Consider the following 143,154-nt stretch of genomic DNA (forward strand, 5'->3'; position numbering starts at 1 on the left):
GAAAGACTCCCTAGGCCTCCATACGTAATAACGTCGGAGTCGGAAAAGAACAAGAGTTGACCAAGGGAGGTCGGGTAGAATGGATGAAAGTGAAGAGCCTGACATAAGCAAGTGGAAGCAATGCCAGGAATCAGCTAAGGGCCTCGTGTTCGCCAACCCATGCTCCCAAGTCAAGAGCCCCTGGGGCACCTTTTAGTTACCTCTTACGACAGGAAGGTGATATCTATGGCAGATGCAGAATACTGATTTCCTTACATAAATATCGGATCTTACGGAAGGTTAAATGACTCAAATGTGTTGAAATCCACAACTTTCGGGCAACAATTGTACTTGGGTAATTATAGTGTACCTATGCCAAGATCACCATCAAGAAATTCAGTATTCCCTTGCGCTTTTGTTTTTGTGGCTGACGAAGCTTTTGCGCTAAGCACAAACATATTGAGACCCTTTCCTAAAAGATCACTTATTGCGGAAAAATTACAGATTCTCTAGAGCCCGACATTATGTGGAGTATGCACTTGGGATCATGTCTAATAATTGAATTTGCTTATCCTGTTGTAAAAGCGTGCTGTATTCTGCATAACATTCTTAGACGAAGAGATGGATACAGTTTTGAAGAAATTTTGACGTGTGAAATTGAAAGTATACCCGCATTAGTTCTGAGAGCTGCAACACATGGTATTAAAATAAGGGACACGTTTATGAATTACTTTTGTTCTGATGAGGGATCAGTTCGTTGGCAAAACAAGTATGCCTAAGTTAAAGATTGTAGAAACATAAACATTGTCTTCATTTATGTTAGTTTAGGACTATATATTAAAATTGTGGTGTTATGTTTGAAATAAAGAAAAGCAAAGCACTATAGTATAATTTGTAGATCAAACGATCACATTTTAATGCAAAGTAAAGAGTAATGTTAAAGAATTTAGCGGATGTAATTTATTAATCAATTCTTAAGAACAGTATGTAATGTTCTCTTATTTACTTGCCTATGTCATTTTGTTGCTTGTCATCCAATGTCTGGCACAATTCACCGGCGGTGCCCTGAGTGACTTTCTTCCAGGCTTCAATTTTTGCACTCCTGTTCTTATAATTATCATTCGCAGGGTTATAGAGAACAGGATATTCTTCAACTTCCATTGTTATTAATTCACCACCAACCTTCATTGCAACAACACAACACAACACAACACAACACAACACAACACAACACAACACAACACAACACAACACAACACAACACAACACAACACAACACAACACAACACAACACAACACAACACAACACAACACAACACAACACAACACAACACAACACAACACAACACAACACAACACAACACAACACAACACAACACAACACAACACAACACAACACAACACAACACAACACAACACAATTGAAGAGGAGCGCAGTGTCCAACAGCGAGTTTCGCAGTAAAATACTGCCAGTGGAGCCCTGGCCTTAGGGGTGGGGGCGAGAGGGCAGAGTGATGTATAAAAATAATCAAAAATAGTGTCCAATCCATACTGAGATGAATAGTGACACCCCGGATTTTTTAAAGCGTAAGTTCTGCCTCCTTGTGCATAGCGATGAGAAAAAGGGAACAACGGAATTTTCAAAAACCGAGATAATGGGCGTGTACCTCTCAACCAAAATTGGACTTACTACCTGCAAAAGTACCTTAGGGGTAAGAGACCCCTAGCCCCTAAAGTAAGGGTGAAATGTAAAAATTAACCAAAAACAACCGATGTTTGTGTCTAATCCATAGTTTTCGGGGTCGCTCAGATGAACTGTGACAGTCTGGGTGTCGTATAAGATAAAGTCCCAATCAGCAGGGGGCTGAGACGGGTGAAGAGAAGAAAGTGTTCCAAATGGACAGAGTTTAAGAACGTTTGTGTATATGTTCTGGCAAATATCTGAATCTGGTACACACATGACTTACTATATAGAAAACACTGCTATGCGGGTAAGATACCCCTAGCATCCCTAGGGTTGCGGTGAATTATGATTAGAAAACACAGAAAGACGGGTGAAATATAAAAAATAATAGACAGCGACAAATATTTATGTACAGTCCATAGTTTTAGAGGTCGCTGAAGTGAATAATGACACTCCGGATGTAATATATAAGTAATGGGTCGAAACTAGTACCGTGTAATTTATAATTTTGTGAATATATTTTAGTATTGAAAAGGTGGAAACGTTTACGTTGTTATTATTATTATTATTACTTATATATTATTCTCAGTTCAATACGGACCAGAAACATGAAATTCATAACCATTAACTCCGGATGTAGTTGTTCAGCCTCCATCGGCATGGTTATGAGAAGGGGTGGAAAAGACAATGTTCAAAGTGACCTAAGTTATGGGCGTATATGTGTTTCTTCCAGAATAGCCCTCATACAAAATTGGTAAACGTGTGTCTTACTTTCTGAAAGAAAAAAAAATACTGTTGGGGTAAAACACCCGTAGCACTCCAAGGGGATATGGTGAAGTACATTAAAAAAAGGCGAAAATGACTAATATTAATGTCAAGTACATTGTTTAAGAGGTCACTGAGTTGAACTGTGACACTCTGGTTGGTTCATCCGCAATCAATATGGGGATTGAGAAGGGGTGAATATGAATGTAAATATAACGGACATTATGGATGTATGTGTGTTTGTTCCAGAATAGCTCTCAACGAAACTTGGTACATCTACGACTTAAAATCCGAAAAAAAATACTATGGAGATGAAAAATCACAGCGGGGAATGGGAGGGGTTGGCGTGCAAAAATAATGGAAAATAAGCTATATTAATTCTGAAATCCATTGTTTATGTGTCGCTGATACGAATTGTCACGCTCTGGATACCGTTTAAGTCCACGTTCAGTCTCCATTGAGACGGGAGGCTGAGGGGGTTTTACAAGTTAATAGTCTAAAATGACCAAGATTAGTGTTGAATCCTCTGCTTTCTGGGTCGCAAGGCTGACTGGTGACAGTCTCAATGACAGTGTACGTCATATCTATAGTTATCACTTATTATCTTTTTGACAGGATCAAATACTTCCCAGGCAATTCAAGCTTCCACAAGTACACAGTTATCATAACATATCAATCAAAATGTCAAAAAGAAATGCTATTAAAATTCACTTCACACATAACTAACTGGTAATACAAGATGTTAAAGGTAAACATTAAAAAAATTTCCGACCAACGCCGGGTATTACAGCTAGTATATAAATAAACTACAGGTAGGCTTTTCGTGGATGATGCTATACTGTACGGAGAAATAAGTTACAAGGTTACTGTGTGAGCGACTGCAAGAAGACCTAGAGAAAGATGTCTGATGGACAGCAGGCAATGATATGATAGTATACGGGGTGAAAAGTCAGGTTGTGAGTTTCACCAAAGGAGAAATTTTAATTACCGTGTTGACGAGATGACAGAATCCCACGGGGATCACTCTAAGGGCGGATTGCAGAAACGGCGTTTAGACGATGTCTACGGTTAAACCATGCCTAAGTATGGCTGCCACATTGCGGAGACGTTATTTATCACTTAGACACCGTCTAAAAACCGATGTTCAACCGACCATTTTTAAACACTGCCGAGAACATTTTTTAACCTCAAATGAGAGGAGTGAATAATAATCATAGGTTATGTACCATGAAACATGTTATTTGTTTTATCATGTTGAGACGATTTTGGGAAGTAGGGTTAGTCCGACGGCCTCTCTGCGGGCCGATTGCAGAAACGATGACTGGTTTTAAGCTTTAGACAGCGTCTACCTAAACAACGTCGCCCGCTGCGAAATCGCAGTAATTCATTTGAAATGTACGGAGAGGTAGAGCTTAAAATAAGATTTCGAGACTTGTTTCTTGAGACTGACAAAGGGACAATCCGCTGTCAACTTGAATACAATTCTTGGCAACCGATATATTGTATTATACAACCTGTCATAATAAAGTTCGGTGAATAGTCCTGTGCTATCAACATAGATGAACAATGCACGACAGTGACCTTACTGTCTCCTCCCATAACTATGCGCTGCTGAGATGGGCGATACAGGTCCTGGAAACTTTGCAAAAAGGCTTGCTTTGGGATGGTGTTCAAAAGCCTCGTCACGTTTCGTTGGATGTCAAGAATATCGTCAAATCTCTTTCCTTTCACAGCGAGTTTGATGCTCTGACCTTTTTCCCACGAGAGGATCCCGGAGAACGCCATTCCATGCTTTGTTGCCGTTTCGTTTCAGGGTCGTACCTGAGACACCAAGTTTCATCCTCAGTGACAACATAGTTCAAGAAATTTGGTGTCACATCCGCCGTTTCGACAAAATCCTGTGAAGCCTCTAAACGTGCCTGCTTCTGATCGCCAGCCAAGTGATGTGGCACAAGACGAGAACACGTTTTCCTCTTCTCTAACTTCTGGGTAACGATTTGTGGCACGGATTCACTGTTAATCTGCAGTTCATCCGCTATCATGCGCACAGTTAAACGCCGATCGTTCGTGATTAATGTCCTCACCTTCTCAATGTTTTCGTCACCGACGGCGGTCGCCGGCCTTCCGCTACGGGGGTTGTCAGAAACACTTTGCCGGCCTCCTCGAAAACGGGCGAACCACTTGTACAAAGTACACACACTTCAAGGACAGTGCTTGATCTTCATAAACACGTACCAGCATCGCATGCGTTTCTTTCGGTGTCTTGCCAAGCTTAAAACAAAATTCTACATTGATTTTTGGTCGTTCATATTCCTGTTCGCAGTTCGGAACCAACGCACTAAACACGCACTGTGTCAAACAGGTCTTACACGGCACGCACACGATGCTCAACTGAACAGCGTTGGGAGCAGGTGGTCAAAACCTGCTGCTACGCAGGTGCAGCGTTGTGTGTCGCCAGTGTCGCCGGATCGACCGTTCTGACTTCATTCACCGAACTTTATTGTCACATGTTGTACGTGGGATAATTTCCATGAAATTATAGTTCACTTAGACTACATACATGTCAGAATTACTTGTCCAAATCATCAGAGAGCTGTCACATTCATCAACCGGGAGGGATTCACTTATATTTACTGCCAAGTAAGCACACATAATAGTGAAAACTAAAAAGTAGGTTGTAGGTGGTTATTATATATAAATAATCATCGCGCTAATTGAGATAAATTTTCAACAACTATGAGATAGGAAAGGCAAGTGGTGGTGATTATTGTTTAAAGAAGAGGACTGGAGAAGAAGTGCCGTGGCCATAATAACAGCCCTAGTATTTGCCTGGTGTAAAAAAGGGAAACTACGGGAAACAATCTTCAGGGCTACCAATAATGCATTGAGAACCCACGTTCTCCAGAATGCAAGCTACATCTACATGGCCCGTACAACATATTTGGTTACACATTACTATTGTTTCATCTTCTCTTCGTCGAAACTATTTACGAGGAGATTACACTCACCGTAACAAGGCTAACAACAACTACACTTCCTCGTACAGTGGCGTATCGCTTTAGTGTCGATAATATCATGAGATTTCATTTCCACCGAAAGCGATATTCTTATCTCTGAGCAAGTCATGCTCATTCACAGTCATATTTGAGTAATGTGTAGGAGGACAAACAGCTGACTGGCATTCGGCATGCGCACCGACGAATTTCATTGGTTGCGACAAGCAAAGAGTTCTATCTACTTCTATCTCCATTTTCAAACCAATATTGAAACTTTAAACGCTGTCTAGTTAAACATCGGATGAACATTGTTTATGTATTGGAAGATCGCGCTCGATTTAGACGTTGTTTAGGTAGACATTGTCTAAGGCTTAAAACTAGTCATCGTTTCTGCAATCGGCCTTAAGTATTTAGGTGTTGATGTAAGGAACGATCTTCTATGGGGTAATCACATAAACGGGATTATAAATAATGGTTACAGATCTCTTCATATATGGGTGTAGTAAGGATGTAAAGACACTGGTAAGACCCCAATTAGAGTATGGTTCTAATGTATGGAAACCTCACCAGGACTACCTGATACGAGAACTGGAAAAGCTCCGAAGTAAAGCAGCACGATTTACAGTGGTGTTGCAAATATATTGCAAACTTTGAGCTGGGAAGACTTGTAAGTAAGGAGACGAGCTGCTCGACTAAGTGGAATGTTTCGAGTTGTCAGTAGAGAGCTGGCTTGAATAACAATAGTAAATGATTAAGCTTCAGTGGAGTTTTTAAAAGTAGGAAAGATCATAATATGAAGATAAAGTTAGAATTCAAGAGGACAAATTAGGGCAAATATTTTGTTTATAGGAAAAGGAATTAGGAATTGGAATATTCCATCAAGGAGGTTACATATCCAACTTCTTTGTAATCACTTAAGAGCAGCCTAGGTAAAGAAGTGATAGCGAATCTGCTACCTGAGCGACAATCCTAAATGCAGGTGAATCGTGGTTAATTGGATTTTTCAGATCCTTTTGCCTTGTCCATATATGAGTTCTAAAAGTGTGGTGTTCCAGGGTTAGCAGCACCTTGACATGAATTGTGGAGTGTGATTCCCCGCTCTTGAGTTCATTGCCAGATGCTATCACTTCCGGCTCGTGTCAGTATGACACACTCACGTAATGTTACACAACATGCACAGGATGTGAACAACGAGCTCGTACGTGTAAATAAATACCGGCCCATCTGGTCCTGGTTTGCCTGACTGCTGAGTTTACTCATCTTCAGGACCAAGTTCGTGGTTTGAACGATCATAATAATCTTCCTTTATTCGTGTCAGAAGTACCAACTTTATATACAGATATTTAAAAACATGATTGGAGCCTACGTGGCTCAGGCGGCAGCGCGCCGGCCTTTCACAGCTGGGTTCCGTGGTTCAAATCCCGGTCACTCCATGTGAGATTTGTGCTGGACAAAGCGAAGGCGGGACAGGTTTTTCTCCGGGTTTCCCCTGTCATCTTTCATTCCAGCAACACTCGCCACTAACATTTCGTATTATCTGTCAGTCATTAATCATTGCCCCAGAGGAGTGCGACTGGCTTCGGCAGCCGGCACAGTTCCCATCCTCGCCGCTAGATGGCTGCTTCATTCATTCCAATCCTGACATGGTTGCATGACTGGAAAAAGGTTGTGGATTATCATTAAAAACATGGTATCTACATTCCTACTATACAAATATACAGGTCTATTATACAAATAATCACAGATAAAGCAACAATTGGAGAAATGGATAATTCTTGCTCAGTATTGGGCGACGTCAATAGCGTTGGGGGAGGCTGCAATCACAGTGCACATTGAAGAACATAAAATACTCTGACATTGATGTTGGATCCTCTGCTGCTCTCCGCAATCGCAAAGTGATGAATCGGTTGAGAAACCCCACTTCCGCAAATTTACTTTTGTTCTGCGACTTCTGAACGGAGTCTGTTAAGGGCTTTCCACACTGTCCACTTCTCCTGGTGACCACATGGAAGACTTTCCTTCGGCTCTATCCAGTTCGAAGGTCGTTGATTCTTTCTTTCCACATTTTGACCCTTGCATTCTCTGCTTTCCCCTCAAGGTTAACTGATGTGCGGAGAAAACTTTTTCTAGATTTTATCCTCTGTGTGGCTGGGTGGTATCCATAGAGAGGATGTGCTTTTGAAGAAGATGATTGGAGCCTTTCTTTGTTAGCTGCTACCTCCCTAGAAATCTCACCGGAAGCAATACCAGCTAAAAGTTGGATGTTCTCAATGGGTGTAGGTTTCAAACATCTACTAATGATTCTGCAAGTTTCATTTAGAGCTATGTCGACCGGCTTCGTATGAGCTGAACTGTACCAAACCGGGGAGGCATATCCTCCTGATTAAGTGAAATAATAATAATAATAATAATAATAATAATAATAATAATAATAATAATAATAATAATAATAATAATAATAATAATAATAATAAAATATTTCATTTGACGTTAGACTGGTGATGGATTTCAGATATCCGAAAACGAAGTAATGAACGAATGTACCTCATTGGGATGATCACTACCATTACTTAAGTGTTAATTTCAGGTAAGTTCTTCATTAGGGTAATCACATAATAAACAGGATTGTAAAGAATGTGAAGGAGAGGATGCCTCTGGTTAAGATCACCATTGAAGGCCCCCTCGCAATAAGAAAGGAACCAACAAATCAGCAATTTTTCAGGAGAAAGACAAATTATTTTGCGGGATGATATACACTACTTGAACCACTGCGTATGCAAGTGTGTTCATCTATTAAAAACAATATTTTATTGTTATACCTGAAGGTGAACCTGTTTTCCAGGCAGTGACCGGGTCAGGGATGGAATTAATGAAGTCCCTCATCGTGCGGCGAGGATAGCAATTGTGCCGGCTGCCGACGAGGCCTGTCGCACTCCTCTGGGGCAATGATTAATGATTGACAGATGAAGTGAAATGATATTGGAGAGGGTTGCTGGAATGAAAGATGAGAGGGAAAACCGGAGTACCCGGAGAGAAACCCGTCCCGCCTCCGCTTTGTCCAGCACACATCTCAGATGGAGAGACCGGGATTTCAACCGCGGAACCCAGCGGTGAGAGGCCGACGCGCTGCCGCCTGAGCCAAGGAGGCTGTATTGTTATACCTTAAGGTATTAACAATAACGTGTGCATTGGAAGTAATACAAGGTAAATAATGTCTTACATTTGTGTATAACATAAGATAAATCCTGTAAATGCACTTGGAACACAAAAGAGAGCAAATAATATTACCGTGACAATAAAAATGTTAAAATATTTAAAAATACATATGTGATTTTGTCTATGTCTTTATTTATATGATATATTACACCTGATGAGAAACCAGCACAAACACTGACTGATGTTCCATCCTCACACCACGGAGGACAAAGTTCTGCTGGTTGTAAACCAGCTTGAAGTTCGAATGTAAGACATAAAATAACTCCTTAGAGGCGTGATGATACACCCCATTTCCACTGAAATCTTCCGTCTCAAAAATTTGTAGGTTACGTACTCATTACAGGGATATCTTCAACTAGAGTATGATTCCACTGTATGAGACCCACACCAGGATTACTTGCTTCGAGAACTGGAAAGAATCAAAAGAAAATCAGCACTATTTGATCTGGGCGATTCTGTTAACCCTTTAATGCACGACTTTTTTATTTTCATGTTTAAAAGTAAGTTTTGGACTTTCCATAAGGTTTATAGAACGTGAAAAATATTGAAAAAAATATCAATCACTAAGTTTCCAAATAATGCTACATCATGAGTAAACATTCTCTTTGAGACGGTTGCCATTCAACTAGTTACTACATAAAATATATACAAATGGGTAACTAAGGTCAAAGGTATTCTATAAACATCTTGGAACACATGCGGAACATGCATTGGTTCATGAAGTGCCCGCCAGAGGCGTGCAAATCAATTTGTTATTCTATGTTGCATATTATATGCGATGGTTGGGTTGGGAAGACTTAGGAGTAAGGAGACGAGCTGCTCGACTAAGTGGTATGTTCCGAGTTGTCAGTGTAGAGATTGCGTGGAATGAAGTTAGTAGACGAATAAGGTCCAGTGGTATTTTCAAAAGTAAGAAGAAATAGTTGAAATTCAAGAGGGCCTGGCCGAGAATCGAGCCTGGGACTTCCATGTGAGAGGCGGGCGAGCTACCATACACCTAGGGGCCAATTTCGTATCTAGGATGTATTATTCATGTTTCTTCCCAGTCGACATAACTTTAGTCCACGCCGTGCTAATCTCATTCTTGTTGCTTACGAGTATGTTACTGTAACTTTAATTTACGTGAAATCCCCTGGTTGGTTCGACCAAGGGACACTCATCAGGAAATATCGAATGACGTGTTTCAGTGGGCAGTAAAAGCCTCTTCCATGGTCTGTTGGCTCAACTGACCGGATATACGACAAGGACGGTGTGCAATATAGAAATATAATATACTGTAGCACGCTGTTTCTTGTCAGAACAGCGCAGACACGATGAAGATTCTACTGCTGTGCGTCATCTTTTTCATCCTCGCTGCCACCATATCTTCAGAGAAGGTGCGTTGTTTTCCTTATTTATCAGAGACCTGGGATACCAGCACAGGTTGCTCAGGGGAATGTTTTTTTAAATATGTACTGGAGTGAAATGTGCACAAAGATCCTTTATTCTAAGAGACAACAGGTGGACATTGGGCCATGACTCAACCAGGACGATAGAGCAATCATCAGTGAGCCCATTATTCTCCTAGGTAACCAATACTCCTCCATTCGCCTCACATAACCCACCACCGAACCCGTTTTCTCGGTACAGCTTCATCCATCGAGTTCATTCCTGACTTATCCTTTATCTCGTCACTCCGTGTACCCTCCTGCCATTGTTTTTGTACCAGCAAACATTCTACCTACTTTCATGTCTGTTACTTCTTGCTTATGAATAAGATATCCTGAGTCCACCGAGTTCTCTCCCCCGAAAAGTAAAGTTGGTCTGAAAACAGACTGATGTAAAGACACTTTCGTCCCGGAGCTAACTTCCTTCTTACAGAATCCTGATGATCGCAACTGCGAGCTCACTTTATTAGCTTTGCTGCAATCTCACTTACTATAGTACGGTCCTGGGGGAACACACATCCTAAATATTTGAAATTATCTACCTGTTCCAGCTTTGTATCCCCAATCTGACATTCAATTCTCTTGGATTTCTTAGCTGCTGACATCAATTTAGTCTTAGAAAGGCTAATTTTCATACCAAATTCATAACCCCTATTTTCAAGATCCAAGATATTAGAATACAGGCTTTCGGCACAATCTGCCATTAAGACAAAGTCGTCGGTGAAAGCCAAACTGCTCACTACATTTGCATCTAACTGAATCCCTCCCTGCCACTTTATACCATTCCGCAGATGATGCACGTAAACTATGAAAAATAAAGGTAAAAAATTGCAGCCGAGCCTGTAAGTACCTTGAACCAAGAACTCGTTCTACCATCAATTCTTACTGCAGAATTTTCAACATACATGCCTCGACTGATTTCAATAATCTACTCTTAATCCCATAGTTCCCCATCTTTCTCCTCTGTACTCTCTCATATACTTTCTGTGGATCTAGATCTAGATTATTATTAGAGAAAATCGAACATCAGATATTGAGTAAAATATTCGGGATGAAGATTCAAGATGTTATCTGGAAGCGCAAACGCTCTGAAGAACTTGAATCACTGAACACACTATTCCCTTGAGTCGTACGAAAAAGACGTCAGTTATGACATAGAGCACGAGTGACCAGGATTATGTTCCTTATCGTCAATGGAACCCGACAAACCAAAGTACGCTGGCCAGAAGACACCCAAGACGATCTCACGGAAGTCAATATTGACCCAGTGACAACTGCACAGAAAATCAACTCACACAAGTTCACAGTCGAGGAACCGAAGCCGCAAGAAATTTGAAGAAGTTTGGGAAGATAAGAAGAACAACAAGAACACTAATGCTGACTAACGGGTCTACGTGCTCTTTAGAGTGCCAAACGCAAATTAATAATAATAATAATAATAATAATAATAATAATAATAATAATAATAATAATAATAATAATAATAATAATAATAATAATAATAATAATAATAATAATAATAATAATAATAATAATAATAAGGAAAATACTCGGTCCGCTAAGAACTACAGAGCTCTGGAAATCAAAAAGTAATGATAAAATATGTCGGAACATAGAAAACATAACAAACAATGCGAAAGTGGCGATTGATATTTATTGGACATTTATACAGAATGGATGGCAACAGGTTAACCAAATAGATCTTCAAACATCTTTGGAACAAGAAGTCAACAACAACATGGATTCATGAAGTCGAAGAAAGATTTGGAAAGAAACAATATAGGAGAAAAATGAACAACAGAGAGAGAGAGATTTTTAGAAAGAAAGTGTTAAAAATGGAAGAATTGCAAGGTCGGAAGGGAAAGGAAACAGGCTCAAAATGGAGGAGAGGAAAAGGAGAAGAAGAAGACGAAGTAGAAGTGGAAGAAGAAATATTGAAATTGTCACGTGGTTGCTAGAAAATCCTAACGTAGAAAATAATAATAATATTAGTAATAATAATAATAATAATAATAATAATAATAATAATAATAATAATAATAATAATAATAATAATAATAATAATAATAAGTCGTATTACTCATTACTGAATGTCGTGACCCCACTGTTTTGTCTCTAGAGAGTTATATACTTCACGAAGTGTCGCCATACAACTCGATCTTCAGCTTAGGACGTTCTGAAGAGGAAGGCCAGTTATCTTCCTACCCTGAACTAGCCACCTGCTTGCTGTCCATCCATGTGGTCTTCTGCCTTCTATTTTGCTTTCTGTGATAGACTTCTCCAGGTTGTCTCCATCCCTCCTTAAGGTATGTCTAAGGCACTGAAGTGTTCTTTCACTGAGACGTATAGAGAGACGTTTCTCTATCTTCAGCTCATTAATTATGGACTCATTTGCTCTCTTTCTGGTCCAAGTTACACGTAGCATTCTACGCCAACACCACACCTCAAAAGCATCGATGTGGTCCTTTTCCTCAACCTTGACGGTCCATGTCCCACTACCGCAAAAGAACACGGAAAATACTAGTGCTTCAACCAATCGAATCTTCGTGATTTTGGATATTGCCCTTTTCTGCCAGATCTTAGTTTAATCATCGCTGCACGTCCCAGGACAATACGCCTCCTTATCTCCTCGCAATTTCCTCTGTCACTTATACATGACCCAAGGTATACAAGGTCATTAACCAACTCTAGGCCCTTTAATCGACCTGTGAGGTGCACTTGATTTCCGTAATCAATGATCATGTGTTTGGTATTCTTCAAATTGATTTCTAATCCGTACATGAGACTTGCATTATTTACTCTTGCAAGTAAATATTTAAGCTCATCTTCACTCCTGGCAAGGAGTGTGGTGTCGTGACCAAAACGCAAGTTGTTGATTTTTCGTCCAGCAATTGAGATACCACCAGACCAGCCATCAAACGCTCTCCTCATGATGTGCTCGGAGACAATACACAGCCTTGTCTTATGCCTTTGGTTACACTGAAAAAAGTCTGAGGTATCAAGATCCACACTTACGGTCGCCAAGTTACTGTCATAAAGGCCTTTCAGCAGCGATATGAGATGTGCCGGAACACCGAATTCATCTAAACTTTTGCATAGTTTGTCCCACTCAACAAATTCCAAGCCATTTTGCATCTACAAAGCAGATAAAGACAGGAACACAAAACTCACGACGTTTTTCAATTATTTGCCCCATATTCAGAATTTTCTCTCGTGTACTTTTACCTTCCACAAAACCTGCTTTTCCCAGGGATATCTGAGGTTGTAAGAAAGGCTTCTAGCTTTGATTCAGTGTGTGTAGTAGAACTATGCTTGCATGGGATACAAGTGCTACGGTTCGGTAGTTAGAGCAATCCCTAATGGACACTTTCTTATGCACGGCAATTAAGATAGAACTTGTCCAGTCTTTTGGCCACTTCCCTGTTCTCCAAACCTTCCTGCTTAATCAGTGCAATACGCGGTACCTTCCTTTTCCATCTCTTTAAGCATTTCTCCTGAAACACCATCGATACCTGGGGATTTGTTATTCTTCAAATGTTTAATTGCATTCTCTATTTCACTGACAAAATATCAGGTTCCAATTGAGGTTGTTTCATTATTTCCTGATTTAATATGTTATTTTCTTTAGAATGTAATTTTTTGCAGTATTGTTTCGACCTTTCTACAGCTTCTTTTTTTTAATCCCCGATGAGGTTGCCATTTTCATCGTTTATTACTCATGTGCATGGTTTAAACTCTCGGGTAATGCTGTGCAGTTTTTTGTAGAGGTCATATACCTGCTTCTGGTTTTGATGTCGTTATACTTTCTCGCATACACTGTTGAGAAAGTGTGTCCTGTCAGATCTGCAATTACGCTGTATTTCACTCCAAAGTGTCTTCTTATTATCGTTGTCCTCCTTGGTATGTATACCACATTTCTTGAAATTACTTCTCTCTTCAATTAGCAATAAGGTGGTGTGTTAAATCCAGGGGTGTTTCGCACTTAAAGGTATAGTGTCTGGTTGAGGAATAGATGAGGAAATAATCTCTTTGATTTTATCCCATGTTTGAGAGACTGATTCATTCCCATTTTTACTAAATTCATGTAGCTTTGGTCTTATGTTTTCTCCAAATCCTTGGAGGGTTTTCTGATCAGCAGTACGAACCCTTCCAACTGATAACTTCTTCGTCAGTTTGAATTTGATTCTCATTTTCATAGCGAACATAATATGACGACTGCCACAGTCTGCTCCATGCAAGGTCTTACAGTCTAGAATGGAAGTCCGCCAACGTTGTCGCACCAAGATGAAATCAATCTGATTTCTGGTCCTATCGCCTAGAGAAACCCATGTATACCTACGTCCTGGATGATGCTGGAAGAATGTATTACAAATAACAAAATAATTGTTGACACAGAATTCCAATAAGCTCTCACCTCGTTTATTTCTCTCACAGAGGGCGTAGTGTCACGTGGCTCTCTTTGTCAGTGTCACCTACCTTAGCATTGAAATCACCTTTGATTATTAACATTTTCTTGTTTGGTATTTTCTTGGTGACATGGTCTAGTAGCTCATAAAATTCGTTAATCTCGTCCTCAGATGCTGCTGAGCATGAACCTGAACCAAATTGATTTTACAAGGGGAAGCGTTAAACGTAATGAAGAGGATCCTATGAGAAGTGGGTTCATATCCCAAGACAGTACCGCATAGTCTCTTTGAAAGGAATACAGCGACACCACTCCGGCTTTCATTCTCACACCCTGAAAAGTACACTGCATTCTCTCCGTTGGTAATGAAATGACTACATCCTTTCCAATGTGTCTGAGTCCTAGTATGCCCAAATCATGTAAGTGCATTTCTCTTTCAATAATTGCAAGCTTTCCTGCCTGTAACAGGCCACGAACATTCCATGCTGCAACCGTGCGCAAGGACAATTTGCATTGAAGATCTCTTTGTGAGGCTTCTCTGAATCCTGTTCCTCTCACAGATACGAATGGATAACTTACTCCGGAAGCTAATTTATGATTAAGCAAAGCCATGGTGATGCCATGGATAAATTACAGTGGTGGTTTCCCGATGCCTTCCACTGGCCTCAAACAGCTGTCTGCTCACCGACACAGTTACCCAACCATCCACTGACTTTCTCGGCTTAACCGGGGGCACCACGTGTAGGTAGGAAGTTGGAGAATTGAGGTGACAGAGGCTGAGGGAACTCTCTTGTTGAGTTCTTATAATCGCATATCAACCCTTCTCACCCTAATTTTTTGCCAGAGTCTCAAGGTATTCGCGCGTCTCCCCAGGTTATCATCTGGGACCAATAATAATAATAATAATAATAATAATAATAATAATAATAATAATAATAATAATAATAATAATAATAAGAATAAGAATAATATACTGGAAAGAAAAATAAATAAACAAGACCCCAGTTGGAGTATCGTTCCAGTGTATGGGATCCACACCAAAATTACTTGATACGTGAACTGGAAAAATCCAAAGGGGAGGAGGAAGTGGAATTATTATTATTATTCTTATTATTATTATTATTATTACGGCTTCAGCTAGCGTGTGCAATCATTTTAATTTGACTCCATGTAAGGCTGTTTACGTATCAGTTTCAACGTTCCCTTTTATTTATTTATTTATTTATTTATTTATTTATTTATTAATGCCTTTTTTCAGTGGCGAAGTTAGGGCTCGAGGCCCTCTCTTCCACTTAACCACATACTAATCAAAACCATACATAAAGTTATGAGATATTTAAAATAGTTAAAACCAAACAAAAAATTAATAGAATTGAGAGCAATTTTAAATACATTACTAAGTTAATAATAAAACTAATTAAAAGTAAGAACTCTTAATAATGACATCCTCAGGCGCGCACACATTCATACTTCAACCATTCAGTTAGCTGTCCTCAGCAGGTAGTCTCGGCAGGTGACCTTAAACCTTTGTAAAGAGCTAGTTTCTCTGACCTGAGCTGCAGGGAATTCCATAATCTGGCGCCGGTCACTACAAACGATCTATTAATTTTATTTGTGCGGTGCACTGGAATAGAAAGAGTGGATCTGGAACGTGTATTTAAGTTGTGAAATGATGATAGAAAGGTGAATTTAGAAGAAATATACAGTGGCTGACTTTCCGCTAGTACTCTAAATACCATCGTTAAAATGTGTAGCTGCCGACGTTTATCAGGCTTCAGCCATGAGAGAGCCTTATAGTATGGAGTAATGTGAACATCGTACCCAATATTGTAAATAAATCGCAGGCAGGAATTCAGTGCTCGTTGAAGTTTAAGTGTTTCTTCTCTTGTCATATCAACTAGAACAACGTCACAATAATCAAGAATAGGGAGAACCAGTGTCTGTATTAGTTTGGCCTTAAGCTCAAATGGAAATACATCCCTTTGCCGTTTAAGAGGGTGTAGCGCTCCAAAAATCTTTTTACAGATGATTTTCGTGTGATCAGACCAATCAAGTGTTTCATTCATAATTACGCCGAGATTTTTAACTGTTTTATTGTAGGGAATAATGTTACCATTCAGTAGGATAGGCGGGATTGCAATATTGTTTGAGCTGTTCAGTAATTTTCGTGTTCCTATTATGATTGCCTGAGATTTTGTGGAGTTTAGTATAAGAGAATTTCGTTGTGCATATATACTGAGTCGTCGGAGGTCATTGTTAATATCTTGTATTGTTTCATCTAAGTCTGAAGTCTTGCAGTGTCGATAAATCTGAAGATCGTCAGCATAGAGGTGGTGTGTGTTATTTCCTGTCACCGATGATATGTCATTGATATAAATACAGAAAAGTAAGGGCCCTAGAATACTGCCCTGTGGGGCACCACTAAGTTTCATTTTCCATTTAGAGACCTTTTCGTTTACTGTTACACGCTGCTGACGGTTACTCAAATAAGAACTAAAAAACTTAAGCGCAGCCAGATCAAAATTTAGTAGTTCCATTTTCTTTATCATAGTCTGAATGTCTATAGTGTCAAAGGCGCTACTGAAGTCAAGAAGGATAAGTATAGTGTGCCCTACTGGACTCTGAGGTTCCGGCCAGGCGAAAGCCGGTCTCGAACCCAAGGTACAGTAGTGAAAGAACTCTCACAAACGTGAGCTGGTGCACATAGTCTTACCTGAATACACGTCCATACTCAGCCGGATACAAGCGCTCTTCTCAGGGATAACATGGGTATCAAGGGGCAACAAAAAGATAACACTAGGATATGTGACTAATCAGGTAAGAATCGGCTAAATTAAAATAAAATAAAAATCTAACAGAAAACATCGCTGCATTCAAAGTTTAACAAACAGGGATTTATTACATAAAATGTAAATTATTTACAAAAGAAAGAGCTTTCAAAATGCTTGGGTCAAGATAATGTTGAGCCGATGACAACCAGTTCACTGCCTTCACGAAAACAGCTGTGCTGTAACAAGCATGTTACACTTGTGTAAGTAACGAATTCTTGAAAAACGAATATCTGCTGAAATACACATCAAACAGTAATTCCCATAAAATTTACTATGCCTCGTACCATCGAACCCCGGTGCAAACAAATATCACCACATAATGTACAGTGTCCTGACTCGGTCACGAACCCTAGTCCCATGAAGAGTAATGCGTATAATATTCATAAGCAAACAATATAAAAAAGAACACAACCAACATATCCAAGGGTGTCAATATCAAACGGGCCAGTATAAAATGAATGTAGAGCAAATAGAACATTAAAAATCTCTCCCGGCTTTCAAAACATCAAGGTCGTCTCTTCCCCTTACACACTCGACAAGCTGCAGACGGCAATATCACCAAGTTTCAAGACTGTGACGTCAGGCACCACACCCTCACCCTCCGACCATTTCACCAGCGACAGTCCACATAATTTACGAGCTCAGCTGGGCTGCAGGCTAAGAAATCTCGCCTCTCAATAACACCGTACGTAATCTGACTGCTAAAGCACTCTTTTAAATACACCTGGGCTATCCGCCCTTATCTCAATATCACCAGCACTATAATATATCTTACTTCCGCCTCCCATGGGCTCAACCTTGATAATACAAAAGCACAAATCACGAAATGATAGTCACATAGCCATACTAAGGCATCTCCAATACATCAAATACACTCTCTAACTGTGCTGGGCTTTCTCATATCAATACATACAGTCAGCTGTCTGCATAATGCTCATATCTCTCAAATATTCGGACTCGCTCGCCCTGTCAGTGAAGCTAGGTGGATTACGGGTTATATCCTGGTCACAACTATACAGTCTACGTCTGCAGAAACAAATGCCTAAATGCGATACAATAAAAAGAATGCCTGCCTGTCAGACTAACCTACTATGACCAAGGGAGTTCGACCTGACCCATAAAGATAACACGTACGCTAAAATAATACAATCAAAGGAAATATAAACACACCCACAACGAATCTACAAACAATCATCTACCCTAATGTACGGGGTTCGAGCTTGAGGCCTAGCTCTTCATTACAAATAATTTTCCCTACCATAACTAATCTGTTGACTGACGGCCCCCCTATTCCTATCTAAATTTAAATGACATGCTTGAAACAGAATTGGAAAGCTCTGACCTTATGTTATTGATGACATGACGGAGCGGCCCTCCCTGTGGACCACTGAATTTACCACATCATGGCAGACTGCGACGCTTGCAGCAGATACTGTTGACCACTTGGAGACATTCTTTCTTGCGTGACTCCTTCGTACAGCTCCCTAGTTGGTTAGAAGATGTCCCCTTCGACGTCGCGCTGATCAGGTGCTCCCAACGTTCCTGGATCGATGCCCGTTGTCGTGTTGGCTTCAGCTCCGGTTGTGGCTTCCTCGCAATGATGATGTCAAAACTCGTTCTGATTTGATGCTGGGTTTATTCCTCGCAGATACCGTAGTACCAGTTGTATGTGCAGCTCGAAGACAAAGCGTTGTTCTCAGTACCAACACGCAGAATGACGACTCGTTCAAGCAGCCTTCCGGTCAAAGAATGAGCCTGATATGCCAGGCGGCCTCACTTTTATAATCAGTTAGCGTAACCACGCCACTTGATCGCGTGCAGGATCCGCGCGCCCGCGACTCGCCGTTCTCCCGCGCAACTCCCGCCAGGTACTCTCTTTAATGAATGCATTTATGATTGCAGCCCTAATGCATATCAAAATTAAGCAGAAATTATGCAGGTTGCATTTCTTGTCTCAAATCCAATGCAACTCTTCCGTAACCAAAGATATTAATTTAATTCTTTCTTCCCTCCTAATATAAGTTTTGCCGGGATCCGGGAAGCGTCCCCAATCTTCATTAAGAGGCTTGGCTTGGGACACAACTCCCTTTAATGAGGTTCTGGAGATTTCTCATAATGACGCTCCAGCTCTCTTCACACAAGAACGCGTCTTCTGGACTCTTTTATGAAATATACTATAAGACAATGACTTCGTGGGTGGTCTCATGTAATCCCAATATCCAATACTAAAATCTATGCTATTGGCTCATGAACAGTATGGTTCATAGCCCCCCGTGAACGACAAAATAAAATTTTGTCAAGAATTTTATTTTCCTAAATGTCGAGATCATCTTCTCATTGCAATCATTTATGCTGTCAATTTTCAGAACTTTCATGGCACGGGACTATCTTCGGCTACAGACATAATAGCCTCCCTATCCTTCCTAACTTGGTAATAGGCATCTAGAAGGGCTAGAAATCTCCGGTGGTTGCTCTCGCAGTCTTGACATTCCGTTTCTTCTCGCTGCTCTGATAGCTGTTTATGGCGGGTTCCTGAAGAAATCATATTTTCTTCTTCTTCTTCTTCTTAACCACTGGGTACCTCGGGTTGTTCTTCTCCGTCGTCATGTTCATCTTCTTCCGGAATGACAACCTCCTCTCCTGCAATATCTTCGGTGTCTTTCTCCCCAAGTTCTTCTTCCTCTTCTTCGTCTCCTTCTTCTTCTTCTTCTTCTTCTTCTTCCTGATTGTTCAATTGGTATTGGCCTGGTCTGAAAAAGGGCTTAAGATTTGCCGAGTTAAAGACCTTTGTCACCGTAGCGTCCAAGCTTTGTACCTTGTATGAGTTATTTTCATAACTATGAATTATTCTATACGGTCCAGTATATAGCTCAGCAAACTTGTGGTAGTATCTCTCTGTAGGGTTGGAGACAGTGGGTGTCTTAACTAAAACCAACTCGCCCACTTGTGGGGGTCTATGAAACCTCTTGTTCCTTGTTCTTCGCAGCCGTTTTTCAGCCTGTGCTTTCAAGTGATCCGCAACGTTACTAATACATATCTCTCGAGCTAGTTGAGGATCCCTAGGGCAAGGAATTACATTTTCCCAAGGACGTTTGGGCAGCTCATTGTTGTGAAGCCATGCCGGGATCATACCGGTGTATTCGTGTCTGGTTGTGTTAATACACTCAGTAATAATGGGCACTACAGTGTTCCACTTATAATGTTCTTTCGGGCAGTATATCCTACAATACTTGGATATTTCCCTCATGACACGTTCACTCGGGTTAGCTTGCGGATGTCTGATACTGGATAAGACATGCTTAATTCCCAGTCGTTCTAATTCACGCTTAAATCCTGCAGCAGTGAATTGGCTCCCATGATCACTTAAAATACTCTCTGGCTTACCCATAGTGGGTATTATCTTCTTGATCTGCGATAGTGCCGAGCGAGTATTCGCCTTCTGAATAGGGCATAATGTAACAAATTTACTGAACACATCCATACAGACAAGGATGTACTTTAAGGCCCTAGTAGCAGAGGGCAAGGGACCGAAAAAGTCTATTGCATATAATTTACGTGGTCCTGTGGGTATCAGTGGTCGGGGCGGTTGCTTCAGAAGGTACGTATTTGGTTTCACCCTCTGACAGATGTCACAGGTACGCAGGATTTTCTGTACCATCGTCCTCATTTTAGGCCACACGAAAGTCTCCTGCAGTATTGCTACCACTTTATCAATTCCTGAATGTCGTGTAGAGTGATGAGTTATCCACACCAAGTCAATCTGTAATCGAGGAGGTACAACAATTCTAAATTTCGTGTGATTCTCATCCACAAATTTATGTAAAATATTATTAAAGAAATGATAATTTGCCGCTTTGTGCTCCGCTTCAGCGTACTGTGGAGTCCCGGGTTGGAGTTCTTTCCGAAAGTACTGGATCAGCCGTACTGTCTCTGGGTAATTTGCCTGTTCCTCATGAATATTTCGAAGTCTCTCCAGAATATTCTGATCCTCTTGGTCTAACATAGTTAAGTGTATAGTGAGCTCCTCCGGATTTGGATTTCTGCTTAACGCGTCAGCCAGTACGTTCAATTTCCCTGGGCAATGTTCTACCGTGAGGTCGAACTGCTGGACGTAAAGTGCCCATCTACTGACCCGTGCATTAGCCATGTCCGTCTTGAGAATAAATGTAAGTGCCTTGTGATCTGTTCTAATCACTACTGGGAACCCGTACACATACTTCCTCCAGTGTGCCAAGGCAGTAACTATGGCTAACATCTCCAATTCAGTGGTAGTGTATTTCAACTCGTGTCCTCGTAATTTTCTACTCATGAAAGCCAAATACGATATTTTATGCTCCCTCTCGGGTGTTTCCTGGTAAAGCACTGCTCCGACTCCTACTGCAGAAGCGTCCGTCTGTATTATGAACTTTCTATCGAAGCTAGGGTACCCCAATTTTACAGAATTCTCTAAAAGTACTTTGGTGTTTATGAAAGCTTTTTCTTGCTCTTCTCCCCATTTCCATCTCTTATTAGTCTTTAACATGTCTTGAAGTGGTACCACGGTTTCCGTGTAACCGGGACAATGATTGGAGAAAAAGTTCGTTAGGCCCAAGAACTGCCTAACGTGTTTAATCTTTATTGGCCTAGGAAAATTCTGTATTGCTGCAATTTTAGCTGGGTTAGGCCGAATGCCCTGACCGTCGACAACATGTCCCAGGAACAGTACCCTGCGCTGACAGAAGTGCGATTTCTCAAAATTAACCTTGAAATTGCATCGCTCGAGGTCCTGAAAGAGTAAATTCAATTTTTCCAGGTGTTCTTCTAGGGTTTTGGTGCAAATTAATATATCGTCGATGTACCTTATCGTAAACTCTTTTACCTCGGGACTGAGGTTCGATTCCAGTGCCCGTATCAAAGCGGCACAACTTGAGGCCAGGCCAAATGGAAGACGTAGGAAAATATACGTCTGATTATCAAATAAGAATCCGGTAAGCATATTAGTACTTGGATCCAAGACGATATGGTGAAAGCTTGAGGTCATGTCTACCGTGCTGAAGAATTCCATACCTCCGAACTTCTTAAGAATATCTTTAAAGTTTGGAGGCCTCTCATACTCGGGGACTAGGCGCTGGTTCAAAGATCGTGCGTCTAGGCACACGCGCACAGTTCCATTTGCTTTGGGCACTGCACACAATGGGTTTAAAAACGGACTCGGGGACTTGGCGATTATCCCGTTCCTCTCCATGTCTTCGATCACCTCCCGGACCTGGGGTAGCATTTTCTCTGGAATCGGATAAGGTCTCTGTTTGAAAGGCTCCCAGTTATTTACACATAATTTGTACTGGTAATTAGGGATCTTTCCAGGCCTTGAACCAAAGACCGTCTCATGCCTCTTCAATAACTCCTGCAGCCGTCCCTTGTTCTCCGGACTAATCTTCGCTTCTTCGATTTTACTCGGCAACAGATCTAAAAAATTTTCTCTCTCTCGTTGTTCTTCCAATTCGGATAGCATGATCTCAAACTCCGGAATTATTTCTTCATGACCCTGTAGCCATCCTTCTGAATCAAGTTCTTCCGTCTGCATGTCCATTGTCCAAATACGTTCACGGGGTTGGTAATCCTGGTTCTTGTTTAACTCTATTCGTTCCTGGTTACCATTTAAATTTAACAGGATCGAGTTTGTACCCATGTCAATAACAGCTTCGTATTCTCTTAAGAAATCAGCTCCTAATATCAGATTGTATTCCATTTTGGGAAGCACAATACATGGATGGGACACCATTAAGTCTCCAATTTGGATGTCCAGTAATACCTGTTCCTTACAGGACGTTACTTTGTCTGGTATAATACCCTTAATTTTGACTTTCGAAATTGGTATGGACGGGATACGAACTCGGCTTTGAATTTCGGATACTAAGGCTTGTGATACCACACTGACCGTGGCTCCTGTATCAGCCAGAGAGCATACACTCAAACCGTGAATTCTAGTATAAATTACTGGTAATTCTTTAGGTCGGGGCAAGTTACTTTTAATAGGATCCTCTAGTAGATCATCTGGAGTGATAACCCAATTATGAATAGCTACAGTCACCCAACCGGCATCCTCGCGAAATATTCTATCTCCTTGCACTAAATTTCTCGTTTTTTTATCCTCCCTCTCGATCTCAGCAAAACTGGGTGCATTTGGGTTTAGACTCTTCTGCCTGGCTCAGTTGTGGAATTCTTGGTAAGCCAAGCTCGCAGCTCCCGGAGAGTTGGCAGCACTGTGGGTTCGTATTGCTTCCTGCCATGTGTCTTGTGGTGATACATTCCCCGATCCTCTTACTCTTGAGTGGAAGGCGCCCTCTTGTCTGTCACCATCTCTCGGGCGCAGTGAACTCTCCCTAGGTCTGTTATACCTCGCTCGGTTTCCATTCCACCGCTGGTTGTTATTTCTGGTATTGTAACGATCTCCGTCTCGTCTCCAGTACGGCCGGTCATTCCTTCGCTGTTCAAATGAATTCCTTCGACGTTCTTGTCCTCTCCATCGGTCCGGTTCATCCTGCCATGTGCTCCGCCTTCGAGGTCGCCAGTTCGTGTCTCCTCTGGGTTTAGGGTTTTCTTCCTCTCGTTTCCTCAGGGTTGGCGTTTGAGTGCCGGAATTTTGACACTCCTTGTGGCTTCTTTCTCCAATCTGCTCTTCCGCCTGGAAGTTCACATTATGGACAGTCTCTATGGCCCGTATACGTGGCTGATGCAGTGCAGACGTCTGGTCCCAGAGTCTAAGCATTTCTTCCGCGGCCACCGCCGTCGTAACATTTGCAGCGATTAGAGCTCTTTGCACCTCTACAGGCAACTGCCTAATAATGTTCGTGACGATTTCCATTTCTTCGGGCTGATGATCTAGCTCTTGCAAACGTAAGTATTGGGATATAAAGAACTCGCTTAGTCTTGTGGGAGTACTATTGGCATATCGACGAGCGTAGAGCTCCATTCTAAGCGCCAGCTGATGCCCCTGATTCCAGAATTTATTCAGGAATGCGCGTTTAAACTCCTCATAATTTTTAAATGCTTGCCCGAATGCCTTGAACCAGGTTCCAGCAATCCCTCCAAGATACTTTTCTGCTGTGCGTAGCCTGCACTCTGGTGGTATCTGGCATTCGTCCATGTATGTCTCTAACTCTTTAAGGAATGAACGGGGCGTGACTTCCCCATTTCCCTCGAATTTCTTCGGTTTCTCCTCGGGTGCCCTAATCCAATGATAACCCGGGAGAACACTGTCCTGACTGAATAGGGTAGAGTTTCCTATTCTTGGCTTAGCCCTAAATGATTCTCCTAGCAGTTCGTGTCCCTCATCCTGACTTTCATTCAGGCTGTCACTTCCATACTGGCGTTCTATCGGGCTGTGAGTCCTACTCAGCTTCCGCTTCTTTACTTCGTTTTCCTCCTCGATTTTCAATTGGTCCAACTTGTCACGCATATTCTCCATTTCATGCTCTAACCCCTGTATTCGCTTCTCTGTTGTCCGTTGTTCCTGCTCTCGGCACTTCTTCAAACCCTGGACCTCAGCGCTGACTTCCTTCCTAGTCTGTTGTAAACCCAGTTCTAGTCCAGCAATCTTAGCCTTATTCTTTTCGGTCGCCTTCTCATATTTGTCAACTACTTCTTGAGTCCTAGCCTCTAGTTTTTCTTCGATTCTTACTAGTTCTTCTTGGGTATGGTCCATACGGACTACTACCGCTACCAGGTTTTCTCTAAATGTTCCTGGTTCAGACTGAGTCTCCTTGTCTTTTTCTTCCATACGCTGTTCTATTCCTTCGATACTGTCCTTTACCTCACGAATTTGTTTCTCTACCGTTCTGTGCGACTCTTCAACCTGTTGACTCAACTTTTCGGTCGTGGTGACACAGCACAGACGTACGTTCTCTATTTTCGTATCTAATTCTGCTATGGTTTCCCTAGTCGCTTCATTTTCAGAGGCCAATTGCTCCAAACGAATGCTAGTGTGCTCCTTTAGCTCAGTTATTTGGTTCGCTACCCGTGTCTCTGTGAGTACTAATTGTTCGGTCATTGTTTGTGTAACCTTTTCTTCGCACTCCGCGAATTTTTCTGTGAGTTGCTCGGTCATCGTTTGTGTAACCTTTTCTTCGGACTCCGCGAATTTTTCCGTGAGTTGCTCGGTCATTGTTTGTGTAACCTTTTCTTCGGACTCCGCGAATTTTTCCGTGAGTTGCTCGGTCGTTGTTTGTGTAACCTTTTCTTCGGACTCCGCGAATTTTTCCGTGAGTTGCTCGGTTAAGTGTTCTTTCAGTTCCTTTATCTGATCGCTCAGGTACCTCAGCACCTCCCCCATGTCTACCGACATTCCGCACACACTCGTTATAATGTCCGGCGGAAGAACCGCTCCGTATGTCACCGATTAAATTTCAAGTACAATCAATTTCCCTCAATTCTAATTTATCAAAAATGTTCCTAACTGCTAAACTCTCGAACTTTCAAAGCCTAAGTAGGCTACCTCAATATAACATCATGTCATTAAAACATAGGGTAACCGTCAGTACAACACTATGATACAAAATATATACAACACAAACACAAAATTCTCCAACAAATGTCATAAAAACAGCAAAACCTTCAACATGCAAAAATCAAAGCTATATTATCATAAACACAACACCCTACCGGTCAAATTCCACACGAATATCATCCAACACTCCACGGTAACCACAAAATCAGCACATCCTCGCTAATCAACCTCCACTGCAATATCCCTATACTAATGGCAAGGCCAAGGGACATCAAAATCACGAAATACCTCTCTGAACTGGCAGTCATACAACATCACAAGTCTCAACAAAATACTCCTAATACATCACAAAGCTAACAGTACAGATCACAGACCAAACTTGGTATACCTGCACTATACATAATTGAATGCAGCTGCCATAACATATGCCTGAGATCAAGCCTTGCACGACCTTTATTTACCGAAATATCAGATCCTGCTTTTATAGCCACAAGTTATGACCTATAGCCCTATTTACGGAGAATATCAGCAAAATACAACTTGGCTGTGTGAGCTCGTTTACACAAATATCAAGCATCACCTGACGGCATCATAAAACAAACTGTATGACCCCCATTAATGAAATATCGGGTCCTCAGTTAGCCACACCAAGTTCACAATGTTTACAATGGCGCTATGGTCCCTTTTACTGAAATATCGGGCCCATACATTGCACGGCGTAAATACTATGACGCTATGGTTAGCCCTCATTTACGGAAATGTCGAGCCCCACAGTTGCTTGGCGTATAAATACTATGGCGCTATGTTACCCCTTTACGGAATTTCGGCCAACACGTTGCTCGGCGCCATAAATACTATGTGCCCTACTGGACTCTGAGGTTCCGGCCAGGCGAAAGCCGGTCTCGAATCCAAGGTACAGTAGTGAAAGAACTCTCACAAACGTGAGCTGGTGCACATAGTCTTACCTGAACACACGTCCATACTCAGCCGGATACAAGCGCTCTTCTCAGGGATAACATGGGGATCAAGGGGCAACAAAAATATAACACTAGGACATGTGACTAATCAGGTAAGAATCGGCTAAATTAAAATAAAATAAAAATCTAACAGAAAACATCGCTGCATTCAAAGTTTAACAAAAAGGGATTTATTACATAAAATTTAAATTATTTACAAAAGAAAGAGCTTTCAAAATGCTTGGGTCAAGATAATGTTGAGCCGATGACAACCAGTTCACTGCCTTCACGAAAACAGCTGTGCTGTAACAAGCATGTTACAATTGTGTAAGTAACGAATTCTAGAAAAACGAATATCTGCTGAAATACACATCAAACAGTAATTCCCATAAAATTTACTATGCCTCGTACCATCGAACCCCGGTGCAAACAAATATCACCACATAATGTACAGTGTCCTGACTCGGTCACGAACCCTAGTCCCATGAAGAGTAATGCGTATAATATTCATAAGCAAACAATATAAAAAGAACACAACCAACATATCCAAGGGTGTCAATATCAAACGGGCCAGTGTAAAATGAATGTAGAGCAAATAGAACATTAAAAATCTCTCCCGGCTTTCAAAACATCAAGGTCGTCTCTTCCCCTTACACACTCGACAAGCTGCAGACGGCAATATCACCAAGTTTCAAGACTGTGACGTCAGGCACCACACCCTCACCCTCCGACCATTTCACCAGCGACAGTCCACATAATTTACGAGCTCAGCTGGGCTGCAGGCTAAGAAATCTCGCCTCTCAATAACATCGTACGTAATCTGACTGCTAAAGCACTCTTTTAAATACACCTGGGCTATCCGCCCTTATCTCAATATCACCAGCACTATAATATATCTTACTTCCGCCTCCCATGGGCTCAACCTTGATAATACAAAAGCACAAATCACGAAATGATAGTCACATAGCCATACTAAGGCATCTCCAATACATCAAATACACTCTCTAACTGTGCTGGGCTTTCTCATATCAATACATACAGTCAGCTGTCTGCATAATGCTCATATCTCTCAAATATTCGGACTCGCTCGCCCTGTCAGTGAAGCTAGGTGGATTACGGGTTATATCCTGGTCACAACTATACAGTCTACGTCTGCAGAAACAAATGCCTAAATGCGATACAATAAAAAGAATGCCTGCCTGTCAGACTAACCTACTATGACCAAGGGAGTTCGACCTGACCCATAAAGATAACACGTACGCTAAAATAATACAATCAAAGGAAATATAAACACACCCACAACGAATCTACAAACAATCATCTACCCTAATGTACGGGGTTCGAGCTTGAGGCCTAGCTCTTCATTACAAATAATTTTCCCTACCATAACTAATCTGTTGACTGACGGCCCCCTTATTCCTATCTAAATTTAAATGACATGCTTGAAACAGAATTGGAAAGCTCTGACCTTATGTTATTGATGACATGACGGAGCGGCCCTCCCTGTGGACCACTGAATTTACCACATCATGGCAGACTGCGACGCTTGCAGCAGATACTGTTGACCACTTGGAGACATTCTTTCTTGCGTGACTCCTTCGTACAGCTCCCTAGTTGGTTAGAAGATGTCCCCTTCGACGTCGCGCTGATCAGGTGCTCCCAACGTTCCTGGATCGATGCCCGTTGTCGTGTTGGCTTCAGCTCCGGTTGTGGCTTCCTCGCAATGATGATGTCAAAACTCGTTCTGATTTGATGCTGGGTTTATTCCTCGCAGATACCGTAGTACCAGTTGTATGTGCAGCTCGAAGACAAAGCGTTGTTCTCAGTACCAACACGCAGAATGACGACTCGTTCAAGCAGCCTTCCGGTCAAAGAATGAGCCTGATATGCCAGGCGGCCTCACTTTTATAATCAGTTAGCGTAACCACGCCACTTGATCGCGTGCAGGATCCGCGCGCCCGCGACTCGCCGTTCTCCCGCGCAACTCCCGCCAGGTACTCTCTTTAATGAATGCATTTATGATTGCAGCCCTAATGCATATCAAAATTAAGCAGAAATTATGCAGGTTGCATTTCTTGTCTCAAATCCAATGCAACTCTTCCGTAACCAAAGATATTAATTTAATTCTTTCTTCCCTCCTAATATAAGTTTTGCCGGGATCCGGGAAGCGTCCCCAATCTTCATTAAGTGGCTTGGCTTGGGACATAACTCCCTTTAATAAGGTTCTGGAGATTTCTCATAATGACGCTCCAGCTCTCTTCACACAAGAACGCGTCTTCTGGACTCTTTTATGAAATATACTATAAGACAATGACTTCGTGGGTGGTCTCATGTAATCCCAATATCCAATACTAAAATCTATGCTATTGGCTCATGAACAGTATGGTTCAATAGTAAGCAGTCGTTTGTCCATAGCATTTCTAATGTCTTCAGTAACCTTCAAAAGTCCTGTCGCGGTACTGTGCCCCTTCTTAAATCCAGACTGCAAAGGGTCCAAAAGAGCATTTTTATTTAGGTACTCCAGAACCTGCTCGTACACTAAACGTTCGAAGGCTTTAGAAAGCGCAGGGAGTATGGACACCGGACGATAGTCAGAGGGTGATTGTGGGTCTAAACTCTTAGGTACCGGTATAATATTGGCTGTTTTCCAGACAGTTGGGAAAGTTCCGTTTAGTAAACAAACGTTCAGTATGTGCGTCAGTATAGGCAGGACAGCACCCATAATGTTATGTATAAAAGCAATAGGAATATCGTCTATACCTGTGGCCTTTGATTTAATCGAGTACAAAGCCTTTTTAACCTGATTTTCTGTGACACTGTGAAATGTGAATGGTGGATTGGCTGGAGGGGAGGGCGGTGAGACGGTACAGTTAATTGGGGTAGGTTGAATATTTATTCTACTAAAGTAATCGTTCAGTTCGTCAAGTGGAATGTCAGGAGTTGTCTGTCTCTGTTGATGTTTTCCTATTCCCAGAGCTCTAAGTTGGTCCCAAGCACGATTAGAATTTATGTTGTTAGCTAAATTCCGGAAATATGCACATTTTTAATTTCTGATTAATTGCTTTGTGCGATTTCTTAAGATCCGGTAAGATTCAAAGTCTGCGTCATCTAGGGTATGCTTATAATGTCGAAATAAAGAGTCACGGTGGGCCATCATTCTCTTGGTTTCATCATCTAGCCATGGACAAGAAGGGCGAGAAACCTTTATTCGACGTTTGGGGGCATGTCTGTCATATAAGTTCTTTACCATCGTATTAAACAAGTTAACTTTAGCGTCAGTATCATTTAGACTCCGTATATCGTCCCACGGTAGTTGATAAGCGTCATCTTTCAAGTAATCCAAGTTTAAGTCGTTCGTATTTCTGACAGTAATGTACTTGGGTTTCTATTTAGGCACTTTGAGGGAATAGGATAAATATATAAGGTCGTGGGTCAAAATGGATGGTACAGGGATTTGTCCATGGGTTATTACTTTACCTGGGTTGTTCGTTATAATGAGATCTATGAGTGTGTGTGATAAACGGTTTGTTGCATACACGTGGTTCGTGGGTTGTAGTGGGAGAATGGTCATGTTACAAGTACTAAACAAATCTACTAATCGTTTACTGTCATGAGTCGTATTAAGTAGGTTACAGTTAAAGTCACCCATAATGATTATGTGTTCATAAATAGCCTGGAAGTCTAGTAAAGACGTTTCGAATTCGGTCATATCAGTTATACCAGGCGGTTTGTATATGACAGAAAAAATCACTTTTTGTCTGTTGATATTTACTTCAACGAACATGAATTCCGGCCGTGTTCGTACACCCTGGGAAGAAGTACATATCACTCGGCTCTGTAGATCGTTTCTACAGTAAATCGCTGTCCCGCCACCACGCCTTCCCTCCGACCGATCGAAGCGTATTAGATCATATCGATCGATATCAACCATGGAGGAAGGGATGCTAGGAGACAGCCAGGTTTCAGAGATGCAAAGTATATGTAAATTATTTTCCGTTAGTATTGCTTGAATTTCGTCGTAGTGCGCCGGAAGAGAAAGAGCATTTACATGGCAACACTGTAGACTGTAAGAAGAGGACGACAATGCTTGTTTCAACAGAGTACCGGTACTTGCTGAGAAGGGAGAGACCGACAGTGGGGGATTATTGATACTGGCACTGCCAAGGTCAGGTCCAGGTGCACAATAACTGTCTAGCTGAATACTAAGAATTCGAACAAGTAGAGTATAAGATAACAATACATGCTATTTAGAAGAAGGAAACTCACCTCGACTTCCTGGAGAATGAGACAGCTAACAATCACTTGCCGGCATTTACACACACATTCACACGTTCTTAAAAACACTATAATAATAACAACAACAATAATAATTACAAGAAACGTAGTTGTTAACGTTTATCCCACTAAAACTTTAAAAATTTCAAATCCCCATTCGTGGTAATAATCTTCTTAGTGCCGTCTGGAAGCAGAACTACAATACGACCATCTAGTGTCCACACATTTCTCATGCCGAATCTGTCCCGAGCAGAATTTAAAATTGCCTTACGTGTTCTTGTCAGCGATTCAGTGATCAGCATTTTCGTGCCTTTTAGCTTGCGCTTAGCACCCCACACGTGTTCACGTTCCCAGTAGCGAGTGAACTTGACGATAATCGGCCGCTTACCCGCTGTTAGTACCTCTGCTGCTGTCCTCTGAGGTTTTCCAATTCGGTGGATTCTATCGATCCCTTCCATGGGCACTTCCAACTCTAGATGTTTGGAGAATACGTCCTTCACTTTTCTGTAAATGTCTTCATTTGGTTCCTCGGCGATACCATGTATGAGCAAGCAGTTTCTTCTACTGTACTGCTCTGCCTCATCCAGTAGCTCGTCATGTTCCTCCAGTTTATGTTGAAGATCATTTAGTTCATCTCTAAGCGACTTGAGTTCACTGGTTATCGCTGACCTAAATTCCATGAATTCCTGCCTCAAGGAAGCTAGGGAATTACCAGCAGGGTTGGTTGTGCTGGAGCCTTGGGAGCCATCAACAAGTTCTAGGCGTGCCTCGAACCTATTCATAGCTGCTTCAAATTTATCCAGTCTTTCGTGTGCACCTTTGACTGAAGGCATCTTCCAACGTACACTAGTTACTAGTTACAACTTAACACCACTTTTCACACAACTTACGGATTATATATGCTGTTTTAAATGCAGTTAGCGCGGGATAAACACGGAGCACACTCACAGCGTCACCTCAAAGTCCGCCATTATTGACTATTACTCTGTCAGATGGGGAGAATAAACTCGATCGCTGTTGTGCGAACTATGACTGATCGTTAAACATCAAGTAGGTCACCGTATTTTTAACGGGTATATCAGCTAGTTTGTTATATTATTAGTGTAAAATGCCCCCGCCCCCAATCTGCTGTATCTAATAAATAAATAAATAAATAAATTGATTTGAAATTCTAATACCGTAGGGATAGGAAAAGAACAAGTGTTGACCAAAGGAGGTCGGATAGGATAGAATAAAATGAAGAGCCTGACGCAAGTAGGTAAAAGTAATACCCGGACTCAACTAAGGGCCCAATCTATGTCACTACTGATCAGCATTTAGGGCAGTCGTCCAGGCGGCAGATTTCCTATCTGTTGTTTTCCCAGCCTTTCCTAAATGATTGCAAAGAAATTGGAAATTGATTGGACATCTCCCTTGGTAAGTTAATCCACTCCCTAACTCCCCTTCCTATAGAGCAGGGCCTCTTAGGCTGGACGGTGCAAAAGACGACTTCGCTTTGTTGACCAGGGTGCAGACCCCCACTCCTCGATTTGGAGCAATAGCTCTGTCTCTCTATTTCCCCACGCCTCTCTCCCTCTTCGTCAGTTGCTCCGCAGCGCTCCAAATCCGAGCCGAGTGGAGTCGAGTTGAGCCGAGTAGCCCAGAGACGAAGCGTTGGTCCGAGCCGAGTGGGACCGATGTACTGTGCACAGGAACTATGCGCCGCAAGTTTGCACGCGTGAGATTATGGGAGTTTGAGAGGCACTGCTATAGAGGATAATTTGCTCCAATTTGTCCTCTTGAATTCCAACTTTATCTTCGTCACGCCTCCATGATAAGAGTTCCTGGGGCCACTTTTAGTCGCCTCTTAAGACATTCAGGGGAAACCGAGGTTGTTATTGTAACGCCCCTCTCACAGTGGCTTGCAGACTGAACGCTAGAAGGCATAGCAATCTCTAAAGAAGTCGTACTTACTACAGTTATTAAATGGTGCTACTTTTTGTTTCAGGAGGAAACAGAAAAGTCGTTGCAGGAAGAGATGGATGGAATATACAACACGTGCAGAGAGCAGCATAAGATCTGTAAAGGTATTCTGGAATTGATCTCTTCAAGTACAGTTTTGTTTCTTTCTCGCGTTGGTCTTATTAATAAGCTAATTTCTTGTTTCCTTTTTCCAGAGGAGGAGAAAGATCTGGCGGAATGTAAGATTCCCGAAAGTAGGGATGGAAAGGTAAGTTTATAACTTACTGGAGGATCCGCGCTGCTCCACAACATTAGTTGTCTTGATATCACTGTAGTTGTCGTGTTGTTCCTGCCACTTTCAATGGTTTTGTGAACAATTAAAAAGAAACGCGTTATGGTATGCCGCAGTTCGTGATGTCAAGCTTGGTATTGTGTCGCAGAAGGCCATGGAATTGTTAATCGCAGTTTTTCTATACAGAACGGCTGTCTTGTGAGCTCATACGTTAGTCTCGAAGGAGCGTTTTTCTCCAGGCGGAGAACTTTTTTAAGTTACACGGCCTTCACTCTTTCTAATGTAACGACGTTATCCTTTGATAGGCGATCTCAGATAATGTCTAAGGCGTAATTCATGATGGGGTCTGTTTGTACGAATACTTTTTTCCTCAACGGCATGTGAGTTATTAGGATCGCTCTGCCATCTTTTGAGTATATCTGGAAGCTGGGAAAGGTTAGAAAATCAAAGAGTATCTAGCAGGAAATTGTATTCTTCTGCATGCAATGACATTACTAAGGATGAAAATCACATGTGTGAGTACAGAATGAATTGCGGGTTAGGGTAAGCCTTCGCCTGAAATTACTGGAATGATCATTTAATGATTCGATTTTATGATTACTCAAAGTTGTCTGAACTCAGAGACCGATCAGTGTTTCATGATTCACCGGCAGGTAAGTCCGGAGAGAATATAATACACACGAAGCAAATCAATCCAATGGAAAGGACGGATGGATTTGCCAAAGCTGTTTTAAGTAAACTCTTTTAATATATAGTTATAAATATCGTCAACGATGTCTGCTTCTGCTGTGAGAAATTGTTAACTCCAGAGAGGAGTACGAGCAGCCCTGGCAGGTGTTTACATCTCTACTGTGTCCTTTCTCTGCTCCAGGCCTCCAGGAAACAACAGTAGAAGCACGGGGTTTTCCATATAAAACCTGATCGCTTAGTCACAGCCGGCCTGTACTCCGTCGCTCCTTAACTCTGTAAATCTTCATATAACAGTATAAGAAACCACTAATGTGGATGGCACCCGTCATCCATTCTGTAACTAATGTTGTATGAGTAAGTTACTAACCAGAGAATTTTTACTCCTTATTTATTAACTACAGTAATTGTACGTAATACCAAATAGCGTTTATTTAATACAGCATATCTGATCATTCGAACACTGTGATATTAAGAAAGGACACAAAATACATGGAAATATTTCTGTCCTCTCACTGACAGTTTTTGGTGCTAAACAGAGAGGGGTCCAGAAAAATGTAGACACTCTTTGACAGTTAATATCTTTGGAACAAAATGACATATCGTTGCAATTTTTGCCCGGTAGCGTAGTCCATTGCTTTCTCAACAGATGATGATAGTCACGTGGGTGGCGCGATATGTTGGCGCGCGTTTTCTAGCAGATGGCGGTGCAACAATGAATGCAGTAAGATTATCGTTTGAGCACAATGCAAGGCCGTATTGAAGCGATAATGGAAGTACATAAACATGATGGAAGTACAACGGCAATGGTGTAATGTGTACGGAATTATTTCACCAACACGTACAACAATTTATCGCAATCGAATTAATTTGAAGCAGACAGTACTGTTAGGGATGTGCATAAGAAACGGCCTGGTCGACCAAAATCATCAACAAGTCCAGCTTCCAGCGCTATAGTGCTCCAACATTTTGCTAGGTCACCTCAAAAATCTGTGTCTCAGGGTGCGTGTGAAAGCGGGGTAAGCCGATCAACCGTACGATGAATTCCGAAGGCTGCAAACTGGAAAGTGTACACTCCGAGATTGCTGCACGCTATGAACGAGGACGACCTGGATCGAAGTATGGAGTACTGGGAATGGTTTCAAGGCATGCTTCGCAAGGGTAAATGGTTTGCAGGGATGGTTGTCTGGTCTGACGAGATGCAATTCAAACTGAACGGTACAGCAGACCGCGACAACTGCGTGTACTGGGCTCCTGAAAATCCTCATGTTCACGTGGACAAACATGTTAATCTACTCGGTGTTAGTGTGTGGTGTGATCTGTCTTCGAGCGGTTTGATGGCCCATTCTTCTTTGAAGGTACCGTACCTGGTGAGATGTAACTTAATATGCTGTAACATCGATTTTACCTGCCACCCGAGACGTGTTTGGAAGTAAAAGATTTTACCTGCAACAAGATGGGGGTCCGCGTCACTACCACAGAGATGTCAGAGCCTACTTGGATCAAAATCTACCTTGACGATGGATAGGTCGAGTACCAACCATGGTCTCCAGACCTTACACCTCTTGACTTCTACCTATGGGGGACCTTGAAAAGTGAAGTTTATCGACAGAATCCAGCTACATTGAACGAACTACGAGAAACCATCGACGCGTCCTGTGCTGCTGTCATTCTGGCAACACTGACAGTTGTAGTTCGGTCAGCAGTTCAGCGGCATTGACGTTGTTTGGCTGCTAATGAGGGAGTCACTTTGAACACACAAAATAATGTTTCCCCCGCGCAAGAGTTTTAACGGCAAGCCATTTTGTTCCATTAATATTGACTATCAAGGACTGTCTACATTTCTCTGGAAACGTATGTGTGTACCATTTTCAAGTAATGTCAAAAATTCTGTGAATGCAGATGTTCAAGTTTGCATACTCTTGAAAAAATCACCACAAATGTCCATCCGATTGTCAGGGCAGGTCCAGTTTTTGAACTTGTACACTACCTTCTTGTTGTCTTGTTCCGGCTTCACCCACATCGATGACAACGGCCTCTATTACCTCGGCGTTCCTTGACCGGCGATCCGATTGTCAATCCAAGGATGGATTCTTTCTTATATCGCTGTGAATTTGAGGTTTTTCGCTTTCCTTTCAATTTGAGGTTCCAGCAGCGCCCAAGCGACGTTCTGTGAAAAGTCTGCCCTCCTCACTTTCTCGTCACTGTGGGTTTCCATCACTTCAGTAAAACAACGATGATAATAGAGAAGTGTTCTGTGTAATAATAACTAGCTTACCATGTACTTTGTGGAGAATCCCATAGAGAAGAGGGCAGTTTGCATTCAGTAAGCGCAAACTTACCAACGGCTGAATTTAGGAGCGTGGATGACAATGGTCCTCCAAGCAAATATAGCGGCTAACAGCAAAGTCAGTGAAGCAGCACAACATTTGAGACTGAAATGGGTGATTAGATAAGAGATCGCCAGTGAGGTACACGAAGCGCTGCATGCGTAGTTGCTCTGAGTTTTAAACAACCGTTGTTGAAATCTGACTGGACGACACCTGTCATCCAAGCGCCTCATAGCAAATGTTGGAAATGTCTTTCTTTCTGAGCTAAACAGGCAATGCACTGGGTGAACATGGTTTAGTTTACCCACTGTAATATTTCTGATCTTGTCGAACTGGTCCGACGGTTAGTACAGCGGGTGGGATCGAACTAGTCCAACGCTGAAAGATCAAAACTGAGGATCGAAGAAGCCTTATCGTCCGCTCGTATGATGTATTATACCAACTGTCCACATAAAATGGCACAGAAAGTAGAGTAAATATATGTAGCAGCCTTTCAGACTTGTCAAATGAAGTATAAATATGTCCTTTGGGTTAGTTCAGGTTCGCCATTTTTGACCCGATTGTGTCTGTCACCTTTTGAATCTTTAAATCCCTCAAAAACGACTAACTTAAAGCCCCTTTCACTTAACATGGTAAACATTGTACACGTCTAGAGACGTGACACTCAGACTACAGTTCATTCCACGTTATGGACCTACAACGAGTGAACACACACCCTCTGAGACACCCATAATTCCTCATGATTAAAGGTTATTATACTGAACTTTATAATGTATTATGAAAGCCGGATAAAATGGATGCGGCATTTTTGCCCGTTAGTTATTAAAATAACTACATAGCATTTTCTTTTTCATAAATATATTCGTAGAGAGAAAGCACACTGGCAGGAACAGCCATGGCTTGGTTGCCTTCCTTCATTTTCGCGCAATAGTGATTACATCCCTCCATATAGGGTTGGCGTCAGCAAGGGAATCCGACCGTAAGACAGTGCCAGATCCACATGTGCGACACAAGAAATACGCGCTCACATTTGTGGATTTCAAGAAGGCCTACGATTCGGTAGATAGAGAAACACTGATCTGTATCCTAGAAAGGAAGACCAGATAGCTCATTAAACAGGCTGTGACTGACAGAACATCCAAGGTCACGTGCAGGGGGATACTATCAGAATCCTTTAGGATTAAAGCAGGGGTCAGACAGGGAGATGGGCTTTCTCCCCTTCTATTCAACTGTGTTCTTGGCAAGGTCATTAGAGAGTGGCGCAAGAAAATGCAATAAATAGGTCATATACGATTGGGATATAAGAATGGAGGGACTGTAGTTGACTGCCTAGCCTTTGCGGATGACGTGATTCTGTCAGAGTCAGTAGAGGAGGCACGAAAAAAGATTGCTCAGCACCAGAAACAAGCAAGTAAGGCAGCGTTATGGATTTCCTTCAAGAAGACACAGTACATGGAAACAGCACCCAGAAGGATGACCGTGCAGGGAGGGAGGATTCGGAAAGTAGAGATAAATATCTGAGAGAAGCACTGATATCGAGAATCAACAAAATGAACTTGGCATACAAGCTAAGTATGAACACCTATAACAAGAAGAAGACCTCAATCAATGCAAAACTCATACATTACCAGACAGCGATCCATCCAGAAGCCTTATATGCAGCTGAATGTCTGAACCTGCTAAAGGTAGGATTGGTCAAGAAATTAGAACTGGTTGAGCGAAAAATTATAAGGAAGATGCTGGGAGCCCAAAGAACAGAGGATGGATCATACAGAAAGAAAACTTACCAAGAACTGTACCGCAAGATAGAAAATATCTCAGACACCATCCGGAGGAAGAGAGCCATGTTCTTTGGACACATCTACAGAATGGACCCGGGAGGACCGACCAACCAGATAGTAAGGTTTTTCAGACCAGGAAAACTGTGGTACGCTGGCTTCAGGAAGCGAAGAACGACCTGACAGAAATGGGTATACACGGATCGGAAATAAGCAACAGGGAAACTTACAAGTCGAAGATAAAGAACACAAAGAGTTTCCAAGAAAAAGTTAGTTTGCGGACCCAAACACCATGGACGGAAGAGAGAAGAAGGTTGCAGAGTGAAAGAATGAAGGATTACTGGGCGCAGATCAAAGCCCAGAAGCAGCTGAAATCGAATTAAGGTGGTCCACAGTTGGCCAAAACGAAAGGAAGAAAAAAAGAAGCTGCCTAAAAATATTTTAGAACCTATTTGTGAGTCTAATTTAGGCAGCTAAATAACAAATAAACACCTAAAAATCCGAGGTCTAGTTATCATTATTGTATGTTTCTGTGGTAGTTGGAAGTGTAGTGTGTTGTCTGAATATGAAGAGAAAAGTGTTGGAACAAACACATACACCCAGTCCACGAGCCAGAAGAATTAATTAGACACGATTCAAATCCCTGATCCGGCCGGGATTTCCTGAATAAAAGGGCCTCAACGCTGACTATTCAGCCAAGGATTCAGACAAAACGAAATCATTATTGAGGTTCATTATTTCTGTCAGTATTACATTCAACTTTCATAGTTGAACAAAGAAAAATCATTATGTAGTTTCATTATTGCTATCAATTTTAACATGCAACTGTAGTAGTTTCTATCTTACCGTCTGATGTTTAAGGTCGGGCCGCCAGGTGCGCCACTGTCAACATGTGTCTCAGTCACCGCCGTCTCAATCTCTAAATACTGCCTGCTCTGGGCCGCGAGAATTGCGTTTACAGCGTCATTGCAGATGGCAGCACTTACCGCACCCTGGGCACATGTTGGTTAAATGAGACTTCGTCCGTAAAGCCAATATAAAATGAAAAATAATCCTTAACAAGTTCATAATTGAGAAGATAACGCACATACATAAACTAACATTTCACATTTGAGCTTGGCTTGAGATATATAAACGTAAAATATATAAATTCTTAACACTTACAGTAAATATATTAGAATCGTCCCACTGCAGCATGGTACATACAAATTTCAGAATTTTCTCGACACGAGTAACGGAGCACCTTTTCAGTCCTTTTCTTACTGTAATTTACCAACAGTGGACGCAAAAAATGTCTATCACTATTTCGCTGACCATTTATTCATGACCACATTTCAGGATATGTTTTACAGCACATAATGCGTGCGTTCGTCATGTCATTAAATCCACCACCCAACCTCACTGAACTAAATAGAGCTTATCTTGCGTCTCCAGAAAATCATCAAGTGAGAACATAAAATAACCGTTTTTGTAACAGATAAGACACACGTTCCACATTTCACAGTTAGCGAGACAGCATCTGCCGTCTCATTAGGCAGACACTTCAGTTTTTCACGTTTCGATTCCAAACAAATTATTTTAACGTGCTCGATAAAATCATCATTTAACCATTGTAAGTATTTTTTCTGCTGGTGAATATAAATGCACACAATCTGGATTGTTTTGCCGAAAAGCATTACAGTAATCATTTCTGAACTAAAAGACATTGATCGGAGACTTCTAAGCCTTTAACGAGGAAGTGGGCAGCAGGACTAGAGAACTTCTTTGAAAGCCGGATTACAAGAAAACACAACAGTTTATTCGCGAGAGCAGGAGATTTTACAATATTTGTGCCGCATACACCTTCAAACATTGACCACGCAAACGAACTTGTCACTGGTTCGGTCATAGAGGAGCCGTACCAAATTAGCCATTTAATCGGCGATCACTGTTGCACTCCTCTCAGTTGGTCTGAGAGTTTTACATTCAGCTCTAAATCTTTCCTTCACTAACTGGGAAATCCCGACAAACACTATCAACATTTTCCATTTAGGCTACCTGTCCTGATACGTTGTGACGGAGCTGACACTAAACCAGGAGTCCTACCATATTCGTAACCGCATGATTTGTTCTGACTGCCCGGATTTTGTCTTGCGAAAATTATTAATTTCATTTTTTTTAAACGGTCGTTTTTCTTTTATATTTTTCTGCTTCCTTTACAGTATTCGGACGATAAATTTCTGGCATGTCTTCGAATTGTCTCTGTAGTCTTTTAACTTCATTGTGGTTACTCATCAGCTGTTATCGCAGTCTCAGAATTCTTGATCAGAGCCTCTAATGTCTGATTTTCTGGTCACTGCTGTCATTCTTACTCGTTGGAATACTGATTTAGATTGAGACATCGTTGTTTAAATGAATTTCGTCGTCATCGAATGTATTTCCTGCGGTTGAAGAGCTTGTTTTATCACAGATTTCTTCCGAAGAAATATCTTGTCGCTGTCTGGTCTTTCGTGGAGCTATTTTTCTGGTTTAAAGGTAATGGAGATAATTTGAAGACCGACCAGGCACGCTGTCTAGCTTCAATATATTTTTCTTTTAGTTTTATCTCCATCTTTAAAATTCAGGCTACAAACACGAGAGTAATCGGATGGAATCCATTGATTACGCTTGGTTGATCCTTGTCTTCATTTAGCGTAAAGCCAATTTTCCTAAAGTTATTTACTTGGGGGGATAAGATAAATCCCTACACCTGAAGAATTTAGATTTCCTGCTTTGATATACGCAGAAGAACACAACAATTAATCATTTTATAACCAGAGACACACACATAAATGCTCGATGCAAACGCCCTGGAACATAACAACGTGGGTACGGAGATAAGTTGGGTGTGTTAGCTGGTGCCCCTAGCGGAGGTTCGTGACACTAAGAGCTCACGCTGAGAAGCGGATAGCATAGAGCAGGCAGTATATAGAATTAAGACTGCGGTGGTCTCGGTTTAATACGGGAGTACACGGAAGTGTCCAGTATTGTCTATAGTGTATTTGATGAAACGAGCGCGGCTTGCTAGTGACTGTTACTAATTGCCAAACTACTCCAGAGATGGCAGCACGGGAATAGGATCCTTATCGGTTGTTGAACTCTTCCCTGGGGTTGGAATGTGGAACGAGCAGCCACATCCGTCAAGAGGGCGGTGCAAAGTGGAGTCCTGTAAGTTATCGCGTGTGGCCGGGGTTTATTTGTTATTTCATGAAATACTAGAGTCCTTGGTTCTTTTCTTGTGCTATACATTTATGTATTTATTATTTATCGTATGGTTTACAATCACATCACAATAAAAGTATTTTAAACTATTTACACGTCTGAACACATTAAGTCACGATGTCAGACTGGTATCTGTTATATAGTTAACACCATTTTGAGTAGCCATCAGGAAATCGGCTGGATCTCCTGTTAGTTGACATTCTTGGGTAATATGCTGAACAGTTTGTCTTTCAGCACCACAACTACACTCGGGAGATGGAATTTTCTTCCATTTATAAAGGGAGTCTGCACATCTGCCACAATTAGTTCTGATTCGGTTTAGAGTCCACCAAATTTTTCTGGCGAGCTCAAAACCTGGTGGCTTAGTTGTGATGCATGGCATAGCTTGCTGTTCTGGTGTTGCAGAGGTCTTCCATAATTGCTTCCAGCTGTCATTCACGTTGAAATTACTTTCAGCAAGCTTCGTTGCAGTATTCAATGGAGGGCAGCGAGAGCGAAATATCTTCCTGTTAATAACAGGGAGGTCAAAATGTACAGGAAGAGAAGAATTGTTGCGTATATAATTGTATACACCTTGATAAGTCTCTTCTCACGAATGGAGGTGGTATGTGACTTAATGACGGCAGCCAGTATCTTGGAATACCTCTGATTGTCCAGATATTTAACGCATGGTTTGGTCGAGCTGAGTATCAACAAGCTTCACATGAGAGCTGTTTGTCCAGATTGGAGCACAATATTCAGGCACGGGATAAACTAGTCCAGATATGTGTTGTAGTAATATAAACGATTCAGTTTCCTGTGCTTGTAGTGTAAATATCATCATCATCATCATCATCTGTTTACCCTCCAGGTTCGGCTTTTCCCTCGGACTCAGCGAGGGATCCCACCTCTACCGCCTCAAGGGCTTCAGTCTCTTGGTCGGGGGATACAACTGGGGAGAATGACCAGTACCTCGCCCAGGCGGCCTCACCTGCTATGCTGAACAGGGGCCTTGTGGAGGGATGGGAAGATTGGAAGGGATAGATAAGGAAGAGGGAAGGAAGCGGCCGTGCCCTTAAGTTAGGTACCATCCCGGCATTCGTCTGGAGGAGAAGTGGGAGGCTGAATGGACCCCGTTCCAGCCCTCGTACCACTTTTCAAATTTTCGTGACAGAGCCGGGAATCGAACCCGGACCTCCGGGGGTGGCAGCTAATCACGCTAACCACTACACCACAGAGGCGATCAGTGTAAATATCAAACAAGGGAAATGCGGGAATGATGCGATTTTGAAATGACATCACACCGAACAGCGAGTGCATGGTTGTCACGCGTTTCTATCGCGAAATTAACTAATGATGGTTAAAATTTCCAACCCTGCCGGGAATCGAACCTGGGACCGCTGTGACCAAACACCAGCACGCTAACCATGGGGCCGGAAATTAAGTTCACTCTAATGATGAAATACAGTATTGTACTTATGATTCATACGTTTCAACAGACTAGCAGTTAGAAGACTTATACTCCGCACTGCTTTACTTCTAAATTGACGTTACGCAAAACAAATGAGCGTCGCCTTACCCCTGTTGCCAGGGCGCTACTGCCACGAGAACAGCTGATGCAGTACGACCGCGGTAAATGGCCCTCGTAAAATGTAATACTGTACTCAGAAAAGCTAATGAATCGGGATTGAAAACAAATTCACAAAAACTTCACTTACTAACAACACGTGGCACTAAAAAGAGAATCCATTATTAAGAAAAAGAGAGAATGAGGAATTAACACATCACTCGCCCCTACTGGATAGCACAGGAAGGAGGTTATGGCCTACAAAGGGAACACCCCACTGATCTCAGAGTCACTTTCTTGCCACTTGTGTTTTCTGAACTACACTGAGATATGCTAAAGACGCATGAACGAAGTACACTAACCAATACACGGATGTAAATAAAACTACAGCTATAATTTTATACACTGAACTATTAAACATGTATTCTAACATTTGTGTACTCGAGCGATTGTTAAAAGAACCATTTAGCACACTTTCTTTTACGGTGTAAAGCAGAATTATAAATGGAGGACAACCGCGTACGACTCTGAATGTAACTATACAACTTAAGTTTCTTTGTTTCGTTATTTGAACAGAAATATGTATGAAACATACCATTGGACTAGTGGATGTAAGATCTTAAATAAACGTTTATATTGGCCTTGTTTCTTGTTTTCTCTTGAAAAATCTGTTTGGAATGACGGTCTGTTTGCGCTGATGTTTGTAAATTTTTCGGTTACATCCCCTAAACCAGAAGCCAGGAGTCGCCACTGCAATTTGGAGGTGTCTCTCCTGGAACATGGACATTTACAAGAAGTGAACAAAGTTTCCTTACTCCCCAAATTGACAAAGCGTTGTGAAGATTCTCAACTTTCCTCAAAGAAAGTTGTCATAATATTCAATACCACACGCATAAATGCTTCAAAATCCTCAAACATGTAAGAAAATGACCCAAAATTTTAAAATAGTCTAATAAATTCCAAAAAATGACCAAATAATAACGCATAATTTTAGAAATTAGAAATTTTAGAAAATGACGTAAAAATACAAAATAGCTAAAAGTGACAAAGAAATGACCTAATAAATTAGTTTTTCTGCAATGTGGGAACTATGGTGAAGATTTCTGTGCAAGTTAAGAATATCTGTTGTGAAGATGACTCGTTATCAACATTTTAGCCCCGCTTATTACAGTTGGTATGTTTTCCTTAAGTTCCTCAAATGTGCGTGGGTTTGCCCTACAAATACAAATCACAGAGTGTTAGATCTGGGGAATGGGAGGGCCACAGACCAGCAGTAACCTTCAAACACTCTCACATTGTATCCATGGACTCTTCTCCTCCATGAGCAGTTGGGGAATCTTGTTGAAACAAAGAATATGATTGTTCCTCTTCTGTTAACCCATTGAACAATGGGGTAAGGGTGGTATTTCGGAAGCACTCTCCCTCTACTGTATTCCTATACTATTATTTATTAATTTAGTGTATGGCATAGACATGGAATAACGTGTTGAAAGTAGAGGGTAATAAAAATAAACTACAGTTGAAATCGTTTATAAAGAATCCGAGAAGACGGTCAATTAACAGTGGTTACTTAATAGAATAAAGTTAAAACTTGACAGAAACATAACTGAAACAAGTAGTGTATTTGCAATACAATATTTATGGAGCGGGACTCAGAGGAATTCTTCTTCTAATGTTTACACAGTACGTCGTTAAAAGAGATGTCGCAATCGACGGTTTCGACTGTGTTAGAATTTAAATGTGGATTCCTCAATCCAATGAAGTGCAGATGGAGCGGCCAACAAAAAGTCTTTCATATATTCGAGGGCATTCCATCACTATGTGACGAGCCGCACCACAATCGTATGCCGGTGATTGCACTTTCCCCCCACTTGTGCGGGAAGTAACCACATTTGTCCTCACTGTAGATCCGCAGCCACACACTGCTTCCCTCCACATAGCCCTGGATATCCCCACAAAAAGAATCGGACCAGTTATGCGTTTGGCGTCAATAACTCTGATTTTCTATTAAAAAAAAGGGACGTCTTCGGAGTGTTGTGAGCGTTGATATGGATGAGAAGAAGCGAGCCGGATACTCAGGTGTGGAGGAATCCAGCCACCTTTCAACGTTAACCGGACTTGAGTTCCCCTAGTTTGATGGCGAGCAGCCGCCACTGCTGTATTGTGTGAACAATTAGATCCAGTCACTGTACACGCCAGTTTTGTCAACTGTTATCAAACGTGTTTGAATTGACAGTCCTTACACCATTGATCCCGAAGTGCATGTCAGGGATCGGTATCGTTGTAAAACAGCCGAATTCCAAGATTGCGGGTTCAAACCCGGCAGAAGTAGTCGGATTTTTTAAGGACAGAATACAGTCCATTCGACACTCCTTGTCGTACGTTGTCACCAACAAGATCTCTGGTCCCACATTTCGCGTTTATCTGGCAAAATTAGTAAAAATTCACGCGGATCTGGTGTACTCTACCATCCAGCGAAGTAAAACGAAACGTCGAAATAGACACGCAAACTTCATTCTTTGAAAAGCCTTTCTCGTAAACAGTCGAGATTTTCTTCTGGATACGCAGAGCAAAGTTCTCTGCGAAATGTAAAGAATTTCACCTTATTTTCTGATACTGCATAAGCCTGAAAGCCTATATCATGTCTATAAAATAGGCATTGTGAGCAACATTGTTGTCCTATAGGTATACTGTAGTTCTCAGCATTACAGACCACCCTATCGTCTATCCGGGCAAGTGGTTGTGCGGTTTGACTCACGTAGCAATCAGCTTGCATACGTGAAACAGTGCGTTGGAATCCCACTGAAGATAGTTTTCCGTGAATTTTCATTTTCCTACCAGGTTAAAGTTGAGGCTGTGTCTTACTTAAACTGGCGGCCGCCTTCTTCCCACTACTAGCCCTTTCATATCCCATAACATCTACTTGCGTCGCCGGGACGTAAAGGAAATTGTTACCTCCAAATTTTCTCAGCGGGAGGTTGCAAAGTACGGAGCTGCAGAATGATTTACGTTTAGGCAGTTACAGCTTTGGATTATGAGTGTTGTGTTAGTGTGGCGTGTCTGTCCTTAGCCTTGACTACAGCCTTGATTGAAACCCTGGACCTCGGATGGCATAATATTACAGAGATGTATAAAGAAGGAGAGATCATGAACTACAATGTCCTAAGTTCGTAAAACTGATCTAGAGTAACATTATATTCTGTGAATATTTATCTCATTCTCCTCTCCTGCCATTCATCTAAGCTAGATCGTGTTATAGAACTATTACGAAAACGGCTAGTCGGCGTTATTCTATACAAGTATTGCACAACAAGTGAAATACGCATCGGTTCACAAAATTTCCTCCAGAGGCGTGCAAAATCAGTCTGTTGATCTGTGATTATACCTAAGATTCCAGAGACGGATTTCCGATCTCGTTGTGATATCACTGAGGATCTACAGGTTATATAAGACCTTTGGGAAGAATTCCAGTAGCGACCAGTATTAATGTGTTTATAATTACCTCCTTCATGTAATTGCTGCTAGAGCACGAGCAGTTGTGTGTCTGTGATTAGTACAAGACAACTTAAGTGGAGGAATCCGTCGTAAATGTCCTGTTGTTATTACTGGCAGACTCAATTAAATAAACTCAGACACTCTTTGCTAATTACGGTCCGTTTACACGTCTACAATTACTAAAATACGTAAATAAAATTATAATTTTTTCTCCAGACTTAAGTTTTTTGTTCATCTCAGGTAAGGCACACAAAAGTTGAAAGTATATGTAATTCAATGGTTGCCTGTCTGTCTGGTTCTTTGTATCGACATGATGCTAAAGGAACTGAAATGTTCAGGGATAGCCAGAGTGTGTATCATTACATGGCCAGCACACTCTCCTGACTTCAGTCCCTGGACCTTTACTTTTGAAGCATGTAGTAAAGTCTGTCTGCTGTTGATTGTGAGCCAACTCTCTGTGCTCACTGTGGCAGCCTGTCAGACAGAGCGCAATACGCCAGGTGTTAGCAGTCAGGTCTGTATTCAGAGAGCACGAGGTCACAGAGTGTTCCAGCTGATGTTACAGACGTACTCAATGGAACAGTGTTGGGAGTGTTGGTTTGCACTAAACAGTTATATAACTCTGTAATAATGCATTTGTGGAGCCATATTGTCATAAACTTTTCTTCTTTCCTCGATGTAGGAAATCCATACCGGAAGTTTACTCATCGACTTTTGATACATCCTGTATCAAACCTAACCTCTGGAGCCGCACATTTGATTTCAGAAATTCCTTAACCATCAGCTATTTCATTTAATATTAGAATAGGCTATATAGTGCCGGCCCCGAAGTGTAGGAGTAGCGTGCGTGCCTCTTACCCGGAGTTCCCGGGTTCGATTCCCGGTCAGGTCAGGAATTCTTTACTTGCATCTCAGCGCTGGTTCTGGGTCCACTCAGCCTACGTGATTACAATTAAGGAGCTGTCTGACAGTGAGATAGCGGCCCCGGTCCAGAAAGCCAGGAATAATGGCCAAGAGGATTCGTCGTGCTCACCACACGACACCTCGTTTTTGATTTGGCGTATGGCTTTTAGTGCCGGGACTGTCCGAGGACATGTTCAGCTCGCCAAGTGCAGGTCTTTTTTAATTTGACTCCCGTAGGCGACCTGCGCGTTATGATGAGGATGAAATGATGATGAAGACGGCACAAACACCCAGTCCCCGTGCCAGCGGAATTAACCGATGATGGTTAAAATTCCCGACCCTGCCGGGAATCGAACCCAGGACTCCTGTGGCCAAAGGCCAGCACGCAAACCATTTAGCCATAGAGCCGGACGACACCTCGTAATCTGCAGGCTTCGGCCTGAGCAGCGGTCGCTTGGTAGGCCGTAGTCCTTTGGGGCTGTTACGCCATGGGGTTTGTTTTGGTTTGGTTTAATAAGCTTTATATTATACAGTAATTATGTGGGAAGCAGTTAGTTGCACAAGTGGGTTATCTTTCTTCTTCTTCTATCGATTTTGGCCAGCTGTGGACCACGTAAATAACTCCTCATGATTTAAACTTTCTTTGGCGCCAGTACTCCTTCATCCTCCTGCTTGCTGCTTCTTTTCTTTCAGCCGTCCATTGTTGTTTCTTCTTGGTCGCTGGTTATTGGTTATTGGTTATGAGTGTATTTAACTTCTCTGCAGTAAGGTTGCTTTCTCCTAGGGCTCAGAAGATCTCAAAGTACAATATTTTGAAGTCAATTACTCCACTACACGGAAAAGCCCAGTGCGGTTAGCGTAGCGCAGCGCAGCTGTGACCTTGCATTCGGGGGATATTGGGTTAGAGTTCCACTGTCGCACAGTATCGCTATCAGAAAAGTCGCTGACGTATTGTCCACTGGGAGATGGTACGAAGAGCAGATGTTTTACCTCAGGTAGCATCTGTTTACGTTCTTTAATGTGTTGTTAATGCATTTATTAATTATTGTGCATTCTGCTTCACGGTAGAAAAATGACCGTACATTAAAAACGCGCAAATATGTGCACGCAAATACACTTTAGTTCTTTAACTATACTATTAAGGTAGCAGGACAGCCATTTACAAAAGTGGAGCCACGTAGAGGAATTGTGTAGTTAACGATTTCGGATAATATCGGTAGTACGCGGAGCAGGTTATGTCGATATAGTGCATTACACCGGTTAAAATTGCCGTGGAGTGTTACCCATCTAATTTTATCCTTTCAACTGGACAGAATCGGTGTAGTATTTCTGTACCTGAGAGCGTGTCTCATGTTAGTCATTTTTGCTGCATTATGACTTAGGCAATGAATGTTCATCATTGTTCTTGATATATTTGGAGTGAATTTGATCACTGAACACATTCATTGATATAGTTTACGCATAAAGTGGTTAATTATTATTTTATTGCCATAAAAATAAAATGACATTGGACTTACGTTTACATGGCTCTAAGTTTCACATAATGGACTTACATTGCTTTAGACTATGAGTACAAATATTAAAGAGGACACACAAACAAAATCTCAAGAATGTCGGACCAGTTCGGTACTACTCAATGTTTTTTTATTACCAGGAACAGAATTTCTATGGCCTAAACGTGTTTAGAAATGACCTATAGAATGACGGCAAAAATCCAATAAAATGATTCGAAAACTTTAAAAAATGACAAATGTTAAATTAAATTTGATAACGCATTTGCTAATCGATTTGGTATAGCCTATATCTATGTCGTAGATATTAGGTAAGCTGTTGGGGTTCTGCGCTGTCAAGAAAACAGTAGCGTTTCTAGGTACAAACTTAACTTGTTTTGATATCAAAGAAGCGTTTAAATCTTCCTCTACTTCATCTTGGATCTCTTCTTATTCACTTGTTTTCACGGCGACGGAACGTGTAGTAGTCCGAGAAAATGACGTAGAATCATAAAGCTCTAATGGCAATGAAACATTGAGATTTCCTTCTTTTTCTTTATTGTCCCCACTATCATCACCATCCTCCTCATCATCGCAGCAATGGACGAGTATGCACCAGTGCCATCTACACAAGTTTTCGCGGCACTAAATTCGATATGGTATCCGTACGCAGCGCCATACGCCACACGGAGAAGTCCTCCTCGTGAAAGGTCGAGATTTACATCTCAAGACGTACTTGTCTTGTGTTGAGTGCGAGTTGGTTGTATGTCTGTGTGTATTACTGAAGATTTTGGTGTTGTGGTGTGCAGCGATACGTCATGGCATATTGTTCTATTTGCGCTTGGTTTTGTTGTTTAGCAGTTCTTTCTTAAGCGCATTTTAATTTTTACCACTTTTTACGGCCGCATTTAATTTTTACTATTGTTTTTGTGATCGAAACGACAGAACAATAGTACCCCACGTTGCCTGGGGAAATTTATTGAATGCAATTAAATACAGCCCTCACCTCGCGAGCCCATAACAATATTATTTTTCTATTTTCTCCCCCACTTTGTCTTACATTTCGATGCTGAGGTATTTTATGTGCCATAGTTTACCTCTGATTTTGTAGAAACCAAAAAGAGCCTCCATAAACCCCCGCCCCTATTATTATATTAAAATAATTTGCTGCTTAATTTCTTCCGCTTTTTATCTTGAACTTAAATACTGAGTTTCACAAATTTATGTGCGGCCGTTTTGGTGATGGTGATGGTGTGAAGCAGAACCGTTCCATATGGCAACCCTGTTGTCATAAGTAAAATATATTTGTATCAATTGTGATTGTTGTAATTATTTTCCAATAATTTGCTGCAAGTCTTTTGTGAAGACATACGGTAACATAGGGAGGGAATTCCTGCCTCTACCTGCCAAATTTTTTTATATTCTGTCCGGGTTTCGAAGCGAGTTTGACCATTAAGCATCGGGAGCCCTCAAGTAGGCTTTCCGTGATTACCCATTTTCACTAGTGATGTGACGAGTCAAATATTTCAACTCGTTTAACTCGCGTCAAACATGTAATTGAGTGAACTCGAGTGACTTTCTGTTGTAACTCGAGTAAAGAAATCGACGGATGTCCAGATGAATCATGACCTCACTCGCCGACGCGTTCCCGAGTCACCCGAGTCAGAGACACGAACTCGCCCGAACCATCCCGAGTGAGATCGAGTCCTTTCTATTCATTGACTGAATGCTAGGAAGAGAATTCAAGTTCAAATATCGAGTATTCATTCGATTATAAAAATGATAGCTGTTTACTTTTGCATCCCATCTCATTCACAGGACTTAGCAATGGTCGCCAACTCGAGTTGGCAGTGTTTCCGAATACCAGTCACTTGAGTTCACGAAGTATTCGACTCGTCATTTGCTACATGGGGTCATAGATGCGAAATGTCCCGAATATCCCCGAGTTCGGCCGAGTGCTATGTGTTCTTTGATCGATTCCTAACCTAAGTTGCATAATTCGTTTTCTTCACAAAGGGTTGAGACTATTATACTCAATGTTTGAGAATTCAGTATTTCAGTTTTCTTATTTATTAATGTTTCCTTCAGCTGCCATCCAGTGTTAGTTTAACAAGTATGTGATTTATGTTAGAAGAGACATGACTGTACTGCTACGAATACAATTGCCTTCGTTTTCATGCCACAAATGTGCAACTCGTTCGGTCATAACATAGATTCGAGTAAAGTCTGCGCACACAGAAAACACTCGGGTTCCCTCACTCGCCTCTTTTACGAGACATTACGATGACCTCGGCGTCTTGTCTCGCTCTCCCTGCCCGATTCGTCAACTCAAGTGTTACCGAATACAAGCGACTCGAGTTGACGAAGTAAATGTTGGGCTGGGGCTGTAACTCAATTGCGGCTACCTTCCCAGTCCTAGCCCTTTGCTGTCCTTCCGTTACCGAAAACGTTCGATGAGTTAGTTCGAAGTTAGAAATGTAGTAAATAAACAGGAGTATATGTTTTGGGGTCCGCTTCTGTGGTGTAGTTGTTAGCGTGATTAGCTGCCACCCCCGGAGGTCCGGGTTCGATTTCCGGCTCTGCCACGAAATTTGAAAAGTGGTACGAGGGCTGGAACGGGGTCCACTCAGCCTCGGGAGGTCAACTGCGTAGAGGTGGGTTCGATTCCCACCTCAGCCATCCTGGAAGTGTTTTCCGTGGTTTTCAACTTCTCCTCCAGGTAAATGCCGGGATGGTACCTAACTTAAGGCCACGGCCGCTTCCTTTCCTCTTCCTTGCCTGTCCCATCCAAACTTCCCATCCCTCCACAAGGCTCCTGTTCAGCATAGCAGGCGAGGCCGCCTGGGCGAGGTACTGGTCATTTTCCCCAGTTGTATCCCTGACCCAAAGTCTGCATCTCCAGGACACTGCCCTTGAGGCGGTAGATGTGGGATCCCTCGCTGAGTCCGAGGGAAAAGCCGACCCTGGAGGGTAAACAGATTACGAACGAACGATATGTTTTGGGCTTAAAAGACAAGTGAGGGAGTTCATAACCACAAGTCTATACTTTTTCATACACAGGGTGCGAAATATGAGTGTCTGTAATAAGAGTACTCGAATGCAGGGGTCCAGGTAAGTATTTTTCGTGAAGAAAAAATGCAACACTCATAGAATGAAAGATATTGAAAATGAAAATCCACATGTTATTTGCAGTTTCAACCGCGTCAGGAATGGAACGAATGAAGCCCCACCTAGCGGCGACGACAGGAACTTGCTAGTTGCTTTTTGCTAATTGCTTTACGTCGCACCGACACAGATATGTCTTATGGCGACGATGGGACAGGGAAGGGCTAGGAGTGGGAAGGAAGCGGCCGTGGCCTTAATTAAGGTACAGCCCCAGCATTTGCCTGGTGTGAAAATGGGAAACCACGGAAAACCATTTTCAGGGCTGCCGACAGTGGGGTTCGAACCTACTATCTCCCGAATACTGGATACTGGCCGCACTTAAGCGACTACAGCTATCGAGCTCGGTGGCGACGACAGGAACTGTGCCGGGTGCCGAAGCCTGCCGCACTCCTTCAAGACAACAATTAATATCTGGCAAATGAAATCAAGTGACATTGGAGAGTGTTGCTGGAACGAAAGATGACAGGAAAAACCGGAGTATGTGGAGGAAATCCTGTCCCGCCTCCGGTTTGTTCAGCACAAATCTCACATGGAGTGACCGGGTTTTGAACCTCAGAACCCAACGGTGAGATGCTGGCACGCTGTCACCTGAGCAACGGAGGCACTTGTAGTCTACATCCTAACTGAATTCTGTGCATACGAACTGGACGAAATAAGACGGTATTAATAAAATGCTACGTTCGTCATTTCACACCAACTACACTGTTAAATGCCACAATTCTACTTACCTGGTATTACCCAAAAGGATTTAGAATCCTAGAGTCACGAAAACGAATCAAGATTAGTCTGCAGGGTCTCTCCATATAAAATAAGACTGAACGCACAGTGTTTGTACTCTCCGCTACGGCACTTGCCTCAGTCGAACTTACGTCACGCGGCCCTGTAGACGTGTATAGAATCTTATATGAAATCAGAAAGATGCTGCAAGTGTCGTTCTTCCTGGGTTATACAGGCATTGTACCTGGTAACCACATTCTGGCTGACGCGAGTAAGTTCTGCCACTGTAATGTTTCTGATTTCATTCGTAATGTTTTCTTTCCGTTTAAGTTACCCCAAAAGTAAAATTCACACACTGTTAGATCTGGAGAACAAGGGGGAAATAGACCAGTACTCATCACTCTGTCTGTAAACACTTCCGAGATTATAACAAGAGGATATTCTCCTGTATGAACAGGGGCTGAAACTTGTTGAAGCCACCGTCGCGACGCTTCTTCCGTTAACTGATGGTAGAACGGCGTCAAAATGTCATCTTCGTACTTCTCTACATTTACTGTCGTCTCAAAAATAATAGGCCCAGTTATTGGTCTTCCAGTAACAGCACACCAAACACCACCCCTCTTATCAAATGAGGGACTTCATAAACACCATTAAGGATTTTGTGCACACCAGTGGCGAGAGTTCTGACTACATGACCATTAAGATGATATCAGGCCTCATCCGAAAAGAACACAAGCTGAGGGTCGAATAAACAGCAAGGTACCACTCACAATATCTCACTCCTGTGGCTGGATTAGCAGGTTTTAAACAATGGGCCCGTGTAAACCTGTACAGTGTGATGTGTAACAGCTTTGTAGCTCTGTGTGCAGGAGAAACCGAAACCCCTACTTGTTGTGCTAATTTTGTGAGTGATTAATTCTGTTACCGTTCAAGATTCGCACCAATGTCATCCAGGTAAAACTGATTCTGTGCGGGCACGTCTTCTCATTGAACACTGAGCCAGTAGTTTCAAATGTACTTGTTTACGAATGCGTGAATCTGTGTTCGTGAAGGTGGTACGTCACCAGGAAATTGATGAGCCGACTCGTACTTAAAATAACTTCTGCATACGAAAATATGCAATGGTAACTGTCTCACTATGTCAAACTGACGACTGATGTTTCCGAGGTCGAACACTTACGTATCGGAGAGTAAAAAAGGCGCTTGGGCGGTCTTAGTTTATTCTAGCTGATGTACCCGTGCTTCGCTACGGGATTCTCAGAGAGAGTGTCTTTGTGGTTTTCCTAACTGAAGTCGACACAGGTCACAAAAAACGCCAGTAAGAATGCAGCGATTAAAAGCAATATATGTACGGTATATATATAATAAACGTTTTGTCTGTACATTGTACAAATTTCAAGAGGATGGTATATCTGGATCAGTCATGTCCACAGTAACAAGGAACTGCACTTTAATTTTCCGTAATTTCTGTCTGTCTGTATGAATGTACACGCATCACGAGAAAACGGCTGAAGGGAATTTAATGAAAATCGGTATGCAAAGTCGGGGAACAAGTCGCTACAATCTGGGAATTAAATAATGTTATTCACGCTGAGTAAAATGGTATTTTAGGGGAAGGCCTAAAATTTAATTCTCAAATATTTATGTTATTAGTGGTCCTATCTTAATGAAAATCGGTAGGAAAATTCGGGGAATAAGTCGCTACAATCTAGGCTATAATTGTATTTACGCTCAGAAAAAGCGTAGATTAGGGGAAGACCTAAAATTTAATTCTCAAATATTTATGTTATTAGTGGTCCTATCTTAACGAAGCCGGCCCCGTGGTGTAGGGGTAGCGTGCCTGCCTCTTATCCCGAGGTCCCGAGTTCGATTGCCGGCCAGGTCAGGGTTTTTACCTGGACCTGAGGGCTGGTACGAGGTCCACTCACCCTACGTGATTAGAATTGAGGAGCTATCTGACGGTGAGTTAGCGGCCCCGTCTAGAAAGCCAAGAAGAACGGCCGAGAGGATTCGTCGTGCTGACCACACGATACCTAGTAATCTGCAGGCCTTCGGGCTGAGCAGCGGTCGCTTGGTAGGCCTTGGCCCTTCAAGGGCTGTAGTGCATGGGGTTTTTGATATCTTAACGAAATTCCATATGCGATGTCGATGAAGAAGTCGCTATAATCTATGTGAAATGGTAGATTAGCGAAAGGCCTAAAATTTAATTCACAAATATTTATGTTATTAGTGGTCGTATCAATAAATACTACATAACTAAAGCAGCGTCGAGTCACTAGGAAATGGGTAAACAGAATTTAATGAAAATCGGTACCGTAAAGTCGGAGAATAAGGAACTACAGTCTACGCTACAAATAATTGTATAAGACGTCCTTTAAGGGCCCCCCGGACTACTCGCAAAGAAATAAAAATAATTTATTATGTAGCCTAATGTCACTGGACGGAAATGATCAAAGCTCTTTTGTAGAATCATTCGAAAGAGTTATTTGTTTTTTACAATTTGTCTGTAGACGAATTGCCTCTTGGTTGCATCTAGCAGCACAGCACTGTGTTGTTAACAACACCTCTCGCAACACCGCCACAAGCTCTTCACAAAAGACTTGCAGCAAATTATTGGAAAATAATTACAACAATCGCAATTGATACAAATATATTTTAGTTAGAAACTGCTACTTTGTTAATGAGTAGTCTAATGCACCTGACATCGTATTCTGAACAAATTTTGCTGAACATTTAACTTCCGACACACATTTATTGGACAACACTGTACAATGCCAATAAGAAACTGGTGTAGTCAACTCAGTTTGGAACGCGCGCTCTCTCGCTACGCGAAGTCAAGGCTTATCAATTGTGCGGTTTTCAAAGTTTATTTGAACAGTTTTTTATTTAATTTTTTAGTAATCGAATAAATTATAATAATCGGTACTTCGGTATTGATGAGTATAGTTCTGTAATAACTGATAAATGAAAACCAATTGAACTTAAGTACGAACATCTAAATGGTGTATGGTTGGAAACTCAGCCGCTTAAATGTTTAATTACGGAGGCAGTCAAATAAAAGCTTTTAAAGGTTATTTTTAAATACTCTTGCGATAACGAATAATCTCTTTGTTTGTATAAATTGACATCATATTGCCTTAATTCTACCAGCTGTAATTGCATTTACGAGGGCCAGTCAATAAGTATCTGCAACCAAATTTTATAATTTATTACAGAAAGAGTTGATATAATTTGTCAACATTGTCACACCGTGTCACAAGCTTTCTGATACCCTCTGCAAAAGTGGTTTCTGGTAGCACAGAAGGTCACGTATGCACCGCTTTCTTCATCTGCTGATCGGAACCATGGCTAATGTGCGTATTCTTTGCCACGTCACCAACAGTCACTTGTCTGTTATTCAGGATCATATCACGCACTTGTTCAATATTGGCATCAGTTACGGCTATAGATGGACGCCCGGATCTTTCCCCAACCTTCGTGCGACCCCTTTTGAGCTGTTCAGTCCACTGCTAAACACTTTGCATTGTCCCCGTATTGTGATGAAAATCTTCTATGAATTTCTGCTCCTGCGACGCCCTCAGACCACTAAAAACGGATTACGGAACACTGTTCTTCCTTGGTGCAAACAAAGAGTGGCGCGGCCATCTTTACGTCGCAAGCTGTAACGATCTGATGACGCTGAAACCTACCACAGACGTAGACAAGCGTGCCATCTAACGGCTGGTGAGCACACAATGTGTTAGAACCATCCTAGATACAATTAAAGCAAAATTTCAGATTCTTATTGAGTTGCCTACGAATGAGTTATTCGTACCTTTTTACGTTTTATTTGGTAAAGGGGCATTCGTTACGCCCCTGGCAGCACTTGACTGAAAAGAGAGGCTTTCTCTCATCAAAAACATTCTACCATAATTTTAAATAGCCATTAAAATTAGTAAGGTATGAAATGTTTCTCTGTCTCTTGGATATTTTATAAATAAAAGAATATGCTATGGAATCCCAGGCGTTGACTAAAACATTAACATATGTCTTTATTGTTGTTGTCATGCAATAAATTTATTATTTTATCTTTCAGTGCTTCGTGGGATGTTGCTTCCAGGAAATGACTCTGGTAAGTAAAACTACAGAAGTAGTATAATTGGATGGTTCTGGCGCCTCCTCCTCCTCCGGCTCTCGGGAGAGGCCTCATCCTCCCGCGGGAAATATGAATTTTGGCGGGAAATTTGAATTTTGGCGGGAGATTTGAATTTGTAAACAAAGCCACGTGCTTTTTGACAGCTGTCATCGACAACAACGCATCGCTAACCTCAGTACTGCCATCTTGACGGGCCTAAACCTCACTAGTGCCAACTTAACCTAACTAGCATGAGGTAAACAAACCCACGTGTTTTTTGACAGCCACGTGCTTTTGACAGATTTGTAAACAAAGCCACGTGCTTTTTGACAGACAACAACGCATCGCAAACCTCAGTACTGCCATCTTGACGGACCTAAACCTCAGTAGTGCCAACTTAACCTCACTAGCGCGAGGTAAACAAAGCCACGTGTTTTTTGACAGCCACGTGCTTTTGACAGATTTGTAAACAAAGCCACATGCTTTTTGACAGACAACACCGCATCGCAAACCTCAGTACTGCCATCTTGACGGGAATAAACCTTAGTGGTACCAACTTAACCTAACTAGCGAGAGGTAAACAAAGCCACGTGCTTTTTGACAGCCACATGCTTTTTGACAGCTGCCATCCGCCATCTTTGAGCACCGTGCTGCCCTCTTTCGTCACCTGTCATCGGCAGTGCTGCCATCTTGACGGGTCTAAACCTTAGTGCTACCAACTTAACCTAACTAGCGCGAGGTAAACAAAGCCACGTGCAGCTGTCATCCGCCATCTTTGAGCACAGTGCTGCCCTCTTTAGCTACTTACCTTTGAGGCGGATAATTTGAAAAATGCTTTTTGACAGCAGCCATATTGCATCGTGCTGCCCTCTTTAGCTAGATACCTGTGGTAGCAGACAATTCCACGTGACAGCAGCCATCTTTGAGCACCGTGCTGCCCTCTATGTGGTGGCGGCAAATTCCACGTGCTCTTGTTTGGAAACAAACTCACGTGCTTTTTTGACAGCTACCATCCACCATCTTTAATCAACAGAGCACAGTGCTGTACTCTTTAGCTAGATACCTTTGAAATGTGGTGGCGGCAATTTGAAAAATTCTATGTGCTCTTGTTGGGAAACAAAGCCACGTGCTTTTTTTTTGACAGCTGTCATCCGCCATCTTTAATCAATAGAGCACTGTGCTGCGGGCAATTTCGTTAGCTGTCATCCGCCATCTTTAATCCAGAGAGAACAGTGCTGCCCTCTATGTGGTGGCGGCAAATTCCACGTGCTCTTGTTTGAAAACATACTCACGTGCTTTTTTGACAGCTGTCATCCACCACAGAGCACTGTGCTGCCCTCTTGCGTCACCTGTCATCCGCAGTGCTGCCATCTTGACGGGCCTAAACCTTAGTGCTACCAACTTAACCTCACTAGCTCGAGATAAACAAATCCACGTGCTTTTTGACAGCCACGTGCTTTTTTGATAGCTGTCATCCGCCATCTTTAATCTATAGAGCACAGTGCTGCCCTCTTTAGCTACTTACCTTTGAAATGTGGTGGCGGATAATTTGAAAAATGCTTTTCGACAAGCAGTCATCTTTAATCCAGAGAGAACAGTGCTACCCTCTATGTGGTGGCGGCAAATTGAAAAATTCCACGTGCTCTTGTTTGAAAACAAACTCACGTGCTTTTTTGACAGCTGTCATCTGCCATCTTTAATCTATAGAGCACAGTGCTGCCCTCTTTAGTTTGAAATGTGGTGGTGGTAAATTCCACGTGCTCTTGTTTGGAAACAAAGCCACGTGCAGCTGTCATCCGCCATCTTTAATCAACAGAGCACTGTGCTACTATCATGCGGGCAATTTCATCACCTATCACCCGCCATCTTTAATCCACAGAACACCGTGCTGCCCTCTTTATGGCTACTACCTTAAGCACGTAGTAGCGGACAATTTGAAAAGTTCTGTTAGCTATCATCCGCCATCTTTAATCAAGAGAGCACCGTGCTGCCATCTTTATCTAGATACCTTTGAAATGTGGTGGCGGCAAATTGAAAAATTCCACGTGCTCTTGTTTGGAAACAAACTCACGTGCTTCTTCGACAGCTACCATCCGCCATCTTTAATCAACAGAGCATAGTGCTGCCCTCTTTAGTTTGAAATGTGGTGGCAGCAAATTGTACATGCTCTTGTTTGGTAAACATAGCCACGTGCAGCTGTCATCCGCCATCTTTAATCCAGAGAGCACCGTGCTGCCCTCTTTAGATGTAAATTCGTCACCTGTCATACGCAGTGCTGCTATCTTTAGCTAGATACCTTTGAAATGTGGTGGTGGATAATTTAAAAAGAAAAATTCTTCAGCAGTCCTCTCTCGACGCTAATTGCATAAGATGGCGGCTATACATGACTCCTTAAGGGTGCTTACGCAAGATGGCTGCTATACACAGACGCCCTTGGGATGCTTGCGCAAGATGGCAGTTATACATGGCTCCTTATGAGATACCCTAGTGATGCTTGCGCAAGATGGCGGTTGCTCTTATGAGGCGGCTTAAGGGTCCTTGCACAAGATGGCTAGAGACGCCCTAAGGATGCTTGCGCAAGATGGCGGACACAAGATGGCGGCTATACACGTCTCCTTATGAGACGCCTTAAGGGTGCTTGCGCAAGATGGCTGCTGCTCTTAGCTTAGAGGCTAACACGTCGTGCTAGTTCGATTCATTAAATTTGGGGCTTAAATGCAAAATGTTAAATATCTCGAAAGCGATGCATCGTAGAGCAAAACGGACAAAAAAATTTCTGCCCAGTACCTCGGTTCGCAGTACGAGGAACAAGAAAAACACAGTCTAATGATGAGATCAACGGTTCGGTTCCTACTTAGGCCCTTTAGCATTCGCTCTGTTTTAGCTTGTATTGAAGCAAGTCTTCGTAACATGATCAGGTTTAGCTATGGTAGAGAGTATAACGTGCCGTGCAGGTTCGATTCATTAAATTTGGGGCTTAAATGCAAAATGTTAAATATCTCGAAAACGGATAAAATTTTTCTACCTGATACCTAGGTTTGCAGTATCAGGAACATGAAAAAACATAGTCTAATGATGAGATCGATGGTTCGATTCCTACTTAGGCCCTTTGGCATTGGCAGCTATCTAATTCTACAAGATGGTGACTATACATAGCTTCTTATGAGACAGCTTAAGAGCGCTTGCACAAGATGGCTGCTGCTCTTATGAGACGCCCTAGGGGTGCTTGCGGGAGGTAGCAGCGACAAGACGGTGACTATACACAGCTGCTTATGATACGGCCTAGAGGTGCTCACACAAGATGGTGGCTGCTCTGATGAAGAAAGTTAGCTTTGCATCGTGCAGGTATCTTTACAGCACTAAACCTCATACCTTTGAAATGTGGTGGCAGGTAATTTGAAAAATTCGACGTGCTTTTTCTTCACAGCAGCTATCTTTAAACAATAGCGGCTATACATAAGCTGTTAAGGCCTCCTCTTATGTCAAGGCATAGCTCTATCGAACAAGTTTAAACCTGCATCGGGATAGCTAGAGTAAGCATGTGCTGCAGTGATGACGTCATTATGCATGTTTAGACTTGCAAATCACTAAAGAAACATAACAAGACTAGAATCGAACACCGCACTCTATGCCGTTAACTTTATCATGTGATCGGAACATTGATTGAAGTGTTTAGAACACTAAATAAGTGATCAAGACTATAATAGAACACTGTACTCGATACAACATGTGTTTAGAACATGTCAGGGGATACCTTTGTTCTAAGAAGATTAGATTACCGCACATTCCTTGGCTAAAGGGCTAAAGGGCTAATGGGCTAAAGGGCTAAAGGGCTAAAGGGCTAATGGGCTAAAGGGCTAGGGCGCCTCTCCTCTCTTTATCCGGGCTTGAGACCGGCTCTACAACTAGAGGCGGAGTTAACACCCTAAGGAAGGGAGAATGTTGGGAAATAATCTATACGAATATAGCTACTCGATCGACTATATACTACAGATGGATGACTTAGGTGAGGGTAAGCGCTTACTTAATAATACCTACACGACGTAATTCATACTCTATTTCAAAAATATCTTCTTTGTACTGTGTGTAACCAGCATCATGATAGGCTCTTAGCAGTTGTAAACGTTTTACGAGTACGTTGGGGTCTTTACAGTAGCTTATATCTACATAGGGTAACAGAGGCTTGTTGTGAACTTTGAGTCTATATGCAGACAGTTGATGTGCAGGGACTTGTTTTGATGTAATACGTGCTTCAGCAGTAGCGTTTCTAGGTACAAACATAACTTGTTTCGATAGCGATGAAGCGTTGAAATTTCCTTCTTCTTTACCTTGCATCTCTTCTTGAGATGTTTGCACTTCGACAGAACGTGTAGTAGGCTTAGGAAATGAAGTAAAATCATCAAGCTGTAATGGCAATGAATTTTCTTCTTCTACTTTCCCTTTACTACTGTTTTGATCAACATCATTATCCTTATTATCATAATCATGATCTTGCCTCTCTTTATCTTGAAGTTTGTGCTCAGTAACAGAACTTGCAGCAGGCCTAGACAGCAAGGGAGAATTAAAAATCTCTAGCAGAGGTGTACTTTTTAAACATAAATCAGTGTTCGCTGGAATATGGTTGAGCTCTTTGTATTTTGTTCCCGATGAAGCTACATTACACGCGGCTTCATGACGTTGAGCGTTGTATGCGTTCTTGAACTCTCTTCTACAATGTTTGCATTGAAAAATCGTCCTACATGATATCTCATGACGTCTCCTGTGATAGCTTCGGGAAAATGCTTTTCCACACTCTTCGCAAATATACCTAGAAATAGGTTTTTCCATGACGGACTTTTATCTTCTGCTAACAGATTCTTCTTTAAATCTACTCGACATTTGTTACTCTCTACTTCGATGATGCGAACAGCTTAGCGATTAATAGTAAACTAACACAAAAGCGTATAACCAAGGTAGCAACAGTAAGGTTTAAGCCCATCAAGATGGCAAGAGTGAGGTTAGCGACGTTCTGCTGTTGGATTTTAAATTCCGCGCTGTAACATGCATAAGGTGGCAGCCTTGAGGTTTACTGCCGTAAAGATGGCAGCAGTGAGGTTAGCGACGCTCTATTGTCCTTCAAAGTGAGGTTAGGGTTCGTCAAGAAGACAGCTGTCAAAAAAGCACGTGGCTATGTTTACCAAACAAGAGCACGTGGTCGTAACGTCACGGTCACGTAGTATGCTGCTTCAGCATGCAATGTTCAATGTCTACACCTACGTAGTAAACACTCTGCTATGTTCACAAAATTTTTACTCACAATTATTTTTTATGCTTTAAGTTCGTGCACATAGGTTATGTTAAGATAGCAGCACACGTACAAGCGATGGTCACGTGCTCTAGTAGAAGATGCATGCATTATCAAAAGGTGATACGTACACGCTTTTAAACCTTGCTATTCTTACCGCTGCCATGTTCGCAAGATTTTCAAAGATCGCTATTCTTTGTGCTTTAAGTTCGTTCGCATAGGTCATGCTAAAGTAGCAGAGCGAACACATGCGAACGTTGTACATTCTAGCGGAATGTGTTTAGTACGATAGTTGATGCATGCAAAATCGATAGGTGTTGTGTACACGCTTTGAAACTTAACTATTCTTCGTGCTTTAAATCCGTGCACATAGATTATGCTAAGATAGCAGCACACTCTTGCGGGAGAAGTTTAGTACTCTAGTTGATACGTGTATAATCGATATTCAATGCGTACATGCTTTTAAAACATTGCTATTCTTACTGCTGCTGCTGCTATGTTCACAAGATTTTTATACATCAGTATTCTTTATGCTTTAAGTTCATGCGTATAAGTTATACTAAGTTAGCATCATACTTATAAGGTTGTTGCACGCTCTAGTGGAAAAAGTTTAGTAAGAAAGACGATGCATGCAAAATCGATAGGTGATGTGTACATGCTTTGAACTTGGGTATTCTTTATGCTTTAACTTCATGCACATAGGTTATGTTAATATTGCAGCACACACAAGCGATGATCGCACGCTGTTGTGACAGAAGTTTAGTACAAGAGTTAATGCGTGCAAAATTGACTGGTGTTGTGTACACGCTATTCTTTGTGCTTTAAGTTCACGCACATAGGTAGCAGCACACAATTGCGAACGTTGTAAACTCTAGCGGTAGAAGTTTAGTACGATAGTCGATGCATGCAAAATTGATAGGTGATGTGTACACGCTTTGGAGCATAGCTATTCTTTGTGCTTTAACTTTATACACATACGTTAGCAATACACATATGCGATCGTTGTACACTCTGGCGGTAAAAAAATAGTCGATGCATGCAAAATCAATAGGTGATGTGTACACGCTGTTAAACATCGTTATTTGTTATGCTTTAAGTTCGCGCGTATAGGCTATGCTAAGATAGGAGTACAATCTAGCGGAAGAAGTTCAGGGTGATGTGTACACGCTTTGAAACATGGTTATTCTTTGTACTTTAAGTTCATGCACATAGGTTATGCTAAGGTAGCAGCACAATCTAGAGGAAGAAGTTTAGTACGAGAGTGGATGCTTGCAAAATCGATAAGTAATATGTACACGCTTTGAAACATGGCTATTCTTTGTACTTTAAGTTCATGTGTATAAGTTATACTAAGATAGCAGCACAATCTAGCGCAAGAAGTTTAGTACGAGACTCGATGAATGCGAAATCGATAGGTGTTGTGTACACGCTTTGAAACATGGCTATTCTTTGTACTTTAAGTTCATGCTAAGATACCAGCACAATCTACCGGAAGAAGTTCAGTACGAGATTCGATACATGCAAAATCGATATTTGATGCGTACACGCTTTGAAACATGACTATTCATTGTACTTTAAGGTCATGCGTATAGGTTATGCTAAGATAGCAGCACGATCTAGCGGAAGAAATTTAGTACGAGAGTCGATGCATGTAAAATCGATAGGTGATGTCTACATGCTTTAAAACATGGCTATTCATACTGCTGCTCTGTTCCTAAGATTTTTAAACATAGCTAATCCTAATGCTGCTCTTAACGACGTAGAGCTAAGGATTGATGAAGTGACCGTGACGTCACGACCACGTGCTCTTGTTTGGTAAACATAGCCACGTGCTTTTTTGACAGCTGTCTTCTTGACGAACCCTAACCTCACTTTGAAGGACAATAGAGCGTCGCTAACCTCACTGCTGCCATCTTTACGGCAGTAAACCTCAAGGCTGCCACCTTATGCATGTTACAGCGCGGAATTTAAAATCCAACAGCAGAACGTCGCTAACCTCACTCTTGCCATCTTGATGGGCTTAAACCTTACTGTTGCTACCTTGGTTATACGCTTTTGTGTTAGTTTACTATTAATCGCTAAGCTGTTCGCATCATCGAAGTAGAGAGTAACAAATGTCGAGTAGATTTAAAGAAGAATCTGTTAGCAGAAGATAAAAGTCCGTCATGGAAAAACCTATTTCTAGGTATATTTGCGAAGAGTGTGGAAAAGCATTTTCCCGAAGCTATCACAGGAGACGTCATGAGATATCATGTAGGACGATTTTTCAATGCAAACATTGTAGAAGAGAGTTCAAGAACGCATACAACGCTCAACGTCATGAAGCCGCGTGTAATGTAGCTTCATCGGGAACAAAATACAAAGAGCTCAACCATATTCCAGCGAACACTGATTTATGTTTAAAAAGTACACCTCTGCGAGAGATTTTTAATTCTCCCTTGCTGTCTAGGCCTGCTGCAAGTTCTGTTACTGAGCACAAACTTCAAGATAAAGAGAGGCAAGATCATGATTATGATAATAAGGATAATGATGTTGATCAAAACAGTAGTAAAGGGAAAGTAGAAGAAGAAAATTCATTGCCATTACAGCTTGATGATTTTACTTCATTTCCTAAGCCTACTACACGTTCTGTCGAAGTGCAAACATCTCAAGAAGAGATGCAAGGTAAAGAAGAAGGAAATTTCAACGCTTCATCGCTATCGAAACAAGTTATGTTTGTACCTAGAAACGCTACTGCTGAAGCACGTATTACATCAAAACAAGTCCCTGCACATCAACTGTCTGCATATAGACTCAAAGTTCACAACAAGCCTCTGTTACCCTATGTAGATATAAGCTACTGTAAAGACCCCAACGTACTCGTAAAACGTTTACAACTGCTAAGAGCCTATCATGATGCTGGTTACACACAGTACAAAGAAGATATTTTTGAAATAGAGTATGAATTACGTCGTGTAGGTATTATTAAGTAAGCGCTTACCCTCACCTAAGTCATCCATCTGTAGTATATAGTCGATCGAGTAGCTATATTCGTATAGATTATTTCCCAACATTCTCCCTTCCTTAGGGTGTTAACTCCGCCTCTAGTTGTAGAGCCGGTCTCAAGCCCGGATAAAGAGAGGAGAGGCGCCCTAGCCCTTTAGCCCATTAGCCCTTTAGCCCTTTAGCCCTTTAGCCCATTAGCCCTTTAGCCCTTTAGCCAAGGAATGTGCGGTAATCTAATCTTCTTAGAACAAAGGTATCCCCTGACATGTTCTAAACACATGTTGTATCGAGTACAGTGTTCTATTATAGTCTTGATCACTTATTTAGTGTTCTAAACACTTCAATCAATGTTCCGATCACATGATAAAGTTAACGGCATAGAGTGCGGTGTTCGATTCTAGTCTTGTTATGTTTCTTTAGTGATTTGCAAGTCTAAACATGCATAATGACGTCATCACTGCAGCACATGCTTACTCTAGCTATCCCGATGCAGGTTTAAACTTGTTCGATAGAGCTATGCCTTGACATAAGAGGAGGCCTTAACAGCTTATGTATAGCCGCTATTGTTTAAAGATAGCTGCTGTGAAGAAAAAGCACGTCGAATTTTTCAAATTACCTGCCACCACATTTCAAAGGTATGAGGTTTAGTGCTGTAAAGATACCTGCACGATGCAAAGCTAACTTTCTTCATCAGAGCAGCCACCATCTTGTGTGAGCACCTCTAGGCCGTATCATAAGCAGCTGTGTATAGTCACCGTCTTGTCGCTGCTACCTCCCGCAAGCACCCCTAGGGCGTCTCATAAGAGCAGCAGCCATCTTGTGCAAGCGCTCTTAAGCTGTCTCATAAGAAGCTATGTATAGTCACCATCTTGTAGAATTAGATAGCTGCCAATGCCAAAGGGCCTAAGTAGGAATCGAACCATCGATCTCATCATTAGACTATGTTTTTTCATGTTCCTGATACTGCAAACCTAGGTATCAGGTAGAAAAATTTTATCCGTTTTCGAGATATTTAACATTTTGCATTTAAGCCCCAAATTTAATGAATCGAACCTGCACGGCACGTTATACTCTCTACCATAGCTAAACCTGATCATGTTACGAAGACTTGCTTCAATACAAGCTAAAACAGAGCGAATGCTAAAGGGCCTAAGTAGGAACCGAACCGTTGATCTCATCATTAGACTGTGTTTTTCTTGTTCCTCGTACTGCGAACCGAGGTACTGGGCAGAAATTTTTTTGTCCGTTTTGCTCTACGATGCATCGCTTTCGAGATATTTAACATTTTGCATTTAAGCCCCAAATTTAATGAATCGAACTAGCACGACGTGTTAGCCTCTAAGCTAAGAGCAGCAGCCATCTTGCGCAAGCACCCTTAAGGCGTCTCATAAGGAGACGTGTATAGCCGCCATCTTGTGTCCGCCATCTTGCGCAAGCATCCTTAGGGCGTCTCTAGCCATCTTGTGCAAGGACCCTTAAGCCGCCTCATAAGAGCAACCGCCATCTTGCGCAAGCATCACTAGGGTATCTCATAAGGAGCCATGTATAACTGCCATCTTGCGCAAGCATCCCAAGGGCGTCTGTGTATAGCAGCCATCTTGCGTAAGCACCCTTAAGGAGTCATGTATAGCCGCCATCTTATGCAATTAGCGTCGAGAGAGGACTGCTGAAGAATTTTTCTTTTTAAATTATCCACCACCACATTTCAAAGGTATCTAGCTAAAGATAGCAGCACTGCGTATGACAGGTGACGAATTTACATCTAAAGAGGGCAGCACGGTGCTCTCTGGATTAAAGATGGCGGATGACAGCTGCACGTGGCTATGTTTACCAAACAAGAGCATGTAGAATTTGCCGCCACCACATTTCAAACTAAAGAGGGCAGCACTATGCTCTGTTGATTAAAGATGGCGGATGGTAGCTGTCGAAGAAGCACGTGAGTTTGTTTCCAAACAAGAGCACGTGGAATTTTTCAATTTGCCGCCACCACATTTCAAAGGTATCTAGATAAAGATGGCAGCACGGTGCTCTCTTGATTAAAGATGGCGGATGATAGCTAACAGAACTTTTCAAATTGTTCGCTACTACGTGATTAAGGTAGTAGCCATAAAGAGGGCAGCACGGTGTTCTGTGGATTAAAGATGGCGGGTGATAGGTGATGAAATTGCCCGCATGATAGTAGCACAGTGCTCTGTTGATTAAAGATGGCGGATGACAGCTGCACGTGGCTTTGTTTCCAAACAAGAGCACGTGGAATTTACCACCACCACATTTCAAACTAAAGAGGGCAGCACTGTGCTCTATAGATTAAAGATGGCAGATGACAGCTGTCAAAAAAGCACGTGAGTTTGTTTTCAAACAAGAGCACGTGGAATTTTTCAATTTGCCGCCACCACATAGAGGGTAGCACTGTTCTCTCTGGATTAAAGATGACTGCTTGTCGAAAAGCATTTTTCAAATTATCCGCCACCACATTTCAAAGGTAAGTAGCTAAAGAGGGCAGCACTGTGCTCTATAGATTAAAGATGGCGGATGACAGCTATCAAAAAAGCACGTGGCTGTCAAAAAGCACGTGGATTTGTTTATCTCGAGCTAGTGAGGTTAAGTTGGTAGCACTAAGGTTTAGGCCCGTCAAGATGGCAGCACTGCGGATGACAGGTGACGCAAGAGGGCAGCACAGTGCTCTGTGGTGGATGACAGCTGTCAAAAAAGCATGTGAGTATGTTTTCAAACAAGAGCACGTGGAATTTGCCGCCACCACATAGAGTGCAGCACTGTTCTGTCTGGATTAAAGATGGCGGATGACAGCTAACGAAATTGCCCGCAGCACAGTGCTCTATTGATTAAAGATGGCGGATGACAGCTGTCAAAAAAAAGCACGTGGCTTTGTTTCCCAACAAGAGCACATAGAATTTTTCAAATTGCCGCCACCACATTTCAAAGGTATCTAGCTAAAGAGTACAGCACTGTGCTCCGTTGATTAAAGATGGTGGATGGTAGCTGTCAAAAAAGCACGTGAGTTTGTTTTCAAACAAGAGCACGTGGAATTTGCCGCCACCACATAGAGGGCAGCACGGTGCTCAAAGATGGCTGCTGTCACGTGGAATTGTCTGCTACCACAGGTATCTAGCTAAAGAGGGCAGCACGATGCAATATGGCTGCTGTCAAAAAGCATTTTTCAAATTATCCGCCTCAAAGGTAAGTAGCTAAAGAGGGCAGCACTGTGCTCAAAGATGGCGGATGACAGCTGCACGTGGCTTTGTTTACCTCGCGCTAGTTAGGTTAAGTTGGTAGCACTAAGGTTTAGACCCGTCAAGATGGCAGCACTGCCGATGACAGGTAACGAAAGAGGGCAGCACGGTGCTCAAAGATGGCGGATGGCAGCTGTCAAAAAGCATGTGGCTGTCAAAAAGCACGTGGCTTTGTTTACCTCTCGCTAGTTAGGTTAAGTTGGTACCACTAAGGTTTATTCCCGTCAAGATGGCAGTACTGAGGTTTGCGATGCGGTGTTGTCTGTCAAAAAGCATGTGGCTTTGTTTACAAATCTGTCAAAAGCACGTGGCTGTCAAAAAACACGTGGCTTTGTTTACCTCATGCTAGTGAGGTTAAGTTGGCACTACTGAGGTTTATTCCCGTCAAGATGGCAGTACTGAGGTTTGCGATGCGTTGTTGTCTGTCAAAAAGCACGTGGCTTTGTTTACAAATCTGTCAAAAGCACGTGGCTGTCAAAAAACACGTGGGTTTGTTTACCTCATGCTAGTTAGGTTAAGTTGGCACTAGTGAGGTTTAGGCCCGTCAAGATGGCAGTACTGAGGTTAGCGATGCGTTGTTGTCGATGACAGCTGTCAAAAAGCACGTGGCTTTGTTTACAAATTCAAATCTCCCGCCAAAATTCAAATTTCCCGCCAAAATTCAAATTTCCCGCGGGAGGAGGAGGCCTCTCCCGAGAGCCGGAGGAGGAGGAGGCGCCAGAACCATCCAATTATACTACTTACAGAGAGTCCTTTGGTACAGTACCTTGTAATTTCCTGATTCTCCGACAGATGGGATACAGGTTTTTCTGCCCTGATATATATCAAGCAACTGGATAGTCATACACGCGTTTATAAATCCTGCTTGGTACAAGACGAATTAGACCAGCAGATAACTTTTCTGCAGATCACAACATTCAACTTGAATCTGGTTCAAAAGCTTGTTTTGTGCATGTGTGTGGAACGCTGTGATGGTTATGGTGAGATTGATTATTAGAGTCCACAATTTTAGGCAGAAATTGGTTGGAATGCAAATTTACTGAGGGGAGTGACAAGTATACCCTAGCCCGCACTTCGGTTATGCTGTGAGATTTGCATGAATATTAGGGGCACGGCCTAATGAAATCCCTAGAGTTTATGTTACACTCGCAGCTTTACGGCAGATACCACACTTCCTACTAACCAAACTAGTTTGCAGTCTAACTAACCTATTATTGCTTAACATTGCGGGATCTAGTGATTTTCGATTTAATGTGTGTCGCGTAGTGATCAGATAAATGTTACAAAATATCTGCGATACAAATACTCAGTTAGTGTAGTGTGTGATTTGCCTTCATTGATCTTTAAGTATGTACTTCAGAATGCTCTAAAAATAAATACATTTATTTATCCTGCTTCCCATTAACTACTTTTACGGTTTTCGGGGGACGCCGGAGTTTTTTCTCGCAGGAGTTATTTCAATACCAGTATATCTACCCCGACACGGGGATGACATATTCACCTTCAAATATCATCGGAATGAGCCACGATCGAACCGACCAACTTGGGCTGAGAAAATCAACACCTTAACCGTCTGAACCACTCAGCCCCGCCTCTCCCCCATATATACAGTATACAAAGGAGTCGTGTAAGGTGACTTTTATACTTTTAATGAATTTTCATTAAACACGTCTCTTTTAATTCAAACAGTGAATGTCTTCCCTTCATTTATTTTAAACAGTATTTTTCTGCAAGCCCTGAAGAACTCAATACGCAGGAGTCATGTGGAGTGACCACGGTGGCCAATGATTGCAATTATTTAAATATTAATATTTTAATTCATTTAGTGCATCGCTTATCTTCGTCAGTTTTAAACAATCTTCTTCAACATGCTCAAAAAATAAATACATAGGCGTCAAATAAGGTGACTCCGGTGACCAGTCAATACATTCCCCGTAATCAGATCCAAAATTGCAAGACAATATTTTGAAAGCACTTCTTTGAGGAGCTGGGAGAACATATTATTTTTAAAATGTGTAAACTGTGATTTTCATCACAGAGAATCGTCCATAATTCTCTCCTACAATATATTCAGTGTTTGACACACCTTACTTTATTATATTCTGTTTAATCGAGACGCATGTAACACGTTTTCCAGATTACTAACGGGAAATTCAACAAGACATCCTGCCAGGACCTCGCTACGGCGATGTATGGAGACGACAAGGATGAACTGGAGAAGGTGATGGGAGTTATAGACAAGTGCGAACAAGAAGGTACGATGAGCATCAATAATAATAAATTAATAATAATAATAATAATAATAATAATAATAATAATAATAATAATAATAATAATAATAATAATAGTTACCGTGTTTGGTGGATCAGCAGTGGTGAAAGAAGGTGCCTGGGTTGTGCCGGTTGGCACACGATTTTAGCCTTTCCCTACTACGTTTTAGGCCTGGGCAAAATGCCGTTGGAAAGTGTATCACCTGGGAATTTTATCCCTACTCTGTTTAGTTTTATTTCCTGTGCGACTTACGTCGCTATGTTTTTGTATCTTCTCTGCCCGCGGGGTAGTGCTCCATCGTACAATTACGTTGTATTCTGCTCTTATCTTTGTTATTTCATGGTCCGGTCTTGCACCGGGTCTGAAGCGAGTCTATCGCTCGTGGCTCGTCCGCTGTCCGGCCGAGTTCGGCTTGGCCTAGCTTATTGGTGGGTGGCGTTGTTGATTGTCGTCCATCATGGAGCTTGGACGCGTTTTGCGTTGGCTCATGGCTAGAGCATTGAAATACCACAAAATGCCTGGGTAATTCATAAGATATGAGGGGATTATGCCCTCAAAGTTGATCTGATTCTTCTGGGAGTGGACGTCCGCAACATATGTAATATTTTCATTCATTTCGAAAGTTGTGAGTATAAGATCCCGGGCTGACGCCATGCGTTATCTAAAGTGCAACGACCAAACGTAAGTTATGTTTTTCAAGATTATTCTATCTTCTTTCTCCTCATCCTGGATTGCCTCGCCTTGAAACTTGGTTAAATTTGGTGGATGTTACTCCGCCCTACGAATTACATTCTGTTTTATCTCCTTCGGAGAGAACTTGGAAATTTGGTATTGTGGAAAGTTCTCGGCTTACTGACTGCACCATTTCAAACTCCGTACCGCAGGAAGATCTCTATCTAACCTTGTATATCTCTCTGCATCTTTCTGGGACAAATAACTTCATTGTAAATCCTAATTTTTTTGGATCATGTAATAGATAAGGGCAAGGAATCCTGTAATTTTATGTAATTAATGTTCTGGAAAAACTGTTTACTTTAGATGCTTTCTGCCAGAAGATAATTTTTCAAATTAATTATTTAATTCTTTAATGTCATTTTTAGTTTTTAACTTAGAGGGCGTCTCTCTTCTCAGAGGAAAATATTTTGACTTAATCTTTAATTATATTTAATTAGTTTCTACCTTTTAATTTTATCTTGTCATAAACGGTGCACCGTAGGTTTTTAAAGAAGAAGAAAAAGGTATGCTTTTTAAAAATAGGGTAAAGTTTTTGCAAAGGAATTATTAATTAAATGATTCAATTGTTTTGAAAGAAATTAAGCAGTGTTTTTCTTTCCTTCATACTTCAAACATTGTCACCGCAAAAACCGCTAGGTTACGGTCCGAATAGCCTCTGTTTTATGGTCCTGTTCCTGATTTGGGTGAGTATCCACGCTTCCTGTTTAATTTTGTCCTTGTTTGAGTTTTTTTTTACCTTTGTTACTTGTACCAGTAATTGCCGGTACGAACTGGTACAGGGTGAATGGGTCTAACTACCAAATCAAAATTAATTTAAAACTGTAACAAGGTTATATTTTTTCTCTATTTTTAAAAGTAAACGAGTCTAGGAAAGACAAGATTGATGGTATAAACAGAACTTGGGCTTCAAGCTCTCACGTTACACTTCCTGAGCTACACGCTCAACCTAATAACCTTACTTAAGGGCAGATATCCCCTAATGCCTGGAGCACATCCTCCCAAAATGTCAATGTCAAGCCTTCCAGAGGCACCTTCACAACACTTGAAAAGAGCTGACACGCTCTCAGTTTTCACAAGCCTCTTAAAGGCAATACCAGACTTTACAATTAATTGCCATCCAGACACAACTTACAAAAATGACACGGGGGTATCTTGTACCCAACCTACTGGGCCTTAGCGGAAAAAGAACAGGTTAAGTAAATGGCCCGAGATACCAAAATGAATGGAGGCGTGTACTTGATCTCCTAAATACTCATTCTAAAACCTAAAAGGCACTAGGCCGATGAAACAGGGGCTATTCCCAAACTATGGAGGTGACCCGTATAAGAATAATTTAAGACATTACAGAAAGGAAGAAAACCAGCCAGTTACGAAACGTAGTCACCTCAAACCAATATGAAGGGGAGCTCGAGAGGGTACATCACTCTCTATCCCCGATTTACAGTTAAAGATTTTATGAAGTTTCACATAAGCCGGCAAAAGATTACATATTTAGAAAAGTAGGTTACATGGAAAAGTTTCGGCCCTATCCCTCGGGTTAACCTGCGGAGCTAGCAAAAGGTGCAGATGTTAAGTGGCCATACCTGGTCGAAATACTGCTGCCTGACGAAAGAGGCACCTCCCGCCTCCTGCTTCACATACACACACACTTAGTTAGATGTTGATCAAGTGGCCAAGAGACGTGAAAATCCGCAGTTTATTAACCCTCGGGGAAGGTTCGAGACCTTTCCTGAATAATCAATACACACCCCCGGCGTTTTATTGGTTAACATCAAAAGTTACACTCAAAATCGAAGAAGAAATACGTGATAGGCTGAAAATTAATTACAGAAATTAGGAATTGGCTGAATTCAAAACTGGCGGAAAGAAAAGATAAAATATTGCCAACCCAAAGATGAATGAACAAAATTTAGTAAAGAAAAAACTTAAGAACACAAAATTTCTCCAAAAAAGTTTCTTTCACTTTGCACCAGGGTGCATGATCATAGTTTTCGTAGTGACATCTATGAGAGAATGTCCACACTTCTTGATCAATGGAAATTTAAACAAGTTGAAATTCACACAGTACTGGAAACTTCATAATAACAAAATTACGGTAGTGATATCTTCTGAGGAAAAGTTTAAGTAGGTCTAGTTCCAAGTTCAGTGTTTCTCCTGTAGATGAGTTCTAATTGGCGCAAGATTTAAATGTGCGGCGTAGAGGTGTACCTCCCGGTACAATAATAATAATAATAATAATAATAATAATAATAATAATAATAATAATAATAATAATAATGAACTGCAAGTACCGGTATTCGCTTTCCAATCGTAACGTAACGAACGTTTCTTCTTAGTGCTTTTGCTTTCATATTAAACATCAGTTGTGTTTTTACGATGTACTTGCCAGCGTCTTCGAGAGTGTGTCGTTCTAATTGATGTGGCGCTACCTCACTAGAGAAGAAAGCTGGTTACTTTACAACTGAAAAATCTGGAATAATTCCAAATTCCGGTTTTTTAGTTTGATGTTCTCAATTTGTCAAATTAAATGTAAGTTCTCTACTGTTCAGTTTCTTTTTTCAATAATAATAATAATAATAATAATAATAATAATAATAATAATAATAATAATAATAATAATAATAAACTCGAGTGAATGGCTGCTAGGTTTGCTTTAAGTAGCTGTGGGATTGCATTCGGGAGATAGTGGATTCGAACCTCACTGCCGGCAGCGCTGAAGATGGTATTCTGTAGTTTGCCAATTTTACACCAGGCAAATGTCTGTTAATTAATTAATGCCACCGCCGCTTCCTTCCCACTCCTCCCTCTTTTCTATCCCATCGTCACCGTAAGACCTATCTGTGTCGGTGTGACGTAAAACAAATTATAAAAATAAAAATATACAATATTCAGGATTTTTCAAATCGTAAATTGTTGGCTTTCATATAAAGAACGTAGGAGGCTTCGAGTTGGTGTCCCGACAGTGTAGCAACCAGGATGTAGGCAAGGCGTGAAATAACAAACAGTATCCCACTGACGCCTTAAGAAGAAACGCCAGTTATTTGTTGATTGAAAAAGCCGAATATTTTAAATTCCTTTTCAGTTTAATATTGTTAGTCTGTGAAACTAAAGTTATGGATAATGACCTGCAAATGGACGATTCAATATATGTGCGAAGTAAATGTGGTCAACCTGCTTCCACCTCTGTCACACTTCTAGCAACATGATTAGTCGAATTCCATAAATGTCTGTCCAGTTACAAATTCAAAAAAATCTCTATATAAAGTTTTAATTTCATCAGTTAGTATTTCCGGTTCGCATTGCAGGTCATGTGATATCTGCAGCCGCAGAGTCTGCTGTAGAGGTGTGACGTCACACACTACTGAGCTGGCGATGTTACAGAGTAATGAAATAATGATGCCTCTTTCTTCTTGCAGTGACTGGAAACGACATATGCGACAATGGACCTTTGCTGATGTCCTGCATTAAGAACCATGGCGAAGGGGTAAGTAATACTTGTTGTTAAATGGGCTGTTTTGACATTATCTGGCGGGGACCAATGTCCGTTCGTATCTCTATTTAGAACGCCTTGAAGATATCCATTGCCACTTAACAGCGTGGACGGACAAGTTGCCGGTTTAACTCCTGGCCATTCCTGCGCAAGACACCTGCGTTACCGGTGTGTAGAGCGGGTGGTGGCCTCCACAGGCTGAATATTCCGGCTGTACGGATTACAATGCGAACGAACGCATGTCCCCACCAAATATACAGTAGTTAAATATTCACATAAAGTATCTTCGAAGTACTCATATACCAGTTAAGTGTTGTTTAGTGTTTCAATAACATCTTGTTCCTTTTCATCGCCTACCACCCTATGGGCTGGGAGAAGTAGAATACACTCATCGTATCGCCTGCCACTCGTAAGAGGTGACTATAAGGGGGATCAGAGTCGTTTTGCTCGGGAGCGCCCGTTAGCGACCACAGTTCCGCTAGCTGAGTCTGGCATTGCTTCCATTTCCTTGTGAGAGCCTCCTCGCCTCTATCTTCGAGCCTTAAGGAGTCTTTTGTTTCCAAGCTCTTGGTGACCTTTCGCTTTTGCTGACACCTTCATTCTTCGAAGTGTCGATCCTCTTCCATGTTTCCTCTCATTAGTGCCAACAGAGGATGGTTGCCCAGTTGTAATTCCTATTCAAGCAGTAATCACCACCACCATCTCTTCTTCTTCTCTTCTTCTTCCGCTTCTGCTGCTGCTGCTGCCGGGCTGAGTGGCTCAGACGGTTGAGGAGTTGGCCTTCTGACTCCAACTTGTCAGGTTCTATCCTTGCTCAGTCCGGTGGTATGTGAAGGTGCTCAGATAGGTCAGCCTCGTGTCGGTAGATTTACTCGCACGGAAAATATTCCTGAAGGAGTGAATTCCGGCACCTCAGCGTCTACTATTGTCTTATTCGTTCCGGATGCCTGCTACATTCCTGGCGATTCATTTGTAAATCAATTTATTGAGAAAAGTTTATTTGAACTTTAATGTTCGAAAAGACGTTGCAAGGAATACTTTCGGCAGAAGATTTTTAAAAAATTTGATCAGTGCTTCACAAGTAGTTGTTTATTTTTCCAAAGGTATTGTTTTCTTTTGTGTATATTTCATTGTTTTTCAGTTTTGTTGTGTCAGCTGTTATATATGATTGTGGCTTGCTGTCTGCGTGGCCCCCTGGAGCCCAAAGCCAAATAAAGGAAGAAAGAACTCCTGGCGATTTCCATCTTGCGGGTGACGTTTCGCAACACTCTTCAACGAGGAGTTCAACCTACGTCCTCTACTTCTCGTGTCGAAGAATGACATAAAATAAAATACTACTTACTCTCCATCAAGATTAGTGTGTCAGTAATATTGTGCCTTCGCTGATGTTCATAGTAATAACAATTTATTGTGATATCAGCATTTGGCGGCTCTACCTGCACATTACCAATTCCCGAAGTGTATGGATTTGTAAGAAATTTCTTTATGTTTCAGCTCTTCATCCCGTATCCAGGAATGAAGTTCGAGTAGACCAGTTCTACCAACATTCACCTCTCTGCACGTCTCACTCAGTGCATTGTTCTTGTTCCACTTCAGTTCAGTTCAGTTGGACATCAGAAGCGTCTGGCCAACAATTCACCTATTCAGTAAAAGTGAATCACAACTGGTGCCCTCGATGCAGAGAACGTCTTTGAACGCCAACAGAAAGCTGATAACCAAAGAAGAAATTATATTACGAGATAGTCATTTTGAAATAACTATAAGCATGTCTGAGTGCAGAAAAACACAGCTATTGACCAATATACAAGTGAACCTCCAAGTAATTTGTAATTAGTACGAAATAAAGTTGTTTTGTGGGACCAAGAATGCATTTTATCTTCTTCTTCCACCACTTTCGTCCCTGCGTGGCGGGTTCGTCGGTAATGGTGTGTCGCACGTGTGGCACAGGTCCATTCTTACGCCAGATTTCCCAATGTCGAGGGTTGTGTTCGGTATTTCTGTGGTGGTTGGTAGTGAGGTGTGTGTATGAAGTCAAACAGAAACACTCAGTCACCATCATCATCATCATCGTCTTTATCTAATTATACCCATAGGGGAAAATTGATCATAAATACAATAGGATGTTTATTATTTCTTATTACTCTTTATCATCTTTCTTCTTCTTCTTCTTACACTGTGACTACTCCTCGACTTCAACAATGTATCCTTCACTTCCTCTCTTACGTCACTTAATGTATCATTGAACTGTTTTCATTTTCTAGAATCGTTAATAATAACCAATCACGTAACAAGGATTGTAATAGCGTTATCATTCCAATTACATTTTTGTCCCCCTTTTTCAATGTTTATATAGAACAGGCAGTAAAGGACTTTAAGGAGGACTTTGGAAAGTGGATCACAATCCAAGGAGAGGAAATCAAAACCTTGAGATTTGCCGATGATATTGTTATTTTATCTGAGACTGCAGAAGATCTCGAGAAGTTGCTGAATGGTATGGACGAAGTCTTGGGTAAGGACCACAAGATGAAAATAAGTAAGTCTAAAGCAAAAGTAACGGTGTGCAGTCGAACGAAGGCAGGCGATGCGGGAAATATCAGATTAGGAAATGAAAAAGGAAGTAGATGAATATTGTTACTTGGGTAGTAAAATAACGAACGATGGCAGAAGTAAGGAGGAAAAAATGGAGGCTAGCACGAGCAAGGAAGGTCTTTCTTAAGAAAAGAAATTTGCTCACATCAAACATTGATATAGGAATTACAAAGATGTTCTTGAAGACTATCATCTGGAGCGTGGCATTGTATGGAAGTGAAACATGGACGATAACTAGCTCAGAAAGAAAGAGAATAAAAGCTTTGAAATGTGGTGTTACAGAAAAATGCTGAAGGTGAGATGGAAAGATCGAATCACGAATGAAGAGATACTGAATCGAATTGGAGAGAGGAGATAGATTTGTCTAAATTTGGCGACAAGAAGAGACATAATAATAGGACACATCTTAAGACACATAGGACTAGTTCAGTTGGTTTTTGAAGGAAGTGTAGGCGGTAAGAACGGTAGGGGTAGACCAAGGTATGAATATGACATGCAGATTAGAACAGATGTAGGATGCAATATTAACCCCCCCCCACGGCACTACAGCCCTTGAAAAGCCTTGGCCTACCAAGCGAACGCTGCTCAGCCCGAAGGCCTGCAGATTACGAGGTGTCGTTTGGTCAACACGACGAATCCCCTCGGCCGTTAGTCTTGGGTTTCTAGACCGGGGCCGCTATCTCACCGTCAGACAGCTCCTCAATTCTAATCACGTAGGCTGAGTGGACCTCGAACCAACCCTCAGGTCCAGGTAAAAATCCCTGACCTGGCCGGGAATCGAAGCCGGGGCCTCCGGGTAAGAGGCTGGCATGCTACCCCTACACCACGGGGCCGGCTTATGCAATAGTTACGTAGGAATGAAAAGGTTAGCACAGGATAGGGTGGCATGGAGGGGCTGCATCAAACCAGTCTATGGACTGATGACTCCAACACACACACATTATTATTATTATTAATGGCGCTATTATAAGTATATTACTTTTTATCATTATTCTACTTCCTTTCTTCCTTTCTTTCTTTCTTTCTTTCTTTCTTTCTTTCTTTCTTTCTTTCTTTCTTCGTTATACCCAATTAAAGAGCGCGTTTGAACTTGTTAGCTTGGTCTGACGGCTCCCACTTCTTCTTCTTCTTCTTCTTCTTCTTCTTCTTCTTCTTCTTCTTCTTCTTCTTCTTCTTCTTCTTCTCCTTCCGAAATCCCACAACCTAGCTTTACCCTATTTCAGTTTCAGTCATTCTCAATCTCCACTCCCTGATGATCTTTTCTAGGATGAAATATGAATGAGAAGTGGAGAAAAATCTGTCTCCTTTGCGATCATGTTTGTTGTTTAACGGAGCCTAACAGCTAGGTCATCGGACCCACCCTGCTTCCTTGCCTTAGGTCTGTTTTCGACTCAAAATTAAATTAAACTTGAGGAAAATTGCTTATGAAGGTTTGCCTAATTACAGGAAGTATTTTCCACCAGCTCCAAATTCGTGCAGATCATTCCATGATCTACGAAATCATACACTTTCTTGAAATCTGCAAGAGGTCAAGATTTTCCTCTTCTGGTTTCTCATGGATTTTATTATATTTTATAATGGATGGGTCCAGCTTTCTTCATAAGAGCAGCCACCATCTTGTACGAGCACCCCTAGGCCGTATTTTAAGGAGCTGTGTATAGTCACCATCTTGTCGCTGCTATCATGCGCAAGGACCCATAGGGAGTCTCATAAGAGCCTATGTATAGCAGCCATCTTGTACAAGCGCTCTTAATCCGTCTCATAAGGAGCTATGTATAGCCACCATTTTGTGTCCACCATCTTGCGCAAGCATCCCTAGAGAAACAGCCATCTTGTACAAGCACCCTTTAGCTGTCTCATAAGAGCAGTCGCCATCTTGTAGAATTAGATAGCCGTCAATGCCAAAGGGTCTAAGTAGGAAACGAACCGTTTATCTCATCATTAAACTACTTTTTTCTTATGCTATCATGTTCCTGATACTGCGAACCTACGTATTAGGCAGAAAAATTTTGTCCGTTTTGCTCTAGGATGCACCGTTTTCGAGATATTTAACATCATGCATTTAAGCCCCAAATTTAATGAATCGAACCGGCACGGCACGTTATATTCCAAGCTGGCTTTCTTGATAAGAGCAGCAGCCATCCTGCGCAAGCACCCTTAAGGCGTCTGATAAGGAGTTGTGTATAGCCGCCATCTTGCTCAAGCATCCCAAGGGAGTCTCATAAGAACCTGTGTATAGCAGCCATCTTGCAGCCACCATCTTGCGTAAGCACCCTTAAGGAGTCATGTATAACCGCCATCTTGTGCAATTAGCGTCATGAGATGACTGCTGTAGAATTTTTTAAATTATCCGCAACCATATTTCAAAGGTAGTAGCTAAAGATAGCAGCATTGAGGTTTGCGATGCAAGATGGCGGATGACAACTGACGGAGTTTTTTAAAAAAATTGCCTGCAAGATAGCAGCACGGTGCTCTCTTGATTAGAGATGGCGGATGACAGCTGACGGAATTGCCCGCTACTACGGTAAAGATAGCAGCACGGTGCTCTGTTGATTAAAGATGACAGATGACAGCTGTCAAAAAAGCACGTGGGTTTGTTTCCAAACAAGTGCACGTGGAATTTGCCGCCGCTACATTTCAAAGGTAAGTAGTTAAAGAGTGTAGCACTGAGGTTTGCGATGCAAGATGGTAGATGACAGCTGTTACGTAGAAATTGCCCACTACTACGATGAAGATAGCAGCATGGTGCTCTGTTGATTAAAGATGGCAGCTTGTCAAAAAGTATTTTTTCAAATTGTCAGCCACCACATTTCAAAGGTATGTAGCTAAAGAGGGCAGCATAATGCTCTGTTGATTAAAGATGTCAGTTTGTCAATTAGAATTTTTCAAATTATCCGCCACCACATTTCAAATGTATGTACCTAAAGAAGGCAGCACGGTGCTCTGTAGTTTAAAGATGGCACTTTGTCAAAAATAATTTTTCAAATTATCCGCCACCACATTTCAAAGGTTGTACATAAATAGGACAGCACGGTGCTCCGTTGATTAAAGATGGCAGCTTGTCAAATATAATTTTTCAAATTATCTGCCACCACATTTCAAAGGTATGTACTTAAAGAAGGCAGCACGGTGCTCTGTTGATTAAAGATGGCAGCTTGTCAAAAAGTATTTTTCAAATTATCCGCCACCACATTTCAAAGGTATGTACCTAAAGAAGGCAGCACGGTGCTCTGTAGTTTAAAAATGGCACTTAGTCAAAAATAATTTTTCAAATTATCCGCCACCACATTTCAAAGGTTGTACCTAAATAGGGCAGCACGGTGCTCCTTTGATTAAAGATGGCAGCCTGTCAAATATAATTTTTCAAATTATCTGCTACCACATTTCAAAGGTATGTACCTAAAGAAGGCAGCACGGTGCTCTGTAGTTTAAAGATGGCAGCTTGTCAAAAATAATTTTTCAAATTATCCGCCACCACATTTCAAAGGTTGTACCTAAAGAGGGCAGCAACGTGCTCTCTTGATTAAAGATGGTGGATGACAGCTCTCAAAAAAGCACGTGGCTTTGTTTACTGATTGAAATCTCGCGTTAGTGAGGTTAAGTTGGCAGCACTGAGGTTTAGGCCCGTCAAGATGGCAGCAGTGAGATTAGCGATGAGTTGTTGTCGTTGACAGCTGTCAAAAAGCACGTGGCTGTCAAAAAAGCACGTGGCTTGTTTACTGATTCAAATCTCGCGCTAGTAAGGTTTAGTTGGCAGCACTGAGGTTTAGGCCCTTCAAGATGGCAGCAGTGAGGTTAGCGATGCGTTGTTGGCGATGACAGCTGTCAAAAAGCACGTGGTTTTGTTTACCAATTCAAATTTCCCGCGGGAGGAGGAGCAGGCCCCTGGGATGGCCCCTCGGGTGGCGGCGGTGGAGCGGGCCCCTGGTAAGGCCCCCGGGGTGGCGGCGGAGAAGCGGGCCCCTGGGAGCCGGTGGAGGTGGAGGCGCTAGAACCCGTGATTATATCTACTGATCACTCTAAGGGCTGATTGCAGAAACAGTGTTCAGACGATGTCTACGGTTAAACAATGCCTAAGTATAGCTGCCGCATTGCAAAGACGTTGTTTATCACTTAGACACTGTCTAAACCGATTTTCAACCAACCATGTTTAAACACTGCCGAGGACATTTTTTAACCTCAAATGAGGGGAGTGAATCATAATCAGAGGTTATGCACCATGAAACATGTTATTTGTTTTATCATGTTCAGACGATTCCGGGAAGAAAGGTTAGTCTGCGGGCCGATTGCAGAAACGATGACTAGTTTTAAGCTTTAGACGACGTCTACCTAAACAACGTCGCCGCTGCAAAATGGCAGTAATTCATTTGAAATTTACGGGGAGGTAGAGCTTAATATAAGAGTTCGCTTTTCAAGAGGTTTCTTGAGACTGACAAAGGGACAGTCCGGTAACTATCAACGTGAATACAATTCTTGGCACCCGATATATTTTATTATACATGGGATAATTTTCATGGTATTATAGGACACTTCGACTACTTACTTGTCGCAATCGTCAGAGGGCTGTCACATACATCAACCGGGAGTGATTCACTTGCCAAGTAATCGCACATAATAGTGAAAACTAGAAAGTAGGTTGAATGTGATTTTTATACACTGACTGACAGAGCAAATGCAACACCAAGAAGGAGTGGTCAGAACTTTATGCCAATTGCAGGGTAGACTGACGTCACTGAGGTATGCTCATGATGTGAAATGCGCCGCTGTGCTGCGCACGTAGCGAACGATAAATGGGACACGGCGTTGGCGAATGGCCCACTTCGTACCGTGATTTCTCAGCCGACAGTCATTGTAGAACGTGTTGTCGTGCGCCACAGGACACGTGTATAGCTAAGAATGCCAGGCCGCCGTCAACGAAGGCATTTCCAGCAGACAGACGACTTTACGAGGGGTATGGTGATCGGGCTGAGAAGGGCAGGTTGGTCGCTTCGTCAAATCGCAGCCGATACCCATAGGGATGTGTCCACGGTGCAGCGCCTGTGGCGAGGATGGTTGGCGCAGGGACATGTGGCACGTGCGAGGGGTCCAGGCGCAGCCCGAGTGACGTCAGCACGCGAGGATCGGCGCATCCGCCGCCAAACGGTGGCAGCCCCGCACGCCACGTCAACCGCCATTCTTCAGCATGTGCAAGACACCCTGGCTGTTCCAATATCGACCAGAACAATTTCCCGTCGATTGGTTGAAGGAGGCCTGCACTCCCGGCGTCCGCTCAGAAGACTACCATTGACTCCACAGCATAGACGTGCACGCCTGGCATGGTGCCGGGCTAGAGCGACTCTACGAGGTGTACAGATGCTTCCGTGGCCAGCGTACTCTCCGGATCTCTCACCAATCGAACACGTGTGGGATCTCATTGGACGCCGTTTGCAAACTCTGCCCCAGCCTCGTACGGACGAACAACTGTGGCAAATGGTTGACAGAGAATGGAGAACCATCCCTCAGGACACCATACGCACTCTTATTGACTCTGTACCTCGACGTGTTTCTGCGTGCATCGCCGCTCGCGGTGGTCCTACATCCTACTGAGTCGATGCCGTGCGCATTGTGTAACCTGCATATCGGTTTGAAATAAACATCAATTATTCGTCCGTGCCGTCTCTGTTTTTTCCCCAACTTTTATCCCTTTCGAACCACTCCTTCTTGGTGTTGCATTTGCTCTGTCAGTCAGTGTATATACATAATCATCACGCTAATTCAGATAAGTTTTCGGCAACTATGAGATAGGAAAAGGCAAGTGGTGGTGATGGTGGTGATTATTGTTTAAAGAGGAGGACTGGGGAAGAAGAGCCGGGGCTATAATAACAGCCCTAGTATTTGCCTGGTGTAAACATAGGAAAACTACGGAACACATTCTTCAGGACTGCCAATGATGCGTTTCGAACCTACGATCTCCATAATGCCCGTACAACACATTCGGTTACACATTACTATTGTTTTACCTTCCCTTCGTCGAAACTATTTACGAGTAGATTACACTCACCGTAACAACGCTAACAACAACTACACTTCCCCGTATAGTGGCGTATCGCTTTAGTGCCGATAATATTATGAGATTTAATTTCCACCGAAAGCGATATTCTTATCTCTGAGCAAGTCATGCTCATTCTCAGCCATATTTGAGTAATGTGTAGGAAGACAAACAGCTGACTGGTGTTCGGCGCGCGCACCGACGAATTTCATTAGTTGCGACAAGGAAAGAGTTGCTTGAAAGACACTTCTATCTGCATTTTCAAACCGATATTGAAACTTTAAACGCTATCTAGTTAAACATCGGCTGAACATTGTTTATGCATTGGAAGTTCGCGCTCGATTTAGACGTTGTTTAGCCAGACGTTGTCTAAGGCATATGTCATCGTTTCTGCAATCGGCCCTAAGTATTTAGGTGTTGTTGTAAGGAACGATCTTCTTTGGGGTAATCACATAAACGGGATTATAAATAATGGTTACAGATCTCTTGATATATGGGTGTAGTAAGGATGTAAAGACACTGGTAAGACCCCAATTAGAGTATGGTTCTAATGTATGGAACCCTCACCAGGACTACCTGGTACGAGAACTGGAAAATATACAAAGGAAAGCAGCACGATTTACAGTGGTGTTGCAAATATATTGCAAACTTTGAGCTGGGAAGACTTGTAAGTAAGGAGACGAGCTGCTCCACTACCTAAGTGGAATGTTTCGAGCTGTTAGTAGAGAGATGGCTTGGAGATAAAGTTAGAATTCAAGAGGACAGATTGGGGAAAATATTTTGTTTATAAGAAACGGAATTGGGGATTGGAATACTCCATCAGGGTGGATACATATCCAACTTCTTTGTAATCACTTAAGAGCAGCTTAGGTAAAGAAGTGATAGCGAATCAGCCACCTGGGCTACAATCCTAAATGCAGATGGATCGTGGTTAATTGGATTTTTCAGACCTTTTGCCTTGTCATTATATGAGTTTTAAAAGTGTGGTGTTCCAGGGTTAGCAGCGCCCTCACATAAATTTTTACAGCGTGATTCCCCACTCGTGGGTTCATTGCCAGATGCTATCACTTCCTGCTCGTGTCAACATGACACACTCACGTAATGTTACACAACATACCTCGGATGTGAACAACGAGTTCGTACGTGTAACTAAGTACCGGCCCATCTGTTCCTGATTTACCTGACTGCTGAGTTTACTGATCTTAAAGACCAAGTTCGCGGTTTAACGATAATAATAATCTTCCTTTATTCGTGTCAGAAGTACCAACTTTATATACAGATATTTTAAAACATGATTGGAGCCTACGTGGCTCAGGCGGCAGCGTGCCGGCCTTTCACCGCTGGGTTCCCTAGTTCAAATCCCGGTCACTCCATGTGAGATTTGTGCTGGACAAAGCGGAGTCGGGACAGGTTTTCTGCGGGTACTCCGGTTTTCCCTGTCATATTTCATTCCAGCCACACTTTCCAATATCATTTCATTTCATCTATCATTCATCAATCACTGCCCCAGAGCAGTGCGAGAGGCTTCGGCAGCGGGCACAATTCCTCTCCTCGCCGCTAGATGGGGCCTTCATTTATTCAATTCCTGACCCGGTTGCATGACTGGAAACAGGTTGTGGATTTTCATTTAAAAACATGATATTCTACCTACTCTACAAATATACAGGTCTATTACACAAATAATCACAGATAAAGCAACAATTGGAGTACTGGATGATTCTTGTCCTGCATTGGGCGACGTCAATAGTGTTGGGGGAGGCTGCAATCACAGTGCACATTGAAGAACGTAAAATACTCTGACATTGATGTTGGATCGTCTGCTGCTCTCCGCAATAGCAAAGTGATGAATCGGTTGAGAAACCCCACTTCCGCAAATTTACTTTTGTTCTGCGACTTCTGAACGGAGTCTGTTAAGGGCTTTCCATACTGTCCACTTCTCCTGGTGTCCACATGGAAGACTTTCCTTCGGCTCTATCCAGTTGAAAAGGTGGTTGATTCTTTCTTTTACATTTTGATCCTAGCATTCTCTGCTTACTCTTGAAGTTTAATTGATGTGCGGAGAAAACTTTTTCTAGATTTTAGCCTCTGTGTGGCTGGGTAGTATCCATAGAGAGGATGTGCTTCTGAAGAAGATGATTGGAACCTTTCTTTGTTAGCTGCTACCTCCCTAGGAATCTCACGGAAAGCAATACCAGCTAAAAGTTGGATGTTCTCAATGGGTGTAGGTTTCAAACATCTGGTAATGATCCTGAAGCTTTCATTTAGAGCGATATCGATCGGCTTTGTATGAGCTGAATTGTGCCAAATCGGGGAGGCATATTCTCCTGCTTAAGTGAAATAATAATAATAATAATAATAATAATAATAATAATAATAATAATAATAATAATAATAATAATAATAATAATAATAATAATAATAATAATAATAATAATAATAATAATAATAATAATATTAATAATAATAATAATAATAATAATAATAATAATTAGGGCCCGGAATTTAGGTGGTGTAAACCTTCATTTTAGGTTTCTTGTATGCTTAAAATAGGTTTATAGGGTTTGATTCGTGAATGTAGAAGAAAGTTTTCATGGTCGGCTTGGTTAATACGCACCATGGGAGATGAGACATTTGCAGACACCAACATCTGACGTAGGCGAAAGATAGATAATCTTTCGGATTGCCAATTGCTGAAGAAGGAAGCGTTTGCTTACTGTTGCTGCTGGACGTATTTCCCCTAGCTACACTGGCAACGTTCACAGATACAGATTTATGCTGCTCAAATTGAACTTCAAAAACATACAAAACTTAATTACACTCCAGTAAGCGTGCTGGGGTATTGCAGTGCAGATTTTGCATGTTAGCTACGGGAACTTAGTTGCGTGGAGCATGCCTGTCAGAAGACTTCTCCACCATCCTAGTAATGTTTCCATCTCTAGCAACCCATTTTAATACAAAGTAGGGGTCCCCATACTAAGAAAAACCTAAAATTAAACAGTTTCCTCAAGTGTGCTGAAAGTTGAAGGGCTGAAGAGCACGGAAATGTTTGAAACTCTGAGTCTTGAATAGCTCTATCAAACTAAAAAACAAATGTCGAAAATCACTTCCGGCCTAAATGCAGTTTAGCAAAAACAGCCTAAAATTGCTTGTTTCTTTATTCGTATTCTTCTATATTATAATCCTAGCCAAATTAACTTATTTATTTTTGTAATGTGTTCCCTTGTTCAATACCCTCGTTTTTTTTGTTTTTTGAAAAAACATCCACACCGAATGTAGTTATAAGAGCTTAAGTGAAACTCTGCATTGACTCACATTAGTGCTCGTAGTGGTAGGAAAATGCAAAGTGCTAATCCAATCACGGCCGACTGGATCTCTCGCTGCGATGGCAGCTGCCTAGAGCGACGCATCGAGTCGGCCGTGATCTAATCGACCGGATAACGATGATTAAGAAAAGAGTTGTCATTTTTAGGAATAGATAAGGAATATGTTCTGGTACTTTATTATATTTTATTTACCTAAAATTCGTAGCTCATATCCCTAGGGTGTTTTCAACATTGAGGTGTTTGTCTGAAGGGCTAGAACAGTGGATCTTATCAGCAAGTGCGATTAAGGCATTGTTTCACTATACAACGAGTAAAATTAGGAAAGTATTGCATCAACCAATCACCACGCTTTCTCCCAGCTGTATTCCCTGTGGATGACTCGAGGCCAACACGTTACTCTCCTCCTGACCTCTATCAACTGCATCACCAGATGCCATGTGCAATGGGATAGACAGGACGTGCAGCATTCAGTGGTATTAACTCTGACCTATCTTCGTCCTACTGTTCTTAAGATTAGTGGAAAATAACAACTCTTCATTCGAAGAGCTATTTAAGGTATTTTAGGTCTGAACGCTTCATTTAGCTATTTTAGGTACAACGAAATTCACATATTCTCCTTCAGGAAGTGTGAAATGAACGTACATCCTGAACTTTGTTAATTAATTTGCCAGGAAAAAATAGGTTAAAACCTAAATATCCGGGCCATAATAATGATAAAGACCATGTTGGAACTCAATGTGATCACACAGAATACACATACAGCGAGGGTTGGTGACCACAAATCTTCCACTTACTTTTGTCTTTCCTTTTTAACTTCTCTGGGTGAACCTTGTTTCTTTCTCTCTGACATTGTTTGCCGCTTGTTTTGCGCCGCACTAACACATCGCAGGGAAAGCAATAGGAAAGTAGTGGTCATCTCTCCTCCATGTAACAGTAATGAGAGAAACAGAAAGTGGGAGGAATCCGATACTTCGAAAACTGAAGTAATCGGGCAAAGAGAAACGAGAACGAGAAAGGGTGTGAACATGAAAGATCCCTAATGCCGTCGGCGTTGGAAGAGTACAGAAGTAGACGAAGGGACGTCGGATAGGATAGATTAAATTGAGGTAGCTGGCACAAGTAATTGGAAACAAAGCCAGGACTCAGCTAAGGGGCCCTTACTCGCAACCCACGCTCAAAAGTTCAGAGCCCGTGTAGGCCCTCTTAGTCGCCCCTTACGACACGCAAGGGACACCGTGTTTGTTAGCTATAGGCGACCGTCGGGTCTGTGTGAATGGAGCACCACTAAAGATCAAATCAAATGATGAAGACGGAACAAATTCCTAGCCCCCGAGTCATAGGAGTTAAAATCCTCGACCCGACTGGGAACTGAACCGGGGACACCTTGAACCAAAGGCAAGCAAGTTAACCATTTAGCCACAGAGCCGGACTGAAAGCGGTTATTGTCCCTCTGTGAATTTGAAGTATCCATTTATGCGGAGAACACCCACTCGTCTTTCCTTTGTAACACATTCTTTGCTAGTATTTTCGTAGTCTGAGAAATTGGTGGCTCTCGCACCAAAACAAACCGCCATCACTACCACTGCAAAACGCTTTAAGTTTCGTTCAACCATTGCTCGATTGATGAATTCGTCATTGGATGGCTCACTATAAGCTAAATATTCGGCGAAGTAGTAAAAGTTACCATATTCTTCAGCAGAGTATTAGAGACGAGTTCATTAGTAGGCGTGGTCGAGGTGTCTGTACAACTCTACATTCCGACCGTCCAACCGTGTAGATGACCGGTGAGACCACACCCCTGAACTCGGGGCTGGTTCCCACCGTCGGCTCACCTGATAATGGTTTTCCATGGTTTTCCATCCTGCACTTCAGTTCCTAGTATTGGCCAGAGCATATCTCAAATCTCCTGGCCTGAGAGACGGCATCACCGTCTAGGTGGCCCACCGTACCCCTTCAAGGACGGAAAGAGAACAAGTTATATTTTTATTACGAACTTCAGGTAGGATGATGAGAAACGTTTGTAAACTTCATGGAGGTGATTTTCATTTAACTCATCAACGTGGGAATTTTTAAAACACTGAGCGAGCTGGCTGTGAGGTTAGGGTCGCACAGCTGTGAGTTTGCATTCGGGAGAGAGTGAGTTCGAACGCAACTGTCGGTAGCCCTGAAGATGCTTTTCCGTAATTTCCAATTTCACACAAGATAAATGCTGTGGCTGTACCTCAATTAAGACCAGGGCCGCTTCCAACCCACTGCTAACCCTTTCCTATCCCTTTGCCGCCATAAGACATACCTGTTTCGATGCGACGTAAAGCAAGTAGTCACCAATTTTCAAACCTCCCAACCGCGGTTCCACTCGGACCACTGCAAAATCTAATACTTTCAATCCCAACACTTTCGATGTCGAAGATGACGGAATTTCCTTGGTCTATGTTGACACTGGCATTCATCATGTCTTTACTCTGCAGACTGTACATAGGCCTATCATATGTGGATAGTAATTTCATGGTTGGTGGTGTTGGTGATGGTAGTTGTGTTTGGCAAATATTCATTTTATACCGGTACCTAGATTACACTTGTGCAAGTGGGAGTAAATGGTCTCTGAAATCATTTGAGGTATGAAAAATATATCAAAAAATGCCTCAAGGATAGTTAACTTAGGAGCGAGTTTGGCGATCACGGGACCCTTAGCAGGGTATGGTATTTCTTCCACATAGTTGTGCCAGGCTCATTACTTCATACATCCTATCCGACCTCCCTGGGTCAACACTTGATCCTTTCCGATACCAACGGTATTAGAACATTTGAGGCCCACATTCGTGTTAATAGAGAATGGTTGCCCAGTTTTACTTCCTCTTAAAACAATAATCACCACCAATACTCAGAAAAGAAAATTACGAGTTTTCTATTTAACCAATTTTGTAGCAGCATGATGTGATTCGCTGTCCCATTGTTAATATTGAGAAGGGTCATTGTTGTTGGAGTTGCTATGGAGAGAACGTTGAATCGTATTTCACACTCCTATCGCAGCTCGAAGAAGTTGAGTTTTCGTGATGGTTTATGAGATACAAATCGATGACAGCCAATTCACAATGAAAAGGTACTCATTTTTCATACTTGGTCGAATCTAATGGGATTGGTAGTGTTGAGGATCTGGTCGCGGGCGATTCCATTGTGAGACATGTATGTGTGGAGTAAAGGGAACCATTGTTTTAGGTTAAGGCAGATGACGAGGAAAGGAGGAGAGAAGGAGGAGGGAAAGCCGAACTGTGGTAGTTTTTCGCATTGGAAGCTACAACGTAAGGCAAGCAGGTATAAGTACCAACATAGTTGGGGATGTGCAAGATTTGGAAAATGCAACACGGGTGAAGTGTAAGGAAGCGGAGCTTGTTAGCAATGGAATGCTGTGTAGGAGGCATACTGACAGGAAGGTGATTGGGGATTTAAATGGGAATATGGAGTTGTACTGTATGGGCTTATGGCGTGTCAAGAAAATAAGGTGAATTGTACTCTGCCTCATCGAAACAAAATCTCGCCTGTCCACGAGAAAGGCTTGTTAAACAATGATTTTTGAAATTTATACGTTATAATAGAAGTGAATATGGTACGTTCATTCGCCACCAGATGGCTCCCCGGACGTGATAGCGCGCTAACGGATACTCTGTGTATGGCTTTGTGTCCATATATATGATTACATGAATTTTTGTTAACGGAATATTCCAGCCAAAAGGGAAACACGAACACAATGGTCCTTTCGTGTAAGGTTACCACCATAGTTTAGTATAGAAAATTGTGGGAATGGCATTACGTCTCAGAATTCTCTTCTCATCCTCTCTATTTTTCCCCACATATGCGCCTGAAGGTGAGTTCCTCGTGAAATAAAATAAGATGACAATAATTTCAGACAACTATATTGTGGATACTTAGATTACTTTCAGAAAAGTATGTTGAACTTAATTCACATACAAGCGATGCTTCAGTAGGAGACCACCATTGTCTTTTAAACATGGCAGCACATTGCTTTCTTCGAATTCAGTCCCTGGGAAATTCCTTCTTGACAAATCCTTTCCTCGGCCTGCTGGTAACAGCATAACAACCCAGCATTTTCACCAACTCTGCGAACTACGGCCAATCAAAAATCGAATCAAGTTGGCCGCACAGTATCTATTATTGGTAGACTATCCTAATGGTAGAGCTGTTAAGGATCCATCCAACTAAGCACATGTAGTAATTCACACTTCACATTTTTATGTAAATTTTGGGGGGGCTTGATATTTAAGAGGAACTTCTAGCTCATTGTGCTGTTAACGTCTTTGACTTTGATCATTTAATAACAACTCTTAGGGCAAATTGAATAACTCTTACAACGTTAATTGCATAAAACTAACCTTTAGTCCAAAATATATCTTTTAACAAGATGAACACACTTTTGAGTGAACTCGATTTTTGCACCCTCTCATAGTAACATAAGTAACAGCAATATACATCTTTCTAAGCTGACAGTAAAATGTTGAAATCTTGGGCGTTATCTGAATAAATAATGTATTATGTAAGCAGCATGTATTCTCACACTATATTTCGCATGATGTCAGCAAATTAACTGCATGTGTGCTGAAGATCATGTTTTGCAAGTCAGCAGCATGTGTAGCCTTAATTCATATACATTCTCTCACTCTTATCTAAGAAGATCTGACAGTTCTCATATCAACAGTAAGTAAAAAATAATTCGTATTAGGTTTGTTTGAGAATCATCTGGCTTTCTCCAGGAGAGGCCAGACCCTGCGGCCAAACCCATTTCAATGAGCTTTGATGTACCTTTGGGGGAACCCTCAACAGTAACTCATGTATAAAGGTTTAAGGTCAATACGCTTTCGTTTTCGGAAAAAAATGAGGACAATGTTATGACGCACGATCCGCTTCGGACGAATTGGAGGTGATAGAACGCTAAAAGGAGAAGACATTTCACTTAAACATGTCAGGTGCGCAACCTAATGTTTAAGTCAAAATGTCGCCACCTTGTAACCCCACTTGGTCCGAAGCGGAACCAGCTCGTGGCATTAGTCCTCTTTTATCGAAACAAAATCCTATTGACCTTATACACGAGTTAGTTTTGATTGCTCCCCAACATGTACATGAAGCTCGCTAAAATCGGTTGGACGCAGGGTGTGATCTCTCGTTGTAAGTTCCTGCTTGGTGTACTGCTTCAGCTAGCGTATCTTTTTTCTCAAGTAAGTGAAGATTTAAATTTATTAATGCGCTTATGACTATTGTTGTTATAGAGGTTCAACCCTGGTAGATATACTCAAAGATAACCTTATAAGAGAGTAGAAAAATCTCACTTTCTTCTTACCTATTAACATGTGTGCATTTTTTTTTTTTTTTTTTAGATTTTGGACTTTGCTGAAAAGATGGCCGTGCTTAGGCAGATTGTTTGCAGAACTGTGGAAAAGCTGTGAGAATTACCGGTAGGCACGCCACTTCAAGTCAAGTATCGCGCTGTTAACATCCAGAACGCAAGAAACAATGTGGCTACCTGCCTACAGGTGAAGTTACAGTTTTTTATCTTCTACATATAAAACACTCACTGGTCGTGGGCGATTCCATTGTGGGATGTCAATAAAGTGAAAAGCCTTCAACTTATGTATGTCGGCGTGAAAAATAAGCGGAACTGCGTGTAATTTTTTGTAAGCACATGTTGTGCGTGTGGACAAATGTTTTACTTTTGAGTAGTAACTATCTGTGTAGACTCGAAAGATGTCCAGATATTGCGTCCACTGAGATATACTTGTGGCCATCCACAGTATTTCCCCAAAAGTCATAGAGGATTTTCGGTCATTTCAGCAGGAGATTGGTATCACTGGCGTAATCTCAGGGTATCCTCGATAACCTGGCTGGGCTCCCACTCGCTTCTTCTCTCGCTCGCATTATTTAGAGACTGATACCTTCAGCCACAAACACCGTTCTATATCGAACCTTCCTAGTGTATTTACTGCTGTGTGCTGTAATGGAATTGACAGTTAATAACAAGGCAAAAGGTTGCGCACATTACAGTGATAGGGAAAGCCAACATGGAATCGTCACCTGGGTGTGTCTAAAAGGTCATGTCATGTTTCTGGAGACATACAAGTCTGCAATTTATAAAAAAGTATAAAACTGCCCAATGTACTTTTTTGAAAGCTGGATTAGATCAGATGATGAATTTTGAGTAATTATGTCCTAGAATTGATATACGGTTTGAACACGTTTTAAAAGGGGAACTTTTGCACTCGACCTGCGTTAAAAGTATTGAATATAGACAAATTCGGAACCTAAAGTATAAAATGAAACGAGGAAAATGATGATGTCATTTATTTTCTGTAGGGCTATAGCTTAATGAACAACCTCCAAACTCGAGTACATATAATAATTTGGTCGACGGTAAATTATGTTGTTTAAAGTTTATTCGCATAATATTTTATCCAGAATGTTGACCTAGAAGGAGCGAGCAGGAGCAAAGGCAGGTGAGTGTGGATACCCTGACAATAAGGCCCACCCCCTGCTAAACTTCTGTGATCGCTGGGGAGCTTCTTTGCCTGGGCACAATTATATCTCAGTGCCGGCACATATCCTGCAACTGGCTTGAAATACTTATAATTTGATTTAACTTTCTTCCATCAAAGTAGCAAAGAAGTGTATCAAAGTATTACTCTTACTACTTAATATACTAAGTAAGTGATTTTTGAAACGTCCTTCTCATGAAAAAGTGAAAATACCGTATTTATGGCAATGAAGTGCGTATTTTCCTATGATAGTGTAACAAAGTGTATTTGTATTCACTATTAGAGTGATATTTGAAACTTTATAGTGATAAAGTACTTTTTTTCCTATTACAGTGAATTTGTCTATATAACTACCTAACTCATTCACTGATAGTTATCAAGACTTCGATTCTTAGTAAAAACGTTAGTAAAATCTTCTGTCAGCTGAAGTAATATTAAAACATTCGTTATCTATAACTGTAATGTACATAATATAGTATTTCAAATGAAAGCATTCTTGCCAGACATAAACATGCTCAGCACAGCCAGGGCCAGGCTACGTTTAGAAGACAGGATTACTCTTGTATAAGCTTGTGTTTGAGTACATATACTTGTTTCAACTGTGTAGAACCTCTAAACACAATAAAGTTAAGCCAATGACTAAATTCTAGTAGACAATAAAATCTTTACTTACTTGAGAAAAAACACAGTAGCAGTACACCGAACAGCAAGTAGGATCTTGAATGTAAAATGTACTCCAAGCTTTATATACATAAGCGTGAGAATGCATAGTTTCAGCACATTCTCGAGCAAGCCGGATACGAAGTATGTTCTACTTACTGTTGATAAGAGAGCTGTCGGATCTTCTTTCTTTCTCAGATGAGTGAAGAAATGCATACGAATTCAGTCTACACATGCTGCTGTCTTGCAAAACATGATCTTCAGTACACGTGCAGTTTAATTGCTGACGTCAAGCGAAACCTGTGAGAAAGCATGACTGGTGGTGGTGATTATTGTTTTAAGAGGAAGTACATTTAAACAACCATCCTCATTATAACACTAATCTGAGAGAAATATTGGTAGGGATCCGGCAATTCGAAAAATGAAGGTATCGACCAAAGGAAGACAAGGGCCACGAAGGGCATGGAAATGAAAGACCAATGCTCTAATGCCGTCGGGGTCGATAAAGAACAGGAGTTGACCAAGGGATGTCGGATTGGATAGATGAAAGCGAGGAGCCTAGTACAAGTAAGTGGAAGAAATGCCAGGACTCAGCTGAGGACCTCGTGGTTGGAAAACCACACAGCCAAGTTAAGAGTCACTGGAGACCCTTCTAATCGCCTCTAACGACAGGCAGGGAATACCGTGGGTGTTTTCTACCGCCCCCACAGCTTACATCAAGGAATGCAACATCCAAATAAATATATAACTTTTACCTGGTTACTATGATCGGCTGCTAAAAGCATGGCCACTCAAAACTATTTTACCCTGAAAAAGAAAAAAAACATCATGGGCGAGTTCATCCTGTTAAAGGATAAAAATTCGACAATTTTCTTTTAGCAACTAACGGTTTAAGATTTATTCAATTAAGAGTCTTTTTACTTACGAAGTCAAAGTCAAAGTCGTTAACTGCATGCGCCCCTGCAGTTCACTGACCTAGAAGTTGCTATTACATATCAAGCAACCCAGAAATAATAAAATAATGTTTTTACCTAAAATATTTAAGGGGAATTAATATGTATGTTTAGTTGAAAAGTTGGTTGGATCTTTAACAGCTCTACGCTTAGGAGTGGCCTGGTCTAGAAATCAATGAAGAGAGGAAAATATGAAATAATCCCAGCGTAACGTTAAGCCCATTGCTTTCCTCACTGAGCCAGAATTTGCTATGACCTATCAGTCTCTCAGGCTGGAATAAACTATTTAGGGTGAGGATAAAAGTCAATTTTAAGCCCCTAACTGTCAAAGTAGCACCTCTAAAACAATTCTAGCACACATCATGGGAAGGCTACACACACACAACCGCGCGCGCACTTTATGTGTAGCAACCATCTTTCCTACGCAAGGTCAGCTTAGGCTGGATGTGGTCAGAGTCGTGTAAAAGTGAACACTTTTTTCTGGCACAGGTGAGGCGCAGCTACTACACCAGCCTTTCTTCATTCTCTGGCAGTCCCGTGAATTGAACCCAAGTCCCCGCAGAAAAATTGGCCCCAACTCTGAGGTAAGTGAACAAATAATAAAATTAAGAAATGCATTTACGGTGTTTATTTCATTTTTAAGCTATATTATTTTACATATCTGTATAAGGTCAGTATTAACAGTCAGGCGACTCATCTTAAAAGTTGTGAACTGCGTCACTGGCAGCGTTGTAAGCTCTTGAGTGAGAAGTGATGAAGAGTAGGCCGTCTGGTTTTCAACCATATATTTATGAATAAGGTAGCTGCTAGTCATGATTTAATATGCTTAGCCTTTCATACGAGTGGCGAGATCTGACGAATTGTTTTACAGTAGCCGCCACGGTTTTAAGAAACGTGTCATTTTCATCATCTTTCAAAATGTTCTCTATCATCCTGCTTTTCTTTCAAATATTTATTTAGAGCACAATTTAGTTGCCTTCTTTTGGATTTCGGGGATTGAAATGCAGACACTTGCGAATGCAAAGATGATTAATCGCGAGAAGGTTGTTCTTTCAATCGTTCGATTTGGGTCCCTTCTTCACCTCCTCCTAAGTTACCAAATTCAGTTTCTGTAGTTGAAGTTCATGGCACATTTTGGCATGTTCGGCTCCATGACTAAATGATTAGCGTGCTGGCCTTTGGTCCAGAGAGATCCGGGTTCGATTCCCGGCCAGGTCAGGTATTTTTACCTTAAATGTTTAATTCCCTTTCCTCAGAGACACTGTGTTAATGCTATCCTCAACGTGCCTACAACTCACACAACACACATAACACTATCCGCCAAGACAATAACACACAGTTACCTCCACATGGCAGATGCCGCCCACCCTCATCGGAGGGTCTGCCTTGCAAGGGGTGCACCCGGCTAGAAATTGCCACACGAAATTCTTATGCTGTTGGCATCAGTAGCAATGTTCGTAAAACTGATCCTTTCATTACCCACACATCTAAAAATTCAACCGTTCCTAGTAAATAGCCCTTTACTTTTTACCAACACTGCCTGATGTAGCTTTTCCCTCTTGTAGTGATCTCCCATACTTGTCTACCTTCCCTTGCATTCACCTCCTGCGATAGACAAACACGACACCTGTATCCTGTCCTGCATAATACATTGTATTGCACGCGTACCTGTATAATTTCTTTTTTTTTTTTTTCTGTAAAATGTGTAACAGCGTAAAGTATGGTTCTGTTGGTTAAACGTAAACCCAAACAAACTCGAAAGGGTTAAAATAAGATTTCTAAAAGGCCCAAACAAAAATATTTGCACGAAGAAGTGTTTGACCTGTTCAGTTGAGAATTTGAACAACATGAATGCACTTATTTCTATGCGGCATTTGCTGCTTATTTTTCATTATCTTTCCGGTTTCTGGCCACGGGAGAATCATACAGGTCACAGTAATTTGGTTACCGCATTTCCCCTTCTGCTATAAGCACGTCCGTACCTAGGATATTCGCTGTGCTACAAAATAAAGTTGTGCCTGCCCCTGATCACATACACTGGGACCAGAAATGTGAAGTGTTGGGGTTTCCCTAACTGTGTAGCACCTTCAAAATCAGAAAGTCTATTCTTCAACTACAAGGGATATTTTTCTGTTGTGCGACTTGCAATGGTCGATGCTAACTGCAAGTTTCTAGTTATTGATGTCGGGAGGTCTCCACTCATCTTCCGCCATCAGGCCACGGGAAACTACAGATACGCTTGGAAATATCTTGATCAGATTGAACCATGTATTTATTCCTGTTGCAGTGTATTTTTTCAGTAATCTTAGAATATGATACCGGGCGAGTTGGCCGTGCGCGTAGAGGCGCGCGGCTGTGAGCTTGCATCCGGGAGATAGTAGGTTCGAATCCCACTATCGGCAGCCCTGAAAATGGTTTTCCGTGGTTTCCCATTTTCACACCAGGCAAATGCTGGGGCTGTACCTTAATTAAGGCCACGGCCGCTTCCTTCCAACTCCTAGGCCTTTCCCATCCCATCGTCGCCATAAGACCTATCTGTGTCGGTGCGACGTAAAGCCCCTAGCAAAAAAAAAAAAGAATATGATAAATGAAAACGTCATCACTTCACAGAACTTCGCCTTTTAGAAACTTGATGGCTCAGGGGCTTAATTATCCCGTCCTGCTGACGAGTCCACTCTCGAGGCTGCGGCTGCGTAGCACATCGAATGGCTAATAAATGTAAGAGAGAATTTTGCATGGCAGTGTACTTTAGGAGGCTTAACTGCAGTCTCCATCTCTCTCAATACAGTGTTCTCACCTTACGAGTAAACTTACCGTCATTCTGCTGCTGAAGAACTTCCGGCTCTCGCGTGTGAATTTGCTCCTGAGCATTGTACCAGAACGTGTGTTCGACTGTTGTTTGTGTATTAAGTAAGAAATGGGGAAAGGAAGTATTCGACAACAGAGAATTTATTTGGCGGAAGAAAGAAAAAAATGACTGTACAGGATGCCGAAGTAGTGTTTCCAACCTTATAAAATTATAATTTTCTCGCTACTAAATTGGCCGCCATATCGTGAATTAGAACTCGCTCAGGGTCAGTCCACGCGCATATAGCCTACTGTCACCTGACGTACGGTATTCAATGAAGAAAACTCAGAAAATGTTAAGTGGATGTACCGAACGGTACCACAGATTCAACGTATGAGGGATAAATTTTCGAGGAATAACATATCGATCTGTAGAAAATGTTTGCATACTTCGAAGTACACTGGCTGAAAATAATAATGGCGTGTAGCCTTTGGAGATGATTTGTGCTTGTCTTTTGATTTGACGCCAGTAGGTGACTTGCGCGTCGTGTTTGGGATGAAATAATTAAGAGGGCACATACACCCCACCGCCGTGCCTGGGAAATCAAGAAATTGTGTTTAAAATTCCCGCGACCCTGTCTGTAATCGAACCCGGGAACCATTGTATTCAACGGCCAGAACGATAACCATTTAGCCATGGAGACGGACACTGGCGGAAAATGAAATCGCAACACCAAAAAGGCATGAGTTCAGAGGAATGCAATTTAGGCTAAGCAAAACTCTAGCTTCCAGGTCTCCGATTCAAGAAGACATGTGACGTGGTGGTACATGACTAACCGCTGTGTGTCGTACAGGTGCCGTATGTCATTTTGTGGGATAGAGTTCCACGCCTGTTGCACTTGGTCTGTCAAATCAGCAACGGTTAAAGCTGGATTTGTCGTCCCGTTATGTCCCAGTAATGCTCAAGGTAGCTGGTCAAGTCTCTGTAGGGCACGTGGGTGACTGTAGCGGTATGAGGACGGGCATTATCTTGTTGAAGAAGCACCACAGCCATGGAGTGAATACGGCGGTCTTCACTTTTCGTAGTGATCCGTGCGCAGCCAGATCCCGGTCCTCTTGAAACAGTGCGTTCTCGTGACCATTGGTTGTCAACACCGATGGACTGCGGATACATTCCTCTTGGAACCCTTTCGCAAGGAGTGAGGATATAGAACAAAACCAGAGCGAAATCAAATAAAGGATCTCTTCAACAAAGTTAATATCATTAGTCTTCAATTTAAACCACACACGTGGGTTATAGAAGACGAGAATGGACGAGTGTTTGGAGATAGAAAAGATGCGCTATACAGGTGGAAGCAACAATGTGAAAGGTATACTCTGGAAGAAATTATGATGTAGCATTCCAGCAACCAGGAGGGCATTCTGCGTTGGAAACTTCCATTCTACAAAGCAAAATCACAACGCCATTATCAATTTGAAAAAAAATCCCCAGGACTGGATGGTATTTCTGGATAGATGCTTGAAGAAATGGCTTAAGAAGGATTGCGCATGATGCACGCTTTGTGTAATAGGATATAGACGACGAGAGAATGGTCGAAAGATTTGATAGGCTCTACGTTAATTCCCTTGCACACGAAAGCGCCAGTCAGGAAGTCTTCCAACTATCGTACAATTGCTCTGATATCTCATGCAAGTAAGATTTTGTTGTACATCATAAACCAGCTCCTCAAGTCTTACATAATGCCTCACATATCTATTGAGTAAGCAGGATTTGTTGCAGGAAAAGAAACACGGGAACAGAATTTTAATAGGAGGCAAATAATCGAAAAATCTCGTGAGTTCTGTGTTCCTGTGCTAACATGCTTCCTGGACTACAAGGAAGGATTTGATTGTGTTGTCTGGAATAAACTATAGCAGGATATTGGTTAATTTAGAATCAAACAACATCTAATATCATTGCTGAAGTGTCCGTATGGAAACATCATTGCAACCGTAAAAGTAGATGGCGACATTTCAGAATTTTTCAGTATTTCGCAGGGTGTTCGACAGGGCTGCATCTCATCAGCTATTCTATATAACGTCTATGCTGAATATGTGATGAAGAAAGCCCTCAATAATTGTGCAAGTGGCATATCAATTGGTGGACGAAAAATCAGTAATCTGCGCTTTGCTGTTGACACCACTCTCCTTGCCAGCAGTGAAGATGAACTTGCAGGATTACCATAAAGGGTAAACGATGCAAGTTTAGAATATGGGCTAGAGGTCAATCTGAGCAAGCCCAAACTAATGGCAATTGACAGAGTGGCGCATATCCAGCTGACAGGTCGATTAAGAGAACTGGAAATGGTAAATGACTTCGTGTATCTTAGATCGACCATCTTTGATATCGGAAGTTCTGACAAGGAGATTAGGAGACGTATCAGATTAGGGCGCGTTGCCATGAGCAAACTCACAAAAATATGGCAGAGCAGAGGAATAACAAACAGTACAAATATTAGACTAATTGATTCACTTGGGTTCTCTGGCTTCCTTTATGGTTCAGAAACCTGTACCCTCAAGGCAAGACCGTACCTACGCTTTGCAGATTTTCTTTTAACATGTTCGAATAATTAAGTTCATTCAACAATTTTTAAGTGATTTTTTAAATTTTAATTCCTGTACTTTGTCAAATTACTCATACAAATGACAGTTCCTCTTCAAGTTCGTCGCCTGCTTTCTAAAAAACGAGCCGTTTTTTAAAAAGTTTAAAACGTTTATGGGCATCGTAATTTTCCTTGATTTAAACACTTCAGTCCTTGGACCTACGGATTATTTCAGAAATCTCCGGTGAACTGAAGAATGAGGTCACCTCTTGCACACAATATTACATTTCTAGTTTCGTTATTTTACGATGTAACTCTCGTTATAATGATTAGCATTCCTTCTTTTAAGTTATTATATAACTCATCACAATTTTGACCAACAGTCCTGCATCGTATTTAATTTCAATGCTAGTCCTAGTTTTTCAATTATGGTTCTATAATGAATATACACTACCAGATCAAAAGTATCTGGATCCTTTCTTCTTCTTCTCCTTCTTGTTCTTCTTATTCACCCATTCCCTATTCCAGCTTCTCTCTGCGTAGGGTAGTGTACCACACTACAATTACTCGATCTTTCCACCACTCTACTTCTAGTACTTTATTGCTATCGACTCCTCTATTTATAATACATTCCACAACAGATGTCCTCCATCTCATTCTAGGCCGTCCCCTAGGCCTCTTTGCAGTCTATTTATCCGTGAATGTTCTCTTTGGTATTCCCTCTCCTGGCATACTTACTGTATTGTGTGTCCAAACAACTCTAGCTTTGCTATATCAGTCTTTACTTGAAGTTTGCACATTTCCTCATTTCGTATTCTATCTCGGTTTGTCCTTCCCTGTATGGTCCTCAAGAACCTAATTTCAGGTGCTTGTATCTTAGCCTGGTTCCGCTTAATCAACGTCCAGGCTTATGAAACATAGGTCAGTATAGGTTTGTAATAGGATGAGTATAAAACCTTCTTGTACTTCATAGGCACATCTTTGTTCCATACAGCGTCTCAGACACACTGGTAGAAATTTGCTGACTGCTGTATTCTTAAATCAATTTCTCCATTCAAATTTCCGACTTGTGTCATCATGCTGCCCAAATTTTTAAATTTTTCACTACTTCCTATTTTGATCACTCCCCTGGAATTTATGTTATCTCTCGTCTTGCTTTTCGTAGTACGAATCTTCATTCCAAACTTTCTTATCCCCTTATTTCATTAATCAACCTGTGTCTGTACTTCCTCTTCGTTATCTCCCCAAACTAAACTGTCATCAGCACAGACTTTGCTTGCTCGCCCATCATCTTCTTCTTGATTTTATGTAGAATTCTATCCACGATGATAATGAAGCGTAAGGGAGATAATACACTTCCCTGTCTTAATCCTGTCTCAACTCTGAACCATTCAGTTTGCCCAACATTGTTTCTAACACAATTTTCATACGATGCTATTACCATCTGCATTGTTTCATTCCCAATCCGCGCCGCTGTCAATGTTTTCTGTACCAAATTTGCATGGAACATTGTCATATGCCTTTTCAATATATAGAAACGTTACTACCATGTCGATGTCATGGTAGGATATTTGGCGCAATGCGTTTTAATGACTGGAAAAATTTGGCAGACCATATAAATCCCATGAGTTGTCACCAGCCCATTTCCAAAACATAGCTACATGGTTTGAAACAGTAAAAGGAATAAAAGGAGACTCATCAATCAACCATCACAACATGAAGCAAATTGAAACTGAGGGTCACTGTTCAGAAGAAGTATTGCAGAGCGCAATATGGCTTATCGTGCGTCATCTTCCTAAGTTTTCACCAAAAATAATGGAAACTTTATTGGACTTGTGCAACTTTTACGAAAATTTTATAATGTAGTAATGGAACACTTAACTAACAAAGAAATAAAATTTCCTTAATTAAGTGTGTCAATACAAAATGAGCTAATAACTATACTAGGTGACTCAGTAATGCAAAGTATCTTGACGAAAATAAAGGAAGCGAGGTATTTTTCCGTTATCCTTGATTGTACTCCACACATAAGTCACAAAGAGGAAGTTTCATTAACGATTCGCTACGTCGCTGATGATTATGATGGGAAGATCAAAGTAGAAGAAAGCTTTATAGCCAATCGAGTTGCCAAAGAAACCACTGGAGAAGCTCTCGCTGACTTGCTGTTCAAAAAAACTGGAGAGTATGGTTCGAACATGACAAACTGTCGTGGTCGCGGCACCAACATGGCAGGTGTACATAAAGGAGTTCAAGCCGGTGTACTGGCCAACTTCCCTTTGGCTGTGTTCTTTCCTTGTGGGTGCCATAACCTAAACCTAGTAGTTGCTGATGGCGAAATATCATCAGTTAAGTCTACATCTTTATTTGGTATTTGACAACGTCTCTTTACCACTTTCTCTAGTTCAACGAAGCGCTGGCGTGTAATAAGCGGCCACTTATTTTAAGGCAAGTATATGAAACGCGTTGGGAATATCGCATAAGTGCTGTTCAGGCTGTTAGATACAAATACGCGGAAGTTAGGGATGCATTGTTTGAGTTCGGCGACAAAATTGATGACCCCCAAACAGCCTCTGAAGCTCAATCCTTGACTAATCAGACGGAAGACTTTTCCTTCATCTTAACTTTGATCTTGTGGAATGACATTCTTTTTGAAGTAAATTTGATCAGTAAACGCATTCAAGGGAAAGAGGTAGACATCAGTGACTGTTCTGAAAAGTTCAATAAGTGTTTGGAATTTTTAAACAGATTTAGAGAAAATGGACATGTGGACGCAGTAATCTCTGCTAAAGGAATAGCTGCTGAACTTGGTATCGAACCTATTTTTCCCGAGAAAAGTATTCGTAAACGAAAACGCGTTTTTTGTGTGAGTCTTCTGAGAAAGGGCAATCGTCACCTGAAGAAACCTTTATGAGATAAGTTTGTTATCCATTAGTGGATAAAGTTACGAACTCACTTAAGAGGAGGTCAACTGCGTTGAAAGAACACAAACAAGTGTGGGTATTTTGGGTAATGTTGCTCAACTTCCAGGAAAATAAGATATAAAACTAAGTGGTTTCGACCTTCCAAAGTGTCTGATATCAACGGTATTGAACTGTATCTTGAACTTTTACATGAAAGTTCGATTTTGGATCTTGGAAAGAACACAGTCACATCAAAAGTAGTATTGCGTTATGATAAAAATCACAAACAGTAAAGATTTGTTTACAAACTTGTGGGTCGCATTAAGAGTGTTACTAACAATACCCGTGGCAGTTGCTAGTGCCGAACGAAGCTTTAGTAAGCTCAAGCTTACAAAAACTTATTTGCGCTCTATATTGGCACAGTAAAGGTTGAACTATAACGCCATTCTAGCAATAGAAAATGGCACTGCAAAAAACTTAGACTTCAGAGAAATTCTGACAACATTTCCTCATGCAAGAGCCACGCGAATGTCTTTCAAAATTTGAAGTTTGTATTTAGACGACAAAAAGAGCACCAAAGACAAGAACAAATCATGAAATATCAAAGACTGTATTTTCTATATGAATAAATCAAATCTTATTATATGTAGTGCAGGGTGGGTGGTCCGTGACGCTGCCTGTTTTTCCAATCCGCACCACGGCAGATCCATAGGTGGTGGGTAATGGAGTGGCTCTAAAGAGCTAGGGTATCATCCCCCCGAATCAAAACTGGAACGAACAAAATTATGGGATTTAGCGGGGGTTTCGGTTGTGGCGCCGATTTAAGCCTTGCCTTGGGCGCCTACATACCACACGACGGCCCTGCTTAGGTATAACGGTCCAAATGATAAAGCATATATGTACGGAGTTTCCATGCCCTTCGCTTTCTATGCCTAATTTCAGTCATCTTTTGTATATATCTCATCTTTAACTTAGCTAACACAACTCTGTGATCTCCTCCAAAATTTTTTTTTTTTTTTTTTTTTTTTTTTGCTAGGGGCTTTACGTCGCACCGACACAGATAGGTCTTATGGCGACGATGGGATAGGAAAGGCCTAGGAGTTGGAAGGAAGCGGCCGTGGCCTTAATCAAGGTACAGCCCCAGCATTTGCCTGGTGTGAAAATGGGAAACCACGGAAAACCATCTTCAGGGCTGCCGATAGTGGGATTCGAACCTACTATCTCCCGGATGCAAGCTCACAGCCGCGCGCCTCTACGCGCACGGCCAACTCGCCCGGTCTCTCCTCCAAAAGATTCACTTTGAGGGCTGTTACATCTTACATCTTACAACATTTTCCTGTTATCTTTCTCGAACAAAACGTAATCTATCACAGTTTTGACTTTGTTATCCCACCTATATGTTGTTATCTTCTGACTGTTTTTCTTTCGAAACCATGTGTAACCAATGACCAGCTCATTTCTTCTACAAAAGTCTACCAAAATAACTCCAGCCTTCTTCTCCTCCCATATCCAAATGGTCCTATAATCTCTTCATCTCCTTTTCTTTCCTGACCTAGTACTTGCGCATTCATGTCTCCTATGATCACATCTTGTTTGTCCTGTACGTGGCCTTCCAGATATTCAAGGTATCCCTCTAGATCCGTATTTGCATTTCCTGTTTGTGGAGCGAACCCTTGAATTATACCGGTAACACCAGTTTCAAGTCTCAATCTGACCTGTCATTTTTGCCTTCCACCAATTCTAGGAATTCCTTTAGGTCTTTTCTAATTATGAGACCTACACCATGTGTGGCTTCTCTTCCTCTACTATAGTATAGGGTGTATCTTTCTTTACTTTCCTCTCACCTTTTCCGTTCCATTTGGACTCGGCGATTCCCAGCAATGACATATCTTTGTCATCCTTAAAATCTACAATTTCTCCACTTTCCCCGTGAGTGTCACTACAATGATGGCCGCTATCTTGATGTATTTGGTTGCTGGTCGCCCATTTCTCACATTTCTCCCAGCAGCACGAGAATTGCTCGTCGCTTGTGGGGAATGCCCTAGCATTTTCTGACGCTCAGTACACTTGTCATCATATAAACTTCTATTACGACGTGTTCGCCACTCCCAGAGGCATTTTAGAGCTACTGCCACCCGAAACTTGTAGGCCGCACTTAATAGACTTCTTTTGTAGTCGCTCCTCTGGAGTACAGGCGCAACAGTTGATCTGGGATTTCAATGGCATTTCCTCCACTGAGGGCCCATTTCTCTTCTGTAAGGACTCCTCAGCTCGAAGCTGTTGGTCCTTATAGTACGTCAGGCTATTTACCGCCGCCCAACACTCGGCGTGGAGACACTAGCGTTACCATAGCAGATTTAACTGGCCAGACTGCAATATGGACATATGTCTTACGTAAGGTTTTCTCATTTCTTCGGAAATTAATTCGTGCCACCTACAGAAAGCTTTAAAGTTTGAATTGGCGCGCTCGGCTATGCAATACTGCACCGACAGGCTGCTACTTCACGTCCTACCTGCAACTCGCACTATCCAACAGCGTAAGAAACACGTGGGTACGTAACTGTAAGAAGCGCTATGGCATTGTGCCGCGTAAATAACATCTGCAACAATAAAAAAGAAGTAGAAACCATGGCAGCATCAGAAATATTCGTAGAAGAATGTGCCGTTTCACAGTTCTTTATAAGAGCTGTAGTAACAAAGATGGAGTCTCTGCGGTCAAATGTCAAATAAAATGCATTTAACATCAGTACGGGCCGAATTGTAAGTCTTTTCGTCGGTCGGTTACGGTAATGGCCGCGTATAGAAGGCGCAGAAAAAAATGACAGATGGACATTATTTGAAACCATTATTCAAGAAAAAAAATGCTCATCATTTATTATATAATCTGACTTCGATGTGTTAAGAAGACGCAAGACTCGATTTAAAAAGGATTATCCAGCGGAGCTAATTACTAGGAACTGGAAGGCGAAAATTAAATCGCGACTACACGCTAATCTGCGGAGATCAAGATTTAAATGCCGCGCGGGAGATTAAATACGTAAAAAGAAGAGATAAAGTATATCACAGTAGAACTACGTCACGCAGTGACGCAAGCCCTCGGTGAAATTTTCCCGATACCGTTTAACATTGAAAGACAACTACGGACCAGTGGTTGAATGCATTTAGGCTAATAAAAGATAGCGGAAAGAAATTTATTTTCAAATCAGAATATACATAACATCTGTCTTAGACGGTTTTGAACTATTTATTGGATCAACTGTACCCCAGTAAGACCTATGCAATCTGAGCAACGCAAGAGCTATATTAATTGGAAGATGTCAGCAATGAGTCAAATATTCTATCATTGTTCTGTTCCATACGCACGAGTCTTCACCATGGGTCTGTAAGGAAGCAAGGCGATGCTGCTTGGATCCTGACGAGGCGAGATGATGTTGGCTGTCCCGGATGACCAGTGATCAATGTTGAGAAGCTACGATGTACCCGACCACTTGTGGAGGAACCAGATGACGAGATCCTAGTCTCAGATGACCGGAGATGAGGAAACACCGAGACCATCTTGAGCAAAGCTAAGTCCATTATCCAAGTCGTTTTCGTAAGTAAGAGTATATTATTTCTTTTATTGCATGTTAATGTTTGCTTTGTGCGAAGACAGTGCGTAGATAAACGTCTAGCTGAGATGATTGGAAGTAGGTACTCATCCGTATGAAACGTCAATTCCATTTGTAGGCGTGGTCACCAAGTGATTTTCCGATCGCAATGTTTTCCAGTGATATGTGAGGAGAGATAGCTTGAGTTGTTATTATTATTATCAGTGAAGTGTAAAGAGTGAAGTTGGCTTTAATACCTGCGTGTCCTAAATTTAAGTAATGTCAAGCAGTTCGAGATCGTACATAGGATGTGTTTTATGAAGGAATATGGCAGTAGACTACCCCAAGTCCATGTTAAATTTGGCACTATGTCTGTAGTAAATAAAGTAGGCATTTTAGGAATGTCACGGCACGTTTATGTGCAAGTCAAGGTATTGATCTACGTATGATGAAGTGATAGAGTGGCTATATATGAAATATGAGTAGTAATTGACGCGTCATGGATATGATATTGAGTGGTTAATGATGTATGATGGTTGTATTTATTGTTTTCTTCGAGAGAGATAGTCATAGTTGTACGAAGTAAGACCTCGTGATTTCAAATGATGTTTCTGAGAGTGTCATTGAATTCTCGCCAATTCCGTGCAATAATTCTGGATCCTACGCATTTTACCTAGCTCAGGATATGATCTCGAGACGTGCAGTGCAATGTTTTATCCGTATTAGCCTACCTAGAGAAGCATATAAGTATTCTAGATAAGATTTGAGCTTACACTGATTTACTTAGGATGATCTTGAAAACTCTCACGGTATATAACTCCATTTCTGGATAATTTCAACCTATAGGCCGATCACTGGTGACCTAGATTTTCAAAGGAGAATCATTTTTCTTTTGTCGGAGATAGTGTCATGCGATTAAGTAGATTTTCCATTGGTAGTGTGTGTTATAATAACTCAGTATGACAAGCGTGGTGACGTTTCTTGCTACTTCGTACGCACGTAGTCTATGTCAATAAGCTAAGGTCATATTACCTTAAGTTCATAAATTAAATCTTGCGAAAATGTTACTTGTAGGGTGATTACGGCTTACAATGGACGTAGCTTAGCTCATGATGTGTAACACAAGGAAATATGAGCGTCTAAGAAACAACTAAGTAGGCATAAACGAATGTTTAAAATGTAAAACATATAAGAGTGTACTTGTCAAAACAATGCAAGAAGAGCTTTATAATAGCCTTAATGATAGTCTTAAAACTGCAGCCAGACAATCATTCAGTGAAAATTTAAGTAATGTGACAGTTTTTAGAGTAGGTATTAGGTGTTAATCAACAGGATCTAATGTGGATCCCAAGAATAATTGATTCAAACAACTCGAACTCCATTTCTTGACTGAGCATTAACTCAGAAATTCCACTAGCGTACCTTTATTTTCTCAAGAGTGTACCACTAGAAAGACTGTAAATAATAGTTAATAGGATTTTTATTTTATTCTTTGTGGATGCATCCTATATTCTTAATGTACTTAATTTAATGTTTATTTTCTTGCCAAGAAGGCACTTGTAAATACCATTATCTGCGTTCAATTTAATTTATTTGGTCATCACCCAGCTCTGTAGGTGAATTATATACAAAGGAAAACATAGCTTTTTCAAGAATTTCCCAGATGTTACATGTAATTTATGCTAGTAATTGATGATTTAGGAGATTAATGAGTTTATGAAAGGAAGCATTTTAAGCCGAGAAGGCATTCATTTAGGTTGAAGTCGGAAGATGTGATTTCTCTAAAAGTTGTTGACGGACATGAATTATTAGGTTGACAATGAGTCACTCATTACAAGAACTACTTCATTAGTAAAAATTTGAGATAATTCCTTGAATATTTGGTTTAATATTTAAATAAATATGGAATAGTGAAACCTAAACACTCTTTCTCTGGGTTCTTAGAATAAGAATTAGTTGTAAGACTGTAGTAGTAACAAGCGACGACAATTTCCATAAGAGTTAATGAGAATGGTACCTAACTAGATACGAGCAAGAGACGTCTTTCTGCGTTAGTTAGAGACTACCGTTGATCGACCTGGACGTTTTTCTGTTACGGAACTCACACCCGTAGAACTTAGTTACCAGATTTATTGAAGTTAGAGCTAGTCAGGATCTCTTGTGTCCATGCCTGGACGCGGGAACGGCGCAAGTAGAAAATGGCGCCTCAACGTGATGCGAATGGAGGAAAACGCCACGGGAACTGTTGGTTGCAAACCAAATAGAATTTTTGAGATACTCAGGTATGTGGAAATTCAAGAGAAAGTCGTCGTGGGAATTCCAAGAGAAAGAATACGACACAGAACTGTGAAGAGGTTGATTCCCATATGTAGCAATAAGAATGAGGAAAACATCGGGAAACCTGTTAAGAAGATAACAGAGATGATAGTCGAATGACGGATCTTTGGTGCAATATTAGAGTAAAATGGGAGAATTTACTCAAAAGAAGTGGGTAAGATGAAGGAGATACTTTAGGAATTAATGGATGAGGAATTATTGATTGTAACAGCAAAATGATTGCATGGAGATGGAGATGTCGTACGGTAATTTCTTTACTGGACTGTTATGCGTTATTATCTTATGGGATCGAAGTAGACACAGCAAGATATTAGACTGTGAGAACGAGTAGATGCCCAATATAGATAATGGAATAGGTGAGAGAAGAAATGGATGATTGCTCTGAAGAGAATAACAGAAAATAGCTGGTAGCAGTCAGAACTCGGAAAGAAGAATAGATTACCGCTAATATGTCAATTTATTTAGATGTAACTTAGATATAAGAGATAGATTGTAAGAGGTTATTTGAGTTATTTTCAGTTAAGAATTGGAGTCATAAGTACATGAACAAGTACCTCATATTTCCTAGTGTGATTGGGTCAACATCGTGAGCTGAATCAGATCCAAGTAGTGAAGCCTGCCTGTGTATTTGCTGAATATATATATTGTTGATTGGAGTAGTGGGAGAGACATTGCTGGAGAACTTGAGTTGTGGAGAATTTAGGGAAAACATAGAGTTTATTAGGATTTTTAGAATTTAGAATACTAATTAAATATCGAAATGACGACGTTAAGCCATTTGAAAGCTCAATTTGAGGAGTATCAAAGGGAACAACAAGAAGAACAAGAGCAGTATCGGAAAGACCAAGAAGAGAAACAAGAGAAATATCAAAAAGAACAGGAAGAGAAAGAAAGAAGACAGAAAGAAGAGCATCAGGGATTGTTGCAGGCTATAAAAGAAATGATGGAAGAGAACAGAAAGCGCGATGAAGAAGCTAGAAAGCGCGATGAAGAAGCTAGAAGACGCGATGAGGAAGGTAAGAAAGAGAGGCAGGAAGAAATGAGAAAGCAGGAGGAAAGGTTAAAGGAGATCATGGAAAGGATGGATAAACGTGATGAAGAATCCAAGAAAGAGAGACAGGAACGAGAGGAGAAGGAGAAGAAGCAGGAAGAAGAGAAGAATAAAGAGAGACAGGAACGAGAGGAGAAGGAGAAGAAGCAGGAAGAAGAGAAGAATAAAGAGAGACAGGAACGTGAGGCGAAGGAGAAGAAACAGGAAGAAGAGAGGAAGAGAGAGAAGCAAGAACAAGAGGAGCGATACCAAAGATTTATGGAAGAGAAACATAAAGAAATGATGGAGGAAATAAGGAGAGGTCATCAAGAACAAAAGGAAGAAATGAATAAATATCAGGAGAAGATGGAAGAGGTGACTAGGGAACAAGAAGAAAGACATAAGATAATGATGGAGGAGATGAAAGAAGAGATCAAGAACAATATAGATGAATGGAAAGCTGAAATTAGTGGAAATATGGAGGAGAAGAACCGAGAGATACGAGAAGAAATAAACGAAATTAGGAGAGAAATGACAGGGAACAATAACTATCTCCAGTATTTAAAGGAGAATGTAATAAAGGATTTATCAGATAATATGGAAAAGTTAAGCCTAGATTCCCAAGAAAAGTGGAGATTATGTGAGGAAAGTATAGGAAAACTAGGTGAGGACGTGCAAACCACGAGCACAAGTCTGGAAAAGAAGTACGACCAGGCTGCAAACCAAATTGGAAGCAGAATAACGGAGATAAGGGACGAAATAGAACAACATAAGGATGAATTAAACCAAAGAATAGCGAAATCTGAAGAAGGGCTTAGACAAATGCAAGCTCAGTTACAAGAAATTCGGGAGGAAGGACCAGGAAAGACTGTTATGATGTCTAGTAGCGAGCGAAACAGAGGAGTTGAGTTTCATATAAATGAAAGAGAAGTGACACCCATACCAGTCACACGTTCTAACCACAGTATGGGGGAGACAAATGTGGATAACGGAAACAGTGGTTATCCCACGATTATTAACGTCATAAAAACCTTCGATGATAGACCGAAGCACTTTAATAATTCCACCAGTATTTCGCCCAAACGTTTCCTTAGGGAAATGGAGGATTACTTCAAGGAACATGGCATCGCTGAGGAGAAGAAATTGAAAGTAGTGGAAAAGCATTTAGATGCTAATCCGAGCTTATGGTTCCAAGCATTTAAATATACTTTCCATGAGTATAGCGACTTTAAAACGGCATTCTTACAGAAATTTTGGAGTCCGGAGATGCAGCAGAATTTACGTCTAGAGTTGTACTCTCGCAAGTATGCTACGAACGGTCAAACAGGGTTTAGTGATTACTTCGCCTACCAGTTTCACCGTTTTCAAGACCTTGATTCGCCACCCAGTGAGCTTGAAGCGATCAAGACGATACAACGACAATTTCCCTCAGATATACAAAGACTGCTGGCTACTGCTAACCCAACTACGGCAGTGCAAATGGAAACGACACTTAGACAGATCGATATGACTACAGCACCACACCCTCAAAGAATGATTAGGAATGCTTACGGTGAAGAAACGGTTAATGTGCTCACACAGGAAAACATCGATAGGAATACCCCTGAAGAAAGAGGAAAAATGAACAGGAAGAGACAATGGGGAAACCAGGAGAGTGGAAGGAGAGATGAAGAAAAATGCTATTGCAGGAAAGGGTCCTACAACCAAGAAGCATATAGGGGAAATAGAGCATATAGACCCAACATGCGATACAGGAACCCGTATAGAGAAAACAGAGGAAGAAGTAATTTCAGAGGAAGATATGGTTACGGAAAAAGAAATATGAGAGACGACCAAGGAAGGGAAACTTATAATCGGAGACCTATACGCGAAGTAAATGAAGACCGAAACGAGAAGATCAAGTGGGAGAAAGCAATTAGAGAACAGGACGTCAACGCTGATGTAGAGGGAGCGGAGAGTCTTGAGTTACAGAGATACAAAAAGAGGAAACAGGAAGAACAAATCCTCGATCCAAACGCGAGAGAATTCGAATGTAGAAGAGAAAATGAAAAGATAACAAGCAAAAAAAAAACGCCGATTTTGAATTAGAAGGTGAGGTTGAGAAAATAAGGAACGCATTGGATTCCAAAATTCACAGTTATTTCATAACGCAGGTTGATTCATGGGAAATCGATTCGGAAGAACTAATAAAGGATTTGACAGTACATCACATGAAAAGAAAATATGAATTGACTATTATCGTAGCAAGAGTTGGAGAGCTGAAAGTACGTTGCCTAGTTGATTCTGGGGCTAGCATCAGTGTGCTTTCGAAGGAATTATTCCAAGATATGAGTAGAAGAATGAAATTATTAACCATCCCAGTTTCGAAAATTAAAATAAGAGGTATAATTCCGGATAAAACGGTGGAATGCAATATACAAACATATTTGGAAATAAATATTGGAAACAGGCACTTTGAGCATCCATTCATAGTCATGAACAAGATTAAATATAATATTATACTAGGAATAGACTTCATGACGGTAACTGGAATGACGATCGATATGGAGAAACAAGAAATAAGGTTCCCTATATCTGACGAACACACCAGGGAAAACCAAGAACGGATTAAGATCAATGACGACATTATGATCATAGATAACAAGGAGGTATCGGAAGAAGAAAACGTACCATCGGAAGAGCATCCGAACTTTCAACCAGAGGAAGGAGAGATATCTCTAGCGGATGAAAACATTATTGAAAGCATAGAAAGGGTAATGGCTATGGAGGAGGAAGAAGACATGCCGAACATAGCAGAAGCAGTGGCGAATGCTAAGATTTCCTGGATCGAAAAGTCAAAACTTCATGGAATCTTACAGGAATACTCGGATTTGTTTAAGAATAAACCAGGACAGATTCCAAATTTTAAATATAAACTAATAGTGAACGATTGGACACCCTATAAAGGCAAGCTCTATGGAATTCCGGAGAAACGCTTCCCAGAAGTGAAGAAGATCATAAAGGAAATGGAAGACGATGGCATTATAATGAAGACATCTAGTCCTTATTTGAACCCCTTGGTAATTGTGGTGAAAAGCAACGGGAAACTCCGTCTGTGCCTTGACGCGCGTTTTTTTGAATGGTCGATTGATTCCAGAGTATAATCAAACTCCCAAAAATAAAGGATATTATTCAGAAATTCCGTGACATGAGGTATTTTTCAACCATGGATTTTACATCCTCATACCATCACATCGTTCTGGAAGAAAAATCCCGATTGTTAACCGGATTTATGTTTGATAATCAGACATATATCTATTGTCGTCTCCCATTCGGTTTGAGAAATAGTTGTGCGGTTTTGGTAAGAGCTTTAGACAGAAATCTAACGCCGGAAGTAAAGGAGTTTTTAACTTACTACGTGGACGATCTAATTCTAGCAACTAAAACATTTACAGAACATTGTGACAAGCTTGAAAAGTTGTTTCGAAACCTAAGAGCCACTGGATTTAAGATCAACCTTACGAAATCAAAATTCTGTCAAGAGGAGGTCCTATTCGTCGGTCACATGATAGACGGTACAGGAGTACGGCCTAACCCAGTTAAGATCCAAGCCATATGCGATTTTCCCCGACCGAAGCGTATAAAGCACGTCAGACAATTTCTTGGTATGGCGCAGTTTTTCTCTAACCATTGTCAAGGATATACCCAGACCGCCGCACCTTTACAGGAGTTGTTAAAGATCAACAACAGGTGGAAATGGGATGAAAAGGCAGAAAGAGCATTCCAAGAATTAAAGACCTTGTTAACAAAAAGCATCAAATTAGGCTATCCGAACTATGAAAAAGAATTTATAATACAGTCAGACGCATCTAATGTTGGCATCGGAGCTTGTTTGTACCAAGAAGAAGAAGGAACACCTCCCAAAAGGATATATCTAGCATTCACTAGCCGAAAATTAAGGAGCCACGAGGTTAACTATACCACGACAGAACAGGAGCTGTTAGCAATCATTTACGCCTTACAGCAATGGAGAAAAACTATTTACGGATACCCAATAACGGTCAGATCAGACCATAAGGCATTAACGTTTGGATTGAAAGCTGCAATGACTAATGAGCGGATAACAAGGTGGATGTTGTTCACGCAGCAATTCCAGATAAAAATCGAGTATTGTAAGGGAAAGGAAAACGTCCTTGCTGACGCCTTGAGTCGTAACCCTGTGGAGAAAGAGGAAGTAATTCATAAAATAGAATTGGTCCCGGAAGATGAAGAAACATTAGAGAAACTACTGAACCTAGTACACTTGCAGCGTCAAGACGAATGGTTGAAACAAATTATAGATAAATTGGAAGACGGAAACCGTGAAAGTGAAACAAAGTCAAGAATTGCGAAAGTCTACAGCTTAGAGCAAGGAATACTAATGGCTAGATCAGGTAAAGGTCATAAGAGGATACGTATAGTACTACCTTCGATGTTGTACAAGGAAGTAATCTGGCACATACACAGGATTACAGGTCACGGTGGCGTAGAAAAGGTAACCCAAGTCATACTCGAGAAATTTACGTGGAAAGGTATTCGAAGAACTGTGAGGAATACAGTAAGAACATGCGACATATGCCAAAAGGTCAAACATGGCAGTGGTACAGTAAGACACGAACCCAGAGCTATACTACCGCATAAAGCTCGAGAGTTATATGCTATAGATATCTTTGGCAGACTCCCAACTGCCAGAAAGGGTCATAAGTACATAGTCGTAGTGATGGATGTGTTCTCTAAATATGTGTCGTTACAACCAATACAACGCGCCAACACAAAACAGGTATTACAACGTCTAATCAAAAACACCTTACCTAGTATGGGAAAGCCTGAGAAATTACTGTCAGACAGAGGGACACAATTTACGTCGCTTCAATTCAGAGAAACCATGGAAGAGTTAGGAATCAAACACATTCTTTGCTCGGTAAGACATCCAGCGTCCAATCCTGTTGAAAGATGCATGAAAGAAATAGCGAAGTTCTGTCGAATCTATTGTCCGAACCAACACTGGAAGTGGTTAGAGGTAATTGGAATAATAGAAGATAGCATGAATAACACAATACATGAATCCAGCGGACAAATACCTAAAATTATTCATCATAGTATTAAACCTGAAAGACCTTGGGACACAATTGTTCACCTACCTGCTGAACCTAACTTAGATATCAACGAAATTAACAAACTGGTTCGAGAGAGACTGTACAGACAAGCACAGAGAAGGTTAAGGAGAGTACAGCATAAGAAATTCAAACCTGAGTTGAAGAAAGGCGACCTAGTATTAATAAAGAAACCCGCAATTTCCAGTGTAACGAACAAAATCTTCGCGAAATTCTTGCATTTATTCGAAGGACCATTTAGAATTAACCGTTCATTCAGAAATAATGCATACGAAATTCACGACTTAAATGGAAACAGTAAAGGAGTACATAACAGTGCAAACATCAAGTTATATTTCAAGGAATAGAGAAGGGGCAAACCATCTTAGGTGATGACGAAGCAAAGAAGTACAGATTGAAGCCACCTACATCATGAGTAAACAGATTGTTCCGAAGAAAGGAGTAATGATACAAAAGAGAATTCATAAAGAACAGTGAAAAGTCCCATTATAAGAAGGAAGACGAATATAATAAATATATGGCAAGCCATATATTTCTTTCAACGTAGGGGAAGTTAATGTGCCGTTTCACAGTTCTTTATAAGAGCTGTAGTAACAAAGATGGAGTCTCTGCGGTCAAATGTCAAATAAAATGCATTTAACATCAGTACGGGCCGAATTGTAAGTCTTTTCGTCGGTCGGTTACGGTAATGGCCGCGTATAGAAGGCGCAGAAAAAATGACAGATGGACATTATTTGAAACCATTATTCAAGAAAAAAAATGCTCATCATTTATTATATAATCTGACTTCGATGTGTTAAGAAGACGCAAGACTCGATTTAAAAAGGATTATCCAGCGGAGCTAATTACTAGGAACTGGAAGACGAAAATTAAATCGCGACTACACGCTAATCTGCGGAGATCAAGATTTAAATGCCGCGCGGGAGATTAAATACGTAAAAAGAAGAGATAAAGTATATCACAGTAGAACTACGTCACGCAGTGACGCAAGCCCTCGGTGAAATTTTCCCGATACCGTTTAACATTGAAAGACACCTACGGATCAGTGGTTGAATGCATTTAGGCTAATAAAAGATAGCGGAAAGAAATTTATTTTCAAATCAGAATATACATAACATCTGTCTTAGACGGTTTTGAACTATTTATTGGATCAACTGTACCCCAGTAAGACCTATGCAATCTGAGCAACGCAAGAGCTATATTAATTGGAAGATGTCAGCAATGAGTCAAATATTCTATCATTGTTCTGTTCCATACGCACGAGTCTTCACCATGGGTCTGTAAGGAAGCAAGGCGATGCTGCTTGGATCCTGACGAGGCGAGACGATGTTGGCTGTCCCGGATGACCAGTGATCAGTGTTGAGAAGCTACGATGTACCCGACCACTTGTGGAGGAACCAGATGATGAGATCCTAGTCTCAGATGACTGGAGATGAGGAAACACCGAGACCATCTTGAGCAAAGCTAAGTCCATTATCCAAGTCGTTTTCGTAAGTAAGAGTATATTATTTCTTTTATTGCATGTTAATGTTTGCTTTGTGCGAAGACAGTGCGTAGATAAACGTCTAGCTGAGATGATTGGAAGTAGGTACTCATCCGTATGAAACGTCAATTCCATTTGTAGGCGTGGTCACCAAGTGATTTTCCGATCGCAATGTTTTCCAGTGATATGTGAGGAGAGATAGCTTGAGTTATTATTATTATTATCAGTGAAGTGTAAAGAGTGAAGTTGGCTTTAATACCTGCGTGTCATAAATTTAAGTAATGTCAAGCAGTTCGAGATCGTACATAGGATGTGTTTTATGAAGGAATATGGCAGTAGACTACTCCAAGTCCATGTTAAATTTGGCACTATGACTGTAGTAAGTAAAGTAGGCATTTTAGGAATGTCACGGCACGTTGATGTGCAAGTCAAGGTAATGATCTACGTATGATGAAGTGATAGAGTGGCTATATATGAAACATGAGTAGTAATTGACGCGTCATGGATATGATATTGAGTGGTTAATGATGTATGATGGTTGTATTTATTGTTTTCTTCGAGAGAGATAGTCATAGTTGTACGAAGTAAGACCTCGTGATTTCAAATGATGTTTCTGAGAGTGTCATTGAATTCTCGCCAATTCCATGCAATAATTCTGGATCCTACGCATTTTACCTAGCTCAGGATATGATCTCGAGACGTGCAGTGCAATGTTTTATCCGTATTAGCCTACCTAGAGAAGCATATACGTATTCTAGATAAGATTTGAGCTTACACTGATTTACTTAGGATGATCTTGAAAACTCTCACGGTATATAACTCCATTTCTGGATAATTTCAACCTATAGGCCGATCACTGGTGACCTAGATTTTCAAAGGAGAATCATTTTTCTTTTGTCGGAGATAGTGTCATGCGATTAAGTAGATTTTCCATTGGTAGTGTGTGTTATAATAACTCAGTATGACAAGCGTGGTGACGTTTCTTGCTACTTCGTACGCACGTAGTCTATGTCAATAAGCTAAGGTCATATTACCTTAAGTTCATAAATTAAATCTTGCGAGAATGTTACTTGTAGGGTGATTACGGCTTACAATGGACGTAGCTTAGCTCATGATGTGTAACACAAGGAAATATGAGCGTCTAAGAAACAACTAAGTAGGCATAAACGAATGTTTAAAATGTAAAACATATAAGAGTGTACTTGTCAAAACAATGCAAGAAGAGCTTTATAATAGCCTTAATGATAGTCTTAAAACTGCAGCCAGACAATCATTCAGTGAAAATTTAAGTAATGTGACAGTTTTTAGAGTAGGTATTAGGTGTTAATCAACAGGATCTAATGTGGATCCCAAGAATAATTGATTCAAACAACTCGAACTCCATTTCTTGACTGAGCATTAACTCAGAAATTCCACTAGCGTACCTTTATTTTCTCAAGAGTGTACCACTAGAAAGACTGTAAATAATAGTTAATAGGATTTTTATTTTATTCTTTGTGGATGCATCCTATATTCTTAATGTACTTAATTTAATGTTTATTTTCTTGCCAAGAAGGCACTTGTAAATACCATTATCTGCGTTCAATTTAATTTATTTGGTCATCACCCAGCTCTGTAGGTGAATTATATACAAAGGAAAACATAGCTTTTTCAAGAATTTCCCAGATGTTACATGTAATTTATGCTAGTAATTGATGATTTAGGAGATTAATGAGTTTATGAAAGGAAGCATTTTAAGCCGAGAAGGCATTCATTTAGGTTGAAGTCGGAAGATGTGATTTCTCTAAAAGTTGTTGACGGACATGAATTATTAGGTTGACAATGAGTCACTCATTACAAGAACTACTTCATTAGTAAAAATTTGAGATAATTCCTTGAATATTTGGTTTAATATTTAAATAAATATGGAATAGTGAAACCTAAACACTCTTTCTCTGGGTTCTTAGAATAAGAATTAGTTGTAAGACTGTAGTAGTAACAAGCGACGACAATTTCCATAAGAGTTAATGAGAATGGTACCTAACTAGATACGAGCAAGAGACGTCTTTCTGCGTTAGTTAGAGACTACCGTTGATCGACCTGGACGTTTTTCTGTTACGGAACTCACACCCGTAGAACTTAGTTACCAGATTTATTGAAGTTAGAGCTAGTCAGGATCTCTTGTGTCCATGCCTGGACGCGGGAACGGCGCAAGTAGTTAAATCTATTTTAGTGTGCTACGGTCTCGAGAACGTGTGTTGGTTCGGCCTAGTGCATTTCAACCTGTGAGGTCCACCACGCACATTATGGGTCCTTCATACATCACCGTAAGAGAGTCGGAAGGTGTGTTTCGAAAGACGGTGAAAGAGAATATATTCATGTTGGTTGCACTAAATCGGGAAAAATAGGTTCTATATAAGTGAAATGGTTTAATGACGTATTCAAGCAAAATACCCCGTCCCGTAAAGTAGGACTCATTCCGGGTCACTTTTCTGGTTATAAATCTACACAAAATGACGATACCGTACAGCTAATGATGATCCCTCCCGGTAGACGTACGCGGGTTTAGAGTATGAAAGCCTTTGCACGTAGATTGAAACTGTTCGATTGTTGAACTTGGACATCGTCTTGGCGCAGAGAAACACCATCATGAAAATATGACGTACCATCAACTGTCGTCCTCTCATTCAGGTTCCATGTGGCAATAAGCGTGCTACCGAAGTCAATATTTTCCAAAAATCCGAGAACCTTTGAGCACCCTGTGCAATATTGTTTCGACAGCGGTGACTTAAAATATTCCACTGTTCACGGAGGATGATTACCTACTTCTACTTCCTCTTGAAACAACAATCACCACCATCATCTTGCCCTCATCCTCGCTTCGTTAGACGTGGTCGCTGTAGAACCATCAGTCTTGCAGGATCTATATAGAGTAACTTGTTTGTAATGTCCCTTTTGTACTGATTTAATCTTTATTTTCACCTAAAACCTGTGTTATTGCCTTTTTGACACACAATCAACGCAGGAATTATATTATGTCTCTTAATGTCACTCATTATTTTCGCGACGTGTTGCGGAATAAGGAAGAAGGGCAGTGGCGCACGCGCCGCACTTTCTGTACGTTGAAGAAGTTAATTTCCGAAAGAAATGTTTTGGCTCATTTAAGGTGTGTGCCAAATGTACGTAAGATCTGTGATTCACGGGTACGCGCCCTTCCGTTGTTAGACTTTACCCGTTTCATCCCCCTGTGAGTGGGGTGCGGTAGAATAACATCCACAGTATCCCCTGCCTGTCGTATGAGGCGACTAAAGGGGATACCAGGGGCTCTCAAATTGGGAGCGTTGTTGGCGATCACGGTGCCCTTAGCTAAGTCCTGGCATTCATTCCACTTACTTATGGTAGGTTCCTCAGATTTATCTACCAATCCGACCTCCCTTGGTCAACATTTGTTCTTTTCCGACTCCGACGGTCTTAGAGTATTCGAAGCCAAGGGAGACTTTCATTTTCACGCCCTTCGTGTCAATTGTCTTCCTTTGGCAGATACCTTTATTTTTGAAGTGTCTGATCCCTTCCATTTCCTTCTCTGATTAGTGTTATATAGAGGAAGGTACTTCCTCTTAAAATAATTATCACCACCACCACCTTATCTGTGTCACGTTCCCTGTTACTGGACGTTAATATGGGATGTAAGTCCACCCTACGCCTGTGCAACGGCTTCATCTCACCTGGGGTTACTCAATGAGGTGCTTGAATGTGGATAAATGGCAGCCCATTCTTCCTCAAAAACCAGAAACCTGATGCAAACAATCACCGTTTCGGAACTGCTCCTCTTCTGTACACAGCAGAGACTGTTTGAAACGTGTTCATATCCGCCCGCATTTAGAGTTTTCTTAAACACGTTAAGGGTAACCCACCCATACCATAACACCACATCCTCCGCACTTCACCCACCCGCCGCATTTTCAGGTATGCACTGCCCAAAGGCGTCACTCTGTGCACAACTTTGCGAACCCCGACTGTTTGAGTTCCGACTTTTTGAGGTTTTTGGCGATTTGTCCTATAATCGGTGGTGCAAGCAATCCACGACCTCCTAGCCAGGTTGTATGTTGATGATAACCTACACATGTAATGACAGTGGCTTCATTACCGCCTACTTCTGTGAATGTGTATAGTTAAGTTCTTACGAGTTTGAACTTGATATTTTAGCGCTGCTACGAATTAATAAACACCGATCGCTCCGATAAAACGCGTTAGACTATACTTCCGGTTACCAGTGTTGTTTACTTTTGTGTTGTATTATGCGCTCTTTGACATTTCATTCGGTCATTCTTGAAAAGCACCAACAATGACAGCTAGAAATGGTGAGTTGATAGATGGTTGCAGGAGCGATGACATGGGCAAGGGCGGATCCGTTGCATCTTGTGACACAAAAGAAGTACTAGTACCTAGTTTACGTGGTGCATGAAATAGCTAGGGAACATTGGCGTCAATATGTTTGCCCTCCACCATACCATTACCATTTTAACGCCATAGACCAAGTGGATGAATATATAGCTGCGAATAACAGACTCTTCACAGCATCGGAAGTTGAAAGACTTCTTTGGAAAGCCGTAAGCAGTGTAAGTGCGCAAAACTGGAGCGAGGTTGTGAAAGACAATCCGAGTTAAGTGAAGGTTGGTAGAGGGGAAATTATCGCAGACAATTATGTTGAAGACTTTATTACCTCGTTACGGTCAAGCGAGAGTGAAACTTCAATAGACAATGACCATGCCGATAGCTACTTAGAAATGAGTGGTGTGTTTCCTTTGTAGGGTTTCTTTCCTTCCTTAGGTGAAATGGAATCTATCAGCTACGCGAGCTCTTCTGGATGGTGAGTAGAAATTTCATTTCATTTTATCGCGTTTTGTGGCCGCATTGTTACTGAATGCTTAGATTTCCAGGACCTTAGGGGAGACTGTGGCTGATTTCATAGAATTCACATACAACGAGGGTTGGTGACCACAAATCTTCCACTTACTTTCGTCTTTCCTTTTTAACTTCTCTGGGTGAACCTTGTTTCTTTCTCTCTGATATTGTTTGTTTTACGCCGCAATAACACATCGCAAGTTTCTGACGACGGGAACACGGGGGACAGCTAGGAATAGGAAGGTAGCGGGCATCTCTCCTCTACGTCACACCATCCAGAGAGAGAAAAAGTGGAAGGAATCCGATACGTCGAAAAAGGACAAAAGTAGACGAAAGGTGGTCGGATAGGACAGATTAATGTGAGGAGTTTGGCACAAGTAATTGTAATAAAAGCCAGGACTCAGCTAAGGGCCCTGTATTCGCCAACCCAAGCTCAAAAATTGAGAGCCCCTGGGGCCCCTATTGTCGCCACTTACGACACACGTTATACCCTGTGTATCCTGCGGGCCTGCTAGAATGGAGCCCTACTAGGGATGATGTCGAATGATGAAGATGGCATAAACTCCCAGCCCCCGAGCCGTAGGAGTTAAATATTACAATATAAAATCCCGACCCGACCAGGATTTGAACCGGGTCCCCTTGATCCAAAGGCCAGCAAAGGGGTTATTGTGACACAGTGAATTTGAAGTATATATTTATGCAGAGAACACCCACTCGTGGTTCCTTTCTAACAAATACTACGGTTGAATTACTCATTTTTCTGCACTGTTAGTATTTTTGTGGTTTGAGAAATTCGTGGCACCCCCTCAAAACAAACCGCCATCACTACCACTTCAAAAAGCTTTCAATTTAGTTTCACCATTGCTAGGTTGATGAGTTCGTCACTGGATGGCTCACTGTAAGGTAAATACTCGGGGAAGTAGTAAATGTTGCCACAATCCTCAGCAATGAATAAGATACGAGTTCATTAAGCGGCGGGTTCGAGGTGTCTCTTCAGCTTTACGTTTCGACCGTCCAACAGAATAGAGGACTGGTGATTCCACACCCCTGAACTCGGGGCTGTGTGCCAACGTCGGCTCACCTGATAATGGTTTTCGGTAGTTTTTCATTCTGCACTAACCGATTGCGAGACAGTTCCTACAGAACATCTCAAATATCGTGGCCTAGGAGACGAAGTCACAGTCTAGGTGGCCCACCGTACCCCTTCAGGGACGAACTTCAGGTAGGATGATGAGAAACGTTTGTAAAGTTCATGGAGCTGATTTTCATCTAACTCATCAACGTGGGAATTTTTAAAACACCGAGCGAGTTGAGTGTGAGGTTAGGGTGGCACAGGTGTGAGTTTGCATTCGGGAGATAGTGAGTTCGAACCCAACTGTCGGCAGCCCTGTATATGCTTTTCCATGCTTTCCAATTTCACACAATTTAAATGCTGCGATTCTACCGTATTTAGGCCTAAGTCCACGGCCGCTTCCAACACGCTCCAAGCCCTTTCCTATCCCATTGCCGCCAAAGGACATATATGTGTCGATGCGACGTAAAGCAATTTGTCACCAATCTTCAAATCTCCCACCCGCAGTTCCACTCTGACCACTACTAAGCCAAATGCCTTCAATCCCAACACTGTCGATGCCGAATATGACAGAGAAGTTTAGCCAACGGAATTTCTTTGGTTGATGTTGATACTTGCATTCATTGTGTGGTGCTGATTTTACATAAGCCTATCATATGTGGATTGCCATTTCATGGCTGGTGTTGGTGTTGGTAGTTGTGTTGAGGAGATGATAATTTCCTACCTAGTCACTTGTGCAAGTTGGAGTAAATAGTCTCTGAAGTCATTTGAGGTATGACAAACATATCAACTAAAACGTCCCAAGGGAATTTAACTTTGGAGCGTGTTTTGGCGACCACAGGGTCCTTAGGTGAGCCTGGTATTGATTCCACATACTTGTGGGAGGGTCATTACTTTGATATATCCTATCCGACCTCCCTGGGTCAACACTTGATCTTTTCCAACGCCAACGCTATTAGAACATTTGAGGCCTAGGGAGACGTATCATTTCTTACCATTCGTGGACCTTGTCTTTCTTTGGCCGATACCTTCATTTTTCGAAATGTTGGACCTCTTCCAGATTTTCATTCGGGTTCGTATTAATAAAGGATGGTCACGCAGTTGTACTTCCCCTTAAAACAATAATCACCACCACAAGTCAGAAAGGAAAATGTCGAGTTTTCTATTGAAGTAAATCTGTAACAGCATGATGTGATTCCCTGCCCCATTGTTAATGTTGAGAAGGGACATTGTTGTTGGAGTTGCTATGGAGAGAACGTTCAATCGTATTGCACATGCCTGTCGCAGCTGTAATAACTTGAGTTGTCTTGAAGATTTATGAGATACACATCGATGACAGCCAATTCTCAATGAAAAGGTACACATTTCATACTGAGTCGAATCAAATGAGATGGGTAGGCGATTCCATTGTGAGGCGTGTAGGGAAAGTGTGTGGAGGAAAGGGAAGAATAATTTTAGGTTAAGGCAGATGTTGTGGAAAGGAGATGGGAAGGAGGGGGGAAAGTAGAACTGTGGTTGTTTTTCACGTTGGTACCCACAACGTAAGGTAAGCAGGTAAAAGTACCAACATGGAAGGGAATGCGTAAGATTTGGAAAATGCATCACGGGTGAGGTGTAAGAGAGTGGAGTACTGTGTAGGAGGGATACTGACTGGAAAGCGACCGGGGATTTAAATATGGAGTGGGTTTTGTGGAAAAATGTGAGTGAGATCTCTAGACCGTAATGGGTGGGTAGGAGATTGGAATCTGTGCTCGGATGGCTTTCACTTTAACCGCAGTGCTACGTATGCGATAGGAAGTTTGTTTAGAAGAAGGGACTTAGCCAGGAGGCGGTTACAGGGGTATGCTCCCCCACACCGTGGAATGTTTACAAGGATAAACAGAAACTGAATGAAATGAACAAACTTTCGCAGACATAATTGTAAAATCAATAGATCTGTCCAACCTATTTTCTAAGAAGCCATGCAAGCTGCGTTCTAGATTGTCAACTGAACGTATCATTTGCTATTGACCTGCAATCTGAATATCAATATAATTCACTTGTACCAGTGCCGTTATAATGACAATCATGCATGCGCGCACCTTCATTATGTTCTGTAACTTTAAACCCCGCCAGCCTATCGGCCAATCCTGGCTACGCTACTGCTTAAAACAGATTATGGCGGTACATTCAGGGAAACAAGGTGGACTAGGGAGCCGTGAAAAGGGTACAGGGATCTGGAAGTCAAGTAAGGATAATATAAAAATGTTAGGGTTGAACTGTGGAAGTATTGTAAAGAAAGGAATAGATCTAATTTAACAGTTATATATATCGGATATCGTAATAGCTGTTTAATCATGGCTGAGAATTTATATAACGGTTGCAGAAATTTTCTCATGGACCTGGTGTTTTCATCGTAGAGACAGGATAGTGAACGTTGGAGGGGGAGTATGCATTCGGGTGAAAGAAGAATTTGTGGGCTATAGAAAAAAGTTAAAGACAACAAACATCAAATTCTGGGTGTAAGTTTCATCTCTAAAGACAATGGCCAACTTGATGTTTTTGGAGTGTGACACAATCACTTCATTAGCGTTAAATCGAACTACGAAACTAAACAAGAGCACGAGAACCTGCTATCGTACGCGTCAGGTCCCAGTGACTACTAGAACTGCTCCTCAGTACAAATAGGGCGATCTTCCTCTACATCCACCTCCCTAGGGACACCAATAAATTGACGTCCGTGTGGGGGCTTGTGTGTTTGTTGATCCCGAGGGCTGTGCCAGTTCAGCGTTACTCATTCCGGATTCGTCTCGGTGTTGGGACCTCCGAAAGAGGTCGGCAACCTTCAAAAAGACAGCGCCTAGTAAAGTATGAAGAAGGAAAAATGTAGGCCTGCGGCATTAGCAGACGAATGCGTCGAACGGCTCCCTCGATTCCTGGTCGCCTCCCAGATCTATAGTCAGACCTTCTTAGAAGAATGTCCATTCATGGTTAGCAATGCAATTGAAGTGGTCAAGATGATGCAATGCGTAAATTTCGTGAAGGCTCCGTGCTAATAAAGGCATCGACGGATGAACAGAGTCGACGGTTAATTGGGGCTAGAATGTTCGGCAATGTGTCAGTTAAAATCGAGAAGCACAAAGCCGTTATATCAACAGGGATTTGATGAGGGCGTCCGATAACGTTATCATTCGAAATCTTGCACGTCGGAGCGTTACCGACATACGGAGGTTAAAGAGGCGTGTCGTTATTAAGCTGCTCGATACGGGCGCTTTCACGCCCAGTCACTGCCTGAACGTATTAAAATCGTGATGTACCGATTAACTATACGCCCATACATTCCAGCACAAATGAGGTGTTATAACTGTCAGAAGTTTGGCTCATAGTTCGTTGAGCTGTGCTAAGTTTAGAAAATGTGAGCATGCTGGTGTTGAGTGTTCATCACCACCAATGTGCCTCAATTGCACTGGAGTGCATGCTCCCATATTCAGCGAATGTCCACCGTTCAGGGAGGATTAGGAGATCCAGGAAATAAAAGTATATGATGAGCTTTCCTATCCAGATGTTCGGAAGAAGTTTAAATCTATGGCTGCTCCTAAGTTCTTCATCTTCTTCGCTAAAAATGTCACGAGTGTACGGGTTCTGAATCCTTCAGTAACTAATATAGAAAGCCAAGCTCCGTCAACCAGCCACGAACCAAGTGTTACCACGACAAGTATTGATGTTCCCAAGAAGGTTCGTCAATGCCAACGTGGCCTGGGAAATGCCCTTCCCAGACAGGTTCTTGCACATCCAGGGCTGGAATATCAATCCCCTTCTAGCATTGCCCAGAACTTGAACGAGGAGCGACTGCGCTTCCCTAAAACGTTGGAAAAAAGATCCTCCAACCCCACTGGGTGTCACAGGATCCCCGAAGAAAACCGGGAATCCATCTGCTCGCACTCCTTCAATGATTAAGGAAACGGTGGGCAAGAGTGAGCAGAACCGATGGCCTACACTCCGATTCGTTTCTCGGGGACCCAGTTCTCCCAGAATGAAGGACCACCTATGGATGTTCGGTATCCAAGTCACCCTCAACTGAGGAGACAATGGAGACATGAGCATTCATTGTCGTAGATGTTGACGATGAAAAATTAGAAAACGTCAAGAACGGCGGGAAATGGAAGGTAGTTGACCGAAAGAAGGACAAGGAATTGAAGTAATTTCGTTGCGCTACCAATCCACACAATGGCGCTATTGAAGTGAAACTGCAATAGTTATCACTGTCGACAACCTGAGATACGTCAGTTGATATCCGTACGTGCGGTCTCCACAGTCTCTACAGAAAGCTCGTTTGATGCCTGGATACAAGACAATGAGAGGATATCGTCTTTACTCTACAGACGGAGTAGCTGTTAATGGCGCGACGACTGGGTATGTTAGCTTCATACTCAGCTAAATGCAGTTGCAGTTCGCAATCTGTTGCACGTAATGACAACGGTGTGAAACGTGTGCATTACACCGGTCTACCATATTGAATATTGAATTGCATGAACTCCAAGATGTGATCGCTCAGTTACCTCCTCCTTTTCTTATATACTGGGTGACGTGAACGCCCGTAACACACTCTAGGGTTCTGCGTCTTCTTCTGCTAGGGGGAGGATGCTCGAGTGATTGTTCAAACTGTTCGATCTTTGCTTAACACAGGGGAACCTATTCATTTCAGCAGCGCTTGTGGCATATCCTCACATCTATGTGCTGCCACGCGCTAGTCCCTTGTTACGGTGGCTTGTTCACGATGACCTCTGTCATAGTGACCACTTCCCGATAATTCTATCTCTGTTGAAACAAATACAGTCCGAAATATCCAATCGCTGGTTACTTCGACGCGCAAATTGGCAGAATATTCCAAACACGCAGTGATGGCCGACACTGATATGCTGGAGTTAGTTGACGACCACGTTTCTTCCATTACTACTAGAATTCTAGCTGCTGCAGAGGAAACAATTCCTTCCTCCTCCGGTATTCCTCGCCGGAAACAGGTTCCATGGTGAACGGACGAAATTGCAGCAGCTATACGTAATCACCGACGGGCTTTTAAGAATTTACGTCGGAATCCTTCGATAACCAATCATATAACATTTAAGCGAATACGTGCCAAGGCCTGTTTCTTGATTCGAGAAAGTAGGAAAGCTACTTGGCAAAGTATGTGTCTTCCATGACGGCACAAGTGTGGACAAAACTCCACCGTATTGTCGGAGTTCAGAACGTGCCCTCAGTCCGGGGTATTTCCATTAATGGAGATATTGTAATTGCAGAACACACCGCTTCATATTCTGCAGATACGTCCATTTCTTGGAGGTACGACTCAGCATTTCTATCAAATAAGTGCGAGGCATAGGCACACCAACTCTCTTTCGCCTCTAGTGCTTTGCATTACTATAATGTGACTTTCACGGAAAGGGAGTTGTAGAGTGCACTTAAGTTTTACAGCGGCACTTCGTGGTGCTCTGATCATTAGAGCGCTTGTTGGCGACCACGGGACCTTTAGCTGAGTCCTGGCATTTCTGTCGCTTACTTGTTCCAGGCTTCTCACTTTCATCTATCCTATCCAACCTCCCTTGGTCAGCTCTTGTTCTTTTCCGACCCCGAGGCCTAGGGAGTCTTTTATTTTCGCGCCCTTCGTGGCCTTCTCTTCTTTGGCCGAAATCTTCATTTTCGGATTGTCGGATCCCTTCCCTTTCTTCTCACTGATTAGTGTTATATAGAGAATTGTTGCCTAGTTGTACCTCCTCTTAAAACAATTATCACCACCACCACACTAAAATCGGAGAAAATGCTGGTTGCTCGTTCGCCACCGATGGTATGAGCACGAAGAGGTCGCTTCCTAGTGTATGCAGCGTGTGTACTGCGGAGCTGTGCGCCAGCTTAGAAGCTCTGCACCGACTCATTAAGCTTTCTGCAGTCTATTGAACCTGTTTCTCGCAACACCCACTGGTGCAACAGCCAGGTTATGTGATGCTGGCACCAGAATCACTTTCGCGTGGCTTCAAAGCCACGTTGGGATTGCGCAAAATAAACATGCGGATAAAACTGCAAAGGAAGCAGCACTTTTACCTCCAAGACCAAAGAAGGTGCCTGCTAAGGATATTTGTTCTCAGCTACGTCGAAACAGCTTCGCGTGCTGGGAATCGGAGTGGCTAGCTATCCGAACTCCCAATAACCTGAGAGCAATTCAAAAGACAACAACCCTGTGGCGGTCCCCTTTCCGTGCTTCACGGAGAGAGGCCATAGTTGTGTGTAAGCTGAGGATAGGTCATGTACCTTTTACGCATTCTTATCTCCTAAAGAGGGAAGACCCCTCAGTGTATTCTTGTGGTGCCCACATCCTCACAGAGTGCGCCGATCACTCTGGCCTAAGACGGAGCCTCGGCCTGACGCGACTACTGCTGATGTCGTCATCCGCTTTACGTGCGACAGTGAGTTGTTCAAGGTTGTGTAGTTTACAATTGTACTGTTACTCAGGAAATCCACGTTCCCTTTTGATTCGTTAGTAATTTTTCGGCTTATTTCATTAATTTCTTGTTTTATTTTTTTACCTCATTTCCAAATTCCTTCGTTGAATGAATAATTTTGTTTTATTTGATACAAGCTGATGTACCCGTGCTTCGCTACGGAATTCTAGATTTTATATAACATTCCATGTTAGGTAGTGCACACGTTGTCAGTAGGATTGTATAAAATTGCATGGTTCTTAACGTTAACCTAGATTCGCGACGGGAAAGCGCCTCTACGCGCACGGCCAACTAGCCCGGTGCAATGTGTTTTAGACCAAGCGGATGTCCAATAGCGGCTTAAAGCTGAGTGGGTGCGGTTATGGTAATCGTAAAGCGTATTCGTATTTTAATAACACTCGAAGTGCTGAAATGCCTTTCTGATTCACATCCAATGTACTTCAAATATATGCAGCGAGGATTGCTGCGGACACCCCGAGGACAGCAGCTAACTAGTGAGCATTTGCACGATCATCCAAACGTAATGAACCGAACTAACTAGATCCTTTGAGAAGTGGGGGAACTTGTGAGGCATTTAAGAGTCGTGGCTAGCGAGACGTACACTGACCGCTTGAAACATCAATGTCTCACTGATCTCTACTGTCTTATGTTCACAAACAGGCGTTGATCACGTGACCTGTACAGGCTTAAAGATCCATCTGTGTGCGCGCACTAGGGTGAAGAGTCTTTTTGTCCGGTGAGCTGATTTAGTTTGCGGTTGAGGTAAAAATATTTCTTATTCACTGCCAATATTCTTATTATTGTACTGATGTTAATATTAGTTTTCTCTGAAAAGTTTTCGCTAATTTTCTTAACTCTTTACTTTTGTTTGATCCTCAGAGTGAAGGGGGGTTGATCCTGACGAGAAACGTAGCTCAACAAGTCAATGGAGATTCTTCCGAATTGAATGTGCAACATTAAGAAAGACATTGCTACCAAAATAATGAAAAATGGTTTGGAAAGGATATTTTCCAAATTTACTCAAGGTATGGTTTATTAAGGTATGATGACTCGACCACTAGTTGAAATAAGAACTGTTTAAAGTCTAAATTGATCTCTTGAGCTACCTTCATCAGAATCAAGCGATAAGCGCAGAATTCTGATCTAAAGGACTAAGTAGCATTATGTTTAAGAGAGGCGTCCAAACTTCAGACATGAAGTAATAATATAAATAGAAGGAATAGTGGAAAATTGGATCAAATAATGCTTCGTAGTTTACAATACTCGTCCCTGTTGTCTGCTGTCTGTAGTAATGTCAAAGCGAGGATAGACGCGATCCTTGCTTATTAGGATAGGAAGTGTTGGCTCTTTCTTTTAACTTTATGCTAAAACATGTTTAAAACTCTAACTATGGCTTTTTGTCCATATAAATATAGGAATTGGAATTACCGGAATATTCCAGCCAAGAGGGAAACACAAACACAATGTTGTTTTTTTTCCTGCAGAATTACCGCCATAGTTTAGTAGAGAAAATTGTCGGAACGGCATTACGTCTCATAATTCTTTTCTCATCCTCTCTACTTTTTCCCACATATGTAATTCAAGGTGGGTTCCTCGTCAAATAAGGTACCGATAATCCCAGACAATTATATTGTGGATACTTAGATTACTTTAAGAAAAGGATGTTGGACATTTTTTCACATCAACGCTATGTTTCAGTAGGAGACCATTATTTTCTTTTAAATATAGCAGCCCATGGCTTTCCTCGAATTGGGTTCCTGGGAAGGACGTTCATGGTAATTCCTTTCCCCGGCCTGTTGGTACAGCCGAAAGCTTCACAACCCGGCATTTTCACCAACTGTGCGGACTACGACCTCTAAGAGCATAGAGTTAACAATACATTGCTAGGGACGAACATGGCGGTGTTAGCGCAGTTCCAGGCTCAATCAGAAATCGAATCGGGTTGGCCACATTGTATCTAGATATTCGTTGTAATCTAGCCTAGGCCTATCCTAATGGAAGAGCTGTTAAAGATCCAAACACCTTTCCAACTGAACATACGTATTAATTTACCCTGAACTTTTTATGTAAAACATGACTTTAGAAAATTTTGTTGGCTTGATATGTAATAACAACTTCTAGCTTAGCGTGCAGTTAACGACTTTGACTTTGACCAAGTGAATACAACTCTTAATTGAATAACTCTTAACAAAGTTAGTTACAAAAAAAAAGAAAAAAGAAAAAAAAAGACTCTTATTCTAAAATTTATCTTTTAACAAGACGAACTCACTCACGACTTGTTTTCCTTCAGTGTAAAAACGTTTTGAGTGGGCTCGCTTTTTGCAACCTCTCATAGTAAAATAAGTAACAATTGTACATGTCTTTCCAAGCGGACAGTAAAATGTTGCATTCATAGGTGTTATCTGAGTAAAGAAGTCTTGCATTCTCTATGTTTCGCATGACGTCAGCAAGTAAACTTCAGGTGTGCTGAAGACCATGTTTTGCAAGACAGGAGCGTGTGCATTCTCTCACTCTTATCTAAGAAAGAAGATCCGACAGCTCTCTTATCAACAGCAAGCAAAGAAATACTTCGGATGCGGTTTGTTTGAGAATGATCTGACACTATGCTTTCTCACGCTTATATCTGAGAATATATATAAAGAACGCTTGGAGGAAGTTTTTATATTCACGAATCTCGTTGCTGCTTGATGGACTGCTACTGCTGGTGTCTTCCTTCTCAAGTAAGTAAAGATTGTATTGTCTACTGAAATTAATTTATAGATTACTAAACACAACCTTATACGAGAGCAGAAAAAATCTCAATTCAGCAGTCCATTTTAACATGCTTATTAATAAGCGTGCAATTTTTATTCTTTCAGATTTTAGAACTTGACCGCTCTTGAGTAAATCGCTTCAGGGTCCATGATGCTGCTCGTTGTAATGCTTCTACTAGTATTTTCTTTTTCAGGTATGTGAAGTTTTAAATTTAGTAAAATCTTAACATTGTTGGCTTAGAGATTCAACACTGATAAATGTACTCATAAATAACCTCATTCAAGAGTAGACATAAGCTCATATTTTGGGTCCCATTTTTACACTTGTATTCAAACGTGTACGTTTTTCTGTTTCAGAATGGAGAAGTTGACTGTGCTTCAGAAGATCGCTTAGAGTACAAGGAGAGGCCAGACCCTGCGGCCAAACCGACTTCAACGAGCTTTAATGTATGTACCTTTGGGGGGACCCTCAACTGTAACTCGTGTATAAAGGTTTAAGGTCAACTCGCTTTCGCTTTCGAAAACATGATGACAAATGTTATGACCCATGATCCGCTTGGGACCAAGTGGAGGTGAAACAACACTAGAAGGCGAAGACATTTCACTTAAACATGTGAGGTACGCAACCTAATGTCTAAGTCAAAATGTGTTGGCCTTTTAGTGTTTTATCAACCTCACTTGGTCCGAAGCGGAACCTGCTCATGGCATTAGTCCTCCTTTTTCGAAACTAAAGTCTATTGACCTGAACACTTATACACGAGTTACTTTTGAGTGCTCTCCATAAGGTACACTGAAGCTCGCTGTAATCGGTTGGACGCAGGGCGTGGTCTTTCCTTGTTAGTTGCTGCTTGGTGTACTGCTTCTGCTGGTGTTTTTCTTTTCTCAGGTAAGTAACGATTTAAATACAAAATATTATGTAAAATTAAAATAACACTAGGAAAATGATGACGTAATTTATTTTCTGTAGGCCTATAGCTTAATGAATAACCAGCAAACTCGAGTACATATAATAGTTTAGTCAACGCTAAATTATGTGTTTTGAAATGCTGATTCGCAATTCTTTGCTAAACACAATTATATCTGAGTGCCCGCACATATCCTACAACCGCATTGAAATACTTAGACTTTGATTTAACCTTTTCCCTCAAAGTAGCAAAGAAGCGTATCACAGCATTCCTCTCAATACTTAATATAGTAAGATAGTGACTTTTAAACTTTATCGTAAAAAGGTGAAAATACAGTATCTATGGTGATGAAGCGCGTATTTTTCTATGACAGAGTAACGAAGTGTATTTGTATTAACTATTAAAGTGATATTTTAAACTGTAGAGTACCTTTTTTCCTAATACAGTGTATTTGTCAAGAAGACTACCTAACTCATTCATTGATAGTTATCAAGCCTTCGATTCTTAGTAGAAAGCTTGAGATTTGACTTCTGATAGCTAAGATAATATTAAAATATTCATCTTGTACGTACTCAAGTATTTCAAATCAAAGCATTCTTGCCAGACATAAACTTGCTACAGCACAGTAATAATACGTAGTACAGTCATTAAGTTCTGAGACTGACCGCATGATGGCGCTGTAATGCAATATAGTATGTTATTGTTCCATGTCAGTTAGTCTCCCTTCCCTGAAAGAGATAGTTGAGTGCATGCACTAGAAGGAGACGTACGGTCGTTCATGTGACGGTGATTTGAATGCCACAGTTTGAGCAACTGGCAAACATCAAGTTCTGCCAGAAATTAAGCAAAACCGCTGCCGACACATTTGAAATTTTGCAATAGGTTTACAGTGCGGACGCATTGTGTCGCAGTCTTGTGTTTAGGTGACACCCTCGTTTTGTGCAAGGACGGGACATTTTGGAAGATGATGTGCGTACTGGTCGGTCATAAACAGTTCGAAGGGAAATCAAGATCCAAGAAGCTGCAACGTCGGTGCGTGAAAACCACTCCCAATCGGTAGACGATCTCGCAGCAGCAATACGAGTCAGCCATGGTGACGATGACCTCAGCATATCTCGTGTTACCCAGCACAGTGTGCCACGAATCCTGTCGCAAAACCAACGTGATGATCGCATAACTAGTTGTGGTGACCTCTTCAGTAGTGCTGACGATGATCCGACGTTTCTCAACCGGATAATAACTGGAGACGAATCATGGTGTTTCATTTCAGCGGGGCTTCCAGCACCTATAGTATACCAACGTTGGCAAACGTGTATAACGGCCAACGGCGACTATTTTGAGGGTGGATGTTGTTCTGTGTAGGTGTACGCCGTGTAATGCGACATCGTGTGCAACAGACAGAGTCGTGTGAGTGCCTATCCTCCAGGCGTCAAGTCTCAGAACTTAATGAATGTACTACGTATGTTCCTGAGCAGCCAGTGCCAGGCTACGTTTTGAAGACAGTATTACTCTTGTATAAGCTTGTGTTTGAGGACATCTACTAGTTTCAACTGTGTAGAAGCTCTAAACACAATAATGTTAAGCGTATTACTAAATTCTAGAACACAATAGAATCTTTACTTACTTGAGATTAAATCACTAGCAGCAGTAGTACACCAACGGCAACTAGAGTCTTGAATGTAAAATGTACTCCAAGCTTTTTAGATACATACTCGGATTGAAGCGTGAGAATGCATAGTTTTAGCAGATTCTCAATCAAACCGGATACGAAGTATTTTTACTTACTCTTGATAAGAGAGCTGTCGGATCTCCTTTCTTTCTCAGATAAGTGAAGAAATGCATACGAATTCAGTCTACACATGCAGCTGTCTTGCAGAACGTGATCATCAGCACACATGCAGTTTAATTGCTGACGTCATTCGAACTCTGTGAGAAAGCATGACTGGTGGTGGTGATTATTGTTTTAGGAGGAAGTACAACTAGGCAACCTTCCTCCTTATAACACCAAACAGAGAGGAATATTATGTATCGTCAAAGAAAGACAAGGGCCATGAAGGGCATGTAAATGAAAGATTCCGTCGACCGCGAGTGCTCTAATACCGTCGGGGTCGGTAAAGGACAAGAGTTGACGAAGGAAGTTCGGATAGTATAGATGAAAACGAGGAGCCTGATACAAGTAAGTGGAAGAAATGCTAGAACTCAGCTAAGGACCCCGCGGTCGGCAAACCACGCTCCCAAGCTGCGAGCCCCTGGAGCCCCTGCTAATCGCCTCTTACGACAGGCAGGGAATACCGTGGGTGTTTCTCTACTGCCCAACCCACAAGGGTAGAAAGCATGACTACTTACATAATACATTATTTACACAGCTAAGAATGCAACATATAAATAAATATATAACTTTGACTTGGTTACTAAGATAGGTTGCTAAAAGCAAGGCCACTCAAAAGGTTTTTATCCTCAAAACTAAAATAAAAACATCATGGGCGAGTTCATCCTGTTAAAGCAGGGTCATCCAAACAAATTTTATAATTTTTTTTAGCAACGGTTTAAGATTTATTCAATTAAGAGTCTTTTTACTTAAAATCGAAGTCGTTAACAGCATCGTACCTGTAGTTTCTACACTGATCTAGAAGTTGCTATTACATATCAAGCAACCCAGAAATATTAAAATAATGATTTACCTCTAAAACATTTAAGGGGAATTAATATGTATGTATAGCTGAAAAGTTGTTTGGATTTTTAACAGCTCTACGATTAGGAATGGCCTGGTCTAGATATCAATGAAGAGAGGAAAATGAAATGTAAGGTCAGCGTAACGTTAAGCCCACTGTTTGCCTAACTGAACCAGAATTTGCTATTACACATCAGTCTCTTAAGCTGGAATAAAATGTTTAGGGCGAGAATAAAAGTAATTTTCAGCCCCTAACTCTGAAAGTAGCAGCTCTAAAAGAATTCTAGCACACATCATGTGAAGGTTACACATACACTTTATGTGTAGCAACCACCTTACCTACGCAAGGTCAGCGTAGCCTACACGTGGTCAGAGTCATGTAAAAGTGAACAATTCTCCCGAAGTAGAGGAGCGTTTTTTCTGGCACAGGTGAGGTGTAGCTACTATACCAGCCTTTCTTCAATCTCTGGCAGTACCGTGAATCGAACCCGAGTTTCCGCTAAGCATTTTACTAGAGAGGCTAAGCCGAGCTGAAGCCTCGAACAATAATTCACAAACATATATTTAGCTGCTTTCCTTAAATAATCATTGTGAGCTGATCGCGCTCTCGCCGCCCCTTAAACCCTGTTTTCTTTACGACACGTGTTTTACGCAGAAGGAGCCGTGTTTGTTGAATCACGTCGACGGGAGCGCGAGCTGTGTTTACGCGACATGTGTGTGTTTTTCTAGGGGTAGCGTGTCAATCGACTCAGTGGACGAACGATTGTCTGAGTGTATTGGAATGGATGAAAACCGAAGAAGGCTGATGATTGCAATGCTTATTGTGGAACATATAATGGATGATGATGAGGAAGAGGGTTATATGCTTCACAACTATGCGAAATTCAGAAAGGAAGTTAGTGAAATTTATACAAATATGGGAGGATTAAAAAAAGCTTTTTATCAGTACCCATCTCATTGACGAAGAAAAGTTTAAAAGATATTTTAGATTGACCCGCGAAAGATTCAGATACGTTTTGAACTTACCAGAAAAGTACTTGATTACTTCCTCCTGCAACAGAGAGAAATCACCTTTTACAGCTGCCGGAAAATTGGCCCCAACTCTGAGGTAAGTGAACAAACAATAAAATTAAGAAATGCACTTACGGTGTTTATTTCATTTTTAAGCAATATTATTTTACATATCAGTATAAGGTCAGTATTAACAGTCAGGCGACTCATCTTAAAAGATGTGAACTGCGTCACTGGCAGCGTTGTAAGCTCTTGAGTGAGAAGTGATTTGCGATGCTGATGAAGAGTAGGCCGTCTGGTTTTCAGCCATATATTTATGAATAAGGCAGCTGCAAGTTCCGTACTTCCATTTCTGTCATGATTTAATATGCTTAGCCTTTCATACGAGTGGCGAGATCTGACGAATTGTTTTACATCAGCCGCCACGGTTTTAAGAAACGTATCATTTTCATCATCATTCAAAATAGTAGTATAATTGGAGAGTTCGGGCGCCTCCTCCCGCGGGAAATTTGTATTCTGCGGGAAATTTGAATTCTGGCGGGAGATTTGAATTTGTAAACAAAGCCACGTGCTTTTTGACACCTGTCATCGACAACAACGCATCGCTAACCTCACTGTTGCCATCTTGACGGGCCTAAACCTCAGTTGTACCAACTTAACCTAACTAGCGTGAGGTAAACAAAGCCACGTGTTTTTTGACAGCCACGTGCTTTTTGACAGACAACAACGCATCGCTAACCTCGGTACTGCCATCTTGACGGGCCTAAACCTCAGTAGTACCAACTTCACCTAACTAGCGCGAGGTAAACAAAGCCACGTGCTTTTTTGACAGCCACGTGCTTTTTTGACAGCTGTCATCCGCCATCTCTAAACCACAGAGCACTGTGCTGCCCTCTTTATCGTAGTAGATGTAAAATTCGTCACCTGTCATCGGCAGTGCTGCTATCTTTGCGGGCCTAAACCTTAGTGCTACCAACGTAACCTCACTAGCGTGAGATAAACAAATCCACGTGCAGCTGTCATCCGCCATCTTTAATCCAGAGAGCATCGTGCTGCCCTCTTTAGCTACTTAACTTTGAAATGTGGTACGTCACAGCGGTCATCCGCCATATTGCATCGCAAACCTCAGTGCTGCACTCTTTAGTTTGAAATGTGATGGCGGGAAATTCCACGTGCTCTTGTTTGGAAACAAAGCTACGGGCAGCTGTCATCCGCCATCTTTAATCCATAGAGCACCGTGCTGTCCTCTTTAGCTACTTACCTTTGAAATGTGGTACGTCACAGCTGTCATCCGCCATCTTGCATCGCAAACCACAGTGCTGCACTCTATGTAGTGGCGGCAAATTCCACGTGCTCTTGTTTGGAAACAAAGCCACGTGCAGCTGTCATCCGCCATCTTTAATCCAGAGAGCACCGTGCTGCCCTCTTTAGCTACTTACCTTTGAAATGTGGTACGTCACAGCTGTCATCCGCCATCTTGCATCGCAAACCTCAGTGCTGCACTCTTTAGTTTGAAATGTAGTGACGGCAAATTCCACGTGCTCTTGTTTGGAAACAAACCTATGCGTTTTTTTGTCAGCTATCATACGCCATCTTTAATCTAGAGAGCACCGTGCTGCCCTCTATGTGGTGGTGGTAAATTCTACACGCTTTACAAACCCATGTGCTTTTCTGACAGCTGTCAACCGCCAGAGAGCATCGTGCTGCCCTCTTTATGCCGGTGGCAAATTCTACGTGCTCTTTGACAGCTGTCATCCGCAAGAGAGCACCGTGCTGCCATCTTTAGCTAGATACCTTTGAAATGTGGTGGTGGCAAATTCCACGTGCTCTTGTTTAGTAAACAAAGCCACGTGCTTTTTGACAGCTGTCGTCCGCCATCTTTAATCAATAGAGCACTGTGCTGCGGGTAATTTCGTCAGCTGTCATCCGCCATCTTTAATCTACAGAACACAGTGCTGCTCTCTGTAGTAGCGGGCAATTTGAAAAGTTCTGCTAGCTATCATCCGCGATCTTTAGTCAAGAGAGCACCGTGCTGCCCTCTTTAGCTAGATACCTTTGAACTGCTGTGGCGGCAAATTCCACGTGCTCTGTTTTAGTAAACAAAGCCACGTGCTTTTTTGACAGCTGTCATCCGCCATCTTTAATCAACAGAGCACCGTGCTGCGGGCAATTTCGTCAGCTGTCATCCGCCATCTTTAATCTACAGAACACCGTGCTGCCCTCTTTATGGCTACTACCTTAAGCACGTAGTAGCGGGCAATTTGAAAATTTCTGTTAGCTATCATCCGCCATCTTTAATCAAGAGAGCACCGTGCTGCCCTCTTTAGTTGAAATGTGGTGGCGGCAAATTCCACGCGCTCTTGTTTGGAAACAAACTCACGTGCTTTTTTGACAGCTACCATCCGCACTGCTCTCTGTAGTAGCGGGTAATTTGAAAAGTTCTGTTAGCTGTCATACGCCATCTTTAATAAAGAGAGCACCGTGCTGCCATCTATGTGGTGGCGGCAAATTCCACGTGCTCTTGTTTAGTAAACAAACTCACGCGCTTTTTGTCAGCTGTCATCCGCCATCTTACATCGCAAACCTCTGTGCTACACTCTTTAGTTGAAAAATGGTGGTGGATAATTTAAAAAGAAAAATTCTACGGCAGCCATCCCTCGACGCTAATTGCACTAGATGGTGGCTATACATGACTCCTTAAAGGTGCTTCTGCATGATGATCGCTATACATAGACGCCCTTGGGATGCTTGCGCAAGATGGCGGTTATACAAGGCACCTTATGAGACACCCTATGGATGCTTGCGCGAGATGGTGGTTGCTCTTATGAGGCGGCTTAAGGATCCTTGCACAAGATGGCTAGAGACTCCCTAAGGATGCTTGCGCAAGATGGCGGATGCAAGATGGCGGCTATACATATCTCCTTATGAGACAGCCAGTACTCGATACAACATGTGATCAGAACATTGATTGATGTGTTCAGAACACAAAATAAGTAGAATCGAACACTGTACTCGATGTCGTTAACTTCAACATGTGATTAAAACATTGTCTGGTGTGTTCAGAACACTACATAAGTAGAATCGAACGCTGTACAACATGTTAGGGGATACCTTTTTTCTAAGAAGATCAGATTGAAACTAACAAGACTAGAATCGAACACTGCACTCGATGTCGTTAACCTTAACATGTGATCCGATAAAACATGTTAGGGGATACCTTTGTTCTAAGAAAATTAGATTGAAACATAGCAAGCCTAGAATCGAACACTGTAAGAACATTGTTTGATGTGTTCAGTACAACTTCAATGATTTACCTAGTGTAAAACACACACACTGTGCACATATCGCATAGCTATCTCGCCTAGTATGAAAATCAAAAACACACTGTGCACATATCGCATAGCTAACACTTCAAATGATTTGCTTAGTACGAAAATAAAGAAAAATCTATACCGCGTAGCTAACTCGTTCATCACACTGCTAAGACGCTTAGTAATTGTGAATACACTCATACGAAAATCAAGAAAGCACACTGCGTAGCCAACTCGCTCGGGTCACTCGCTTAATAATTGCAACACGACTAGAACACTGGTACACACACGGATAAGAATGTTGCGAGATACTACATACTTACATGTTTTTTAAGGGGGGTGAAAGATCATAAATTATATGTACACATGCTGTCTCCTCCAAGTTGTAAGATGAAATAGACGCAGTACTGCGAGTTTCCGCTCTAGCTAGCGAACGGAAGTAGCGTCTATGGCTGAGATTTAATTAATTTTGTCGGGTAAATACCAAATGTATCACCAGAGATCTTTTACATGGCGACATCGTACGACATGGAGTGTCGAATGGACTTTTTTCCGCCCTTCAAAAATCCGACTACCTCTGCCGGGTTTGAACACGCTATCTTGGGATCCGGAGGCCGACACTCTACCACGGACCCACAGAGGCAGCTACTCTCTTGATTAAAGATGGCGGATGATAGCTAACAGAACTTTTCAAATTGCCCGCTACTACGTGCTTAAGGTAGTAGCCATAAAGAGGGCAGCATGGTGTTCTGTAGATTAAAGATGGCGGATGACAGCTGACGAAATTGCCCGCAGCACGGTGCTCTGTTGATTAAAGATGGCGGATGACAGCTGTCAAAAAAGCACGTGGCTTTGTTTACTACACAAGAGCACGTGGAATTTGCCGCCACCACAGTTCAAAGGTATCTAGCTAAAGAGGGCAGCACGGTGTTCTCTTGATTAAAGATGGCGGATGATAGCTAACAGAACTTTTCAAATTGCCCGCTACTACAGAGAGCAGCACGGTGTTCTCTAGATTAAAGATGGCGGATGACAGCTGACGAAATTACCCGCAGCACAGTGCTCTATTGATTAAAGATGGCGGACGACAGCTGTCAAAAAAGCACGTGGCTTTGTTTACTAAACAAGAGACGTGGAATTTGCCACCACCACATTTCAAAGGTATCTAGCTAAGGATGGCAGCACGGTGCTCTCTTGCGGATGACAGCTGTCAAAGAGCACGTAGAATTTGCCACCGGCATAAAGAGGGCAGCACGGTGCTCTCTGGCGGTTGACAGCTGTCAGAAAAGCACATGGGTTTGTAAAGCGTGTAGAATTTACCACCACCACATAGAGGGCAGCACGGTGCTCTCTAGATTAAAGATGGCGGATGATAGCTGACAAAAAAGCGCATAGGTTTGTTTCCAAACAAGAGCACGTGGAATTTGCCGTCACTACATTTTAAACTAAAGAGTGCAGCACTGAGGTTTGCGATGCAAGATGGCGGATGACAGCTGTGACGTACCACATTTCAAAGGTAAGTAGCTAAAGAGGGCAGCACGATGCTCTCTGGATTAAAGATGGCGGATGACAGCTGCACGTGGATTTGTTTATCTCACGCTAGTGAGGTTAAGTTGGTAGCACTAAGGTTTAGGCCCGCCAAGATGGCAGCACTGCCGATGACAGGTGACGAATTTTACATCTACTACGATAAAGAGGGCAGCACAGTGCTCTGTGGTTTAAAGATGGCGGATGACAGCTGTCAAAAAGGCACGTGGTTGTCAAAAGCACGTGGCTTTGTTTACCTCGCGCTAGTTAGGTTAAGTTGGTACTACTGAGGTTTAGGTCCGTCAAGATGGCAGTACTGAGGTTAGCGATGCGTTGTTGTCTGTCAAAAAGCACGTGGCTGTCAAAAAACACGTGGCTTTGTTTACCTCACGCTAGTTAGGTTAAGTTGGTACCACTGAGGTTTAGGCCCGTCAAGATGGCAGCAGTGAGGTTAGCGATGCGTTGTTGTCGATGACAGCTGTCAAAAAACACGTGGCTTTGATTACAAATTCAAATCTCCCGCCAAAATTCAAATTTCCCGCCAGAATTGAATTTCCCGCCAGAATTCAAATTTCCCGCGGGAGGAGGCGCCCGAACTCTGCTATTATACTACTCAAAATGTTCTCTATCATCTTGTTTTTCTTTCAAATATTTATTTAGAGCACTAGTTAGTTGCCTTCCTTTGGATTTCGGGGATTGAAATGCAGACACTTGACTTTCTGAGAATGGAATGTGCGAATGCAAAGATGATTAATCGCGAGAAGGTTGTTCTTTCAACCGTTCGATTGGGGTACCTTCTTCCCCTCCTTTCAAGTTACCAAATTCAGTTTCTGTAGTTGAAGATCATGGCACATTTTGTCATATCCGGCTCCATGGCTAAATGAGTAGCGTTCTGGCCTTTGGTCCAGAGAGTCCCGGATTCGATTCCTGGCCAAGTTGAGGATTTTGACCTTAAATGTTTAATTCCCTTTCTTCAGAGACTGGGTATCTTTGCTGTCCTCAACGTCCCTACAACTCACACAACACACATAACACTACAGGCCAAGACAATAACACGCAGTTACCAACCCATGGCAGATGCCGCCCAGCCTCATTGGAGGGTCTGTCTTACAAGGGGTGCGCTCCGCTAGAAATAGCCACACGAAATGTTTATATTGTTCGCATCAGTAGCAATGTTCGTAAAACTGATACTTTCATTATCCACACATCTAAAAACTCAACCGTTCCTAGTAAATATTTCTTTTTTACCAACACTGCCTGATGTAGCTTTTCCCTTTTGTAGTGATCTCCCATACTTGTCTACCTTCCCTTTACATTCACCTCCTGCGACAGACAAACACGACACATAAAACAATAAATTGCATGCGTACCTGTATAATATCCTTCTGTAAAATGTGTAACAGCGTAAAGTATGGTTCTGTAGGTTAAACTTAAACCGAAACAAAGCCGAAAGGGTTAAAATAAGATTTCTGAAGGCCCAAACTAAAATATTTGCACGAAGAAGTGTTTGACCTGTTCAGTTGTGAATTTGAACAACATGAGTGCACTTATTTCTATGCGGCATTTACTGCTTATTTTTCATTATCTTTCAGGTTTCTGGCCACGGGAGAATCATGCAGGTCACTGTAATTTGGTTACCGCATTTCCCCTTCTGCTATAAGCACTAGGATATTGGCTGTGCTACAAGAGAAACTTGTTCCTGCCCCTGATCACATACACTGAGACCAGAAATCTGAAGTGTTGGGGTTTCCCTAACTGTGTAGCACCTTCAAAATCAGGAAGTCTATTCTTCAACTGCAAGTGATATTTCTCTATTTTGCTACTTGCAGTGGTCGATGCTAAATGCGAGTTTCTAGTTATTGATGTCGGGAGGTCTCCACTCAT

The 143,154-nt window shown here is 41.7% G+C and overlaps 1 protein-coding gene across 1 annotated transcript; it reads left to right on the forward strand.

The window, feature by feature from the left end:
* Window positions 1–33,010: 33,010 nt before the first annotated feature.
* LOC136883309 (general odorant-binding protein 19a) lies at window positions 33,011–76,582 on the forward strand. Its single transcript, XM_068229674.1, has 6 exons — window positions 33,011–33,085; window positions 33,176–33,228; window positions 56,679–56,714; window positions 70,375–70,492; window positions 74,660–74,727; window positions 76,228–76,582. Exons 1-6 carry the CDS (start codon window positions 33,037–33,039, stop codon window positions 76,261–76,263), a joined length of 360 nt encoding a protein of 119 aa, XP_068085775.1. The 5' UTR covers window positions 33,011–33,036; the 3' UTR covers window positions 76,264–76,582.
* The last annotated feature ends 66,572 nt before the right edge of the window (window positions 76,583–143,154 follow it).

This window comes from Anabrus simplex, chromosome 11 (genome assembly GCF_040414725.1).
Source record: "Anabrus simplex isolate iqAnaSimp1 chromosome 11, ASM4041472v1, whole genome shotgun sequence".
Lineage (NCBI taxonomy): Eukaryota > Metazoa > Arthropoda > Insecta > Orthoptera > Tettigoniidae > Anabrus > Anabrus simplex.

What these genes read in the sequence shown, in the direction of transcription:
- LOC136883309 (XM_068229674.1), top strand. Translation starts at nt 33,037, where the DNA reads ATGGATGGAATATACAACACGTGCAGAGAGCAGCATAAGATCTGTAAA. An exon ending in GCAGCATAAGATCTGTAAAG is followed by an intron (nt 33,086 to 33,175) that starts GTATTCTGGAAT and finishes TCCTTTTTCCAG; the next exon opens with AGGAGGAGAAAGATCTGGCG. An exon ending in GCTTCCAGGAAATGACTCTG is followed by an intron (nt 56,715 to 70,374) that starts GTAAGTAAAACT and finishes CACGTTTTCCAG; the next exon opens with ATTACTAACGGGAAATTCAA.